The following is a 144,179-nucleotide window of genomic DNA, read 5'->3' as shown; positions in this document are numbered from 1 at the left end:
ATTCTCACTTTAGAAAAATGTGGCAGTTTCTTACAAAGGTAAATATACACCTACCATGTGAGTCAGCCATTTGTTCCTAGCTATTTACCTAAGAGAAGTGAAAGCATATGCCTATAAAAAGATTTCTGTGCAACTAACTATTCACATGTAGCTTTAATTGTAATAGCAAAAAGACTTCATCAACTAGATGGATAGACAAATATACTTTATAAGAATGAACTACAATGCACTCAACAATATAGATGAATCTCAAATAAATTATGCTGAAAGTAAGAAGCCAGATAAAAGAGAGTATATATTATATAATCACACTGACATAGAATTCTAGAGAATGAAAACTAAAGTACAGTGACTCAGAGTAGACTAACGGTTGCATTGAGAGGAAGGAGAAGGCATGGGAATGGAAGTTGACAAAGGGGCATTAGGAATATTGTGGGGGTTCTGAGTATACTCATTATCTTAATTGTGGCAACAGTAACACAAGTTTATATGTACTTCAAAAGTTATTCAGTTACACACAAATATATGAAGTTTGTTACATGTCATTTTACCTCAATAAAGCTGTTTTTAAAAAATAAAGTGTGGGCATTTGTCATGGAAGTTAAAACGTCACTTGGGAAACCCACATCCCATACTGGAGTATCTGGGTTCATGTCCCAGCTTTGCTTCTGATTCCAGCTAACTGTTATTTTAGATCCTGGGTAAAAGAAGGTGATGACTCAAATCCTTGCCACCCCTACAAGAGACCTAGATGAAGTTTTGGGCTCCTGGTTTCTCCTGACCCATCCCTAACTATGGCAGAAGTGAACCAATGGATCAATGGATAGAAAATCTCTCTCTCTCTCTCTCTCTCTCTTTCTCTCTGCCTTCCAAACAAAATTGAATAAAAAATAAAATTGTTAAAAATAAAAAAAATCCAGGTAATAAAAGGACAATGACAATCCAGACAAAAGAGGGTCACCTGAAAGGAGTAGAATTTCAGCAGAGGGTCCCTAGGTGTGCTGCTTTCATGTAAGGCAGCATTCCTTCTTGTCCATGGTAGGAGCTTGCCCCACCTTCCCAGTACTGTGTCCTGTTGACTACAGTGGACCATGGCTCCCTCTAGGCACTCTTCATCTTCATCTCCATCACCTCTCTTTTCTCACTTTCCCATTCAATAATACAGCCTCTGGCCAGGCAGTGCCCCCACTTTCAGTCATCTATTTCCATGTCTTGTTCCTCCCAAGGCTTTGTGCTCTGTCACCAGAGTTGGAAAGTCAACTGAAACAACCGTCACATCAGTCCTGCTTTCGCATACAAAGGCTTGAAGCATATTTGCATTTTCATAGGAGACTCTTAAAATGTGAGAAAACCTTCAGAAAGATAGAATACTCTTAATGACAGACTTGTAACTTGGTCGGTAAAGACCCTTTTTCAGCGAAGGAAGAATATAGCGCCACAGGTGCTACCCCAATCTTGTCACTAACAGGGGACCTGACCTTGATCATGGGGTATCCAAACCTACGCAATCATTTCCATTTAACTGCATTTTACCCAAGACATTATAACTCACTGTGCCTGTATCTTTACCCTGCTATAATTGGAAAGTAAGTTGAAGTGTGAAATATTGAGACTGTGAATACCCTATTTTCCAGCTTTTCTCCCAGTGATTTCAGAGCCAGTGATGATTCTAGCCTAAATCCATTATTCCAATGGGAGATAGAACATGGTGATGTTCTAATTCTATCATTTCTAATACGTTTCATTTTTTTTGTATAAAGCAAAATACCCAGCTTTGAAAAATAAAACCTTATTCTGATGTAACCACATTCTGTGGAGAAGACACTTTGTTGTGTTCTAGAATAAACACATATACCAAAACACTCTGGGTCTTAACCTTTTGATACACAAATATAAAACCTTTATTTCAAAGCTCTAATTGTTTTTTTTTTATTAAACTTTTATTAAGTTACATCCTTATGGTACTGTTAAACAATGCACAAGCCTGATGAACTAACCATTCAGATGATTGGTTCTACCCCTGGAGAAGGCAACCAGAAAATATAATAAAAAGATGAGTATCCATGCCACCTCAGTTATAAATCATACATTTTCCATTGAGTAGCGTTTTTATAGATATGTTAATTTAGTCTACTCTTGTTTGCCTTGTGTTGCTCATGTTCTAAATTAATATAAACCTGCTGAAAATGAGGATACATAGCAAAAGCCCTTTGACCCCTAAGGGGATGAACTTCTGACAGGATGAGAGAGCACAGGTTCCTCCACTGGCACCATTATTTTATCAAATGTCCAGTGAGGCTGCTGGTGCTGTGGCATAACAGGTTAAGCTGCTTTCTGCAGTGCCCGCATACGATATGGGTGCAAGTTCGAGTCCTGGTTGCTCCATTTCCGATCCAGCTCCCTGCTAATGTGCCTGGGAAAGTAACAAAGGGTGGCCCAAGTACTTGGGTCCCTGAACCCACGTGGGAAATCCAGAAGCAGCTCCTGGCTCCTGGCTTCGGCTTGGCCCAGCCCTGGTAATTGCAGCCATTTGCAGAGTGAACCAGAGGATGGAAGATCTCGCTCCTCTATCTTTCTCATGTCTCTCCCTTTCTCTCTATAGCTCTAACTTCCAAATAAATAAATAAATCTTGTTTAAAAATATTCAGTGGTGATCAGGACTTTTTGTGTTGTACTCCTTGGAAGAATTAATTGTATGAGTAATAGGATGAATTTTCAAGCATGTTGTCTCTTCCTTGTTAGCAGGTCACTGTTTGGGAGTTTCAGCACAGGGGATTGGTAGGAGCTGTGTGTGACATTTTTCAGGCACTCTCCTGGCACCTGAATTTGCCTGCTCACTCTGGAAATTCCACCAGGAATTCCACTCTGGAATTTGCTACAACAAGCTTGTATGTGACTCAAGACCCACCTGACTCAGGTCACAGTGAGGCTGTCAGAACCTTGACCACCTGGCACCAGCATCCTGCACCTAGCCAAGAGAGGGTGGGCACAATTTTGGACAAACGTAACAGCTGCACATGCTCGCACACCCAGCAACCAGCCAAGAGGAGACGCCTGAGTCTGGCTGGGAGAACTGACAGGGGGCTGGGTGCTCATGGCTGTGGGAGCCCTGTGTGCTGGGACTGTGAAACACTGTGTCTTCATGGGACGGCACAGGGTATGGGCAGTCACTTGGCGGCTCCACATACTAGGGGATCTCTGATTCCCTGGTGAGGGTCATTGCTGAGGGAATCATGCTCAAACTGAGGACTGCATGGATCCTTTGTGTGGTTCTTGTGGCAGTGCGAATGAATATTATACCCACTGGGACTAGCGACCAGGCATTGTTCTCTTTGGAGAAGAGGAGGTGAGTGTGAGACTATGACAACAAAATAGATTAATCTTCCCCACTGATTAAAAAAAAAAAAAAATAGGAGATTTACCACCCTCAATTTGGGTGTCACCTTGGCCACTCCCCACTCTGGAGCACTTGAACAGAGTCTCCTGGCCACACCCAGCACATGCCTCAGAGTATTCACTGGGAGAGCAGACACTCCACTAATCCACAGAGGAATCCTCCAAAGATAAAAGCCATCACAGGGGGCTGGTGCTGTGACGCAGTGGGTTAACACCCTGGCCTGAAGCGCCGGCATCCTATATGGGCGCAGGTTCGAGACACGGCTGCTCCACTTCCAATCCAGCTCTCTGCTATGGCCTGGGAAAACAATGGAAGATGGTCCAAGTCCTTGGGCCCCTGCGCCCACATGGGAGACCTTGAAGAAACTCCTGGCTCCTGGCTTCATATCAATGCAGCTTCGGCTGTTGTGGCCAATTGGGGAGTGAACCAGTGGATGGAAAACCTCTCTCTCTCTCTGCCTCTCCTCTCTCTGTGTAACTCTGATTTTCAAAAAAATAAATAAACATTTAAAAAAAAAACTATCACAGGAGAAAATAAGAAAAACAATAACAAAGTACAAATATATCCACAAATGCCTAAAAGTAAATGCAGCAATTCAAGAAACAAGAATAAGGAAGAAAACATTATGCCTCCAAAGGAACATTGCTGAAAGTGGGGTATTAAAGTACTATTGTATGGGAGTCTATGTCTCCCTTTAGACCCATTAACATTTCTGGAAACAAGAGTTAACTGACACTATAGACCAAATGGACCTAACAGATATCTACAGAATTTTCATCCTACAGTTGGAAAATATGCATTCTTCTCACCATGCATGGAACTTTTTCTGGATAAAGACAGACCACAGAAACTTTTCTCTGGATAAAGGCAGACCACAGATAAAGATAACTTTTTTCTGGATAAAGGATATACCACAGGTTAGGCCATAAAACAAGTCTCAGCAAATTAAAAAAAAAAAATGAAATCATATTACGCATCTTCTCTGACCACAATGGAATGAATCTGGAAATCAACAACTCAAGAATCTGTAGAACATATGCAAACACATGGGAGACTGAACAAATGCTCCTGAATGAACAGTGGGTCATAGAAGAACTCAAAAGAGAAGTTAGAAAATTGTTGAGGAACAGGTTTATTTATACTATTTATTGAACTCTTTACTTAGTATAGAGTTAATCTTCTGTGTATAAAGTTAATTTAAAATACATTTTGGTAAAAAATAAGAATAGGAATAAGAGAGGGAGGAGAAAGAAGGGTGGGAGAGTGGGTGGGAAGACTGGTATGACTGGAAGAATCACTATGTTCTTAAAGTTATATTTATGGAATGCATGAAATTTGTTCACCTTAAATAAAATTTTTCTGGGAAAAAATAAAATAAAATGAGATTAAAAAAAAGAAAAAACAAAAAATACTCAGAGTTCCATTGGATATAAGTGACAGAAACATAATTCAGTCTAGCTGGTAGGAAAAATGGACTTTATTGGCTCACAAAAATGAAAAATGGAGAGAAACATTTTGTAGACTATATTCAGGGGCTTCAATGATGTCATCTGGGTTCTATGTCTGTCTCTCCATCTCCCTTTTCTCTGCATGTGGCTTCACCCTCAGACAGGCTTTCTCCTGTGCCACGAACAAGAACCACATGCTCTTTGCTTGTAGAATCATTATAGGCAAAGATTTCAGAAAAAGAATACAACTTTCTCTTCCTGCATCACCTCCATATCATTAACCTCTCTCTCTTTCAGTGAGAGAAATTATATCTTTCTTGAATTTGAGATATTTGTTTCCTTCTCATTCTGCTGAATCTTTCCTCCCTTAATTTTCTTGTTATTGCCTCCAGCTTCAATATCCAGCCTCTTGTTATTGCCTCCAGCTTCCGTTGGTTCACCCCTCAAATGGCCGCCACGGTCGGAGCTACGCAGATCTGAAGCCAGGAGCCAGGTGCTTCTCCTGGTTTCCCATGCAGGTGCAGGGCCCAAGCACTTGGGCCATCCTCCACTGCCCTCCCGGGCCACAACAGAGAGCTGGACTGGAAGAGGAGCAACCGGGACTAGAACCTGGTGCCCATATGGGATGCTGGTGCCGTAAGCAGAGGATTAGCCACGTGAGCCACGGCGCCGGCCCCAGCTTCTGCCTTTCTGCCTACTTTTGGCCCATGGAAGGCATAAGGGACTGACTAATTGCAGATTGCATCAGGGTGTCATGGTTTACTTGCCTCAAGAAATACACTTTGGTGGTTCTCACAGCAGTGGTTCTCAAACTCGAGCATACATAACACTTCCCTGGAAAGCGGAGATTTCTAGGCCACACCTCCAGAGCCAAGTCACTAATATTCACTAATTCTCCAGAAAATTCACAATTCTAACAAGTTCCTAAGTGAGTTGGTTGCAGCCAGTCCAGGGATCACACTTTGGGAACCTTTGTGGTATGCAACTGTTTTGTCAAATAAAACCTTTAGAATGTCCTACACTGGAAATTCTAGCATGACTGTAGTGTACAAGAGAAGATTCTCAGAAAAAGGATCAACTTAGGTAAATATATCTGGCAGAAACCAGGACTTGTGCACATTAACGTGAACATCAGATTCTGATAGGAGAAAGGAACTCTGTCAATACCTAATGTGCACAAAAAGGAGCAGATGTTAGGCCCATATCCTATATTGAAGTGCCTGGTTACAGCTCTGCTCCTCGGCTTCCAATTCAACTTCCTGGTATTGTGCACATTAGATGGCAGCAGATGAAGACTTAAGTGCCTGGCACTTGGCCATCCATTTGGGAGACCTGGATGGAGTTCTGGGCTCCTGACTTCTGCCTTTACCAGCTCTGGCTGTTGTGGGCCATAATCTTGGATTGCATACCTAGGATTCTGCAGGATTTGGACTAAAAGTCTTAATACATACCCTAGTAATATTAAAAACATTTCAATCTATCAACACATAATGCTCTCATGTGGTCAAGCCAGAGCCACTAAGTAAATGGATTCTGAAGCCCTTGGAGAACTTGTGGACTGAGTACACCTATTAGTAGCAATTTGTAATTGTATATGCAATGAGTGGAAGGCTGCATCACCTAATAATGATGCTAATTAAATAATAATACTTGATCCTTTCAGGATAAAAAAAAAAAGTCAAGTGAATACGATAGCCGGAACTTTGATTTCTAGATCCCCTTTGCTGCCTAATTCCATGTTATCATGGCAACAAGAGTCATTTTACTAGAGATTTCCAAGGCAGAAGTGAATTAGTAAAATCTTCCATTGTTCAAATGGGTAGGCAGGGCATAAAATTCTGAAGCAGCCCAGGCACACTGTATCACCTGGTTGGTGGAGGCGGCAGCTGAGCACACAACTATCCAGTTCCTATCGGATCCTACTTGATCTTCTTCAACTTCTGAGGCAGGTGCATGCTTAGCTACCCAAGAAAAGGAACTGACACCTCCAACAGGACACACCCATTACCGATGCTGAAGGGTTGGAAGAAGTGAGAGACCAGTTTTTGAACCGGTCCTTCCTCTTGGGTTTCAGTTCAGCCTTTTGGGTTCCAACTCACACTAACACTGCCTTCTCAACTACCTGCCCCATGAATTCCAAGCTCCAGCACCAGATACAGAAACAATGCAGACTGTCTAACCTGCTCCCCAGATTCTATTAGATCAATACATTCATTATCTGTTAGGTACAAAAAGTTACTACAAAACAACATAAGCATTTATTGTTTCACAGTTTCTGTGGGTCAGAAATCTGCCAGTAGCTGGGCTGGATGGTTCTGGCTCAAGACCTTTCATGAGGTCTCAGATAAGATGGTAGCAAAGGTCTACAGACTTTTCTGTAAAGGCCAGAGAGCAAATATTTGAGAATGTGTGGAACACCATATATGCTCTGTTGAAATTATTCAAATCTACCATCATAGTGTGAGAGTAGTCACAGACAATATGTAAGAAGTGATTTTGCATGTGGTTCAATGAGCTTTTTTACAAACACAAACAGCAGGCCAGCTGGCCAGGAAAGATCATATCTTGCTGATCCTTGATCTAAAAATTGAGCTGTAGATGGAGTAACTGTTTCTAAAATGTGGTGCTGGCTCCTAGCAGGAGATTGCAGTCCCTAATCTCTCCTACTTGTGTGTCTCACAGAAGCGTGGTGGTTGGCTTTCCCTATAGTTAGCAGTCAAAGACAGCAAGATAGAGTGGCAATATCCTTTATCATCCAGCCCTAAAAGACACTCTTATTATCACTTCAACTATATTCTCTTGGTCAAGAGAATACATTGTGAGAGGAATCTATAAAAGGGCATAAATACCGGGAGGAAGGGATCACTGGCTGTGGTGTCTTGAAGGCTGACCACCATAGTCAATTCCTTAAAATAAATAATGTGCCCACTGGGTTTGCATCTCTCAACATACTCTTACCGGTACAGGAAATATAATAGTATAAACTTTGATATGCTAAAACAAAAATAAGCAGTTACCCTAGTCCATTTTATGTTATTATAACTGAATGCCACAGATGGGGTAACGTATAAAGAGTAAAGGTTTATTTATTCAATTCACAGTTCTGGAGGCTCTCGCTGCAATGTGAAGAGCAAATGGAAGGGGAACTAACGGGAGACAACTGCTGTAACCCAGGTATAACACAATGTGACCCAAACCAAAGTCAGGTCAGCCCGCTTTACCAGTGGGTGTCACATCCAGATTCAACAAATACAGATCAAAAATATTCAAAATTACATCTGTTTTGAAATTGTACAGATGTTTTTCAATAAGTATAATGACTATTTTCATAGCAATTACATTATATTACATGTTACAAGTCATCTGGAGGTGATTTAAAGTGTATGAAAGTTCTTGGGATACTAGTAATGTTTTGTTCTTAATTTGGGTGTTGGTTATAAGTGTGATCAGAGAACCAAAAACTCATTATCTGTTCTTATTTGCATTTTTGGTATGTATACCATATTTCAAAGAGCTTTTCAAAAAGTATACAGAAGGATATGCATAGGTTGCATGTACATGTAACACACTGTGCCATTTTAAAAAATATTTATCTACTTATTTGAAAGGTAGAGTGACAGAAAGCTGGGTAGGAAAACATAGAGAGAAAGAGAGAGGAGAGAGGAGAGAGGAAAAAGAGAGAGAGAGAGAGAGAGATTGATTCTATCTGCTGATCTGCTGGTTCATTCCCCAAATGAACACAATAGTCAAATAGTCAGGTCAGGTCAGGCTGAATTCAGGAGTCAAGGACTCCATCCAGGTCTTCCACAAGGGTAGCAGTGGCCCAAGCACTTCAGCCATCTTCTGCTCCCTTCCTAGCTCATCCCTGGGAGCTCATTTGGGAGTGGTGTTGCCAGTGACCAAACCCACATTCTGATATTGGAAGGCAGCATCTCAAGTAGTGGCTTAATTTATTGCACCATAAGGTGGGTCCCCATGCTTTGCGGTTTTTTATAAGAAGCAAGCATTCTCAGATTTTGGTATCCAGAGGAGGTCCAGAAACCAATTCCCCAGGAAACCAAGGGACAAATTGGAAAGTAATGGATTGTAGAGAAACACATGAACTCTCCAGAGAGTAAAGCTATGTAGAACCAACAGATTTAGGGGAACTGACTTTGGGGAAAGGAGTTAGAGAGCAGAGTTATCATAACAATAAAAAAAAAGTTGATGCTGAAAAAGCTTGTTCCCTACCCCTCCAAATAATTAGTATGCTATCTGTTATCCATTAATGCAAAGTACACAACTGATCATTTGGCTTAGAGTCAAATTTAAATATCATTCACATCAACAATGGGGGCCTCTCATAATCTGTGACTTTCTTTCCTTTGACTCTGGCTTTGAAATGTATATCTGTTTCACTGTTATACTGTATATGTATTCTTTTTAGGCAAGGTGACCCTGAGTATCTTAAAAGTACAAAATAACCAACTCATCATCTCCATTTCCTCAATCAAAACCATTTCCCCGGAGATGGGCACTTAGCACAGCAGCTTGGGACTCCCTAATCCCATATCCAAGTGCCTGCGTTTGAGTCCCTACTACCTGGTTTAGAATCCAGCTTCCTACTAAGATGCATTCTGACAGCCACAGGGGAGACCTGGTGGAGTTCTTGGCTCCTGGCTTTGGCCACTGATGTTGTGGTCATTTAGGGACTAAAGCAGCATTCTCTCTGTTTATCTCTCCTTTGTCTTTCAAGTAAAATGAAAATTTCAAAAATTCCTTTTTCCCAACTTAATAACAGTTCCATCATTTCCCCTTCAGCCAGAGCTTTGAAACCTCATTAATTAGCACTGCCTCTCTCTCTTGCCATTCCTTTTTTGGGCACATCCAGATCATCTGTATACGAAGACATTTTCAAATCACTGCCTTTTATTTTTAGTTGTTAATTTAAACTCCTCTTTTTTTGGTTAAATATTCCCTGAACCCCCAACCAGTTTCTGACTACATCTGACTATGTACTAGTGCCATATTAAATTCTAATTATTTGACTTTTCTGCTTTAAATAAAATTCAGATGATCCACCAGTGCTGACAATTCAGGAATGCCCCATTTCTGCACTAAACCCTCTCAGTGTAAAACGTAAACACTAGAACTTCAGAATGCCCTAAATTGAGAGTATGCATTGGGACAGTGGATCTCCTACTTGTTCCAGGTCCCAGAAACATCCCTGACCTCTGCTCATGAGAGTGAAATATGGTCTGGCGCAATCAGCTGGGCCTCAAGAACCAAGAAAAGTTGCCTGGTATTTCAGTGACATCCTCCTTAAAGAGCTCCATGGCACCCAAGACAGGCAGGAGACCAGTGTCAGATATTGCCCCAGTGAGAGACTGAGGTTGGGGTGTGGATTTGAGTAAGTTGCCACTCTGAAACACCCAGAAAAGGAGAAAGGGTTCTGAGCAATGAAAGGTAGGAGGCTTATTTGTCAAGCACAATCATAATCCACAACCCTGACACAAATGAATTCTGCCTGCTGTGGTTCTATGCACTGCTACATAAAGTTTCTCACTTTGCATGTGAAATTAAGGATAAACAATCTTTCTCACCTAACCTGCAGGAGGGTGAGAAATGCTGCCTGAGGCTGCACAGCTGTGAGAAGGACTGGGAACTCCACAGGTTGACAGGAGGGCATCAGTGTGGATGTCTGGGCCATGGAAAAGGAGTGAATGATGCAAGTGGCAGTTTTGGGTGCTCTGGATCATCTTATTCCTTTCTCTTTATTTGCCAAAGTATGTGACTGTCCACTTAGATGGTTATGTCCTTCTCTGAGCCTTGGCCTAAGTTGAGTACAGATGCAGAAGCCCTGGAAGGGAACAAGGATGGGAGGTCTCAGATTATTCAGGATCAACAACCTTTGTGCTTCTGAGGTTCGGTAATAGGAATTCCATCGTTGCCACACACTTGAGTGAATTTGGAGACCCAAACTAGAACATAGGCTTCTGAAGACTGGAGGAATAGATTGGAATAAATGAACTTTAGTGGGGCTAGACCAAGCCCAGGCCACGCAGGAACTTGAAACTTTGACAGTTTTCTGCAGCCACCCTTGCACCTTAGGACTCATTTTCATGAAGTTGACCTTTAGTTGTGTCAGCCTGGAGGAGTTTCAGTTTCAGGTTGCCTGAAGATTTTGACCTGCTGACTTTGTACACAGGCAAAGGGATCTTTCTGCATCAGCAGGGCTGCAGGTACTGACCATTGCAGGTGATCTCAGTGGCCTTCACCAAACTTTAGCCACACAGGCCTTATAAAGAAAACTTGGATTGAGACAGATAGAAAAATAACTTAAGTCTGTGGGCAGAGTAAATGACCTCCCACAGTATATGCACAGATTGGTCTGTAATTGTGCATAAAGCTGATATAGGGAACAAATTATCCAAAGAGAGCCTTTAATCCCACAGCAGTCTCACCTTGGAAGAGGCCCAGTTTCAGCATATTGTTGTTTCTGCTGTGGTTTTCACCAAGGTCTGTACAAATGGTAATTTCCACATGGGTTACAGAGCAATAGCATGTGACATTCCAGCTAAAAATTATTATTATCAAGCTCAACTAAGTAGTCCCAAGGTCTTACTGACCCAAATTCTGTTCCACATTCAAAGCCACTGGGGAACTTTGGAGGAACCAATCTTAAATTCATGTGGCCGGTCAACAGTTTGCAATTATCCCCAACCATGCAATCTCAAATTGGCCCAGAATTCATTAATTACTTGAGTTCAAACCAAGGCTGTGGGTTTCAGACAAAACTTAAAGATTCACCATAAAAGAATGGTAGATTTATTAATAAAACAATAATAAATGGAAAGTGGTAATAATAAATGGTAAAAGCTACCGATTTCCTCAGCTACCATCATGTACCCCTCTGACCCATTCATTTCTATGAAACAAACATAATCATCACAATCCCTTACTCAAAACTACACACATACAAACACACACACACAGACACATACAAACACACACACACACACGCACACACACATCCTTAGCATGGAAGAAAAATTTTTCCGAGACATTTCCTCCCTGAATTGTTTCTTGATGAACTTCATCCTTGCATCCTGTGTTCCAGTTCTATTAAACTATGCAGGCCTCAAGAATTATAAACTGTATCACATGTTCATTCTGCTTTACATATCCTTTTATCCTGGACCAGCGTCTTCTATGAAGCCTTCCTATGCCATCCAGGTAGAATTACCATAACATTCATAGAACATGTAATATTTTATTTTTCTAATGTGTCTTGCCTCTGATAAAACTCTAATCTGGGGTTCTCAAAAAGAGGCAACAGAGTTATCAGGAGGCATTTTGAAAAGGCAAGAGGTACTTAGTTGTCACAGATTTGGGGTTATGGTAGCACAACAAATATTTGGAGGGCAGACCCAGGGATGCTAGATATTTTGCAATTTTCAGACAGACCTGGCCAAAATAAGAAAAAAAAGCTGGTCATCATGTCCAATTTTGGAGTGTTCCACTGGATTTTTTAAATATTTATTTATTTATTGAAAGTCAGAGTTACACAAAGGAGAGGCAGAGAGAGAGAGAGAGAGAGAGAGAGAGGTTTTCCATCAGTTGGTTCACTCCCCAATTGGCTGCAATGGCTGGAGCTGCGCCAATCCGAAGACAGGGCTAGGATCTTCTTCTGGGTCTCCCACATGGGTGCAGGGGCCCAAGGACGTGGGCCATCTTCTACTGCTTTTCCAGGCCATAGCAGAGAGCTGGATTGGAAGTGGAGCAGCCAGACTTGAATGGGTGTCCATGTGGGATGCTGGCACTGCAAGTGGGAGCTTTACCCGCTACACCACAGTGCCAGACCCCACTGGATTTTCATGTAGGTGAAAAATGTGTTTATAATTATCTGAGTTAAGATTCAAACCTCGGGGACCAGTGCTGTGGCTGGTCTCTGGCACTTTCTCTCCCTCTACCTCTCTGTAACTCTGCTTTTCAAATAAGTAAATAAATGTTTTTTTTTTTAAGATTCAAACTTATTTTTAAAAGATTTTATTTATTTGAGAAGTAGAGTTACAGACAGTGAGAGGGAGAGACAGAAAGAAAGGGTCTTTGTTTTGTTGGTTCACTCCCCAAATGGCTGCAACGGCTGAAGCTGAGTTGATCTGAAACCAGGAGCCAGGAGCTTCTTCCAGGTCTCTGAGGTGGGTGAGAGCTGCAGGAGGATTAACCTACTGTGCCACAGCACTGGCCCCAAACCTAGTTTTATATAAAATATAAAATCAAAAGTATTTTGGTACAATGTTAACAGATGACATATTTCAAAAAGCTCATGGAAATGAATTAAAGGTTTCTGTTGCAAGACCTTTTGAAATTCATCTAGTTTTTTCCCATCATATGCATTTTCCATAAATTTTTTAATACTCCTGGTATGCATGGAATTAAAAATTTTTGCACCAAATAAGTTTAATTTTTAAATTCTATTTTCCATGAACTTTTTGAAGTTTTTTCATATACTGAATTTCACATATAAGTTGAGGAGAGAAGGTATTCGGTTTTTGTTCAGAACTTTGTAAGTGATGGTCCCCAAATTAAAAAATTATATCACCAAGGGCGGCCCTGTGAGTCACCAATACAACACACATGTATCAGTGTGCATTTCACATTATAGCATTCATGGCAATTCTCAATTAATGTATGGATTTCCTCTTTTAGCTATTATTTCAAAACACCAAATATGAATTTTAAATGTGGGAAAATATTCAGTCAAATATTTGAAATCGGATTCTGTAGCTTTTTGTGCAATGAACAGTTATCAGTGTGCTACCCTGTCAACAAATTTTTTTCGCTTTAATTCCAAAAGACCATCAAGGTTATATGAATGCTTTACAAAGGAATATGTTAATCCCATTGGCTGGCTGATCAAACGTCCGTATATATACTTTTTCTAATGTTTAAAAAAAATGAAAAGTGCAAAAAGTGAGGGACCCAGATGGAGCTTAGCCTGGCCCAGCTCTTACTGTTGTGGGCTTCTGGGGAATGAACCAGTGGGTGCAAGATTGAGATTCACTCTCATTCTCTCTCTCTCTCTCTCTCTCTCTCTGTCTCTCTCTCTTCCTCACTCTCCTTCTCTCCCTCTCTTCCTCTCCCATCTCTCTCCCTTATCTCTGTCACTCTGCCTTTCACATAAACAAATTATTTTTGAAAATGCAGCTTTTGGCCGGCGCCGCGGTTCAATAGGCTAATCCTCCTCCTGCAGCGCCGGCACACCGGGTTCTAGTCCTGGTTGGGGCGCCGGATTCTGTCCCGGTTGCCCCTCTTCCAGGCCAGCTCGCTGCTGTGGCCTGGGAGCGCAGTGCAGGATGGCCCAAGTGCTTGGGCCCTGCACCCACATGGGAGACCAGGAGAAGCACATGGCTCCTGACTTCGGATCAGTGCGGTGCGCCGGCCGCAGAGCGCCGGCCGCGGCAGCCATTGGCGTGTGAACCAACGGCAAAAGGAAGACCTTTCTCTCTGTCTCTCTCTCTCTCTCACTGTACACTCTGCCTGTCAAAAAAAAAAAATGCAGCTTTTATGCCACTTTGATGTGGGCTATGCAGTGAATTAGTGAGAGTCAAAGGAGCTGAGAGGTTTCCAGCAAGAATTTCAAACAAGAATGTTTGGAAGAGTTCTCTGCAGACAGTGTCAGTTCTCATTGGTTCTTTAAAAAAAAAAAAAGATTTATTTATTTATTTGAAAGAGTTACAGAGAGGCAGAGAGAGAGAGAGAGAGAGAGAGAGGTCTTCTATCTTCTGGTTTACTCCCCAGATGGCCTCAACAGCTGGAACGGCGCCAATCTGAAGCCAGGAGCTTCTTCCAGGTCTCCCACACAGGTGCAGGGGCCCAAGGACTTGGGCAATCTTCTACTAGCTTCCCAGGCTATAGCAGGGAGCTGGATCAGAAGTGGAGCAGCTGGGACTCAAACCAGCACCCATATGGGATGTTGGCCCCTCTCATTGATTCTTAAAGAATAATACACAATATGATAAATAGATCACACAATATGGCAAACCATACAATAACTAAAAAATGTCTTATCAGCTACATAAGAGATTACTACAAAGATGATGAAATGAAAACCAAATTATGTTTTCTACTGCATGGTGATACTATTTTGTGAAGATGGTAGAAGATTTTTTAAATCGATTGTATAATGTCTGTTCTCTCTATTAAAAGTGGATGAAAACCTCCATTATGATCATTTAGCTTTAAAGTTCACATATGAAAAATCTTCAAGGACAGAGAAATTGTACAGAAAATGTCATTTTTAAAATCAATGGCAATAAACACAGAATTGCCTATAGTTGAAACTCTTAAAATTAATTAGAGGGGAAAATGTTTTTTTCTCATATCATTGCTTGTTTAACAGATGGAGCATTAGTAATATCTGTCGAGAGCCAACTTTAAAAAGAGGTAGCAGGTGGTTTAACAAATATTTTATTATTCATCAGCAACTTAATTATCAAAAATCTTGGAAAGACAACCATCAATGAATGTTTAAAAGTAATTTCTTCAATGATGGATTACTCATAACTTATCAAATATCAATGAAGTATTTGAATGCTTGTCCAAATAAGATGGTTCACCAAAAGAGCTTTTCAAAAAGACTGGTGGGCAGGGGTGGACACTGTGACACAATATATTAAGCCACCACTTGCGACTTCATTCCATATTAAAGTGCCTGCAGTTGAGCCCTGCCTCTCCTTCTTCTGATCCAGCTTCCTGCTAATGCACCTAGGAAGCAGTTGATGATGACCCAAGTACTTGAGTTTCTACCATCCATGTGGGAGACCCAGATGGAGCTTAGCCTGGCCCAGCTCTTACTGTTGTGGGCTTCTGGGGAATGAACCAGTGGGTGCAAGATTGAGATTCATCCTCATTCATTCTCTCTCTCTCTCTCTCTCTCTCTCTCTGTCTCTCTCTCTTCCTCCCTCTCCCTCTCTCCCTCTCTTCCTCTCCCATCTTTCTCCCTTATCTCTCCCTGTCACTCTGCCTTTCACATAAACAAATAAATTATTTTTAAAAATGCAGCTTTTATGCCACTTTGATATGGGCTATGCAGTAAATTAGTGAGAGTCAAAGGAGCTGAGAGGTTTCCAGCAGTCTTTGGGCCTTAGCCCTGCATTGTTAAATAAATAAATCCCATCCCCACACATGCCAACTCAGCACCCTCACTTTCCCTTGATTCACCTAAGCCACCTCTACCATGAAGAAGATGCCATGATGAACATGTGCATTATCAAATCCATGGAAACAACATATAGCTTTCCCATAGATCATCACACACATTAACAACCACCCAAACTCCACTCCATTTGTATATTCAATTAGGGCACCACCCTGTGCCCAAAAAAGGGAGTAGCCAAACTGGGATAGGGGTTATTGTTCTCAAGGGGCTGCCTGCATTCACCTCTGAATGTCCCTTTTATCTCAAATAAATCCTGCTCCCATTCTTGCAATTTATCTATGTTTCTACTTTGAATTCTTCTCTCACACAGAGACAAGAATCTGGAATAGATACAGCTGGGGACCTTTCTCCGCAATGACTAAGTTCTTAATCATCACATTCCTAAACAAAAGGACATTCTCTTATATAACCACAGTATCATTATCACTCTTTTAAAAATTCACAATAACTATTGAGTGCCATCTAACAGTCTATTTTCAAATATCTCCAACTGTCCCATAATATCTGTTATAATTGTGATTTTTGTTATCACTGTAAAAAGGATCTAATCAAGGTTCATCTAGTGCCTCTTTTAACCTAGAAAATTTCTTGGCCTTATTTTATTTTTTTAAACTTTTATAGCATTGACTGTTTTCTACTAGGACAGTTATCTCTTGGAATTTTCACATTATGGTATTTTTTGATTGCCTCCACATGATGCAATGTAACTCACTGTTCTCTCTTTTCCCTATAAACAGGAAATTTATTCTACAGATTTAGATTCATGTTAAACTTTTTTGAAAAGAATAGGTCATATGTGATGCTCATGCTTTGTATTTCCTCACATCAGGAGATAGAAGCTGCTAGACCCTCCCCCCATTACCAGTACTATCTTGGGAATAACGCTGGGGCAGTCCTATCTCTCAGCTGTCAAGGCACATTTACAACATAAAGTGGAGTAAGAAGCCACCTAGGATACTGACATTGAGTCCCAGCTGTACTGTTTCCAATCCAGCTGCCTGCTAGTGCATCCTGGGAAGCCAGTGAATAATGGCCCAAACATTTGGATTCCTGCCACCCACATGGGAGACCCAGATAGAGTTCCAGAATTCTGGTTTCAGGCTGACTCAGCCCTGGTTGTGGGCATCTGAGATGTGAGCCAGCAGATGGTGGGTCTCTCTCCTCTCTCTGCCTCCACCATCTCCCTTTCAAATAGATGAAAAATAAATACATAAATAAACTTTTTTTTAAAAAAAAAAGGACTTCTTATATTTTAAGGAAAGGTGATTAATCTCATTTTTAAAAGGGAATTATGGCTTTAGCAAGAACCATAATATTTTTAAATGACCTTGCTAGATTAGCCTGTTGAGGCTGCTGTAACAGAATACCATATTCTGGGTGATTTCTAAACAACAAATACTATTCTCAGAGTCCAGAGGCTTGGAAGTCCAAGATAAAAGTGCTGAAAGATTCCCTGTCTGGTGATGCAAGGAGTTAGAAGGGTTTATACACAGTTAGGAAAGGCCTCTGTCGGCATAAGAAATCAGGTGCTTATATGAAACTTGACAACAGGGGATTAGACAAAAGACATTGTCCCAAGAAGATGAAAATTTAACCATATGAGAAACTAGATTCTGGTATCATTGCAGAACACACTATAAAGCAGCATGTCTCAAGTGCTTAGCAACTGGTCAGGTAGGTATAACCTACCTTAACTGGTAGGTCAACAAAGTTTCCCAATTGTCACATCTCCCAAGTGATTGACAGGGTAATGTGTATTAACTGGTCAGGAACAATGACTGCTACATAAGAGACACAGTAAAAACCAAAGCAGAGCCCTGACATATTGAAATTATGTGCAAGAATTGATCAATTGATATGTACTTCCTATATAAGATCCCAATACCCAGACCTTGATGGATTCCTCCCTTGACCCCTCCTGGAAAGCAGGAGTCTCTGTTTCTCAATAAAATCTACTTTTACTTGCTTTGTTCACCACCACCCCCTTTACTGTCTACATCATAATTCTTCCTCATCATGAGACAAAGAACCAACTCAGAACCCCTGTAACAGTGAGGGCAGGTTCTCTGGTTCATACATAGTGCCTTTTTGCTGAATCCTCACATGGCAGCAACACTAAAACTTTTCTCTGTAATATCTGCTTATAAGGGCACTAATACCATCCATGAGGGCCTAGCTCTCAAGACCTAATCAGCTTCCAAAGTCTCCAGCTCCTAATACAGTCACATTGAAAGCTAAGGTTTCAAAATGTTAATTCTGGGACACATCAACTTTCCTTCCATCATGCTTGTTTCCTGGGAATTTTTCTGGTTTTCAGCTTTGCAGTATGATCTATGTAACATAAGGATAGATTAAAGGATACTGACTCAGAAACATAGTGCCCTCATTTGGTTGTGATAATGATTAGATTTAAAGATAAGTTAACATTTGACAACACCAGATTGAATGGTTTTAAACAGATGTGGAAAATGTTTGTCAGCATTTTCAAGAAAAGTTAATTGAGTTTTAAGAGGATTTTGAGGACAAAGCATGATTGAATCAGTCTAATTAAAAAGATTTGGGATGCAGTAAAGACTTATGAAAAATAAGTTATGTTTGGCAAATTACATTATGGTAGCATTTTCAATGACACATACAGTGGAGGATGAATTCAATGTACTTACTACAAAAGTCATGAAAACTAAAGGGAGACATATGACAAGGGATTTTAAAATATATTTAATAGATTTAGTACAAATAGAATACACATATAAAACATACATCCCACTGAATTTCAACAAAAGGTATAATTTTCAAATATTTCAAAATTTTAGCATATACCGTCACGGGTTGCTTGATGGGAGATCTATCTTCTGAGAAATGTCGTTGGGCAATTTTGATATTATATGAACATCCCTGAGTGTGCTGACACAAACTAAGATAGATATAACATCACCTGGTATTGTCTTACAGGGACACCATCATATAGTGGTCCATTGTTGACAGCAATGTTACGCAGCACATGACCATATTTGACTAAGTGTAAAATGGTAAGGAATATGTGTTATGAACTCTTTTTTAAAAATTGTATTTATTTTTGTTGTTGTTGTTTTCGATTTTTATGTTTAACTCTACAATCTAAGTCCCCATTTCTTGTCTGTTTCTATTTCCAATCTATTATTTATTCATTATCTTAGCAGAGAATGTGCTTTTCCATATTCTTAAGCTCTAGAGGTTGGATATATAACAATAAATTATAGGGTTTTAAGGTAGAAGAAGTGTTATTATCTAAGATACTCTTAACAGTAGACTTACCATAATAGAAAAATAATTTTATTCTTCATTTTCAAATAATGTTCAACTTGTTCTTGTTCAGCCCATAATTCGTCTTGGCATATTCTCTACTTCAATTAGTTTCCCTGTTGTTCTCTTATTATAGTCTGGTTTGTTTGAGCATATCCTAAATTATTCCTCTTCTGGGGTCCACTTATGCCTTTGCTTTGTCCTAGCCCTGTACTTCTCGGACAGAAAGACTTTTAACTTAATTTAATTATAAGCAGGCTGCTGATTACATCATTATATTTTTTAGCCTGATTGCTTCTGGATACTAACAAATTGCCCACAACATTATTTCATTATAAATTTTCTTTTGTAAAAAAGTATTTATTTATTTATTTGAAAGGCAGAGTTAGAGAGGGAGACACACACATACACACACAGATGCACATACACATAGAGAGAGAGAGAAAGAAAGAGAGAGAGACAGAGAACACTTCCACTTGCTGGTTTACTCCCCCAGATGGCCGTAACAGCCAGGGCTAGGCCAGACTGAAGCCAGGAGCTTCATTCAGATCTCCCATAATGGGTGGCAGGAGCACAAACACTTGTGTGCTGTCTTCTGCTGCTTTTCCCAGGGCATTAGCAGGGAGCTGAATTTGAAGTGGAGCAGCGGGATATGAACCAGTGCCCATGTGGGATGACGGTGTCACAGGCAATGGCTTTACCCACTACATCACAACATCAGCTGCTCATTACAAACTTTCTTTTTTTCATCTCTTTTATGTTACACTTGTGATAGTATTGGTGTTTTTTAAATTGTGGTAAAATAAACATTAAAAAAATACATCATCAGTCATTTTTAAATATATAACTTAATAGTGCTATCCTCAATCATACATATTTCAAAACATCACCTAGTACCCCACAAATATGTACAAATTTATGTATTAATCAAAAATAAAATTATTTTTAAAAGGTATTATGCACCTTTCATGCAACCAATGTCTATGACTTTTTGTCTTGTTAAACTGAAACTCTCTACCCATTAAACAACTCTTCATATCCCCTTTCCCCCAGCCCCTGAGGCAAATATTGATTTTTAAATTGTATGTATAAGTATACCATATCAAATGTGAATTTCATTTTGGGAGAGTGAGAGGAATTTTTCAAAATATTTGTTTCAAAAACTGAGAGACCTTTGGGCCTAACAGGGTCAAGAACCACTCTTCTAAGCTCCCTGAAGGAAGAGTGCTTTATCTATCTTGATATTTGCAGGGCCTGTCACTGCATAATGAAAATTCAATAAGTTATTGAAAGAATGAGCAATTAATATGTAAAGCAAAAGAAATTAGTCACAAATTATTTACATGATACTACCTAATTAAATGTTCAAAAGAGGCAATCTATATAGACTGCCTTGGTTGCAGCCTTGAGTATGCTCAGGTTCAAAAGAGACTTGTTGCCTCCAATGTCCTCCACTGTGTTGAAAAGAAGGTCTGGTTGGCCCCCATGAGACCAGTGAAATTACCAATATGAACACCTGTCAGCAGATTGAAAGCTGATCAAAATAGGCTGATTATTGGCAAGCCTGTAACTGTTCATCCCTGGGCTTAATGACTGGAAAAACACCTTGGCATGCCACAGGGGTAGGCATACGAGCATAGGTAAGTGAAATGGTACAGCCAATGATCCAACATCAGAACAGGTGACCTGCATGAGTAGGATGCGGATTTTGTGGCAGCCGACCAGAAGATACCTTGAATTTAAGAAGACTAGCCACAATATATATTACAGCCTATGCCTGAAGGTGAAGAGAAATATGTTCAAAAACAAGCAAATTCCCATGTTACACATCAACAAGCTGAAGGCTAACAGACCCACAAGAAGCTCTTGGGTGATCACGCTGAGGCCCAAAGGACCAAGGAAGCATGGCAAGCGCCATGAAGAGTGCATCCAAGGAGGAAGAGGCAGAGAAATAAAGCTCACCTTCTTTTGTCTGTACATAGTGGCCTTTGTGATTACAGTCAATGTCATCAAACTAAAACAAGGTTTTTTTACCTGACAAAAAATAAATTAGTGGTTGCTTTAGGGATAGGGGAACAGAAAGGAGAGAAGAAATGGGGAGTGACTACTGATGGGGAGACAGTTTGAGTTCATGAAAACTTCTAACATTGGATTAAGGTGATGGTTGCACATCTCTTTAAATAAACTAAAATACTGAACTGTACACTAAAAATGAGTGGACTTTATAGTAGCTATAACATATCTTGTTAAGATATTTTAAGTGATTGATGGATTGGATAAATCCTAAAAACTGTAGTCCCCATCCTTGACAACTCATCTAGGATTTTAAATTAACCTAATTATAATGTTAGGCTTTCATTGAAAATGTTAGGTAAAAAAAAATGCTAGGTATTCTTAGAATATAAGATACACAAGTACATTTTATATACAAAGTAAAACCAAAATCATTATTTTCTTTTATTTAAGCATTTAAAACAACTACTTCCAAAGCATAAACTCAAGAGAATGAGGATAGGGAAATATGGATTCACTTTCTCCTGTATCCATATAATTACATTAAATTCTATTAAATAGGCAAATGACACATAAAAAAAAAGGATAATGTTTCCAAGCTAGCTCCCTTATAGGTCAAGCTCCATGGAAATCAGTCACAGTCAACTTCATGAAGAGTAAAGCCATCTTAATCAAAAAGACCAAATGTGGTTGGCACTATGGCATAGTAGATTAAGCCTTTGCCCAGGGCACCAGCTTGCCATATGGGCACTGGTTCATGTCCCGGCTGCTCCACTTCCAATACAGCTTTCTGCTAATGGCCTGGAAAAGCAGTAGAAGATGGTCCAAGTGCTTAGGCCCCTGCACCCATGTGTGAGACCCACAAGAGCTCCTGGTTCCTGGCTTTGTATTGGCTCAGCTCCAGCCATTGCAGCCATTTAAGGAGTGACCCAGTAGATGAAAGATCTCTCTTTCTTTCTCCCTCTTCTCTCTCTCTGTGTCTCTTCTTCTCTGATTCTCACATAAATAAGTAAATATTTTTTAAAAAGACTGAAACTTGATTATACCTAGGGAGGAACTTCTCCTTCTCCCAGTCATAGTGTTGATCTGGCAGAGTAGGACTGGATTCAAGATGTCGTTGAAGTACTCTGCATCTGGATCTTAGTTCCTTACAGTGCCAAGGGAGGGGTTAATGTTGTCTTGTGCTTATAGTTGAAAGCCCCTCTGGATGAAAATAAAAGGAAAACTCATAATTAAAAAGCAGCATTTAGGACATTTTTCAAAATGGACTTGGGAGGTTATTTGGAGAACAGGATTAATGCACATCTCCAGCAGCTACCTGGGAATGTGCCTTTTGGTCACATTCACATTCTGTAATGATCAGATAATCACATTGTATCCAGAGACTCCAGACACATGTCAAGAGGTTATCAGACCCTTGGTTTATGGGCAATTTTACTACATATATGCATTCTTTTCCTATTGTTAGTTGGTCACAGAGCCCCTGTTGAAACCAGGTCTCTATATACATCTTGAATGCAGATGCTTGATAACACTAGCTGTCAGCCTGCTAGCCTCCCTATATTAGTTTAAGGTGTCTGTGCCCTGTGTTTTTTACTCTTATTTCAAATCAACATCTTGCTAAAATCAACTCATGGAATTAAGGAGTATATAGTATCACTGATTAATCAGATCATTTGTTTCTCCAGCAATTAACATCTGATGGCTGGTTTTGCCTCTTCTGTAAGAAGCAATAAAAATGACCAGCAATTCCTTGAAAACCCCACTCTTTTTTTTTTTTTTGAGAGAGAGAAAGGTAACAAACTTGTCTTTTAATTCCATCTTTCATAACTTTTTGAAGTACTCTTATATGTACTTTATAACCCAATGCCTTTTTTTATTAAACTTTTATTTAATGAATATAAATTTCCAAAGTACAGCTTATGGATTACAATGGCTTCCCTCCTCCCATAACTTCCCTCCCACCCACAACCCTCCCCTTTCCCGCTCCCTCTCCCCTTCCATTCACATCAAGATTCATTTTCAATTCTCTTTATATACAGAAGATCAGTTTAGTATATATTAAGTAAAGATTTCAACAGTTTGCCCCCATATAGCAACACAAAGTGAAAAAATACTGTTGGAGTACTAGTTATAGCATTAAATAACAGTGTACAGCACATTAAAGACAGAGATCCTACATGATATTTTTTAAAAATTAATTAATTTTCTATGCCATTTCCAATTTAACACCAGGTTTTTTTTTCATTTCCAATTATCTTTATATACAGAAGATCGATTCTGTATATAATTAGTAAAGATTTCATCAGTTTGCACCCACACAGAAACACAAAGTGTAAAAATACTGTTTGAGTACTAGTTATAGCATCACTTCACATTAGACAACACATTAAGGACAGATCCCACATGAGATGTAAGTACACAGTGACTTACTTACATCTCATGTGGGATCTGTCCTTAATGTGTTGTCTAATGTGAAAACCCCACTCTTAAAAGGAGATGTGGGCTCTATTACATCCCTGTTCTCTCAAAGACAAGGGGATATAAGGAATAAACACACAGGTGGATAAGCCACTATTGAGTGGTCCTTCACCACCCCAAGTTCAACATGTCCCAGCACTGGAACCATTCCCAGGGGTTCTAGGTCCTGCCCTATGCTTTATAACTTGATTTTCCTTCACCTTCTATTAGCCCCAACTTCCACCCTTCAACCAATCCTGTCCCTGTCTACCAGAGGACAGCCCAACTATATTCAATGACCATGGCAACCCATTGATTGAATATAAGCAAGACCTGTCCTCTGAAATAGGTGTCAAATGGAGATGCTGGGAAAATTACAGTACATGCCCCTTTCTCCATGACTGAGTTAAGTCACTGTAAACAACAGCTAGGGAGGCTCTTAGAAAATCCTACCAAATTCAATGAGGAGTTTCAGGTTCTAGCTCTGGTCTTTGCCTTGACCTAGGCTGATCTACACATTGTCTTATCCACTTATTTCACCCTGGAAGATAATCAGTATATCTGGGTTGAAGCTCAAGCCCATGCTGATTCTCTGGCAGCTCATAGACTTTGTCAGTCCCAACAACAACATCTGATTGGAATTATTAATGACATCATAAAGATTTAGAGTACAAGACCATATGATTACCTGTCTACTGGTGAGGATGGGGCTATGTATTGTCAAGCCTGTAAATTATGATAAAGTCAGGGAGATAACACAGTTAGGGAAGAAAATCAAGTCTTACTCCAGAGACAGCTTGTAGAAACCTTAAAGAAATATACTAATATAGACCCCAGCACTCCTGAAGGAAAAATCCTACTTAGTAACCATTTCATCAGTCAGTCAGCACCAGGTATTCATAATAATTCTCAGAAACTGGCCAGGGGGCCGCAGAACCAGATGTTTAATAATAGAGATAGGGCTGAAGAAGAGAAGGTACTCCAATATGGGAAGTAGCCCAGACATCAGGCTCATGGGATAGCAGCCACTATAACAAGGGTCAGATGACTCAGGATCAATCCGAGTGGCACTTTGTTGTGGCTAAAAGGTCCACAGGAGAAAGTTTTAGGTCTGGGAAGCTGGTCACTAGTATAAGGAATGTTCCCACCTGAAATACAACTTGGCCCTTGCCTTCCATGTAAAAGAGAGGGTCACTAGAAGTGGAATTGTCCTCAGCTCTGAAGGAAGGGGAGGACTCCTAATCCTCATGCCCTTTTAGGAGGATTGGTGAGACCTTGAAACTTGGGCAACCCCCACAACACATATGAACATCTCATGCTTGAAATCCTGGCTGATTTTCAATATCGCAAGTAAAAGGATTGATTTTCTAATTGATGTAGGAGCACTTAGTCTAAACTGAAATTTCACATTGGGACCCCTATTCTCAAAGAGATATGTCATCACAGTTGATAGTACACATCACTCTCAAAAATTTACTTTGCCTTTAGTTTGCCAGATACAGGATGTTCTTATTTATCATCAGCTTTTGGCAGTGTAATGAAGTCCAACTCTGCTACTGGCAGGGATTTGAAATCATCCCTGGAGACTTCTCTCAGGTTAATTTATCCTAAGTCTATGTCTTCTGACATGATGCTAACAATCACTGAGACAAGTTCCAGCATTAATGATTTTCCTGTTGAAATTAAAAATAGATTAGGTCTTTAAATTTGGCACCATGGCATAGCTGAATGGGCCACACATGTTATCTCCATCACAGTTCTCTTAGAGGTCAAGACAATGTCCCCTCATCAACACCTGTACCCTTAAAGGCCAGGAGCTGAGTGAAAACCCAACCCTTGACTAATAAATTTCTCAATCACGGAGTCCTGGCTCCATGTCACTCTCATTATAAAAACTCCCAATTATACTCATTTTAAAGCCAAAAGGGGAATACAGACTAGTTCAAGATCTCAGGCTATTAATGAAGCAGTTACTTTTCTTTACCCCTGTTGTGCCAACTCTCTACATTATACTAACACAGATACCTGAAGGTATCTCATGGTTCACAGTCCAAGACCTAAGGATACCTTCCTCTACATATCGTCAAACCCAGAATTTCAATATTTATTTGTCTTTGAATGATCTGATCCATTCTCAAATATATCTCAGCAGTATACTTGGACAGTCCTTCTTCAAGGCTTTAGGGGTAGCCATAATCTATTTGGGAATGTCCTCACAAAGGAATTTCAAAGACTCCAATTAAAGACTGCAGCCATCTACAATATGTAGATGATATTTTTATTTGCAGTCCCTTAAGGATGGAAATACCTTCCAGATCTTGAATTTTTTAGTGAAATGAGGATATAAAGTCTCCTCAATCAAAGTTCAGATTTCTAAATAGGAAGCAACCTACTTAATGATATATTCTGGCCCCAGGAAAGTATGCTCTTTCACTTAAGCTAAAGGAAGCTATATGACATGTAGAACCACCACAAAGAAACAGCTAAGGACATTCCAGGGAATGGCAAGTTTCTACAGGATTTCAATTTCAGGATTTGAGTTAATAACCAAACCCTTATATAAGGCCTTAAATGGCCCCGACACCCATCTATTTGAATGGACAGGAGAGAAATATGAGGCTTTTCAGAAGATTGTGGAAATAAAAATAAAGGCTCCTGTATCAGGAATGCCTAATCTAGACAAGTCTTTCATTCTGTTTATAGCAGAGAAATAAGGAATAGCTTGTATTCATTCAGAAAAGGATCCTCTTTCATGACCAGTGGCCCACTGTTTTAAGCAACTGGATTCAGAAGCCACAGGATAGCCTGCATGCTTTGTAGCTAGAGCACTTTTGTTGGAGGAAACCACCAAACCGACTTTAGACCAGCCCCTGTGAGTTCAAATTCTACACAAGGCACATGGAATTCTAGATATACAAAGTTCTTCTTTTAGACTCACCTGACGTAATTCAAGTTATCTCAATTTTAAGTCCTCCATCCAGTTACTTCGATATCTGGAGGTATGGAAAAGCTGGACCATACCTCTGTAGAGGCTATAGGGCAGGTCTATTCCAATGGGCCTGATTTACAAGATGAGCCTCTGGAAAATCTAGATGTGTATTTGATCACTGATGGCAGTAGTTTCATAAAGGAAGGAGTTAGAAAGGCAGGATATGCCATGGTGGATCATACTCAAGTGACAGAAACTCAGACATTATCACCTAACACTTCTGCCCAGAAGGCTGAACTTACTGCTTTGACTGGAGAATTACAATCTGGAATAGGCCAAAGAGCTAATATTTACACAGTCCCCAAATACATTTTCCTTGTGCTGCATATTTAGAGCAGCAATTTAAAGACAAAATGTATAATAACTGAAAGAAAATCTCTCCCATTAAACATGGAAAAGAAATAGAAGAGATTTTAGTTCTCTTCCAGGCAGTTTTGGAGCCTCTGAAAGTGGTGTTTTTGAAATGTAGAGTATACTAAAAGAGGAATAACCATATCATCAAAGGAAATATAGCAGCAAATTGGGCAGCAAAGAAAGTGGCTACTCAGGAAGTTTGGGAAATGGCCCTAATACCACAGAGGCATGCTCTCTCCCCCTACCGTGTGTGTGTGTGTGTGTGTGTTTGGTCCTCTCAAGGTGAGCATCTCTCCTTATTGGATTTGCCACACTCAAAAGTGAATGTGTAATCACTCTCTCTTTAAATAAATCTTGCTCCCATTTTTGTACTTTACTTATGTCACTGCTGTGAATTCTTACTTCATGTAGGAGCAAGAGCCTGGAATAAAAGTCAGAAACATATTCCCAAAATACTTTATAATAAATCATTAATGTTTGCCTGTACAAGCTCCCACTTTCCCTGTTTCCTTCAAAACACTTAATCAGAGATATCTATTTTTTCACTTTTATAATTTTTATCTTGACTTGTCTGATAGCTACCTAAGGGCCCAGATTAGGTCCCTCTCCCATGTATACTGTTAAACATCACCATGAAGTTATTACCCAACTGGAAACTATCTGATGATTACTTTTCTTTTTCTTTTTTAGGAAAAATCAGTATTTCTTTTATTGAAATGTGGTTAATAATCCTAACAATTTTTCTGCCAAATTTCATTAATGCCTAAAGTTGTAGTCTCAACTCAAAGGTATTTTTGTTATTCTTGAAGAGGGCATAACCCTGAATTTAGCACATTCTCTTTGCTCTTGCACAACAATAAAAAGCTGTGATGAGAATATATGAATAATGTAGATGGTATGAAAATATTTCTTTATCTTGTTTGAAAAACTACTTCAACTATGATCCTCATTTTTTAAAATTTTATTTTTATGCTTTCTTGATTGATTAAGATTTTCAAGAACATCTTGTTCCCTGGGACTGCTATACAATTGGTCTAGATAACTTTCACATCTTTCATGAGACAAAAGTTAACCCCACAATTGCGGAAGGGGTAAGATGGGAAATAAAGCAAGTGAACTTTCACTGCTATCAAAATAAAACCTTTGTTAAAAGTCAACTAGGTACAGACTAGCAAACCTAAGATAACCTCATATGAAAGCTGGTAGAAATCTTCCATGTTTAAGAAAAAAATGAAGAAAAAGTTGTAAGTCCTAAATGTGAAGTGTACTGATATGTAAGGTGCCCATGAAGTTCTGGATAGTTTCATTCTAGAAGAAATGGCCCACTCTCATCTGTTCATGGCATCCTGAGCACTTTAAAGGAGAAAGCAAAAAAGGAAGATGGGCTGAAGCCCCGCTAAAGTAGTCACTGGACATCCAAAAACCTCTTGAGCTTATCAGGACTCTTGGCATGACTGAGAGTATGGCCACGTGATTGATCACATCCGAAGCATACAGAGACGTTCCCATACAAAATAAGTACCTCATTTTCTCACTGTACTTACAAAAGCAGTGAGGCACAGGAGCACAAAAACTCTATAATAGGACAAACACCAAAGCCATGGAGCTGGCCACCAAGCATTGATTTGGTCCATAAAGCACAGAACTAATAACTCAAAATAATTTTTACAAAGAGTAGGTAAAAGGAAGAAAAGAATAATTGTCCAAAACAAACTCTCAGCTGAGCACAGAAATAGTGAATAATAATTAAATGTTGAGGCCAGCGCTGTGGTGCAGCAGGTTAAAGCCACAGCCTGCAGCACCAGCATTCCATATGGGCACTGGTTCAAGTCCTTGCTGCTCCACTTCCAATCTAGCTCTCTGCTATGGCCTGGAAAAGCAGTAGAAGATGGTCCAAGTCCTTGGGCCCCTGCACCCATGTGGGAAACCCAGGAAAAGCTCCTGGCTCCTGGCTTTGGATCAGCCCAGCTCTGGCCATTGCAGTCATTTAGGGAGTGAACCAGCAGATGCAAGACCTTTCTCTCTGGCTCTACCTCTCTCTGTAACTCCGTCTTTCAAATAAATAAAAATAAATCTTTAAAAAAAATTTAGTGTCATTTTCTAAATTTTAGACAGTTACCAGCTCTCATCATCCAAAAACATACCAGCTCTAGTTAGCACTTTGTCTGTGTCATCTCTTTCTCAGAGGCAGTGAAAATTTCTTAGTCTTGGGGCTGAAACAACACAAATTCCTGAAAAGATGAAGTTTGGTTTCCAGTTCCTTACTTTTCACAAGTCTCCTGTAATTTTGAAATCAGACTATTTGGTCCACAGGATGAAGGGCTCCCCACAACTCACAGGAACATGTGAAACTGTATTTAGAACAGAACAGAGTCTGAGGGTGGCTCAGAGTCATAGTCCATCCTCTTGGGTTGGGTATTGCAGGACAAGTTCCTCTCATTTGGGGCAGTGAATCCAGGAAAATCCCATATTTTTAAAGTTGACTCTTCAGGAAGGCATGCTGTCCTCCAAAGTAGACATCTGTGCTCTTTTCAGGGCATAATTTGTTACCATTCTCTGACATATTTCACCACTGATGTTTAATCACCTTAGTCTATAGAAGACCATCCTCTGATACTCAAGTGTTCTGAAGCCTTTAGTATATTGTATTCTAAACTTTTCCTTGGTCAAGTCTGCCACTTTATAGAGTCCAGTGTTTTCAGTCAAGGAGTTCCAGTTGTCAAGTTAATTTACTCTAGCTGTGTCTTCAAGCCAGCTTCATGTGCTCAGCTTCTCTGCAGGAAACCTCATCTTCACCATCCTCTGTTTATATGTGACAACTGAGCTCTCTATGGGACAGTGTCTGCTTCCAAGATGCAGTTCCTGTTCTTAAAAGTCCTCCAATATGTAACCAGGAAGGAAATCAGTCTTCTTGTGGGACAGTTTCCAGGCTTAGCAAGTGAAAACTCTGATGGAAATGAAGAACCTAAAATATTTTTATTATATTATTATTACTTCAAAATTCAGTATTATAGCAACCTACTACTGCTCTCCTTTATTTTGTATCTTGAAGAGCTGACTGTACAGATACAATGACAATGGTGATAACACAGAATGAAGGGACTAAAAGTGTAGTGATAGTAAATGGTTCACAAACTGGACTGATAGCAATCAGAGTAACTTAGTATTTGTGCTCTCTAGCATGAAAAGGGACAAGCATAAATGAGAAATCAGCAATTGATTATGAAACAAATATACTGACCATCTGACTAGCATAAATCATGACTACTTAAATTATAGCAATAACTACTTGCCTTCCTGTTGTCTCACTTTTCAGAAGGCCTCCCAAGTGTGAGAACAACTGATGTTCAGTGCCTACACTCAGGTGCCAGGTGCAAGGACATCAGTGTGGTTTCAAACTGGTTATGCAACTGGAAACCCATTCCTCACCTTTAGCTCACATACCCATAAAAGAGAAGTTGAGCATGACAAAAAAGATAGGAGAGGATTTCTTCTAAGGGCTTTGGAGTTGAATTGTGTTTCCCTTGTTAATAAAACAAATTCTCAATCAATTGACTTTTATTAGTGACTCATGAGTCAGGCAGGATCTCATCTAAATATTTAGACATGTAACCCACTGGGCATGGCAGAAAAGTTGGCTTTTGTAAGGTAGCTTGAGCAGGAACAAAGAGCATAATACATTAAAAAAGCAGATAGTTTAGTGTCAAGTTACTTTCAATTTTTTAAAAAATAAATATTTATTTTATTTATTTTAAAGGTAGAGTTAGAGAGAGAGAGAGAGAGAGCTCTTGCATATAACTGGTTTACTCCTCCAAATGGCTGTTAATGGCCAGGCCCAAGCCAGGATTCAGGAGCTTCTTCTAGGTCTCGCATATGAGTGGCAAGGGCCCAAGCAGTTGGGTCATCCTCTGCTGCTTTCTCAGGCATATTATCAGGGAGCTGGACTGAAATTGGAGCAGCCAGGACACATACAAGGCCCATATAGGGCAGCTTAACTCATTATGCTATAATGCCAGCCCCTAGGTTAATTAAATTATAGGGGTTAAAGCGGAGGGGATTTCCTCACTATGCCCTCTAAAACTGGCCTGCCCCAGGATGTGGCAGTTATTTCTTCCCTGATTTACTGGAAAGTCAGATAAATAACTTACTTTCAGTTCAGTGATCTGAAACTTTAACATGAGTGACTCTTGCGGCCCAGTGAAGGAGCTTCATCCAAATCAATGCCTTCTCATAAATTTGATTTAATAACATCTTTGATTCTTTCAAGATAAATTAACAGGGCTTAGAAATAACATTTCAGATAAATTGCATACATACACCCTAGAGCTTGGGGGAGGACAAGTACTGTTGCCTGAATCTTCTTCAAATAATGTCTGAAAGCAGCGTACTGGCTAAAGCTGTCTTGTTAGGTGCCAGCATTGTAGAGCAGTAGGTTAAACTGCTGGCTGGGAAGCCAGCATCCCATATATTAGCCAGGTCATATCCTGGCTGCCCCACTTCTAATCCAGCTCCCTACTAATACGTCATGGAAAGAAGCAGAAGATAGGCCAAGTCCTTGGGTTCTTACACCCATGAGGGAGACCTGGATGGAGTTCCAGGCTTCTGGCTTCGGCCTGCCTCAGTCCCGGTGATTACAGCCTTTTGGGGAGTGAACCAGCAAACGGAAGATCTCTCTCTCTCTCTCTCTCTCTCTCTCTCTCTCTCTCTCTTTCTTTCTCTCTCTCTCATATATATATATATATGTGTGTGTGTGTGTGTATATATATACACATAACTCTGCCTTTTAAGTAAATAAATATTAGTAAAAAAAAAAAAGCTGTCTTGTTAGAGGTTTAAAATGGTGGGAAGAACATGAGCAACGGAAGCCTACTACTCTTCCCATCCACGGTGGGGTAAGACAGCTGGGCTTGAGTTGTTCTGAAAGGACTTTGCCTGAGAGGACCATATATATGAGGGCATTGTGACCCACCAGCAGAAACATGTTAAATAAAGGCTATCACTCAAATCAGGGAAACAGAACTCACAGAAGCACTCAGAAAGAAAACCAGAATCAGGGCAGCAATCACATCAAGGGCCCTGACTACAAACAACAATAGCACTCATCAGGTAAGGTTTTGCTTCTCAGCTTTAGCTCCTCCTATCCCTATGCCTTACTTGGAGGGGTTAATGAAATTGAAGCTGCTCCCCAACTCCTAATGTCTTTGATGTAGACTTTATCAGGCCCCAGTACATCTCCCTTAACTTATATTTCCTCTTTCAAGATTAGCTGACAAATTTAAAGGAGTGACACTTGGGTAAAACCAAAACCAAATCACAAACACTCAGATTGGCCCTGTAGCCTCTATTCTTTCCTTCCAAAAATATTTATTTATAGATTTAAAGACAGAGAAAGAGAGGGAGAGAGAGAGAGAGAGAGAGAGAGAGAGAGAGAGAGAGAGAGAAACAGAGAGCGATCTTCCAGCCAATGCTTTACTCCCTAAAGGACCACAACAGGCAGGGCTGGGCCCAGCTGAAACCAGCAGCCTGGAACTCCAACCTGTTCTCCGACATCAGTGGCAAGGCCCAAGCACTTGGGTCATCTTCCACCATCCTCCCAGGTACAGCAGCAGGAGACTAGACTGAAAGCAGAGCAGTCAGGGCTGGAACCAGCCCTCTGAAATGGGATGCCAGTTTCACCAGCTTGATCTGCTGTGCCACAACGTCAGCCTGCTGGCCTCTATTCTGAGCAGTTTGGCCCAGATTTTTTCTCCGTTCTCCAGCTCACCATGTGATTGCTCTTCCACACCTGCCTCACTATGTCCCTCCTTCACCAGAAGACCCTAAACTGTGAACTTCTAACTGTAAGCTGAAATAAACCTTTTCCTTTCCAAGAAGCTCCTCTTGGGTATTTAAGTTAAAGCAACAAAAATCTGACCAATCAGACTCTCTCCTGGGAATACAAAGAACCCAAAAGAGGGAACTCATGGCAGCCCTCATTTCTCAGAAATTTCTTCTTATAGTCAGATAAGGGAAGCTCTGAAAAAGTTTATGTATGTATGTCTCGAATCTCAAATGTCTTCAGCTTAAAATCATCTTTATACCAACTTTGGTGTTCCATCTGAGTGAGTGCTCACATGACATAAAGAATGTTTAGTGCACAATTAACCTACAATGATAAAATATACAATTCTAAGTTCCATATACCCATAATTCAATGTGGCTTGCTATTTATTGCAAAAGCCACTCTCAGATTTTATAATTTGTAGTTCTTCAAACTACAAATAAATGTTTGATTTCTATCCAGTTCAATAAGAAGTCACCTACATCATCGACAAATGAGTGTATTTTATTAGTGTATTTTTGACACGAATACTGATTGATATTTTGTTTACATTGAGAAGAAAAAGAGAAGTGAAACAATGAAGGTGTATTAAATCTTTAAGCAATTTCTTTGCTGAATCCAATGATAGTCCTCAAATACTGAGAGAATATTTTCCCAATTTGGGGGCACTATTCACAATGTGACAGTCATGAACATGCCACATTTTTAGGTTTACTATTCATTAACATTTTTTCAAGAGCACTTTATTCTATTTTTTTCCTCATTACTATCACTTTCTTAAATCTAGACAGAGGGGTGGGCATTTGGTGTAGCAGTTAAGATTCCGCTTAGTACACTTGCATCGCATATCGGAGTGCCTGGATTCAAGTCCCAGCTCCATTCTTGACCACAGCTTCCTGCTAATGTGCACACAGAGAGGTAGCAGGTGACAGCTAAAGTAACTGAGCTTCTGCCACCCATGTAAGAGACCCCGATTGAGTCCCTAGCTGCTGACTTTAGCCTGGCCCAGGCCTGAATGTTACAGGCATCTGCAGACTGAACCAGTGGATGAGAGTTCTATCTGTCTGTTGCTCTGCCTTTCAAATAAAATTAATAAATAAAAATATCTAGAGACAAACAATATGTCAAACTTTCCCTAGTAACACTTGGCATTTTCTATGATGTAAATATTCCCATCGTGGCTGATTTTAAGAGACCAACATGACATCACTAAAGCGAGTGTGAAGAAGAGATGGATAGTATAACAACATTTATATGAATTTCCACATACTGATAGAACAGATATAACCTTAAGAGCACACATAGTGGTAAAATGGAGTAAAATATTTAGAAAGTGGTAAATTTTTTTCATTTTTAATCCTTGTTTCTTATATAACTTAGTTGTAAGCTTATGTAACTTGATTCAACAAAGACAGTATTTATCATTCTGGCTCATAAAGTTCCGGGAATTTTAGTAATGGCTTTGTGTAATGGCTCTACACACCATACTATATTTTATCAATGAGGAAATTAAGCTAAAGAGGCTGTCACTAACATGTTACTAACATGTTCCAGCCACACAGGGCAATGCCACCAGCTAGGTGTGTTGAATTCCAAACCTTCTCCCACTGTGCCTCTCCTCAAAATGCTTTTTTAAAAATGTTTCACTTTATTTGAAAGCCAGAGTGATGGGGTGGGGTGGAGGGAGTGTCACATAGTGAAAAGGAGAGAGGGAAAGACAGTGAGGAAAAGAGTTGTTCCATCTGCTGGATTATACCCTAAATGGCCACAACAGCTGAGACTGGGCCAGCCCAAAGCCAGGAGCCTAGAAGTACATCCGGGTCTTCTTCATGGATGACAGAGGTCCATCATCCACTGCTTTCCCAAGCACATTATCAGAAAACTGAATTGGAAGCAGACCAGCTGGGACTTGAACTGGCACTCTGATATGGGATGCTGATCCACATGTGGCATCTTAACCCACTGCACCACAAATGTTAGTTGCAATTTACCCCCCTCATCAATCCCCAACCGTCTTTGTATGAAAGGATTTATCATTTATTGAATAAATGGTCAATGCTTTCCTTTCATTTTGGTCAAACAGGAAACTTTACTAGGTGATAGGAAGGAATAAATAAAAAGAGAATATCTACTTCTTAGTTTTGTTTCAGACAAAGCAGGATCTGTTTCCTTCTGAGATTTGGCCAAGACAAGATTTAGTGACCAATCATTGCACAGTAACTGTTAGAAATTAGATTTTTGGGGGGACCGGCACTGTGGCACAGTGGGTTAAAGCCCTGGCCTGAAGTGCCGGCATCCCACATGGGCACTGGTTCTAGTCCCAGCTGCTCCTCTTCCGATCCAGCTTTCTGCTATGGCCTGGGAAAGCAGTGGAAGATGGCCCAAGTCCTTGGGCCCCTGCACCCACGTGGGAGACCTGGAGGAAGCTCCTGGCTCCTGGTTCTGATTGGTGCAGCTCTGACTGTGGCGGCCATCTGGGGAGTGAACCATTGGATGGAGGACCTCTCTTTCTCTGTGTAACTCTGACTTTCAAATAAATAAATAAATCTTTTAAAAAAAACTTAGATTTTTTTGAGAAAAAAATTAGTCATTCTATGTTTCTTCTCACACACTTTCATTGCATTTAATAAGGATGTTGTTTAAACTTACCTTCACAGCCATAGCAAAGAACAAGTAATATGGGGCAAGCACTGGCACTGGGTTAAGCAGCTGCTTGGGAGGCCACATCCCATATGGAATGCCTAGGATTAAGTCCCACCTTCCCTGTCCATCCAGCTTCTGGCTAATGTAGCTGGAAGGCAACAGATGATGGCTCAAGTACCTGGGTTGAGGCTACTTGGCTTCAGCTTGGCCCAGCCCCACCCGTCGGCCACATTTAGGGGAATGAACCAGCAGATGTTAAGAGTGCCTCTCTCTGTCTGAGTCGGCGCCATGGCTTAACAGGCTAACCCTCTGCCTTGTGGCGCCGGCACACCGGGTTCCAGTCCCGGTTGGAGCGCCAGATTCTATCCCGGTTGCCCCTCTTCCAGGCCAGCTCTCTGCTGTGGCCTGGGAAGGCAGTGGAGGATGGCCCAAGTGCTTGGGCCCTGCACCTGCATGGGAGACCAGGAGAAGCACCTGGCTCCTGGCTTCAGATCAGCGAGATGCGCCGGCCGTAGTGGCCATTGGAGGATGAACCAACGGCAAAAAGGAAGACCTTTCTCTCTGTCTCTCTCTCTCACTATCCACTCTGCCTGTCAAAAAAAAAAAAAAAAAAGAGTGCCTCTCTCTGTCTCGCTCTCTGTGTCATTCTGCCTCTCAAATAAATGAAGAACGAACTTAAAAAAAAAAATCAAATAAATATATTTCCAGGAAAGAAAAACAATTTTCAAGAGTAAAATCATTTATCTCTCAATCCACATATAACTTGGTGGCAGGCCTGGCCCACTCCTTCTCCACTCGACTATTTTCAAATAAGCCACCTCTGCACTTATGCACGGCAAACTCATGATACCAGGGATACCAGGTACCCATTTCGGGGGCAAAACATCGTCATGATTAGCATGCTAGTGCCACAAAGTACAATCTTAATTAACACAGCGGAATCCCAATAAGAAGGTGCTTTGAATCGTTTTAGATGTACGGCAGGTTCCGGTTAAAACAACAACAACAACAAAAAGTCTTGCCAAACTCACTTGCAGCTAAGCCACCGGGGCACTGGGGCACCGGCCCAGCGCTGGCACCACCGGGTCAGGAGCCGCCCATGCGCAGTCGGTGCCGCCAGGTCACCGCTCAGCCCCGCCCTCTGAGAGTAGGGTTCCCTGAGAGCCCGCCGGCGTGGAGACGCTCCCGCGCGGGCCACGGCCGCGCAGGCGCACTCGGGGCGCCTGCGCCAAGCCGCGCCTTCTTTTCTCGCGTGTCCGGAGTCCGCGGTTCGCGAAGTGCCGTTGGGCCTCTCAGGTGCTTACAGTCTGGGGTCGCGGACCCCTACCAAGATTCAGCAGCACGGAGGTGCAGAGTATCGCGGAGGGGCCGGGGCCGGGCGCTGCTGGCGGCGTGCCCCGGCCCGGGGCTCCGGGCCCTGCGGCGGCGCCGGCCCGAACTCCAGCCACTGTCGGGGCCCCGGCCTCGCAGTTCACCCTGCTGGTGATGCACTCGTGTGGGGCGCAGGACGAGGCTGCAGCCGAGGGCGTCCTGAGGCCGGCCCAGGGCGCGGGGGGCTGCGTCGGATCGGGCAAGCCGGTTAGGTACCTGTGTGAAGTGGCAGGGGATGTGGACGAGGAGGCCGGGGAGGACGAGGCTGACTTGCTGGACACTTCGGACCCCCCCGGGGGTGGCGAGAGCACGGCTAGTTTGGAGGATCTGGAGGATGAGGAGACCCACTCAGGGGGCGAGGGCGGCGGCGGAGCAGCGCGGAGGCGAGGCGGCGGCGGGAGCGGCACCAGCAAGACTTGCACGTATGAGGGCTGCAGCGAGACCACGAGCCAGGTGGCCAAGCAGCGCAAGCCGTGGATGTGCAAGAAGCACCGCAACAAAATGTACAAGGACAAGTACAAAAAGAAGAAGAGCGACCAGGCCTTGAATTGCGGTGGGGCCGCCTCGGCCAGCAGCACCGGAAACGTTAAACTGGAGGTATGGGACCCTGGGGAGGGAGAAGTGGCAGAAGAAACCCCACTCTTGCCGCAAACGCCACCCCCAAGGCCTGCCACCTGCTCCCACAGGAGCCAGGTGGCTGGGGCTGGGCTAGTGGCCGAGAGGGAGTGCCTGCACTAGGGACATGTGCAACATCTTAATTTGTTGCACCCCTGTGATAAGTGAGTAAATTTGCAGCAGACCTGTCATAAGGATATGGATTGGAAAGAGATAGCAAATGATTTATCTGGTTTATGGCTGTGGGAATAGGCAGAGAGGCTTAGGAATCTGGATGAAATTAGTGCTTTGCAGAAGGTACCTCTTTTGTTTCCAGCATCCTATTCTCAGTGTCCCTGTGCTTAGTACCCTTATTGCAGTACTCTTGTGCTTAGTACCCCGTTTGCAGGACTTCCCATGCTGCGTGTCCTGTTGTCAGTACCCCTGTACTGGATGCCTTGTTCTCACTGTCCCTTTTCTTCATACTCCTAGGGGAAAAGATTAAATGATAGATAATGGGCTGCAAACCTCAGAGGACTCAAGATGGTTTGATTAGCACTGTGTTTAAAATTAAAGCCAGTGCTCTGGAGTTGCACTTCTGCCTGCAGATCTTCATCTGTTGGTTGAATGGCCTTGAAGTGGTTATTAAACTAAATTTCAGCTTATTCATTTGTAAAAACTGGCATAAAAATAGTACCTAGTTCATAGTGTTACTGGGACTATATAAGAGATTCCACATAGAATGTTCACACAGTGTCTAACAGATAGTGAAAGTCAAAAAAAACCATAGCCATATTGTTGACATTATTAGCACTGTACTTTGATGTTGTTAAAAATAAGCAGCTAGTTTATCCCGTGTGTTTAATAAGACCTGTAATTCCCCCACACATAAGATTGAATTTTGTTAAAAAGTGATCCAGAAACTAATAAAAACTTAAAAGTTTTAAAGTGAAAGCTGTCCTATGATCTATTTCAAATATTTTTAAGTTTCTTAGTTTTGGGCTGAACTTGAACAACAGCACTTTGCTCAAATTTTACTCTTTGTAATTGTTTTCAAATGTCACAGGCACTTCCCCTAATTCACACTGGTTAGGGTGCTGAATGCCCTTTCTTTCCCTTTTATCCTATTGAATTTTAATACTGGGATATAAGAATTCCTTTGTTGATGAAACCCAGTGAAGACTCCTCCTAGAGAAATGCACATGAGTAGATATTTAATTTTGCATACAAATTCATGGAGTTCTAGAACCTGTGGATTTGGGCTAAAAAAATCCTTTAATGCATATTCTTGTGAAATAATACATTTTACTAACTCTTGATTTACAAAGATCTAGAGACAATTCAGAGGCCAGTACAGAGAAGGCCAAGAGAGAAAACAGCTTGAATAATAACAAATAAAAGGGAAAGATGTTAAATTCATATACAGCATGGCTTAGTGGTAGAATTTTTTGTATTTGTTCAGTAAGACTATTTGGCTGTGGTCACTGGTATGTCCTTGTTTAAGGGAGTCAGAATGTTTTAATTAACTGAACAGAATTTTGTTATGCCAGGAAAATTTTAAGTGTTTTAAGATTCAGTCAAGTGACTAGGGGTACACGTTTGGTAGTAAATGCATATTTGGTAGTAAATGGGTAATGGGGTCATTTTAGGACAATAGTTTTTCATCATCAGTGGCAGGAGACTGTTTGCATCAGTGCATTCTAGCCTTTTCAAGCCAGTTTATATTTTTTTCTCTGAATGACTTCCAAATTTTTAAAGCTTTTATCAATTGTGTCTTTCAGCAGTCTTTATTACCCTTTTCATCTTTTTCTTTAATTGGGCAAAGAACTATCAATTAGAGTGTCTCATTTGCAATATGTAAATTGTGTTTGAGTTCATTTGTTCCAGATAAAGGCAGGCAAACTCAAGTTTTGGCCTGCATACCTTTCCATGAAGAGAATTCCACTTGGCATTTTTGAAATATTGAAACAAGCTAATAAGAAACTCTTTGCCTTTCTCCTCCCTCCTCTACCCCCACTATTAATTTTGAGACCCTTCTGAAGAATCCAGATTGGAAATAGTGGTGGGAGAGATGAGAGATAAGGATTGTTAAATAAAATCAACTGCCAACATCTTGCAGTGTTTTCCCAAAGTTTCACAGTGACTGGGCAAAAGGAAGAGAAGCAAAGATATATTCATTCCATCATTGCAATGCCTATAATTGTGGACTATAATATTATGTTAACTGTTAACCTCATTTGCATTTCTGTCATTTATCCCAGGAAAGTGCAGATAACTTACTCTCCATTGTTAAACAAAGAACTGGATCTTTTGGGGATCGTCCTGCAAGACCTACTCTTTTAGAACAAGTGCTAAATCAGAAAAGACTGGTAAATATCTATAAAGTGGTTACAGATCTACTGGTTGTAAATGTAACTGTTTAGATTTTTAAGGTTCTAAAACTTGCTAAACTGTTCAGCAGAATTGTGTACCTTTTTGCCACCAATGCACACTAGAGTCTGATGAATGCTCCCCAAAGACTATAAGAGCAGAGACATTTTAAATTCTGCTTCTTCATTGACTAAACCTTGAATATCTGAGCAAGAGGGAATTTTAAAACACATTCTGCTTGTACTGACTTCTGAGGATTATGGAATAATGCTTTAATAGTGCTAAAGAATAATTAGACCAGTATTTAATAAAGATCTGGATTATTTATTTGATGGAACACATCACACCTCAGTCAGGAAAGAAAAGATTTTGCAATAAATGCTGGAATAATTGGATGATAATTCGAGGACAAAAATTTACCTAATCACATCACATTGTTCATCAAAATTAATTTCTGATACAGTCAATATTTAAACAAAATAGAATTGGGACTTTAATCTCAAAAATCTAGAATGAGATTTTTTTTTACTTAAATGGACAGAATTGCAGAGAAAAAATTATAAATTTACTCATAAAAACAAGTGCTATAATCAAAAAATGATGGCAAAAATCAAAAAGAAAGGTAAAATACAGGAAAAATATTCACAACAAATTTAAAGGATTATGATTATTATAGCTTATATATTTATTATATAAAACATTCATATAATTTGGTGAGGTAAAAAGCTGGGACATGATACATTGCACAGATATAAATAGAAAAAAAGAAAACGAAATACTACCACTAATTCATATGGATAGATTAAATATCAGTAAACATGATACAACTAACAATAAGTGAAAATTATTTCAGTGATTTTGAGGACTGCTGCCAATGGTATTGTGTATTGGTACAGTACTTCTAGGGAGTAATTGGGCAGTATGTATCAAGTCTTTAAATGGTCATTCCTTGTGGCTCAGAAATCAACCCTAATGTGAAGACAGTCATAGAAAATGAATCCTAAATATGAATAAAGTCTTAACTGGCTAGGGTTATTGCCAAGAATGTAATTATCAGAAATGGTAAAATAATAGTTGAGATAACTTAAATGTTCAACATTCTCATCATAGCTAAGTAGAGTTACTTATTGGGACATTATGTTGTCTTTATATGTAATTTTTTAACCAAAACTAATAGGAATTGAATGTATATGAAATAATACATAATCCACAGTATATGAAATTTTAAAATCAGTATTTAGTGATAGTATTTCCACTTTGTTCTATTTATCTTTTTCAATTTATTGGGACCTTCTTTCTTTGTTAATTTGTATAAATATTTTGTTTAATAAAATTATATTAACTATAATATATTATTTATTATATGATTACAGCTATGTTTAAAAATGGTAACTGCACAAAATGTATTGGTTGTTTGAGAGTAGTTGTATTCTTTCTATTCTGAAATTTTCATAATATGCCAATATTACTTTTATTTATACATATACACAAATATACATGCATATACACAATTTTCGATTTCTTCATGAGACTTAGTGGGCTACTAGGAAAATCTTGAATTCTAGTACTAGCTTATGTGTGTTTGCAAACTGGCATTTAATTATGATTGGGCTTACTGTTTGTTCCTATATATTTCAAGATAATATTTTGCTGGCATATTAAAAAAGCATTTCCTTAGTATGCAAAATCTGGTAACCTCAGGCTTCACCCATTACTTTTAGGTTTTTGTGTTTTGATGTATGACATCAGCTTAATTATGGTGTATCAAATACAAATGTGAATTGGATTCAGGTACATTTTGTTTGGTAAGCATATTGTATTTTGTGTAATGACACATGAGAGTAATTCTGTAGCATTAATACAGTCTTAGTACATAAAAATCATGCTATTAATAATTTTTTTCTTTTTTCTCTTTAAGTCATTACTGAGAAGTCCAGAAGTAGTGCAGTTTTTACAGAAACAGCAACAACTATTAAATCAGCAAGTTTTGGAGCAAAGACAGCAGCAGTTCCCAGGAGCACCAGTGTGAGGGAACTTATCAAGAATATCTACATGTTTTTTTATCTTATTGTAATAGATGAACATATTTTTATACTAAAGATCAATGGTAAGATATGCCAGTAGAACATAAACATTTCCTGTAAATGTATGTGAGCATTTGAGGATAAATAAGTATTGCACTTTGTGCATTTGATCCTTTCATATCATCATAAGTTTGAAGAAATTGGCTTATATTTCCAAAGAAACATTTAATTACAGTGGTTTTTAAAATATGTTTCTCTTCAGTCATTGTTACTGAAGATAATGAAACAGTTACTTTCTGTGGAAGTCATGAAGTTAATATATAATAGTCTTGAATCATCTAAGTCAGTGGTTCTCATCAAGTGGCATTTGGAAATGTTTGAGTATGGTTTTCAGTTGTCACAATGACTTTGAAGACTGTGAGATTTTAGTGTGTGGGCCAAGAAAGCTAGATGTTCTGCAGTTCCTCACATAGTCCCACTTGACTAAGAATTATTTCACCCACAATGTCAATAATACTCCTCTTAAAACACTGATAGCTACTTGTGGTGCTAACATGTAGTTGGGGAACCTAGAATTGAGTTTTCATAATAACCTTTCTTTGCAGTTAATACTGGAGCTGTCAAAAGAGGTAAGCATGTTTTGTATCTCTAAGGAAAGTGCCCACTGTTTGCATGTTAAATCAATGAGGTGCTGGTAAAACCTAAAAGAGGGACTAAATATAGTGGAATAAATGCATCTCTAAAGTCAGCCTGTCAATTTCCTGTTACCTTTCAGTGTTGCTGTCTCTTAAAGCAGACACTCTTATATGTTGAATTGTAAACAGGATAGGTGGATCTCAGCCCACCAATGACAGGGCAGAATTATTTTTCTTATATTCATTTTCTATTAAAAAAATTAAAAGGAGGTCCTGCAAATAAGAATAACACTCCAGCATTTTGTCAGTGTTTTTCAAAATTGAGCTATTTGACAACTATGTTGTTCCTAAATACTGTTTAAAGAATGATAGGTGATCTGGATAGGTACTTTTTTATTGTATTTTCTCCTAGGAAAACCCTAAAAAGGCAAACCTACTAATAAGAGTAACAAGTCAAATGTTAAAAGAGTATATTCCAGTATTAGAATAATAAATATATGTGTCTCAAGATGAACTGTGCAAAAGTTGTGAATTTTGTGGTTTTTAAGCTCTGAAATATGTGTCATGTTAAAGCAATCATGGCTGTTCTAAGAAGTACTTGTAGAGAGAATGTTAATTTTTTAACGTGTGTTTTATACTTACATATCTGTGCATAAACAGTGTTATCAAGATTATTCATTAAAGTCCAATTTTATTGACCTCTGAATTGTTTAGTTTACTTACTCAGTTTCTTTAATTGCTTCACACTTAGTTAAGAAGAATTCATTTACTTTTTATTTGTAACTTCTTGTTTTCTGTCATACTTATGGTGTTAGAAGCTTTATTGAATCCCTAGAGCTTAAGGTACCTTTCATGGTGAAGAAAACTTAGCTTATTCCTCTTCAAATGGAATAAGAATAGGAAAGAAGAGAAAAAATAGGGTAATGAGAGCTGAATAGAAAGAAAAATGACTGCATTTATATGTTTATAAGAACTTGTGAGGATTAATACAGGGATCTTTAAAAAGTTTATGGAAAATAATTTTTTTAAGATTTTTTAATTTTTTTATTTAAGAAGTAGAGTTACAGACAGAGAGGGAGAGATAGAAAGAAAGGTCTTCCACCCACTGATTCACTCCCCAAATGGCCGCAATGGCTGGAGCTGGGCAAATCCAAAGCCAGGAACCAGGAGTATCTTCTGGGTGTCCCATGTAGGTACAGGGGCCCAAGCACTTGAGCCATTTTCTACTTTCAACTGCTATCCCAGGCCATAGCAGATAGCTGGATTGGAAGAGGAGCAGCTGGGACACAAACTGGCGCCTGTATGGGATGCTGGTGCCTCAGTCAGAGGCTTGGCCTACTACACCATAGCTCCAGCTCTGGAAAATTTTATATTGTTAAAAACTATACATGGATTTCAAAAATTTTTGTTCTAAAATAAAGTTCCTTTAATTCCATTTTTCTGTGAACTTTTTGAAATAGCATTGCAGTTGTTAAACGTGAGGGTAAATAATTTAGAGGCTTAAAATCTTTTCTTCAAGGTATTTTCGAGAATAAAGTAGTTGCCCATCTATGAATTTTGGTAGAAATAGGACAGCATTAAACACAATTTAGCTATTGTCTGCCACATTGGAAGTGTTTTACCCTTTATAACTATCAATAAAGCAAAAAGATTTTTACTTATTTATGAAAGATTTATTGCAGTTTATCTCATTTCTCACCCTTAAGTTTTCTCACCACCTTTGCCAAGTGACTACAGTTCTGCCACAAAGAGATTATTGAGCTTATTTACCTGGCACTTAAATCTGGAAGACTGTCTTATGATTTGTTTTGACCAAAAAAGAAAGAGAGAAAGAGAGAGAGAGAGAGAGAGGGAGGGAGGGAGGGAGAAGAGAAAATAACAGAATACAAACCTTTAGTTGGTTTCTGAAGGTTTTATACATTTGCACTTTTTTTTTAAGAATTCCACTCAGCTACTATGGTAACCCAGCCTAGCCTACTGGGTCCTGAGAGACATGTGGTCCAGTCACCTCTGATAGTCAGCTAATAGCCAACCTGTGAGAGAGGCTATGCTAGACAAGCCGTTCCTCCCAACCCCCACCCCCCACCCCGGCCCACGGCCCCCTGTCAGCTGACTGCACATACACCTGGTAGCAACCAAGATTAGCTAAGCCTGGCTTAGATTTGCAGAACACCCAGTTGATCTGTGGATTTATAAGTAATAATAAATCATTACAATTACAAGCCACAGTTTGGGGTTGGTTTGTTGTACAGCATTTTTGTCACAGTAGGTAACTGATACACACAGCTTTGCAGTGATTTATCACTGCATAACATATCACCCCAAAATTTGATGGCTTAAAACAATGACTCATTTCTCACAGTTTTAAATATGGTTACTGTGGTTTTAAATAGCTGTGCAGATCCTTTGAAGCTAGGTGTGACACTTCTAAAGGTAGCTGCCCATATTTCCCACCCCACATAGTCTTACTGCCTAGTGGCCCATTAAGATCTGGGTCTTATTTTTATACCCCTTGAATTTGGGCTAAGACTGCTGTAACAGAAATATGGTAGAAATGATGCTGTGCCAGTTCATTTAAGGCTAGAATGAAGGAAATATGTAGGTATAGATAAGGCATATTATAGCAAGTTAGAAGAGAAAAATCATCTTACAGGGTAAAAGAAGTGGGAAGGGACTTTGGAAAAGAGAATTAGAAGGATACATTCAAGCCCATGACACAGATTTGATAGCCTTTTTTCCTCTTTCATAGAATTTTGGGTTGAAAACAGCCATACAACAGTAGAACTAACTGTCACGTAATTCCATGCCAAGGAACCCAGATATAAATGATATGTGTGTGATTATATTTATATGAAGAAGGAAAACAGGTGAAACAATACTTTAAGAAGAGTAGCTGCCTCTGGCAGGAGGGCAGGGCCCAGAAATGGCACAAGGAGGGTTGTGGCATCCTGATAATTCTCTGTTATTCCACATGCTGGTTATGGATGCACATTCTGCTATTGAAAGTTCAACAAACTGTGCATTTATTTTTGTGTTTTCCAGTGTATATTTTGTACTTGAATTTTTAAAATCATTGTTTTTTCAAAGGCTTTCTCAGCTTCCCTTGTAGCTGTATGTGGTATAAGAATAAATTGTAGCTAATGGGATGTAAGCATAAGTGATATATACAACTTCCAAACAGTGCCATTAAGAAGCAAGGAGTGGTTAAGATGCCACTTCGGATGCCACATCCCATATCAGAGTGCCCAGATTTGAGACCTGGTTCCACTTCTGATCCGAGCTTCCTGCTAATGTGTACACCCTGAGAGGCAACAGGTGATGGTTGAAGTACTTGAGTCCCTGTCACCCACATAGAAGACTCAGATCGAGTGCCTGGCTTCTTCCTAGTTTGAGTCTGCCACAGCCACAGCTGTGAGCACACATATGGAGAGTCAACCAGTGCATGGAAGATGTCTCTCTGTGTTTCTGCCTTTCAAGTAAAAATAAATTTTAAAACATTTTTTAAATGGAGCAAGGAACCCATTTGCCTCTTCCTCTATGCTGCTGCCTGGAATGTAGACAAAGCAGATGACTCCTGGGACAATGAGGGTCATTCACTGGGGAATGTGGGAGTAAATGGAAAGAACCTGTCTCCGTGGATGGCCTCAAAGATCACAGCTACCACACATCCTAGCCTGGAATGCCCTATCTTTGGACTGTTAGGTGAAAGAGAAATGGAATATATTGTTTCTGCAATGGTCATGGTCTCTATTATGGTAATTAATATAACCAATCAATTCCAAATCCCAAATAACATTAAAGGTGAAAGTATTGACAAGTGGCATTAAAGACTTGGCCTTGGGGCCGGCACTATGGTGTAATGGGTAAAGCCACTGCCTACAGTGCTGGCATCCCATTTGGGCGCCGGTTCAAGTCCCGGCTGCTCCACTTCCAATCCAGTTCTCTGCTATGGCCTGGGAAAGCAGTGGAAGATGACTCAAGTCCTTGGGCCCCTGTACCCATATGGGAGACCCTGAAGAAGCTCCTGGCTTCGGATTGGCGCAGCTCCAGCCATTGCGACCAACTGGGGAGTAAGCTAGCGGATGGAAGACCCCCCCCCTTCTCTGCCTCTCTTTCTCTCTGTATAACTCTGACTTTGACTATGACCCTATCGGAATAAGATCAAAGTCAGCGAACTCTAAAGGCTTCCATAGCCCTGGCAACTCATGACTAGAGCCTAGGGAGATTACTGACGCCATGAACAGGAGTGTCAAATTGTTAAGTCAGCAACAGAAGTCACTGTGTACTTACATCCCATGTGGGAACTGTCCTTAATGTGTTGTCTAATGTGCAGTGATGCTATAACTAGTACTCAAACAGTATTTTTACACTTTGTGTTTCTGCGTGGGTACAAACTGATGAGATCTTTTAATTATATACTGAATCGATCTTCTGTATATAAAGATAATTGGAAATGAAAAATAAAAAACCTGGTGTTAAATTGGAAATGGCATAGAAAATTAATTTTTAAAAAAATGTAGGATCTCTGTCTTTAATGTGCTGTACACACTTATTTAATGCTATAACTAGTACTCCAACAGTATTTTTTTTTTCACTTTGTGTTGCTATATGGGGGCAAACTGTTGAAATCTTTACCTAATATATACTAAACTGATCTTTTGTATATAAAGAGAATTGAAAATGAATCATGATGTGATTGGAAGGGGAGAGGGAGCGGGAAAGGGGAGGGTTGTGGGTGGGAAGGAAGTTTTGGGAGGGGGAAGCCATTGTAACCCATAAGCTGTACTTTGGAAATTTATATTCATTAAATAAAAGTTTAATTAAAAAAAAAAAAAAGACTTGGCCTACTGGGAACCAGGAATTTGTCATGGCAATTATTTGACATCATTTCATTGGGCTCAGTCAGCAATAGTAGTAGAAAAAGTAAATTGTAGACTTGAGCTAGGGTTCCTTTAGTGAAAGAAGTGCATGAAAAGATTAGATGATTTTGAAAAAGCACTTTTCATATTGGCAAATAGAGTTCAGGCTGATAAGGGAAGAAATGAGTCAAACAGAGGCTAGAAGAGTGAGAGCAGAAAGCCAGAAAAAGGGGCTCAAAAGGTAAACAGCACAATTCCTAACAATGAGTTAGTGACTACTCCAATTTTTACTGTATTTTATAACAATACACATCAAAAACTCAGTGAAGTTGGAACCACTTGAGCTCAGCTACTGGAACAACCCCAGCCTTTTGTGTGAAGAGTTTGATTTGGAGCAATTGAAAGGCTCTGTAGGGTTTAAGGACAGGAAAGTCACACGGGGAGGGCTCACTTCAGAAAGAAGACCAAAGCAGTTTGCTTCAGTATATCAATGAGCAGCTCTAGAGCATTGTAAAAACTTGATAAAAAGTGGCAAGAACAAAAGGGAAAACTATAGAAAAATTGTTTTGCTTCAGGAATAATTGTTCCAAACTACCTTAGAGAAAAAGGAGACAGTCAACCATATGACCCTCAGAGAAAGGGTCCCTTAGATACTTTACCAAAGATAAGTAGCCCATAGGTAAACAATCACAAGCAGACAAATGCAGGAGTTGGAACCAATGTAGTGGGACTAAAATTTGTATATAAAGATACAGTTATATAGAAAATTGAAAGTTGCTTCTATAATGGAAAATTGGGGCACTGGGAGGGTGAAGTTGGAGGATGTAAGGGTCAGGAGGCAATCTTCATATTGCTTAAATTTACCCCGTATGTATGACCTTTTCACAAATTTTTTTTTAAACATGAACCACAAAATTCTTGCTGGAAATGGAAAAGAGTAGACAATCCAGAGACAACAATGCAAAGTCATACCAATTTACTAGCACTTTATAGTTTTCCAAACAATTCTATATACTTAACTCACTCTACAACAATGCCATAATTCATGCACAATAATGATTATGCTTTTAGAAGTTAGTTAAATTGCTTGCTCAAGCTGGCTTAGCTATTGGACTTAAATCGAGGCCCTCAGACTGTACACTGTTGTTAAGACCAATGCAGTTTGAACATGCGCCTTGCATTCTGGCAGTGGATGCACTATCATTGGGCCATAAAAATAAAACTTTTGTACAACCCTTGAGTTTTGGAATGTGTTAAGAGAAAAATTTTACTTAATCCTAATTATATTACTTTGCAAAGTATTTTTGTAATGTGTGCTAATTTATCTGAAATACGACAGGGAAAATATTATAATGCCTGTTTGGGGATGAGGAAAGAAAAAATTCAAATAGTTCGAGGCAGAGCCCAGACACAAATCTAAATCTTTTGTCTCTAAAAACAGTATTCTTTCTATACCAGTATGGGACAGCTGAAGTTAGAGCTAATACTCTCAGGTGCCCAGTTTTTAACATAATAGACATTTCAATAAATGCTAATGTGTTAGATCTCTTAAAATTTTTTTTCTGTGCATACATGTATGTGATCTTACATAATTATACCAATATAATCATTTTGCATATACTGAGGTTTGAAGTTCAGGTTACCCCCTGCCTTTTGATGCTTTTCTTGGCACCTTCATCATGTCCTCCATGCACTGCTCAATTTCTTGATAACCTTTAACAAATTTACATTGCTTATTTTTCCATGCTCAAATAATTACATACAAACATTTAGAATATTCTTTGTTAGGTAAAAACACAGGCACTTTTTCCTTTTCTATATGTACCAGTGCTGAATAGAAGTCCTTTGAGTGGTTCATAAAGATGGTGCTAAGCTGTCGCCTTTCTTGGCTGCAGAGTGCCTCACATGTACGTGCCTTCATTTATCGTGCTGTTCAATTGTTGGCCATTCACTTGGTGTCTGAGTTCCTGCCACAAGGAACAGTGCTGCATCAAATGGCCCTGAACATATCCTTATGCTCTGCTCTGTATTGGTGGTTTTGGGGTTGGCTATTTCCTTTGAATCAGTGTATTTGTATTCCTTCGTGTGTGTGTGTGTGTGTGAGTGTGTATGTATAAAACACTTCAAATCTTTACCAGCCATGAGGGAGAATTTGTTTTCCTTACATCTTTACCAGCAGGAGTTATTGGTCTCAACTCTTGCTTTTCTGATGAATATGTACTTCTGATTGTCAAACTTATTAGCATTTTCTGGAATGCTAGTGAATTAGAGCATTGTATATGCTGATTGGTTGTTGAGATTTGCTCTTCTGTGAGTTTCCTTGTCATATCATTTGTCCATTTTTCCACTAGGCTCCCTTTTGTACCCAGTGTGCAAAACTCTGATTAATATTATGAAAATTAACCCTTTGTCATTTTAATCATTTTTCCCAAATATAGTATTTGTTTATTTACTTTTTAGAATATTTATTTATTTATTTATTTGAAACGGAGAGTTACAGAGAGATCTTCCATCTGCTGGTTCACTCCCCAAATGGCCACAACAGCCAGAAATGGGCCAGTCTGAAGCCAGGAGCCAGGAGCTCCATCTAGGTCTCTCATGTGAGTGCAGAGGCCCTAGCAGTTGGACCTTCTTCTGCTGGTTCCCCAGGCACATTAGCAGGGAGCTGGGTCAGAACAGGAGTAGTGGGGACATGAACTGGTGCCCATATAGGATATAAGCATCCCAGGTGGCAGCTTAGCCTGCTGCGCCAAAATGCTGGCTTCTATTTACTTCTTTTTTTCATATAAACTTAGTTTTTGTATTTTTCAATATTTCTGACATTTGTTTTTAAGGGATTCTGAGTTTCCAGTCTTGGCTTGCAAAGTTTCAATTTGACATCTTTGAACTAACTGCTGATTTCTAATTTCCTGTGTCTTTTCCTGGAATGAGGAAATACAATGAATATGGATGTTGTCAGATAGTCCTAATGTCTTTTGTGTAACTAAGTCTTAGGGAAATTTTAGTATCTTTTAATCATTATTACTCTCGGTTCCTAACTTTCTCTGGCTAAGAAAATGAATAGGATGCCAATGTAAGAGATGCTGTTGACATATTAGGACCTGTGTTCAGACATCAGTTTATTTGAAAATGGACTGAACTGTCATTTACCCAACAGATTTGCCTCAATGTAATAAAATATTTTAAATACTGGTTTTCTTGAGTTTAACATTAGCAAATGTTTTTGAAACCTTTTAATGAAAATATTTGACACATGTTTAATAATTAGGTGCATTGATATCAGTTTCCAGTCAAAAAAAAAGAAAAAGAAAAAGGGTATTCCCTCCCCCACATTACCCTTTCTGGAGAGTGCATTCCTCCAAGCAATCATTTGTATTTTTCTAGAAGATCGGAGATGAACCTTTTTTTGTTATCATCTGCCACAGCAAAATCAATGCTTCTTCTTCATAGCTTTACCCTGGTCACATAGAGAAATGTACAACCCTTCCTAAGATGAATTCAGGAAGCACAGATGCTGAATTTCACAAGCTGTGTGTAGCCCAGGCTTCAGAGGACTTAGGAGTATGTGCCACATGGAAACAGAGAAAGCTGAGGAAAATAAGCAGAGGATAAGTCCTCCTAACTGGTGGGAGCTTCTGCCTGTTCTCCTCCCATGCTTGTCCCTGGTATGAGTCACTGTTCTCAAATTGGAGGCAGCACTAATAAGGTTTTATACCAGTTGCCTTTGAAAATCTAATAAGAAGCAGGATATATTAATAGTAATGTATTAATTAATATTGAATATTTGCACAAAAATATATTGTCATTTATTATGGTAATACAATTACAGCATGTTAAACTACACATGCATACTTGTGCTTGACTATCATGCTGATGAAAATCATCTCCGGAAGCCCATAGGGGCTGGTGAGGGGAATTGCGACAGCATTTTATCCTTTCAGAAAATGAGGGAACCTGATGAGGATTAGGTCAGTGTTTTTCTGAGATCATCCTGAATTGTCTGTTGGTATGGAAACTCAGGTTTGTTTTAAAAAGCAGGAGAGTACTGAGACTATTGTATCCCAACTCCTATTACACTTGCAAAGCTGGCCTTTTCTTCCTAAATACCTACCAGGTCATGTACGTCTTGCCTCTCTCTCATGCTAATAAATGCACCCCTGCAACGAGGAAAGTGCCAGTCTAGGAAAAGCCAAGTTTATCTCTCTGATTGCCTGAGTCCCCTTCTGTTTCTCTCCCTTATTCCCACACGATAGATTGAGATTACCATGTTTCCTGTTTGTCTTTTTCACCTCTTTATCGCCAGCAACAAGAATCAAGGTTGCCCTTTGTTCATGAGTTGCAGTCACTGGCTATTTTAAATGGGGCATAAAGTCCATGCACTGTCTCACTTTCCTGGGTACTTCCTGCTTTGTTAGCAATTGCAAAGTAACTACAGTGTGTGCCCAGGCTAGTCATTATCTATTCTGAAGGGCAAGGAGAATTTAGAACTAAGACACACAGAGCAACTCCCAGGCTTCACTTTGGATAAGAAGGCTAGGCACTTTTTGACTGTCTCTGGCTGAATGCTGATGGTCAGATGCTGGGACACAGTGGTGACTATGCCAAATGGAGCAGTGGCGGAACAGCCATGTCCTCAGAGACCAGTGCCCTTGCTGGGGAGTGGAGTAGCTCACTCGGGCATTAATAACAGAAGGAGGGAACCGATGAGTTTATTCCTAGCAACCAAAATGACAAGCCTGCCCACGAGATCTGGGAGAGGGAAGTGAAGGTTTCGAACAGAGATCTCTTAAATAGTTCATGTATAGGCATATCAGATTGAGCCAGGATTCTGATCAGAACCAGAGTGGCAACCATATTATAAATTGTAGGTGCTTTCAAATATGCGTGCTTGTGTTTGTGATAAGCAGCTTTTCCCTGAGGACTTTTGCTAAGCAAAAAGTAAACTTTGATCAGCATTCCAAACATCTGAATATGAGCCATGACTACTGTTTGAATTATATAACACATCACTCCAAAGCAAATCGGCTTAAAACCCATAGATTCACACACACACACACACACACACAATGTTGTGGATTGGCTGAGCATAGCTGAGGTACTCTGGTATTCATGCTTATCTTATGAGGCTGTGTTCAGATGGGTCACAACTGTGACCAGAACCTTCCAGACAGCTTCCCGTAGTCCAGAGCAGGATGTGACAAACAAGGGCATCTGGGCAAATCCAAGCCACAGTTGGTTTTTGTACTGCCATGAGGACTAGGTTTTACATGGTTAGTCATTGAAAAATGGTTCTTTTTTTATTTTTTTAAGTAGTTGAAAATAATTTCAAAGAAAAAATTTTTCTGACATGAAAATTATATGAAATTAAACTTTATTCTTCATCAAGTTTTACTTATTTACTTACATATTATCTATGGCTGCTTTTGCACTACAGTGGCAGAGTTGAGTGGTCGTGACAATCACAGAGAACACCTGGCTCACAACACTGGAAACATTGGCTCTCCGGTCCATTATGGTGGTTGCCAGTCCCTGCCCCAGAACCTCTGTCTACAGACACCACTTTATGTAGCAGGTTAGTCCAAGCGCTCATACAAAGGCTTTCTCCTAGGAGTGATGCTCCAAGAAGACAAGTCCCATTGTCAAGTGCTGATCACACATGGCAGCCAAGCCAGGTCACATGGTTAACCCAGAGTCACTGTGGGCAACCACAAATCCTGAGATGTGTCATTCAGTTGGAGGCCACTGAAGTGAAATTTACCAATCACTCTGTAAACAGGTCAGAAATCTGGGTTCATTGGACAGCTGACATCCTTGAGAAGTGCTGTAGGGTAAAGGAATTAGATACAATCTATTAATATTTTATGCTTAACTTCAATAGATTATGGCGGTTACCAGGGAGGAAGATAAACTAATAGAATCTTAGGGTAAATTAGATAACAATCCCCAAAGATATCCATGTACTAATTGCTCCAGTTTATGGATATTACCTTATAGGGCAAAAGGAAATCTGCAAATGTGATTAAATTAAGGGTCTTGAGATGGTGAGGTTATCCTGAATTACCTCGATAATCACAATGTCCTTACAGAGGAGGGAGGTAGAGGGAGACTTGACTAAAGAGTAGGAAGTAGATTTCATGACAGAAGTAAGAGGTTTGGAAGGGGTTCAAGAAGACTCACTAGTCAGGAAAATACAAGCATCCTCCAAAATCCAGGTACTAAAAAACAACAACAACAAAAAAAAAGAGAGAGAGAGAGACTGATAAGACTTCTATCCTCCAGAACTCTAAAAGGAAAAAAAAATGTCTTAAAGCACTAAATTTGTGGCACCTTTTTACAGCAGTAGTGGGAAATTAATCCAGGTCTTAGGGGATGAGGGAGGGGGGTGGATCTCATCAGCTTCTAAGCAGGCAGGCAGCACTTAAAATCTCTTGCTTTTCTTATTTAAAAGAGAAGTTTAGCTAGGATAAACAAGTGACCAACCAGGTTGTAGGCTATCCTAACTGTAATTAGATGTAAGAGATAATTGCATACTCTTTCAATCAAGTATTCATTTCCCCCAACTTAGAACATGCAATGTTTATTGTAAATGATCTTCCTTTGCTCTTTATCCAAAGCTTTCCAAACTCTTAGCTGTAAAGCTTTGAAGTAACAGGACAATTTGGAACCTTAAATTTTCCAAATTCAGAGATGTTTTCCAGTAAGATTTTCCAAAGCAATCTGTAGCATGCTGAGGACATGTTTTGGGGGTGGAGCTATGCGCGGGAGGGGGGTTCCAAGGGAATTCTATCATAGTTGCTTACTATTTCTTTTTAACTACTAATTAGCAGCAGTGCTTGAATTTGTCATTGTAGATTTCAGAGCCTGTTACACAGATGTGATACTTTGTTGTGCAGAATCTTTACCTTCAGGTCCCTGTATCTTCCTTTCTCCTGTACTTTAACCTGCCCATGAATTATTTACATGACGTAACACCATTCCATCACTCTGTTTCACCAATGCTCTTTCCACTTCTAGTTCTTTTCCCCCCCACAAGTTGAAGACGCCTCTCTAATCCTTGAAACGAAGCTTCATATTTTCTTTTTTAGCCAGACCAGAAGAAACAACTACCAGTTCAGCCAACTTTTGTTTGCACACTCCTTTCATAGTAATCTAATTTCACAGACTCCTTAGGAAAAAATTAATCAATTTAACATGTTATAGTATATGGAAAATAAGTTATTTTAAGTGAAATACTTTGTACCTTAACAGGTTTGAATATTGTATTATAATAATTTTAATACACAGATGATCCTCAGCTTACCATGGGGTTACATCCCAATAAACCCACTGGAGGCGGAAAAGACCATAATCCCTAAACTACCAAACATCCCAGATTAGCAGCACAGCATACTGTAGAGCACTGGTTGTGTCCCCTCAAGACCATGGAGTTGACTGAGACCCCTGCCCAGCATTCCAGAAAGGATCTGACTGCATGGCACTAGCGTGTTGTATGTCATTATCATTAGATCATATTAGAGGTACAGTTTATATGGAATGCTATGGCTTTCACACCATTGCTATGTCATAAAATCTTAAGCCAAACCATGAGTCAGGGATCCTCTGCATCTTTAAATATGAGTATTGAGATAAATTTTCCTTTCCATATTCATATAGGGACATGCTATCTTTAACTTGCCTTAAAATAATTCTATCAGGGGCTGACATTGTGGTGTAGTGGGTTAGGCTGCCTCCTGCAACACCAGCATCCCATATGGACACTGGTTCAAGTCCTGGCTGCTCTACCTCCAATCCATCTCTCTGCTACTGTGCCTGGGATGGCAGTGGAAGATAGTCTGAGTCCTTTGGCCCCTGCATCCATATGGGAGACCCAGAAGAAGCTCCTGGCTCCTGGCTTCATCCTTGCCCAGCCCCTGCCATTGTGGTCATTTGGGTAGTGAACCAGTGGATGGAATATCTGTCTCTAGTTCTCCCTCTGTAACTCTGTCTTTCAAATCAATAAAAATATCTTTTAAAAAATTCTATCAGGAAAACCAATATGTTAACAAATGAATTATATGTTGGGGCTGTTACATTTAGCTTGAGGACTAAATGTATAAGAAGCACAATAGATTAAACTGTAGCCTGGCATAAAAATAGGCAAAAAAAAAAACCTTTACGTGTTTGCAATTCTTGAAATTGTGCTTAAACATCAGTGGGTTATTTTGGTAGCTCTTAGAGGTTTTTTTTTTCCCCCTTTCAAAGTGATTTGCAAGCATTATCTCCAAATAACACATTGCAGGTATGAATAGTTTTGGCAGAAAAGCCAACATGAATATAATTTTTGTTATAATTACTCCATCTAACTTCTTGTGAGGTCATACCTAACATTTTTATCAGATGCAGGCAAATTACAGAATGATCAGTGATCATACATAAATAAACTTTCAAAATTGGTGTCGTCTTGTTAACATGGTGATACACCATCACAGTTTGTTATGCTTGTTATCTTTGCTCTTACTCAAATCTGAAAATAAATTCAGTACTTAGAATAAAACCAGTGCAGTTTAACGTCAAAGCTACCTTTCCCTGGTAGTGTTGTGCAGCTAAACGGCTATTTCTAAACTGAATCATAAGCTTGCTTCTCAGATGCCCACCAGCTGTCCATGGACACTTCGCATGCAATTGGAGGCTTGCAGTTATTCTTACTGTGAAGGAGAGAAACTCAATATGGATTCTTTAAAACACACACACACACACACACTGGAAACAAAGTATCATTACTGCTAATGTGACCCCCAAATGTCTTTCTAGACAAATAATAGGTAGAAAACGCTGGAAATGAAGATACAATCCCAGCCCTTAAAGTCCTTAAAGACAGATGGGCAAATAAATAGCACAATGCAGGAACTGATAACTGACCACTGATGGGTGCAGATTACTGAAGGAGCATAGAGGTCAGACAGCTAACTAGCACCCTGTCACGGGTGATAACACCCTGAATTTTATTGGCTTACTTGTTCGTCTTCCTCCAGAAATTGCTAAGCTCCTCAAAGGCAGAAATTTTTAACTGCGCCTTCAGTAGCTGTTGATGCTTAAGAATCATGTAAAAAATGAGCTTGTGAAGATTCTAGGATGATGAAAATATTCCTTCTCTGAGATGGACTAATGTTAAAGACAATATTTTATGTCTATACCATGATATATTTTAAAATGTGTACAAATTAGCTTTTGAAATACCAGTACCAAATATTAGATGCCAAAACAGGGTCAGGAAACATGGGAGAGGCAAAGACAAACAGGATACTGTCATTACTCTCCAGAAACTTGCAGTTTAACTGGAAGTTCCATGATCCCATATTGTGACTGAACCAGAATAGCTTTTCCCCCATCAATTTATGTATTTTTCGTATTTTATTTTTAACTGACATATAGAAATTATACATGCTTATAGGGTGCCACATGAGGCTTCTATAGATGTGTATGCTACATAATGTCCAATCAAGGTAAACTTATCTATATCCTTAAACATTTAACATTACTTTATATTGAAAACAATCAAAATCTTTTTTCTCGTATTTTAAAAGATATGTAGCCTATAGTCACCCAACTGTGCAACAAAGCACCAAAATTTCTTACTCCTATTCCTAGTACCCATTTATTTCTTTCCCCATTCCTCCCTTCTCGCTTCTCTCCCCATTCTCTGATAACACCATTATACTCTTAATTTCTGAGATCAACTTTTTATATTTCATATAAATGAAATTGTGTGACATTTGTTTTTTCTGTGCTTGGTTTACTTCACTTAACAAAATGACCTCCAGTCTGCTGAATTGGTTGTCCAGTGGTGAGCACCAAGGGCTTGAATATCTTGTCAGTTTCTGCCTTCACACTTACTCATCATTCTCTTGGCCTCCCCATGTCCAGAGGATATGACTATCATAACTCTTGCTCACAAATATTTGGATATTTTAGACAAAACACATGAGAAACACCAGGGATGAAAAGAAATGGGAAGCAGACACCAGAGAGGGAAACTATGGGTATCTTCAAGTTGGCCTGCTAAGCCAGGAAGATCTCAGAATAAATGCAAATGATGAGATACAAGTATATTAATTTTTATGTGAATTTGTGGAAATATAGAAGATGTTCACAATAGCCACAAACAACCAAATTCCTTGGAAAACACTTAACCAAGAACATCAAAGATCCTATGATGAAAATTACAAAATCTTAAAGAAATAGAAGAGGATACCAAAAAATGGAGAAATCTTCCATGCTCATGGATTGGAACAATCAATATCATCAAAATGTCCATTCTCCCAAAAGCAATTTGTAGATTCAATATGATGCCAATCAAAATACCAAAGACATTCTTCTCAGATCTGGAAAAAATGTTGAAATTCATATGGAGATACAGGAGACCTCAAATAGCTAAAGCAATCTTGTACAACAAAAACAAAGCTGGAGGCATCACAATACCAGATTTCAGGACATACTACAGGGCAGTTGTTATCAAAACAGCATGGTACTGGTACAGAAACAGATGGATAGACCAGTGGAACAGAATAGAAACACCAGAAATCAATCCAAACATCTACAGCCAACTTATATTTGATCAAGGATCCAAAACCAATCCCTGGAGTAAGGACAGTCTATTCAACAAATGGTGCTGGGAAAACTGGATCTCCACGTGCAGAAGCATGAAGCGAGACCCCTACCTTACACCTTACATAAAAATCCACTCAACATAGATTCAAGATCTAAGCCTATGACCCAACACCAAATTATTATAGAACATCAGAGAAACCCTACAAGATATAGGAAAAGTCAAAGAAAAAAAAAATGACCTCCAGTTACATCGGTGTTGTAAATGACAAGATTTTATCCATTTTTATGGCTGAGTAGTCTTCTGTTGTGTATATGCAACATATTGTCTTTATCCATTCATCAGTGGCTGGGCACTTAGCTTGTTTCCATTTCTTGGCTGTTGTGAACAGTGCTGCAATAAATGTGGGAATGCAGTGCCTCTTCAACAGACTGATTTCATTTTCCTCGAATATATTCCAAATTTAGCATTACTAGAGCACATGACAGTTCTATTTTTAGAGGATCTCTAAACCATTTTTCCATACTGACTGAACTAATTTGTATTCTTACCAACAGTGTACAAGGGTTCACTTTTCTCCATATTCTTGTTACCTTTTGTCTTTCGGATAATAGTCAAACTAATTGGAGTGAGGTAATATCTCACTATAGTTTTTTATTTGCCTTTCCCCAGTGATTAGTGATGTTGAACATTTTTTCAAATGGCCATTGGCCACTTCTATGTCTTCCTTTGAGAAATGTCTGTTTAACCTACTGTCCACTTTAATTGAATTGTTTGTGGGATTTTTTTTTCTATTGCTTGAGTTTCTTATACTTTCTGGTTATTAGCCCTTTGTCAGATGTATAACTTGGAAATATTTTTTTCTCTCATTCGGTAGGTTGTCTTTTCTGTTGATTGCTGTGCAGAATCTCTTTAGTTTGATGAAATCTCATGAGTCTATTTTTGCTTTTGTTTCCTATGCTTTTGTGATCCTTGCCCATTCCAATGTTCTGAGGCATCTTCCCATTTTCTTCTAGTAGTTTCCAAGTTTCCAGTCTTACATTCATGTCTCTAATCAATTTTGAGTTGATTTTTATACACAGAAGGGGGTATAGTTATGCTCTTGTGCACATGGTTATTCAGTTTTCCCAGCACCATTTATTTAAGGCTGCTCTCCAGACACTTAACAGTTTAACTGGGGGTGTCATGGTCCTCGCCTGTACCTGAACAAGAATAGCCTGGAAGCGTGCTTTTATACCTTGAGTTCCTCAGAATATCTCCTTCAGATAAAGAACTCCATTGCTTAAAAAAAAAATTTCAAAATCCTGATGAAGATTATGAGAAGGCTAAGTAACCTAGAAATACTTACAGATCTTTTCCCCTCCATTGTACTATTGTAGGTTGACTGTGGAGGGAATTGAGAATTTTACATTTTTAGTTGTGTTCCCATTTCTCCTGGATACCATCTTAGTATTTTCTTCAGTAGCCTTCTTTTAGCTCCTTTTTAATCTGCAATTTATTGCAGTGAATAGAAACTTACAACAATGACAGTGTTCATTCTTTCCTGAACATTGAAATACTATTTAATAATCTGATGCTATCCAGAAAAGCTATTCTATACAGATGACCCCTGATTTACAGTGGTTCCACTTAGTTTTATGATGGTGAGAAAGTAGTATGCATTCAGTAGAAATTGTACTTTGTGATGTGATCTTCTCTTGGGCTATTAATTATGGGCTATTAATTAAGCCATAATCAGTATTGTTCAATGTATTAAATACATTTTCAACTTCTGACATTTTCAACTTATGATGGGTTTATGGGAATGTAACTGTTTCCTTAGCCAAAGGACATGTATTTCCTCTCTCTAAAGTTACTGAAAAATATTTCAGGATTCTATACTTAACACTATTTATTCCAAAATGTTTAGTTAAAAACCACTACCACATTTTTCTAAAGCACAGTGGATCTTAAAAACATCCCATTTTCAAAAACTAGATGAACTAGATTGTCTCAAGGAGCTGCAGACCCATATGCAGGGAATCCTTCTATGAAGCTTGTCAAAAAAATGAGCTCAAAGACATACAGGTACAGTGTTCTTTATTATAAATAATCAGATAACAGTGTAAGTGCATTTGAAAGATAACCTAAGCCACATTACTAGAATCAAAAGCATTAGTTCACTCAAACAGAAATAGTTCCCTTTTTTGTTTGTTTGATATTAATTTGGACTAACTTTACATATGCTAGGATTACCTAGCTTGTCCTACAGTTCAGCTGTTAAATCTAACAGGAAAAGAAAAAATTGGGGATGCATGTTACATTTTGCTTTATTTCTTGAATATATATTCCAAGTATTCCAAACACATTCAACATTAAGAAGATGCTTAAGTCTAACAAATGATATTTATAAATGCTTTTGTTATTGTGGTGTTGTTGTGGGGGTATCCATATATTTCCATGAAGCTTGTCAGAAAAATGAGCTATAAGACACAGGTACAGTATTCTTTATTATAAACAATCAGTAATAGTATAAGTGCATTAGAAGGATAATTGAAGCAGGTTATTATAATCAGAATTAGATACTTAAACAGAAATCATTCCCATCCTTAGAAGAGAATTAAAGGGGATTCTAAATGCTAAGTATTTGGCCAACTTTTCCTCATAATGATTATAAAAAAATAACAAAATATAAAGTATACATATTACAGAGTGACATCATTATGGCTCCAGAGCATTGGCAGTTATTACTAGCACAAACAAATTTTTCACATCTCATTTTCTTAACAGGAAGGAAAGAAAAAAACTGACTCGAACAACACGATAAATATCCTGGGTCTTGTGAGCAGGTCAAAATGTTGCTTTTCTCTAATTCATGATGACTGTCCGTGGCACCTTCAGACATGGTTTGCAGTGCTGATGTATGTAAATGCTTACCATGTCAACCTTGCTAGTTACCCTGTAAAAGAATACTATTCAGTTCTTTTGGATTGTCTGCTTCAAGAAATGAGTGCTCAATGACCACACTGAAAAGTCTGAAATCAAATATTTCATTGCAAAGTTTGAGAACTCTTAGAGTAAAAGCAAAAGGAAAGCTGATTTAAATATAGCTGCTACAATGACCTAAGGGTTTATGCTTCATCAATTCTAAATTCCCTGAACTTCAGTGTTATCCTAATAAAGGCTTTTGGTGAGCATGATATGTGCCAATTTAACAATTTGTTTCTCACAGAAATAGTTCAGGTACACTGGGATATTTTGTCCAGATTTCCTAAAGCTGCACAAAAATCCAAGGAGGTTACTTGTTTTGTTTTGTTGCTAATGACATGGATAGGCCACCGGATCCAGTTAATTCTGTCAAGGTAAAGGATGAGCAGTGGATGAGTCTTATGGCTTGTGGAAATATCAAGAAGCTGAAGCCATGTATGCTTGAAGCTGTTCTGTGGAATGGCATTCATTTGAGGCTCATCATATAATGATTTTTCAAAGAAAAGGGGAGATGGGGGATAACTGGTAAAAGAGGAAACAAGAAGAAAATAAAACAACTTTGCAATGTGGAAGAAAAGTAGCCAAGGAACACATTTCCTGATTGCTCAGAAGGGAAATAAAAATTTCAAAATAGAAATAATATTTAAGAAGTCAATTACATTTTTTTCAAGCAAAGGAGAAATGACTTTTTTTGTTTTTACAGTTCTCAAATACGAATATGTCTATACAAACAGTTTTACTGTTAACTCTCAGCTCCATGAGGACTAGGCTACCTCTTGTGTACATTTGATTCCATGGAACCTAACATCATATCTACCATGAAGAAGTGCACAATACATAGTTGATGAATGGATAAGCTATGGGTATTTCTAAACTCTAAAAGGGCCACCTAGTTTTAAGGTAAAAGATAATTATTTTCTATTGTATATACGAAAGCTTCTATTAGATAACACTAGTCATTATAAGGTGAGGAGTAGTAACTCACTCATATTTCTTTTTCACATGATCAGTTCTACCTTGAATACAATTTAATGAGAAAAAGCTACCATGTGCACTAACACTAGAAAGAGTTGAGACAGAATGTGTAAGTGAAGAAACCTTTGATTACTGAAGTATTTTGTGTTACAAGCACAACTGCATATGTTTCCAAGCAATGCAGTGTCTATTAGGTGGTAATTATATACATACAATATGAAAGTACCTAGAAATTTGGGGGATTTTCCTGTATCACCCAAATAATAACAGGCTTTTAATATTATGAATATTTTAAATGATGTCTTATCATTCAGTACCACTGTTCCAACCACATTATAGGGGTTATGAAGTGATTATCATTTTCCTTGAGAAGTTATTCCAAGTTGCAGACTTTTGCTTTATAAGAGAAAATCTGATTTGGCCACTTGATATTTTAATCAATAGAGACTCTAATTGGCTCATAAATTTGATCTAACATGTAAGTTTTCTCAACGGCCTTACCATTCACCACACAGGCAAGAAAACGTGGCCAAAAGAGTGTTCTGACCTAGAGACATTAGCATGGGAATGTGAGAAGGCAGAAGTAAGTGCATGCTGCTTTGCCCAGCCCTTTTTGATTTGCTTCTCCCGTACACTGGACTCAAACACCCTGTGTTGTGGCACACTGTGCTATCTCAGAGGTCTGCAGGGTTGTCTGACATGAATAACCAGGAAAACAGGAGCCTGATTTCCTAGGTGGAAAGCAGCAGTCTCCCTGGGCAGTTCTGGGACTAGTCCCGGACTTAGCATGTTATCTGGGAACACGGCACATTTCATGGAACATGGCACATGTCATATTTATTACCCTCATTAGACTCCTTTTTTATTACAGTGGTAGACTGGGGCAACATGACCCTCTGCGTTACAGTTTCTTTTCCAATCACATTTGAAACTCATTTAACATGTAACATGAATATCAGCACACTAGTCCAGCTACAGGTATTTCAGTTTCAACAATATAAAGTCTATGCGGCTTATCTCCCACAATTCACTATAGGAGTTGATTTTTTAGTGCCAGCAGCACTAAAAATGAGATCATCTAGACCATATGGGTTTGATGGCTTTGTTTTGTCTCCTAGTGTTATTTGCTCTAGTGCTGCTGGAACTTGATTTTTGCTCTACAAACAGTTTTGATATCTCCGTTAGGCCACGCAGCATGCTTTATAATGACATATGAGCTACTGCCCTTTATTCTGCCAGCACCCTTCAAATACTGTCGACACTGTTGCCTTTCATTTGTTGCCTCCTAAAAGAAGTTGCTGCTGCTTATAGCATAAGCATGAAAAATCTGCTTTGCTAATCACACTGTACCAGCACTGGGTTAATGAGGGCACAAAAACAACTGGTGATAAAAAATATGAATAGTATACATTATACATATTTACACATGTACGTAGAAACTTCCATGAGTCGCAGATTTGAAGCCTTATAAGCCACTGCCAGCAACAGCATCTATCCTAGAGAAATGGAGCTTAAGAAGTGACTGTTAAGACACTGAGGAAATGGGATTATGTGGAGAGCCCATCTGAGTCAGAACTTTGTCCAACCACTGTAGCGGTCCGTGAAGATGAATCTCAATCCAGCAGGGGGTACTCGTGACATCCTGGCGATGATACTCAGCTCCCCAGCCCTGAAAAGCAAGGACAGAGCCAAGAGTGACTGCACCAGACTCGATGGTCTGCCTGCAGAACCACCAGGCAGAAGAGGGTGGACATGGAGCCCATGCATGGAGCGGCTCCTGAGACATGAGAGGGAGAGAACAGGGTTCTACCTCCCAGTGAGTACAGGACTTTGCACCCATTAGACATGCAGGATGCACCCAAACCAGCACATTGCTTCTGGGTCTACAGCTTAAATACCAGCCTAGAGGTGGTCCAGGGAGGCACTAGTCTCATGGGAAACACTGGAAGTCATTTTCCCTCCCCAGGGGAAGAACTTGACCTTAGGCCCACTCTGTTCATGCTGAAGATGGTGTTTTACACAAAACAGTTAATCACTTACAGACTAATGATCAGATCTGAAAGAGGTAGAGAGACAACTAGAGGGCACTCTTAATTTTGGGGGTTGATTATCAAAGCTTGCTTCTCATCCCCATTCCACTCGGGTTCTCTTGGCGATTTCCCAGTTAGCACCATTCACAGAAGAAACAGGAAAAAGCTGCATATTTTTCTCTATATGTTATCCATCAACAACAAGGTACTTAAGAAATGAAGGCAGAGGGCAGGTGTTTGATGCAGTGGTTAAGACTGCATCCCATATCCGAGTGACTGGAGCCCTGGCTCTGCCCCAGATTCCAGCTTCCTGCTAACTGCACCCTGAGAAACAGTACTGATGGCTCAAGTACTTGGGTTTCTACCACCCCTGTGGGACACCTGGATTGATTCCTGGCTTCAGCCCTAGGCTGTGGTGGGCATTTCAGGGAGTGAACCAGCAGATGGGAGGTTTCTCTACTTCTCAAAAATAAAATTTAAAAAAAAAAAAGAGTTAAGCAAGTTAGTATTGCTATTAGGAATAGTGATTCTCTGTGTGGTTTTTTTAAAAATTGGATTTCAACACAACCAGGCTTCTGGCCACACTTTATACTCATGACGACAAACCTCAAGTCGGCTTTTGGCACCACCTGGCCATCAATCCTTCACTCTCACTTCCCTTTCTCCTAACTGCCTCACTCCAGCTTCTCTCTCCTAGAGACTCTAACACCTCCACCATCCCACACCTGCAACCGATGGTCTTATTTTAATGAGAAAAATGAAGCAATCAGAACTGAGAATGTCCACAGGACCTCACTCACATTCTGAACCTTTCTGCCTCTACCATAGATTAATTATCTGTGTCTCCAAATAAGCTAGTCCATCCAGTTATGTACCAGACTCGCTCACCTTCCCGGGGACAGCATTCTAGCAAACCTCCTGTTCTTCCTGCAACCTTTTCCTTCTACTAGATCATTTCTGTCGCAGAGGAACTTACTCAACCATCTGCCATCTTCAAAACATTTCACTTGGCTCTACCAACTCCATCAGAACTGCCCTGTTTTGTTTTTTTTGTTTTTTTTTTTAATATCCTTTCTAGCAAAAACCCTCAAGAGTTGTCCATAATGGCTGTTTCAATTCAATTCCTCTCCTTCCACGCTCTCTTAAACCAATTCTGATCAGCTTTTGACCCCCAAGACTTCAACAAAACTGTTCTTGTAAAGAACGAAACAGCCCTTTGTGCTGCTAACGTGAACAATCCACTCTCACCTCAGGGGTAGGGGGCCAGTACTTGACTGAGTTCATCACTCCCTCCGTCACTGTCTTCTCTTGCCTTCCCAAACACCATGCCTTTCTGGTCCTACTGTTACTTCACTGGCTGTTCTTTGTCAGTTTTCCTTGCTGGTTCTGTGTCTTCCCCTCACTTCTTAATGTTGAGGAGTCCCAGAGCTCAGTCCCAGAACCCCTTGTCTAGCTCATCTAGACTTGGTGATTTCATCTGGACTCATGCCGTCAAATACAATCCACATGCAGACAACTCCCACATTCACATCTCCAGTCCTCTCTCCAAATCCAGACTCGGAGGTCTAACTGCCTGCCCAGCATCACCACTTGAATGCATGCAGACACCTCAAAGTTACTAGCACTAACACTGAACTCATCATCTAGCTCCAAGCCCACTCCACCTGCACCTTTTCCCTCTTGTCAGGGGTTACGTAACTCACTTCACCTTTCTAACTCCTCTCTTCTTCCTGCACCCTACCCCGGATCTGCCTTTGCAATTCAGACTCCTTCCACTTCTCATAACTTCTGGAACTCTCCTAGAAGGAGCAGCCATCATCTCTCACCCGAATATTTCAACAGGCTCCTCACTGCTCTCCCTGCTTCTGACTCTGCCTGTGTAACATCTGTTTCTCCACACAGCAACAAAGGGATCCTTTAAAAACAAGTCAGACCATGGAAATCCTCTGCTCGAGTCCCCGCAGCTCACCCTCCCCTTTAGAGTGACGCCAGGCTCCTTACAGGGGCTCCCGGTTCCCTGAGGCTGCTCTGACCTCCAGTCACACGGGCCACGTGTATGTTTCTCTAAAGTTCCAAGCTTCTGTGTTGGCTCTTCCCTCTGCCTCTACCTCCCTTTCCCTGGATATCACTCTGACCAAACCCATCCTCTCCTCTGACTTGCAGCCTCCCCTGCCCTGGCCGTCCAAACTCCCTCTCTACAGATTCTCTTCCCATTCTCCTCCTTTCCTGTCTCTCCCTACCAGCATATCGGTTCCATGAGGGCAGAGATCAGTGAGTAATCATTGACTTATCTCAGTGCCTAACAACAGCACCTGGGCTGGCACATAGCAAGTTCTCAATTAATGGTTGCTGACTGATAGAACAAATGAATCTCAGCAGTGAAAATCAGAGCTAAAAGAGGCCTTAAAGATCTAGTCCACTGCCCCACACTCAGTAGCAGCCACCAGCATTCAGTTACGTACAATTCTTTTCTTAAAAATGATCATCTGTAGTTACATTTGCAAAGGACTCATTTTTTAAAGCCCTTGCAATAGTACTAACAGTCTGTTTTCTGTGAATTGTGTAGCTTTATATATTTAAATGTGGCATATCTGAAAAATACATCTAATTGACACTGGGAAAATAAGGTTTCTATGCAAGTTTTTATAGTAATGCCATTACCTTTGAGATACCAGCATTTCATTCTAATATTAAAAATGCAGATTTAGAAATAAATAACTGTAGGATTCAAGTGATATTCATTAATAGCAATTTAATGCCCTCTGCTGGCTGTAGGCAGCAGAACATTTGAAAAAATTTCCAGGTGTTCCTTGATTGCTTTACAATGTAAAAAATAATTTCAAAACAATGCATTTGAATAAAATGCTTTGTTTGTCATCACAAAAGAGAAATTGTTTCAAGAAGTCATGTTTTAAATTTGAAACTGTCTTCTTGATTCTTCCTTTTAAAATAATTACTAAAATTATAAATAGAATACAAACATAACTAGAATATGGAAAAATATGAAAATTACTTATCATGGTAATTTTAAAGACTTAATGAAATTTAGGGTCTGGCATGGTGGTGCAGTAGGTTAAGCATCTGCCTGAGGTGCCAGCATCCATATGGGATGCTGCTCAAGTCCCAGCTGCTCAGCTTCCGATCCAGCTCCCTGCTGATGGCCTGGGAAAGCAGTGAAGATGGCCCACGTGTTTGGGTCCCAGCTCTCATGTGGGAGACCCAGAATAAGCTCCTGGCTCCTGGATTTGGATCAGCCCAATTCTGCCCCTTGCAGCCATTTGGGAAGTGAACCAGTGGATGGAAAACTCTGTTTCTCCCTCTCACTGTTTGTAACCCTGTCAAATAAATGAATAAAATCATTTTTTTAAAAAATTACTATTGTCTTTATCTTTTGCATTAGAAACAAATACCTTGACTTGTTTTTCATCCAAAAGTAATATTTTGGAAAGTAAGAAGTTATATAATTGCTAGGCAAGATAGTTCCTACTCACATAGGTGCTTTTCCTAAAAACCATTCATAGAATTCAAAAAAAGATTGTTCTCTAAGTGAATTAGCTGTAGAACTGCCACGTCAACCAAACGATGCTCTTCAGTTTGAGTTTTCACCTTCCATTTTATAACCCCAAAGCAAGCACTCCTTACCTTCACAAAACTCATCCGAATGGTGCACATCTTAGTGAGCTCATAAACGACCTCAAAGCCATGGTGAACCGACTGGGCGAGCAGCTGAGCAAAGAGCTGGTTGTTGAAGACCTTGAGGCTGCACCCACTGGGGATCTTGCAGACAGTAGCGGGGTGGAAGCCGTGCTGATAGTTGCAGTTCCGGCTCTGCACAAAGATGCTGCTGTCACTCACGCACTCTGCATACACCTCTCCCCCAACGTAGTATAAGTGCACACCTGCAGACGCAAAAACAGCCGCCCTGCAGACACCGCTTCACACCGCGCCCTGCTCTGTGACGCGTGGAGCATCAAGGAAAGGTTAGTTTTCACATCACCACTCACAGGTGAGTCAGATGTGTGACCCAGGAGTCCAGCTGATTATATGATGTTTTTTTCTGAGTCCATTTAAAAATGGATTCCAACCCACGTTAACAATCACTCCCAAGAACTAATTAGTAGGCTCTCATATACTATTCTTCACATCACTATCTCAATCTTGCGCTTATCTATCCCAAAAATAAGGTTTCAAGGGCAGGCTTTTGGCACAGCAATTAAGTCACCACTTGGGACCCCTGCAATCCATATCATAATACCTGGTTCATATCCTGGCTTCTCTACTTCTGATCTAGCTTCCTGCTATTGTGAACCCTGGGAAGTAGTAAATGATGACTTAAATACTTGCTTGGGCCCCTAACATCCACAAGATACACCTGGAATGAGGCCTGGGATTCTGGTTTCAGCCTGGCCCAACCCTGGCTCTTTTAGGGGAGTGAACGAATGGATGGAAGTTCGCGCTTTCTCTCTCTCTCTCTCTCTCGCTCTCTCTCTGCCTTTCAAATAAAAGGAAAATAAATTAATTTAAAAATGAAAAACAGGCAAACCCAAAAAAGAGGGCTCATAAATATATCATGCAAAAGAAATCAAATAATCTTTCATGTACATATACAAAGAAAAAATTAAAATCGGACATAGTAAAGATCATGAAAATATTATTCACATGCATCTGTTACACCCACTTCAGAGAAAACAATACATTAAATTTAAATGTTTTGGGCCAGCGCCATAGCTCACTTGGTTAATCCTCCGCCTGCAGTGCCAGCATCCCATATGGGCACTGGGTTGTAGTCCCAGTTGCTCCTCTTCCAGTCCAGCTCTCTGTTGTGGCCTGGGAAGGCAGTGGAGGATGGCCCAAGTGCTTGGGCCCCTGCACCTGCATCGGAGACCAGGAAGAAGCACCTGGCTCCTGGCTTCGGATCGGCACAGCACCAGCCATAGCGGCCATTTGGGGGGTGAACCAATGGAAGGAAGACCTTTCTCTCTGTCTCTCTCTCACTGTCTATCTGTCAAATAATAATAATAATAAAAAATATTTTTACCAAAAGTTATAAATCTATTTCTCTTAATAAATATCTCAAAGACCTATTTCATTTAAAAGCTTATCACCAACTATTATAAATCATATAAATAGTGTCTATTTTTTACTTGTGAACAGTGACATTTCAACTACATTCTCAGATCCCTAATACAAAAACTTGCATGTAAAATGTAGCTTATGTCTCATTTTATGTCATTTATATCCTTGGAATTAAAGTTCAAAAGAGCATCCTGAGAGGGTTGTTCATGCTAATTTTCAATTCAAATGAAATTTCAGTTGATTCTTTCCCTTTAAATGTCTGGGTTTGAGATTCAACGTAAATGGACAGCAAGCAACTAGAGTTAGATAAGATGAAGACGTTCTAGTTTAATGAATGTTAAGTACCAGAACAATTGTTCTTCAACTTTTAATGGGAAAAACTTCTCCAGGATTCGATACATAATTATAATTATTTATAATAAACATAATTATAAGTACAATTATCATGCAGTTAAAGGAGTCCTATAAATGATCCAGAATATACTTATATTTTGGATCTCTTCCAATGGAAATAACAAAACTTTTAAAGAACAGAACATACAGACTCCCAGGGCTTCTCAGAGCCTATTTTGGATAGCTTTGAATTGAGAAAACGTTGATAAAGCTGCCCAGAATCTGTCACATTTTAAGCAGCACCTGAAGCAGTTCTGCACTGTACATGACTACCTCCCCCATATTTATTTGCCCTCCAGCCACAAGTCTCTTTTCTCTTAGTACATGTTAGAACAGAATGATTTTGAGTATTACGATTTCCAGTCACATCACCCTGAAGAAACTGACAGAGCCACGGGGAGAAATCACAGCTTGCATCCTCAGGGCAAGGCCCCCTGCCACTGCCCGCATCTGTCTAGCTTCCCCTCCCCCTTCTCTCGGCCCTGCTCTCCCTTTTCCTTCCCATCTTGCATCATCGCTTACTCTCCTGACTGCCCTGGGGCCTGACACCCAGTGGTGAGGAGTAAGCAGAACAGTCCCAACTGCCTGCCCCCATTTACCCCGGGGGAAGGCAAGGCTACCTCTGGGATGATGCAGGGTTTCTAAAGGAGGGAAAGGAGGTGGTAAAATAAGAGTTTAATAGGTATAAGGGTACTTTTTTTTTAAGACATTTATTTGAAAGGCAGAATTTCAGAGAGAGAAGATGGACAAAATTGAGGAGGAAAGAGGGGGGGACAGAGAGAGAGAGAAATATGAATGAATCTTTCATCTGCTGCTTCAGTCCCCAAATCCACAATAGGCGGAGCTAGGCCAGGCCAAAGCCAGAAATCTGGAACTCCATCTGAGTCACCTGGCTTTTTCTGTTGCTTTCCCAGGCACACTAGCAGGGAGCTAGATCAGAAGTGGAGCAGCCTGGACTGGAACAGGCACTCATATGAGATGCCCTTGTCACAGGTTTATTCACTGCACCACAACACCGGCCCCAGGATACTTCTGATATGTTAGACGGGTAGCTAGTGAGCAGGAGGAGCTGAGAACTGCCAACACCCAAGCCATGTGCACCACCCAAATCCCATCACCTGTACCAATTCCACAAGGCAGAAGGCTTGGCACACCCACTCCTCATCATAAAGCTAAGCCTCACTTTCCATCATGCATCCTCCCTGAGACCACCACGTGCACTGTAACTGCAATCCCTCCTCCTCTGAATCTCCAACCAATCCCTGCACCAAGCAGCACCCCTTATCCTGTAAAGGATGACCTCAGCCTGGTTGGGCACAGTTCTTCCTCATGAGGTTGCCAACACTCGTCTGCTGAATAAATCCTGCTTTCCTGCTCTCCTCTATCTGTGTCTCCAGCTGGTATTCCTACACACAGGAAGACAAGAACCTGGACTAAGTCTAGCCAGGGTCTCTCAAAGCCTAGCTGGTTCCCATCCCCACAACAGTTTGAAAAGTTTATGGAAAAAATGGAATTACAAAGAACAACCTTATTTTGGTACAAAAATTCTTTTTTGGTGCAAAATAGTATTTTCATAAAATGTGGAAAATGCATCTTATGGAAGAACTATGCAGGGGTTGCAAAGAGTTTTACCACCAAGATAAACTGACACTTCTAATTCCTTTTTTCCACAAACTTTCTGAAGTATTCTCGTATTTGATGTGAATGACCTTCCATGTGGAATCCTCCCAGAACCTGTGATGTAGTAGGTAAGGCTTTTGCCATCTGACTCTGGTCTTTATTTAGGGGGTGATTTTCAATCCTAATAAGGTCTTATCTCAAACACAGCACAAGCTGGCTGAGCTACCAGAGCAGAGCAGGTAGGTGGCACTTCAGCGTCCTGCAAGAGGAGGGGGCAGAGCTGACAGGATGAGCAGCAGAGGAGGGAACCCAGTCCCTGGAGAGAACGGCCCCAAACCAGGAGTCCAGGAGACAAATGGTTCAATGCGCAGCCAGCCGGGAGGCCAGAACTGTGACCTAAACTGCTCTTAGCAGATAAATTGCTGTAGAGTAGAACAGAGGTTCTCAGATTTTACCTTGCACCAGAATCGGGGCTTATGAAAACAGATCGCTCATTCCTAAGTCTCGGGTGAGGCCTGACAACTTGCACTTCTAACAAGTCCCTAGGGTGAGGCCAGTGCTTCCTGAGCTGGCCACACTGTGGGAACCCATGGCTTCAGAAACTCACATCAGCCCCTGGAATTGGAGGGGCTGGATTTTTAACTAGTGGATATTAACAACTATTTTCAGATGAGTTTCACAGAATTCGATATCCCACTGTGTTCAAGAACACCCGCCGTCTGTGTTCTTATCTCCATTTCAGAACTGCTCCCTGTGAAACTCTTTTATCTGACACTACTTTAAAATGGTACAGGGAAAATCAACACGTGCGGATTACACTGCAGCTCACACAACGACAATTCTTTATGAAATGCTTAAAACTGACATCAGACCCACTGTAATAATATAGGACACAAAAGTACTAATGATGGTAATTGAGGAGCTTTAGATAAAGAAGTGGAAAACACAGCTACTGTTGGAATGCTACAGTCTCTTCTAACTGCTAGCAATATGGTTAAATGTCACAAAAGAAAATACTCCCTTTGATGACATAGAGAGCCAGGCAGTGTGGTCCTCAGGCCAGGTCTGCCCACATTCTGAACTACATTTCCACTAGGCTGCATCTCTCTGTATCTGAGCTTTTCACCTCTGTGTGACCACCACCCATCTTCTTAAAGACTTATTTATTTATTGAAAGGCAGAGTAACAGAGAGGGGGAGACAGGAAGATGTGGGAGAGAGATACAGAGGGAGAGAGACAGATCTTCCATCTACTGGTTCACTCCCCAGTGGGAGTGACCAGGCCTGTGCCAGTCTGAAGCCAGGACCCTGGAACTCTAGCTGGGACTCCCATGTGGGTGGAAGAGGCCCAAGTACTTGAGCCATCAGCACTTTCCCAGGCACATAAGCAGGGAGCTGGACAGGAAGCAGAGCAGGCAGGAGTCCAACTGGGACTCTGATATGAGACGTCAGTGCCACCGGCCCTGGCTTTACCTGCTGAGCCCCTCGCCCTCACCCATTTGTTTATGAGGCTGGGAAGCTGGGGGTCAGAGGCACCTTGGGTGAAACTGGGTCCGCCAAGACCTCTTCTGTTGACGAGGCTGCTGAGAGCGCTCCCATGCTCTGGAATCCGATACTCGGGGTCAGCGGAGGAAGTGGGTGTCCCAAAGTGGAAGGAATGTGCATGGATCCTGGGAAATACTACCAGAAAACGCAGAGGTCACTATGTCACCGCCTGCTTAGAGAACTCTGCTGCCCCTCCACTCTCCTTAGAATAAAATCTCATCCTTACTAGCGCAAGCCCAGTACCTTCTCTCAGGGTTGCACTTGATCTTGCCTCTGTTGCCTTCTCTTTTGCTATTTTAAAATCTGACTGACTAAAACATCTGGAGCTTTTAAGAAGTACATATTTGGGACAGGCAGTTGGCACAGTGATGCAGCTGCCATTTGGGCTACCACACCCCATACCAGGGTGCCCGGGTTCAAGTCATGGCTCTGCTCCTGATTCCAGCATCGTGCTGATGTGCATCCTGGGAGGCTCAAGTGACTGAGTACTTGCCACCTGCAAGGGGGGAGACTCTGATTGAGTTTCAGGCTCCTGGCTTTGGCCTGGCCTGGCCTCAGCTGTTGTGGGCATTTGGGGAATGAACCAGCAGATGGAAGACTGATATCCGCCCCCGCCCCACCCTTCTGTCTGCCTTCAAAATAAAATGAAAATAAAATTTAAAAAATAAGTTCATATTGCTGGGTATAATAATGATATTTAAAATATTCCTTGTATAGTTAGATATACATTGAGGCAAACAGGAAAAGTTTGAGATTTGCTTCAAGATTTCTGGCAAACACGTTGCTGATGGAGAGATGAAAAGGCACAACACATGGGCCCAGTGCTGTGATGTAGAAGGTTAAGCCTCTGCCTGCAGCACCGGCATCCCATATGAGCACCAGGCCAAGTCCCAGCCACTCCGTTTCTGACCCAGCTCCCTGCTGTGGCCTGGGAAAGCAACAGAAGATGGCTGAAGTGCTTAGGACCTTGCATCCACATGGGAGACCTGGAAGAAGCTCCCGGCTTCTGGCTTTGGCCTGGCCCAGCCCTAGCTGTCGTAGCCATTTGGGGATTGAACCAACAGATGAAAGCTCTCTCTTCCCGCCCCTGACTCTTCCCTTCAAATAAATAATCTTAAAAAAAAAAAAAGAAAAGAAAAGAAAAGGCACCACACCGAATGTAAAACATTCTTGAAGCTGGGATGCTGATATGCAGACTTGTTACATTACTCTACTTTTGAATGTATTTGGAATTTTCTACAAAATATATTTTAATATATGACAAATGAATAACAGTATTTAAGTGCCTACCTCCAGATCCACACCAGGGCCTGGGTCAGAAGACAGATGCAAGTCCTCCACAGCACTGTGCCTATAGTTTCACACTGCACAAGTCAAGGGTTTGCCTCACTGTCTTCCAGGCTTTCTATGATTATTACAACACTTTCCAGCAGATGGCGATAATTTCACTCGCGGAATGGGCACCTGTTCCTAATTCACACAGTTACCTCAGGGCAGCCAAGAGGGCTGGCCCCCTAAATCTGCACTTGAAGGCTAATAAGTCTCTCTGCACAATATGTTGAACAAGTAGGTTTGGGCCCAAACGTACCTCATTAAATGTCCCATCACTGCCAGGCCCACACACGGCCCTTCTGCCTGGGTCACAGGGTGGTGCTTCTTTGTCACCAGCATTTCCCTAAACACAGGTATCAGCAAAAACTCCTCGAGCTAACGAACGTCACTGCTGGAATACAGCAGTGAGTTATGACTGCTGACACGCTTTCCTTTGCCCACGTGATTGCTTAACCCGAACACAGCCCGACCTCTGATTTTCCCAGCCTTAATCCAGATTTTTCACTAAGCTGTCCCTGAATCTACAGAGCCAGTCCTTCACGGCCCTGTGTGTTAGGAATAGGAGCTCCCGTCTGTAGTCTGACACAGCTGTAGAGGCAGTGACAGTGTCCCAAACCATCCTCACGTGGACAAGAATGTCCACCATAGGACACTGAGAAAATACAGACACAGAGTACAAACCACAAACCCACAGCCCAGAGATAATCAAAACCAGCGTGTTACATATCTTGCAGTCTTCTGTGTATATTTCTACAAAACTTTACAGGATATTTTTAAGCTTTTTTAAAATTTATTTAGTAAGACATTGTGAGCATTTTCTCAGAACACTAAGTATTCTGAAAGATCAAGTTTAATGCCTGACATAGGATGACAGCCTATGTTATGTTTTCTAGGGTTTGCTTTCTTAAAGACAAGAAGCCTTATGCATGTTCAAAGGCAGAATGGAAGGGGTATTGTGAGGGAGGGACACAAAATCCCTTGGGAAAGGAAGCACTACAAAGAGCAGCTGGAAGTGTAGACCCTCATTCCAGGGGACTGACAAGCCAAACCCTCACATCACAGCAATTCTTTCCATAAGTCAGCAAAAAGCACTAGAGGTCTACAGAATGTGAGACATACAAAAAAAATGAAGATTCATAAAAAGGTGGAAAAGTAATTGTAAAATAATTTAAGGACTTGGAATATATGATCATTATTTATAGGGCAGTCTTGGTTTGCCTCTGTGAGTTCAATATTTGGGGTTCATGTCTCAGGAATTATAATTATCTGCCTCTTCTCCCATGAAGGGAAGAATAACTATCAGGCAGGACAAATGCAACCTGTCTACATCTGCAAAGAGAAATTAGCCTGTTTTGCTGAAAGTGTCATTTCCTACTCAACTCCCAGGACAGGCCCTTTGTGAGGGATCACAAACATGAACTAAGTTACACAAGAAATCATAGGTGCTCAGAAAATGCTGTACTATTGCCTGTGATTATATTAAGCCACAAATTTCCAGGAAATACAATCTAACCTCAAGACCTATGCTCCGGCAGTCAAATCAAAGCTGTGGTTTGTCTAATTATTTGGAAATCGAGGCCTTCTTAAAAGCCAGTCTGAAAAAGCAGGCAAGTATTATCCTCCAATTTTCTAGGCTAGGATGTCACTCCCCAGCCATCGTAGAAGCAGCCCTTTGCTGTGTTTTGTGCACTCGCACATCAGGATTGCATGTCAGTAGTTCTTCGTCTTTTTCCTGTAAAGACCCTCAGAAGCCTCCCCTGGAGGTACTCAGGGCTCTGTAATTCTCACGATGGTACTCCCCTTCCAGCACAACACTTTTATAAGGAAAACATAAAATCCTCTCTGCTTTACATCTTTAAAGTAAATCAGTGTCCAAATCACTGTATGTGTTTGCCGTGCCTTCTTTCAACCCTTTCATCACTGTTGATGGTGCAGGATGTGTATTTTCATCCCATATTGGGAGCTGCGGCTCTGCAAACAATGCACCATGAAGAATGCCAAGGAAAAACAGGCAGGAGGTTCTGTCTCCTCCAGCAGAGAGGGGTGACTGGGCATGACATGGAGCCCAGGCTGTGAATCCCCGGCATCACCGGGGTGACCACATGTAAGCTACTGAACTGTCTCAGCTTCAGCTGTCTCCTTTGCAAAATGGGGTTAATAAAAGGTTACTAAAAGGATTAGGAAACATACACTCAAGTGCATGCCCGGGTGCCTTACACATATTTGGGAATTAGTGGGGCTACCTACCAGCAGCAGCAGCAACAGTAGCAGCAGCAGAATCTTTGCTGTTACTGGAAAGAGTCCTAGGGGCTTGCCCAGTTTTCAAGGAAGAATATGAGCAGATCCCACGTTAGAACTCAGCGTTCCAGATTCTTTGAGTTAATGCCTCTGACACTGAGGCAGTACCCTTTGGTATTCTAGTGCTAACTTGATAGCTATTTAAGGCTACTAAGGCTGTTTAAGGCACCAAGTAACAGGTCCAATTCCCTTGGCATCAGTTAACTGTTGCGTGGCTAAACAAAGGCTTCATCTCAGCCCCCATCACCTCACGGTGTGTCCCAGTAGAGGGAAGCCAGGGTGAATCTGTGTAAACCACCACCACCAGAGAAAACACAACTCCAAGTGCACATGTCGACTGTCTTCAGGAGGACCACCCAGTGTATCTAACTGTGAGCAACAAGGAACCTCCAAGACCTCTCATAGCCAACTAACAACTACCAAGGTGGGAAATGGCTCTTCACTAACTGTAATAAAAAAGAATTACTTGTTGCTGTTGACATCTTCCACCCTTGCCTGCTACAGTTTAATCTCAATATAAAAGACAACAGATCCTTGTAAAAAAGTGTAAACTCAGATCACATGACGGTACCTCAAAAAATTCACGGAAAATGTGTGTTATAAAAAAACTAGAGCATGGATGTCAAAATTTTTTGCATGGAAATAAACATCTCTTAAATCCATTTTTCCATAAATGCTTGAAGTGCCTTCATACAAACTCCTCAGTCTACACCTCTCTTCCCATTTCACACAGAGTCAAGGCCAAAAGGCCCTTACAGTGCTCCCAAAGCTCCCGAGCCCTGGTCCTGTCCCCTCACTCTGGCCCCTGCACACAGTTTCTTGCTGTTACAACATGCCAGGCAGGCTCAGAGCTCTTGCACTTGCTGCTCCCTTTGCTTGAAAGCTTTTCTCCCAAATGCCCACATTGCCAGTCCCCTCTCACGTCCTCTGCTCAAACGTTACCTTCTAAGGAAAGCCTTCCCTTCTTATACTGGTTAGGCTCCCTCCCCAGTCTCTTCCCCTACTTTGTTTTTCTCTATTTTCCACACTATGTATATTATTTCTTGTCTGTCATTCCCCAGTAGGATGTGATCCAACAAGGTGGGGAGGTTTTGTGCTTTTTTTCCACTGCTGTATCCCTAGAGTCCAGTCTGGCCAACAAGAGGTGCCAAGTAATTGTGAGATGGGTGCATGGCACAAAAGTCTAAGGGTTTCTATTAATTAAACTCCACAGAGCAAGTTACCTTATTTGCTAAACCTGGAATGCATTCTGCTGCAGAGTTATTCAAGCTGGTGCCACAGAAGCCGTGTTGCTCAAAATCAGGTCTTCCAGGACAGGACCTTGGAGCCATTCCTGCAAGCTTACGGGAGACTGATGCCCCTTGCTCTCAAATGTCCTATGCCAATATTTCTTTTCTGCCATACTTTATGGCATATCTTAGAAAACCTCTTAAAATTTAAAAAAAAAAAAACTGGGGCCAGCGCTGTGGCATAGCGGGTAAAGCCGCCACCTGCAGTGCCAGAATTCCATATGGGTGCCGGTTCAAGTCCCGCCTGCTCCATTTCCAATCCAGCTCTCAGCTATGGCCTGGGAAAGCAGTAGAAGATGGCTCAAGTGTTTGGGTCCCTGCACCTGCATGGGAGACTCAGAAGAAACTCCAGGCTCCTGGCTTCAGATCGGCCCAGCTCCAGCTGTTGTGGCCATATGGGGAGTGAACCAGCAGATAGAAGACCTCTCTCTCTCTCTCTCTCTCTCTCTCTCTCTCTCTCTTTCTCTCTGTCTCTGCCTCTCTGTAACTCTGCCTTTCAAATAAACAGAGATCTTTAGAACACATCGCCAACTGAAATAATGAATGTCTTAGAAATTTGAAAGAAAAGACTCAAGCTATCTTCCCAGGGAGGTTTAAGTCCAGGGAGAAAAGAGATCAAATGACAGTGAAGGTTCTTAACGCCTGTTTGACTCCAGTGTAGCTTCACTCAGAGACACCAATGATTCAACTGGGAAAGAAATTAACTTAAAGATCAACCAGGCCTCACACCCAGCTGGGAGTTGCTGCCATTGCTCACTTCCCGGAGATGGGCTTCAAAACGACCACAGTCACAGACCGCGAGACTGGGCCCAGTCAGCCGTCCTAACAGTCACCTGGACAGCCCAAGTCCCTACCCAAGGCTTCCACGCATAAATCACTGCTCCTAGTGACCTAACTTCTGTGTCTCCCAAGGTAACTTTACCTGATATAAATACAAGTAGTCATGCGGGCAGAATTCTTCTTCTTCAGAAGTCATCCTACTTAGCACCTTGAAGCAATTCAAAAATAACACACCATGCTTTCTTTCCATAACGTCATCCTGAATTCATATTTATCACCTTGCTTTTCACAACAGCCCCCATGCCTCTCTCCCGGCGATGATGTGTGGACTTCAGAAGCACACAGATCAGGACCCGGAGAGCCCATGTGCTCCCCAAGGGCAATGCCAAATCTGTCCTGCAGCTTGTCTGCCTGGGGGTCTTTCCCCTGGGAGGCAAGATGGGTAAGGGGCTGGTTTCTGGCTCCAGGCGTCAGCTCAGAGGACTATACAAAGGAATGCCCCACCGGCTCTTACCCTTTCCTATGTGTCTCCTGGTGTTTTCTATCGTTGAGTTTCTGTTTACATTAGAAAGAAGTCCAAGACAGAATCGGTTCCTGTTATTGGAGGGGTCCGTGAAGCCGTCGATGAGCACACTGCGGGAGGAGGCCTGGAAGGTCTCCCCGACTCGGTTGTTCAGTTCGTAGTAGGCCACTGAGCACCAGTGCTGGGGCTCCTCGTAGCAGACGGGCCGGAAGTCTGGAAGAAAGGGGAACAGAGTGCCACAACACTGGAAGCTGTTATCCAGCGAGGTGGCTGCACAGCCAGGCCTGCTGCTTTGATGGACTAGCGACACCTGTGAGCACACCTGTGCGGAGGGGGCTGTGGCTCTTGTTCATGCTCTGTGCTCGTGTGTGGTCTGCACACACGTTTATCAGTAGTGGGAGAAGCAGGGAAAACACAACGTGAAGACGTCAATGGAAAGCATCACCCCTAAAGCAAAGGCTGCTAACAGGAAGCTGGCAGGTCACCTCACCTTTACACCTGAAAGACAGCATATCATTGTTACACGGCCATACTGAATCCCTGCGGGCAAAAGGATCATTTTCCTTTTTTTTTTTTTAAGATTGATTTATTTATTTGAAAGTCAGAGTTACACAGAGACAGGAGAGGCAGAGAGAGAGAGAGAGAGAGTCTTCCATACGATGGTTCACTCCCCAATTGGCCACAATGACTGGAGCTGTGCCAATCTGAAGCCAGGAGCCAGGAGCTTCTTCCAGATCTCCCACGTGGGTGCAGGGGCCCAAGGACTTGGGCCATCTTCTTCTGCTTTCCCAGGCCACAGCAGAGAGCTGGACTGGAAGAGGAGCATCTGGGTTTCAAACCGGCGTCCATATGGGATGCCGGCACATCAGGCCAGGGCGTTAACCCACTGTGCCACAGCGCCGGCCCCCAAAAAGGATCAATTTCTAATAAGTCAAAATTTAAAAATAATAATCTGCTACTGATGTGGGAGACCCAGAGGAAGCTCCTGGCTCCTGGCTTCAGCTTGGCCCAGACCTGCCTGTTGTAGCCATTTGGGGAGTGAGCTGGCAGAGGGGAAATATTTCTTTTTCTTTTTTTAAAAGATTTATTTATTTATTTGAAAGTCAGAGTTCCACAGAGAGGAGGAGAATCAGAGAGAGAGAGAGAGAGAGGTCTTCCATCCGCTGGTTCACTCTCCAATTGGCTGCAACAGCCAGAGCTGTGCTGATCTGAAGCCAGGAGCCAAGAGATTCTTCCAGGTCTCCCACATGGGTGCAGGGGCCCAAGGAATTGGGCCATCTTCTACTGCTTTCCCAGGCCATAGCAAAATACAGGATTGGAAGTGGAGCAGCCGGGACTCAAACCAGTGCCCACATGGGACGCAGGCACCTCAGGCCGGGACTTTAACCCACTATGCCACAGCGCTGGCCCCGGGAAATCTTTCTCTCTCTCCCTCTCTCTGTCACTCTGCCTTTAAAATAAATAAATGAATCTTTTAAATAATAATAGTAAGTTGGATGTGATTTTTAAAAAAATCAAAAACACTGAATAGATCTTTAGATTAGTTCAGAAAGAAAACCTTTCACATGGTTGTACTCCCATTCTTTGTGAACATATGGGATATTTAGGTATGGCATAAACATATTTAAATAGAGCTGGATTTTTCTCTTTTTAAAATTTTTTAAAAACTTATTTGAGAGGAAGAGACAGACAGAGACAGCTCCAATCCACTAATTTAGTCCCCAAATGCCCACAATGGTAAGGACAGGCAGGGCAAGGCTGAAGCCAGGAGCTGGGAACTCAATCTGGGCTCCCCCATGTGTGGTAGGAAACCAAGTACTGGAGACATCACCTGCTGCCTCCTGGGATCTGCATTAGCAGGAAGCTGGAGTTGAGAGCCAGAACATATGGAATCCATACACCCCAAAGTGGGATGCAGGTACCTTAACCACTAGGATAAACAGCAACCCCTACTAACCTCCCTTCTCCTCCAACCTGGTATTTCACTAGGAAATCCAGGAATGTTGTTGTTGTTGTTTTTAATGATTTTATTTATTTATTTGAGAGGTAGAATTACAGAAAGAGAGAGGTCTTCCATACACTGGCTCACTCCCCAAAGTCCAGGGCCGTGCGGCTGATTTTTGTCATCATGCTCATCTTCTTTCTCTTTTGGACCCCCTATAACCTGACGCTGTTGGTCTCTGCTTTCCAAGACTCCCTGTTCACCAATCAGTGTGAGCAGAGCAAGCAGCTGGACCTGGCCATACAAGTGACGGAGGTGATCGCCTATACTCACTGCTGTGTCAACCCCGTGATCTACGTCTTTGTTGGGGAGAGGTTCCAGAAGTACCTGCGCCAGCTCTTCCACACGTACCTGGCTAAATGGCTCCCCTTCCTCTCCACGGAGAGGCTGGAGAGGGCCAGCTCCGTATCTCCCTCCACAGCGGAGCACGAGCTGTCTGCTGGGTTCTGACTCGGACCCCTGGAGGCAGATCCAGGCCCCAGCACCCATGAGCTGCCAGGCGCGCTGTGATGGGCAGAGAGGGGAGGCAGCAGGGTTCTCCCAGTAGATCCTGAGGCCTGGCATGGGATCTAACCCCAGCCCTCTGCAGCCAAAGGGGCTTCAACGTGTCCTCAGCGGAATCGCCTTTGGGGCTTCAGCTTTTCCGTGAACTTCTCGCTGGTGGCAAGGATTTGAGTGAGCAAAGCAGCACATTACAGAGACTGGGACAAAAGGGCTTGGCCCCAAACAGGGATTCCGATTGGTGAGTGTTGGCATTTGTGAACCAAGCAGCTGGAGCTCCTATTCCCATCTCCTACCTCTACCACCCTTGAACTTGAAATAGTGATTTCTGCAGTTGACGCCGCTCTGGGTCCTGGAGCCGATCAGTAGCCCACAACTGTCTCCTCCCACCCTCACTTCACCCCGACTGTTTGACTCTTGGGAACCCTGGGAGCTTAGAGCTCAGTGTGGAAGAAGTTGACGTGGAATGGGAAATAGTATCATGGAACTGGCTACAATGGCTGGAGTTGGGCCGATCCAAAGCCAGGAGCCAGGAACTTCTTGTGGGAATAGAACTGGTACCCATATGGGATGCTGGTGCCACAGGCAGAGGTTTAGCCCACTGTGCCACAGTGTCGGCCCAGAATGTTAAGTTTTTACCCCAGATTTTTAAACTAAGTGAGTTTCCTGTAGCCAATCAAAATACAGTTCTTTACCACTCACAGCATTTCTCTGCCTTCTGTTGATTGCATTATCTTTCCTACTTTTGAATGTTTTAGTAATTCCTGAATCTAGAGTCTGTTCCTATATTCGCTAAAATACAAACTGATGAAACAGATAAACTTGAGGGCATTATTTGATTTACAGAAGTATCTTCACTTGTAAAAAATTTCACTCGAATCATTTAAACAACAAACTTGTTTAGATGCTCCCTATTCAAAATGGACTTCATGGGATGGGCATTCTGCCTCGTGTTGAGCTTCTGGTTGAAATGCCCACATCCCATGTTGGAGTGCTTGGGCTTGAGCCTCGGCTCCATTTTCAATTCCAGATTCCTACTAATGTACACTATGTGAGATAGTGGTGATAGCTCAAGGAGCTGGGTCCTTGCCACCCACAGGAGAGATCTGGATTGAGTTCCCAGCTCGACTTTGACCTGGCCTAGCCCCAGCCCCAGCTACTGTGGGCATCTGGAGAGTGAACAGGTAGATAGGCGCTCTCTCTCTGTCTCTCTCTCTCTGAAATGCCTCACTCAGGGTAGGAATGCGGATTCTTGAGTCCTACTTTAGATCTATACAATCCAAACAAGATTCCTCATGGTTTATTAGAAACACTAAAGTTGAGCAACATCTACCTAACCTATTCTAAAATGTAAAATGTGTGTGTGTATGTGTATATACAATGACATTCAATTCAAAGGCAGGTTGGGTGGGCTTTAGTGCAGTGGTTAAGTCAGTGCTTGGAGTGCCTGCGTCTCCAGTGCCTGGGTCATAGCTACTCTGCTTCCGATCCAGCTTTCTGCTGAGGCACCCTGTGAGTCAGCAGGTGATGGCCCAAGTACTCAGGTGCCTGCCACCCCTGTAGAGTGAGTTCTATGCTCCTGGCTGCAACCTGGCCCAGCCCTGGCTGTTGCAACCATTTGAGGAGGAAACCAGAGAATGGACTCTCTCTCTCCATTTGCTTGTTTGTCTCTCTGTGTCCCTTTGCCTTTCAAATAAAAAAAATAAGAATAAATAAAAATCTTGAAAAGTCTTATTAAAAAGTAAATGCGAATTGGCCCCACCGTTTATGCTATTTAATTCCACCATTAATGTAGCAAGACCTTCTGGACTAACATTAGGAATGTGTACTCAAGAATCAGGGTTTTGTTGTTGTTGTTGTTGTTGTTGTTGTTTTTGACAGAGTGGACAGTGAGAGAGAGAGAGACAGAGAGAAAGGTCTTCCTTTTGCCCTTGGTTCACCCTCCAATGGCCGCCGTGGCTGGCGCGCTACGGCCGGCGCATCGTGCTGATCTGAAGGCAGGAGCCAGGTGCTTCTCCTGGTCTCCCATGGGGTGCAGGGCCCAAGCACTTGGGCCATCCTCCACTGCACACCCTGGCCATAGCAGAGAGCTGGCCTGGAAGAGGGGCAACCAGGACAGAGTCCGGCACCCCGACTGGGACTAGAACCCGGTGTGCTGGCGCCGCTAGGTGGAGGATTAATTAGCCTATTGAGCCGTGGCGCCGGCCGAAGAATCAGTTTTTTCTGGGGCTTGCCCCAAAGGCTTTTCTCTCTGCCGCATGAACAGGGGTGGTGAATGTCCAACCCTGTGGGCCTTATAAGGCTCGAGTCATTCGGTCTGACCTCACAAGGCAGTTACAGGTAGTATTCAAAATTCAATAAATCTCGCCAGCGCCGCGGCTCACTAGGCTAATCCTCCGCCTTGCGGCGCCAGCACACCGGATTCTAGTCCCGGTCGGGGCACCGATCCTGTCCCGGTTGCCCCTCTTCCAGGCCAGCTCTCTGCTGTGGCCAGGGAGTGCAGTGGAGGATGGCCCAAGTCCTTGGGCCCTGCACCCCATGGGAGACCAGGATAAGCACCTGGCTCCTGCCATCGGATCAGCGCGGTGCGCTGGCAGCAGTGCGCCTACCGTGGCGGCCATTGGAGGGTGAACCAACAGCTAAAAGGAAGACCTTTCTCTCTGTCTCTCTCTCACTGTCCACTCTGCCTGTCAAAAATAAAAAAAAAAAATTAAAAAAAAATCAATAAATCTATAGCAGGCTATTTTTAAAAATATTTAGTTTTTTTTTTTTTATTTGAAAGTTAGAGTTATGTAGAGGCAGAGAGAGACAGAGGTTTTCCACCCACTGGTTCACTCCTGAGATGGCTGCAACGGCAGGAGCTGCGCCAATCCGAAACCAGAAGCCAGGAGCCTCTTCCGGGTCTCCCACGTGGGTGCAAGGGCTCAAATACTTGGGCCATCTTCTGCTGCTTTTCCCAGGCCATAGCAGAGAGCTGGATCAGAAGTGGAGTAGCCAGGACTTGAACCGGCACCCATATGGGATGCCGGTACTGCAGGCGGCGGCTTTACCCACTACGTCATAGCACTGGCCCCATAGCAGGCTAATTTTTGGGTTGATACTTTTATATGGCCTTTGAATGATGTGATAAATATCCAAATGACCTTTGACAGAAATAAAGGGTCCCCACCCCTGCTCTGTTGTATTATGAATTACTTCCAAAGAAGGTAGTATCTGCTGAATGTGTGCGGTCAGCCTAACCATGACCACTGTCCAGTCACAGGACTGATACTTGCAGGGAAACACCTTTTTCAGTGCGCCTTGGGTACAAAGTTGTAATCAGGTTTCACCTGATCTCTTTTGGTGGTGGTTTTTGGATATCTTATGAACAGAGCATCCCTGTGGCCATTGCACAATCCTACGGCAACATAGCAGCTGAAAACTCGGCGCACATCGAAGAAGGATTAGCTTTCTCGGTGTTTTACAAGCCAGATTACAGACTTCTGCTGCTGAGAAAAGCTGGGAGGCCGGGGCTAGCATCGCAGTATAGCGTGTAAAGCTGCCGTGTGCATTACCGACATCCCACCTGGTTGCCAGTTTGAGTCCCAGCTGTTCCACTTCCGATCCAGCTCCCTGCTAACGGCCTGGGAAAAGCAGCAGAAGATGGCCCAAGTATTTGAGCCCCTGACACCTATGTGGGAGACCTGGATGAAATTCCTAGCTCCTGGTTTTAACCTGACCCAGCCCAGGCCATTGTGGCCATCTGGAGAGTGAACCAGCAGATGGAAGATCTGTCTCTCCCTCTCTCTGTAACTGATTTTTGAACGAAATAAACTCTTTTTCCCCCCCTAAAGAAAGCTAGGATCTTGACTCCTAGATTTAAAAATCATATCTTGAAGTCATTTGAACTTAACAATAGCTCTTAGGGGCAGAGAAAACTAACTGACCCTTTTAGTGAGGTGCTCAGAACAAGCTATGTCTTCAGTAGGACACACCTAATGTCACTTCAGTGGAGTTTTGTCACATTAAAAAAGTCTTTTATACCAGAAACACTTGTCCTCCAAGCCCAGGAGTTTAAGGGCAGTCTACGGTAACTATTTTCTGAGAGTATTCCCCGTTACTCTAGAGTAAAACAAGTCAAAAAGCTAAACAGACATGTGCTGGTCTGTTACTTTGCTTGTGTTTTAAGAAGCAGATATCATGGCTTTGCATTTTAAGTGTCATCACTCAGGACCACACACCGGGTTTTGTTTATCATCTTCATTTCTAGAATAAGTTGTGAGTGTTTTTTGTTTGTTTGTTTTCTTTTTTTTTTTTTTAACCTAGCATGGAAAAAGTTGTAGTTCCTGATTTTTAGTATGGTATTAAGAGCTTAAGAAGTTAAGGGAATATGCTCCATTTGTGCTTTTTACTATAGGTTTAAAGTGACATTGTTCATTTGGTTAGAGGGGTGCTTTTTGTGTGAATATATATATGTATATATATATACATGTATATATATATATATGTATGTATATAAATACATATGAGATTTTTGGGGAAAACCTCAGAAAAACTGATTATTTAGTACACATTCCTAATGTTAGTTCAGAAGGTCTTGCTACATTAATGGTGGAATTAGATAGCATAAACGGTGGGACCAATTCGCATTTACTTTTTAAAAAGACTTTTCAAGATTTTTATTTATTCTTATTTTTTTTTATTTGAAGGGCAAAGGGACACTGAGAGAGACAAACAAGTAAATGGAGAGAGAGAGAGTCCATTCTCTGGTTTCCTCCTCAAATGGCTGCAACAGCCAGGGCTGGGCCAGGTTGCAGCCAGGAGCATAGAACTCACTCTACAGGGGTGGCAGGAACCCGAGTACTTGGGCCATCACCTGCTGACTCACAGGGTGCCTCAGCAGAAAGCTGGATCGGAAGCAGAGTAGCTATGACCCAGGCACTGGAGACGCAGGCACTCCAAGCACTGACTTAACCACTGTACTAAAGCCCACCCAACCTGCCTTTGAATTGAATTGAGTTGAATTGTCCACACAAACAGTTGTCTCACTTAAGTGAACACAAACTCACCAGTGGAGCTTGCTCATGGTGCTGATTCCTAGCCCTACTTCCAGAAATTCTGCTTTGGTTTATGTAACCAAGTACATTTCAACAGGCCCTGAAGGCAATTCTAATGCACAGATTCCCAGACTACACTAGGAAATCATAGATAGGTATTTCCTTGTGAGAAATGGACTGTGACCCTGTGAAAAAGTTGAAAAGCAAGAAGCTCCTTTGCAGATCCTGGGTGTATCTAGAAAATTATGGGGCTGAACTTAGAGTTACCATGGGACACAGCAATTCTACTCTTACATACATGTCCAGGGGAATGGAAAGCAAGGCTTCAAACACATGCTTCCCCACCAACTGCATGGTAGCACTATTCACAAAAATTGAAAGGTAGACAAAGCTCAAATAGCCAATGGATGAAGGGAATTTTAAAAATGTGGTATACCCATGCAATTAAATATTATTCACAAAAATGAAGTCCAGATGCATAAACTGAGAATGTTTTGCTAAACAAAATAAATATTGTATGAATCCTCGAGGTACCTAGAATAGGAAAAATCACTGAGACAGAAATTAGGGGACAGCACTGTGGCACAGCAGATTAAGACACTATTTGCAATGCCAACATCCTTTCCATATTGGAGCACCAGTTTGAGTCCTGGCTAATCTGCTTCTGATCAGTTTCTTGCTAGTGCACCTAGGAAGTCAGCATAAGATGGCCAAAGCACTTGGGCCCCTGCCACTTCTGTGGGAGACCCAGATGGAGTTCCATGCTCCTGGATTAGGTCTGGACCAGCCCCAGCTATTGTGGCCATTTGTGGAGTGACTGAGTGGGTGGATAGAAGATATCTTTTCTTCTACCTCTTTCTTTCTATCACTCTACCTTTAGAATAAATAAAATAAATATGAAAAGAAAAGAAGTTAGATAAGAGGTTACCAGGGGCTGGTAAAGGGAGAAGTGGGGGAGTTTGCTTGATGAGCACAGAGTTTCTGATAGGGGAGATGAGAAAAATTTTCAAATAAGGATAGTGTTGACAGTCTCATAGCACTGTGACTATGTTTAATGCCACTGGATTGTACTCCTAAAAATGATTAAAATGGCAAACTTTATATTTTGTCACAACTTAAAAAAATTATGTAATATACCAAAAAGATGATTGAACTGTATACTTGAAACAGGTGAATTTTATGATTTGAGGGTACTTCAAAAAATTGGTGAAAAATGGAATTACAAGATTTTAGTGTAAAAAAATTTTGCAAAAAAATTTTATCCATGATATGTGGAAAATGTGTATTATGAAAAAACCGGACAAGAAAATCGAGAGAGCGGCAAGATGGCGGAATAGGAAGGGAGCACATTGATAGTTCGGCAAGACACAGGTTAATAAAAGTGGAGATACTGCAGGGTCAAGGAAGAGTAGGGGAAGAAACAGCAGAGGAAACTCTTCCGGAACTAGTGATTCACAGTGGACCTGCGTGGAGAGCGTGGGAGCCCAAGTTCGGGACACCAGCGGCAGAATCAACACACCAGCGCTGGAATGCGAGGTGAGCCGAACATCAAGAGCCCGAGACACCAGCGGACAAGCGGAAAGAGGAGACTAGAGGGAACGAGGCTTGAAACTCCATGGGGAAAAGTTCACCAGGCTAACTAGAAGAGAGAGAGGGAAAAAAAAAAGTGACCAATACAGACACGAGTTTCTTTCTCTACGCTCACCTCTCAAAGGCGAGCAAGACAAAGAGCAGGCACCATTTTGGACATACGTCATAAGCAGGGCGACCTCAGGTCTGCACCGGCCCTGAGCCTAGCAGAAAAACCTGACTCTGGGGGGAGGGGTGAAATAACAGGAGATTAGCATCTAACTTGGCAACCCAGTGGGAGACTGCAGGAGAATTGGAGCCCACACTGAGGGCAAAAGAGATTCCCTGTGTGGTCCTTGGGAAAGAGCTTCCGATCTCTGGCTCCTGTGGGTATATCATTTGCCTGCTAACTATCTCCAATTACGTTCAGCTGTGCGGAATTACTTCCCTTTTGAATCAAAAAAAAAAAAAAAAGAAAGAATGAAAGAGAGAATTACCACGCCTAACCTGGGAGTGTCATCTTTGACACACCCTCAACCCTGAGGAACCAAACACAGCTCTCAGTCCACACTCATCTCAAGCCTCTAAGGCTCCACCGAAAGCAGACAGTCCACTTAATATAGAGACATAGTGTAACAAGAAAAAACACCACAGTGAAAAAATCAAAGAATATCTCCACAATGCCAAACAAACGCAGAAACCGAGGTAACAAGAACAAGGAAGACACTATGATGCCCCCAAATGAAAAAGACACCCCAATTCAAGATTATGAAGACGATGAGATAGAAGAAATGCAAGAAGCGGATCTCAAAAAATTGATAAGAACATTAAGAAGTTCTCAAAAACAAATTCTTGAACTACAGAAATCCTTAATGAAATATTAAGGAGGAATCGAAATGAAACAACTAGTAGAACAAGAAACTGTGATAGTGACGAGAAATCATAATGAAATGAAGAATTCAATAGATCAAATGACAAACACATTAGAGAGCCTTAAAAAAAGAATGGGTGAAGCAGAAGAGAGAATATCAGACTTAGAAGACAGAGAACAGGAAAGGAAACAGGCAAACCTAAGAAAAGAAGAAGAAATTAGAAATCTAAAAAATATTGTCAGGAATCTACAGGATACTATTAAAAAACCCAACATTCGGGTTCTAGGAGTTCCTGAAGGCATGGAGAGGGAGAAAGGATTAGAAGGCATTTTCATGAGATACTAGCAGAAAATTTCCCAGGTTTGGAGAAGGACAGAGGCATGTTAGTACAGGAAGCTTATAGAACCCCTAATAAACATGACCAAAAGAGATCCTCACCACGACACGTTGTAATCAAACTCACCACAGTGAAACATAAAGAAAAGATTTTAAAAGGTGCAAGAGAGAAACATCAGATTACTCTTAGAGGATCTCCAATTAGAATCACAGCAGACTTCTCATCAGAAACCCTACAAGCTAGAAGGGAATGGCGAGACATAGCCCAGGTACTAAGAGAGAAAAACTGCCAGCCCAGAATACTATATCCTACAAAGCTCTCATTTGTGAATGAAGGTGAAATTAAGACTTTTCATAGCAAACAGAAACTGAAAGAATTTGTTGCCACTCATCCTGCCCTGCAAAAGATGCTTAAAGATGTCTTACACACAGAAACACAGAAACATGGTCACCAATATGAAAGAAGGTAAAGGAAGGAAACCTCACAGCAAAAGATCACAGGAAGCTCAATTTCTCTTTGACATAGAATTAAACTCTGATGCTCTGTTAAAGCAATGTGTTAAAGTAATCTATTATGTTCTCTTGATGTCTGTTAAATTCTAATTGTTCAAAAACAGCTGAATTTTTATTAAGAGCTATGGGTTATTTAAATATGTGCTTATTTTCAAAGATTTGAATAATCACCTTGTAACAATGATCAAATTTGGTCTATGTTATGTCATGATTTTAAGGAATCTTATTTCAACCAGATATTTTGGATTTTGAGCCTTCTTGGTGTCAAGAGACAGGCATTCAAAAAATCAAAGTTTCAAACAATCTGGACTCTAAAATTTCCAGTAAATCTTGGACTTTGGTTTTTCGAGTTTGGGCCCAACTGAAAAAATCGAAGGACCTATGTCTCTCATCTTATAGAGACACCAACTAATCAGGCTATTTGGATTATATTAGAAGTACTGTCAAGATGTGATGTGGTACCAGACTTTAAGTTTCTATAATGGAAAATGCTATTAATACAAATGTTTGAGAATTAAAAAGTCTAATGATTTTGTGTTACTAGACATGATAGTTATCTTAATGAGAAAGCCCCAGAGGCCTAAAGGGTTAAATACTTGTAAAATCCTACAGGTGCTTTCAAAAATACTGTGAAGTAAGCAAGTGCCTCTTGTTGGTTGATGAGTTTATAATTTTAAACATGGCAACTTAAAGTCTTTTGTCATCCATAGTTATATATGATTTGCTGCTCATAAAACTAAAGTGTTATTGGTTCTGTGTTTAGCTGCCCTCCTATAGGTTCCTATGGACTTTTTCCAGCCACTTCTATTGTATTCAGTACTTTGGGATGGCTCTGTAAACAGATGAAGCCAATAATGTATTAACAGTACCAACTGAGAGAAAGTATGGTTAACTGAGGTTACTAAAAACAAAAAGCAATTCAAATCAATTGGCAATCTACAAAAAGAGTTAAAGATTTTAAAAGCTATTATTAAAATTGCTATATTGGTCTATTATGCTATGTTATATGTGTGTACATATTGTATGTCCACATGGGGAAATTTTATTAAGAGTTTTATTTTAAATGGCTTATAGATAAGATTGTCCATAAATTTAAGCTGCTAAAATCAATCAAAGATACATTTTAATTTGTGGGACCTGAATCTGTGTATCATATGTTTTAGACTTGTTGGTAGAAAGAAACTAAAAACATTTTAGATGGTTGTGCTTAAGTTTACTGGCTAAACAAACTACACCATGTTAGATATTTAAGAGGTGTTTTCAAATACATGATTCTTAAAATTTCTAGAAGGCATTGGACCTTCTGATAAATGTTTTCTTAAGTTGTTATCTAATGGTTGAAACGGTTTGTTAAGTATTCATGTAATATTGCTATTGTCAGCAAGAGATCTAGGACTTGCCCCCTCATTTCTCTATTCTAAGCCCAACTTGTTCTTTCATTTCTCTATTCTCTTCAAGGTAGGAAACTCATTCTATTATGAAGGAATCTGTAGGACGCACAATTTAATCTTTAGACCTTATAAAAGAGGTGGCTAACATTTTTCTGTAATAGCATAGCCAAAATAAGAACTTAAATAATAATCTCATAGCTAGATTCACTTCGCCATCAGTGAAGTATACAGTAAGTAGAAAAAAACCTCCCTTTCAGACCAAAGGAAAAGAAAGTTTTAAAGAGAGAATATAATTTTCCTCATGGGCATTGTCTACCTTAGAAATACTACTACAGAACATGCCTGTGACTATAGACTTGTAGTTCAGGCCACCGAAGATTAGAGATGGGACTTGGGCACTCCCTGGACTTGCATCCTCTGGTCTGCTTTAACACAAACCAGGAGGAAAAGAAAGCTAAGCACCAGAAGCAATGGGTGGCACGCCTATGAATGGCTGATCTGTACAGTGATCTGCCCTCAAGGAGACACAACAGGCCAGTCCACTGCAGTGGCTTTCAATGTGGTAAGCCTGGGCTTCAGCAGAAGTCAGCTTGTGAAGAGCCCTGGCAGCTCTGCCAAGAGTTGGATCACTGGAAATGGACCTGCCCTGGAGTCAAAGGATGCCCAGGTCAGAGCCACAGATCTTATTGGCTCTAAGCTGAAAAGCCCTTCACTCAGCCCAACTTCCAAAGTGACCACTGCAGCTGAGGGTATGGTCAAGTAGGGTCAGCAACATTGCAAGCAGAACTGTAAATTTCTTGTTAGAGATGCCCCCTGCCTTTACCTGGCCAGCTCTCCTCCCAGGCCAGCCAAGTAATGAAAGTCAACAGAGTGCCTTCCCCTAGGAGGTTCACACCTCCCTTAGGATATACCCCATGTGAAGAGATAGATAGGCCTGGGCCTCTGAATTTACAAGGCCTAAAGCCCACCAGATTATTATCAAGCCCCTTCTATCAGGTTCTATTTGCCTCTCAATCAGAAAACTTAATTGTAGCTTAGACAGCACCTTTCTTAGCTCCTCTAATAATGACTCTGTCCTTTGTTCTAGACCCTGTCTAGTGCACTTGGGCCTCATTCCTTTGTAGTCATAACCTCTACTCTACCACCAATGGCTCTACTCCCAACCTGTGTGTACTGATGGTCCTCTTCCCCACTTAATGCTGTATAATTGTTCAGACCTGGTAAATGCCACTCTTAGGATCATTGGTTACTATCCTCACTCTCTCTTTTATGACCTTGTCTAAATATGATCAGAGTCGGCAAACTTGGAAGGCTTCCATAGCCATGGCAACTCATGATGAGAGCCTAGGGTGGTTACTGACACCATAAACTAGAGTGTCAACTTGTTGGGTCAACAACAAGAGCCACTGTGCACTTGCTCTTCATGTGGGATCTCTGTCCTTAATGTGCTGTACATTTTGATTTAATGCTATAACTAGTACTCAAACAGTATGTTTCACTTTGTGTTTCTATGTGGGTGCAAACTGTTGAAATCTTTATACTAAATTGATCTTCTGTATATAAAGAGAATTGAAAATGAATCTTGATGCAAATGGAAGGGGAGAGGGAGCAGGAGAGGGGAGGGTTGCGGGTGGGTGGGAAGTTATGGGAGGGGGAAGCCATTGTAATGCATAAGCTGTACACTGGAAATTTATATTCATTAAATAAAAGTTAAAAAAAGAATTAAAAGAAAAAACCATGCATGGATTTCAATTTTTTGCAACAAAATAAACTCATAGTTTCACCCCATTTTTCCAAAAATTTTTTGAAAGACTCCCTCATGTATGAATTACAGCTCAATAAAGATGTTAAAAAATTAGAGGCTACGTCTGTTCATCTCAACAGTTCCTTTTCTCCTTATTTATCTGTGATTCTGTTTATTCAAGTTGGCATTTTGCTATTTATTATTCAGGAAAGAATTATATTGTTTGAAATGAAAAGGGCTCTGCCTTCCATGAGAAACGACCCAGCTCCTGCATCCTTTTACCTGTCCTTCATGGGTAGGCGACAGGGGGAAGAGCCGAACAAGAACGTCAACCTGTGAATGTAACCAGGACAATAAAACAAAGGCAAAAAAAAAAAAAAGGGAAATTTTTATGGCATAGATGTGTGCTATGTAAACACGAGCTTTACAACATAATTATCCTCCCGCCCTGTCACTGTGGCTCTGTCCTTGAACGACTTCTTTCTCTGCCCCATTCACTCTTTCTCCATGAACTCAGCCACTTGGTAAGACTCATCCACCTGCTTGCACTCTGTGTGTGAGCTCCCAAGCTTCCGGCCAGCATCCCAGCCCTCACCAATCAATTCCCATTGATTCCACCTCCTTCAATTCACTCCTTTGCAGCCCCACATCCTGCTTTAGTGCAAGTCCTCACTATCATTTGCCTGGATTCCTACAGCCTCCCTCACTCTTGGTTGTTACATATTCATGCTACTGTTCTCAGCAGTCGCTGCCTCTTGGAGGTCAGAACCCATTATCTTCATCATCACTGTACCTCGAACACTGGCATGGTGTCGGGCACTCAGTCATTACTTACTAAGTCAGTAAAATCCATTATCTACAGTCCTAAGTTGCAGTCCCATATCCCAACTGCCTATGTGGTAATTTATATACTTAATAAGCAACTAGCAGGCAACTACTACACTTCAGGCTCTGTGCTGGACATGAAAAAGACTGTTTAATGGCCAAAACAGACACACAAGAGGTATGTATGTGTGTGTGTGTGTGTGTGAAATTAAGTGTAAAACCTGTAAACACGATCTATATGTAACTTGCTGTTGCTGAGGGGACAAAAAAAAAAAAAGCAAAACTAAGTAACTAAGGGAAGAGATGGGGCTGGCGCCGTGGCTCACTCAGTTAATTCTCTGCCTGCGGCACCGGCATCCCATATGGGCGCCAGACTCTGTCTCGGTTGCTCCTCTTCCAGTCCAGCTCTCTGCTGTGGTCCGGGAGTGCAGAGGAGGATGGCCCAAGTGCTTGGGCCCTGCACCCCATGGGAGACCAGGAGGAAGCACCTGGCTCCTGGCTTCAGATCGGCACAGTGCCAGCCGTAGCGGCCATTTGGAGGGTGAACCAACGGAAAAGGAAGACCTTTCTCTCTGTCTCTCTCTTACTGTCTAACTCTATCTGTCAAATAAATTTAAAAAAAAAAAAAAAAAAAAGGGAAGAGACAACATTTGCTTCATCTTCCCACACCAGGGACCTCTTAATTCCGCTTTTAGCAACAAATAGTAACAGTCTAAATATATGTTAAATAAATGAATATGTGAAAGTAACACGTGGCACCAAATTCATCTGTGCATGGTGCCAGGACCTGTTAGCCCAAGATAGTGCTTATCTCACACTCATAGGCTGCAAAGGACTTCTTTTTCCTTGTCTCAACTTAGACCCACCTTGCAGGCATGGCAGCACTACAATGACGACACTACCCTAGCTTGTTCCTTTCCTTTCCATCTGCTTTTTTTTTTTTTTTTTTTTTTTTTTGACAGGCAGAGTGGACAGAGAGAAAGGTCTTCCTTTTTTGCTTTGGTTCACCCCCACACCGCACTGATCCGAAGCCAGGAGCCAGGTGCTTCTCCTGGTCTCCCATGCGGGTGCAGGGCCCAAGTACTTGGGCCATCCTCCACTGCACTCCCGGGCCACAGCAGAGAGCTGGACTGGAAGAGGAGCAACCAGGACAGAATCCAGTGCCCTGACCGGGTCTAGAACCCGGTGTGCTGGTGCCACAGGCGTAGGATTAGCCTATTGAGCTGCGGCGCCGGCCCTCCATCTGCTTTTTAAATTCAGCAGCTACTAAAGACTTCCATTTTCAGGCTACTGTCCTGGCTTCACAGGGCAAAAAAGGCTAATGCACTGGTGAGTACCGAGGCCTCTCTCCCTACCCCACTGAAGCTGCCTGTGTGTCTGGCACAGGCAGGGCTTCCCTTTGACTGCTGCAATAGCCAACCCAAGATAAGGCCTAACCCTGTTCCTCCATGGTGGCTGCCCTTAGGCCAAGCCTTCCTGCTGGGGTTAGAGATGTATTTTCATCTTATTTCTACTGCCTTAAAAAAATCCTTGGAAATTCTCGGGGATGCTGCTCAAATCCATTTAGTGTTTCAGAGCATCCAGACGATTAGAACCAGAGCCCAGTACAAAACCATGTTGTAGCTTCACAGATCTACTCCAAAATGCGGATGGTCCTGAGCACTTTAGAGGGTGGGCGGGCTCCAACAGGGGGTCCATAGTACATTGCCTTGTAAACTGCAAAGCACGAAATGAATGTCAGTTGTGATGATTCTATAATGATTTACCATAGTCCACTATAAATAATCGTGTTGTGTCCTATTTTCCCACTGACTGTAGCTCCTACTGACCTGAGTGCTGATATGGGCTGTCGGGCTCCGAAGGACTTCCTGGGGAGTGGGGGTAGCTGGCGGTGCACGGGGACTGCAGGAACACGTGGCTGGGCGAGGGAGGGGGCGCAGAGCACGGAGGCTGCTGGAAGGAGTCAGGGTAGGTGGCGTTGTGTGGCATGAGCGGCTCACTGTGCAGGGAGGCGCTGCGGAACTTGGCCAGCAGGCTGAGCTGGGGGTTATATTCACTGTGCCGTGGCACCAGCACCGGAGGCAGCACTAGGAGCAGAAGGAACAAGCGAGTGAGATGCAACGCGGCTCATCGGCACAGAACAGAGGGCACAGTCTGTTTTCATCTGTTCACTTCCTGACGACCAACCTGTCTTTCCTCTGGGAACTATCCCTCCACAGTTCTTTGTGAAACTGTCCAGGTATCAAAAGCAAGAGTAGTGACTTGAGCTCCACCAACAGGCCCTCTCCTGGCCACGTGCATCTACAGCAGAATGCCACAATTCCTGAAGAAGTTCAAAGAAGCTCCTTGCAACTCTCCAAGACTGCCCCTCCATTCCCACCTTGCAAATGACCAGGCTGTCCTAAGCATGGCCTTCTAAAAACCTGATTGCTTACATCTTCCTTTAATTCTGCTAATAGCCTTTTTTTGGTAATGTAAAATTGGTTTATGCTGCTCGCAATGAAACCGTAAGTGATGCCCAGAATGTCTTCCTTTCAGAGCCATGCTGAATTATTTAGATGGGTAGCCTCAATTTCAGGCTCAGCAGTGCTGCTGGAACAAAAACAGAGTCTGTTGGTTCTTATCGGAAACATTTAAAGGTGAGTCATAAAAAGTTATTAAGTAAAATACAAATGGTGAATAATAATAAAATGAGCAAGTCAAAGATAAGCAGTCATAAGAACAGCTGTAAATTAAGCTTGTTCCTTTTACTAAGTTCTTCCTGTCTCCCATTCTTTGAGAACAACGTATCTCTGATCTTGACCTTCTGTAAAATGTAGGAATGAATTCATATTCTTAAAGCAAGCTTTGCCTGGGCATTCTCAGTGCCCAGTGACTTCTGAAGTGTGCAATGCCCAGCCTACAGGGCGTACCCCACAGGGGTTGCTGAAGTGCCTGCTGTGACCAACATAACCCCAGACAGAGAAGCTGAGAAAACAGAGCAGGGAACTTTGGCAAAGAAATATCAGAAGAAACTCCTACAGCTAAAAAAAAAAAAAAAAAAAAAAAAAAAAAAAAAAAAAAATCTAGGTTTTCAGGTGGAAAAGAACCACAGAGCACAGAGGTCAATGAATGAAAACAGATCCAGACCTCGTCCTGCCATCTCGCAATTCCAACTGTGAAGGGTAAATGGAAGATCTGAGAAGTTCCCAGAGGAGCATTTCAAAATCACCTACGAGAACTGAGGATCAACTTCCCACCCCAGACTGGCCACTAGAAGGCAGCTGACCAATGCTCTTCTGAGGATAAACCAACTCTTACCCCCCACATTTCACAACAGAAACAAGCCACGTAGCCAAGTACTAATGTAAACTGTGAACTAAATATAAATAGCAAGGATTGAGGTGAGGAAGGAGGAGGATGGTGATAAAAATAGCTAAAGCTTCATTTTTATGTGAGAGTCAATGAAATTATCCAAAGGTGACCAGTTTGGAAATATATGTATAAGCATACTCTCTAGGGTCACCTCCAGAATTTTTAGCGATCATGGATGGAAGCAAGCTAAGAACTAAGCAAGAAATGGTTCAAAAAAGTTGTTTCTAGGAATGAACAGGGGGGCTGTAGCTTCTGATGACACTACTGATTCATTCCTGCATGCAAGTACTGATAAACACTCACAAAATTTGTTCTAAAACTTCTCTTAAAAAAATTAAAATCTGAGTCAGCATTGTGGTGCAGTGGGTAAAGCTGCCACCTGTGACACTAACATCCCGTATCAGAGCACTGGTTACAGTTACAGCTGCTCTGCTTCCAATCCAGCTCCCTGCTAATGCACCTACGAAAGCAGCAGAAGATGGCCCAAGCACTTGGGCCCCTGTCACCCACATAGGAGACCTGGATGAAATTCCGGGCTCCTGGCTTCAACCTGGCCCATGCCTGACAGATGGTGGCATTTGGGGGTGAACCAGTGGATGAAGCACATGTCCTCTTTCTCTCTCTTTCACCCCCTCTCCTTCTCTCTCATTCTGCCTTTAAATAAGGTGAAAACAAATTCCGAAAGGTTTAGAATGAACAGAATAAAACATTAACCACAGAGTCTACAATTTGCCTTTTAACATAACACATTCATCTTTTTTTTAACAAGCAATAATTTTCAGTGCTAAGGGCAAGAAATAAATTCAAATGGATAAATAAAGGTTTTAAACTAAAACCTTGGGGCCATAGCTTTGGCGTAGTAGGTAAAGCTGCTGCCAGCAGTGCCAGCATCTCATATGGGCACTAGTTCGAATCCTGGCTGCTCTACTTCTGGTCCAGCTTTTTGCGATGGCCTGGGAATGCAGCAGAAGATGGCCCAAGTCTTTGGGTCCCTGAACCTGCATGGGAGACCCAGAAGAAGCTCCTGACTCCTGGCTCCTGGCTTCGAATTGGCCCAGCTCCGGCCATTGCAGCCATTTGTGGCGTGAACCAGGGGATGGAAGATATCTTTCTCTTTTCTCTCTGCCTCTGCCTCTCTGTAATTCTGCCTTTCAAATAAATAAATAAATCTTAAACAACAACAACAAAAACCTTAAACCCCTACAGATGATGGTGGCAGAGAAATCAATTATTTCTTCACCTTCACAAGCTAGTATTTATATACAGTGCCTCCTGACAGCCAAAGCGACAAGGTGACATGCCATCCCATTGCCTTTAAAGTACTGCACAACTGTGAAGGAATAAAAACACGACTTGGGTTCTGCCTAGTCTGAAGTGAGAGTCTGCCATCATGAGAGACATACGCTGCCTTTCTCAACGACACTTGCTCATCACAATGCCAGCGATATTCAAACACACACTGCTTTGTGGCGAAGGATTGGAATAACCTCTCTGGCTTATACATCCACAGTGTATTCCTAACCTGGCCCATCCCTGGTATAATGCCACACTGCCTCCTGCATACAGAGACCTCTATTTCTTCATGGCCTGCAGATCTGAAGCACCAAGAGGAAAGAAAGGATACATTGTTCTCTATCATGAAAAATATCTTAAGACTATATTTTTACCATTTGAGTAAACCAAAGACAATCAATGAAAGAAAACTGATGGTATCACCCTGGTCCTTGTTCTGCCTCACTGTCACAGCCGCCTTAGATTTGCTTGGATCATATTTTTAAATACTTTCCTTTGAAACGCAGCTAACCCTGGTGACTAAATTTTGTTTCCACATCTCGACTGCAGCTTAACCTAGGGAACTTATAAGTATCCATTTCTTTTTTTTTTTTTTTTTTTTTTTTTTTTTTTTTTTGACAGGCAGAGTGGACAGTGAGAGAGAGACAGAGAGAAAGGTCTTCCTTTTGCCGTTGATTCACCCTCCAATGGCCGCCGCGGTAGCGCGCTGCGGCCGGCGCACCGCGCTGTTCCGATGGCAGGAGCCAGGTGCTTCTCCTGGTCTCCCATGGGGTGCAGGGCCCAAGCACTTGGGCCATCCTCCACTGCACTCCCTGGCCACAGCAGAGAGCTGGCCTGGAAGAGGGGCAACCGGGACAGGATCGGTGCCCCGACTGGGACTAGAACCCGGTGTGCCGGCGCCGCAAGGCGGAGGATTAGCCTGTTGAGCCACGGTGCCGGCCATAAGTATCCATTTCTGTTTTATGCCACCTTTTAAATATAATTGTGCCTTAAAACCAGGAGATTTGGTCCTCCCTCTGATATCAAAATCTATGGATGCTGAAGCTCCTTCTATAAAATGGCACAGCATTTGCATATAACCTCTGCATATCCTCTGTACACTTTAAACCATCTCTAGATTACTCATAATGCCTAAGAGTACGAACCATGAATACTATGAACATGGCTGTTACTCTGCATTCTTAAGGGAAAAGATGAGAACATCCTGTTCGTGTTCAGTATAGATGCAATTAAAAAATATGTTCAATATGCAGCTGATTCAGTCTGCAGATGAGGAACCTATGGCCATTGGCAGCTGACTGCAGCCTGCTATCTTTATGTCTCAGTGCTACACAGCGGGAAACAACGGGAGTTACGGGGGCACAGAGGGATGCAGAGCCAAGCTGAACAACACTTCTGCCCTTTTTTCAAAAGTCGTGGTTTGGATATACACATTGAGGGTCCCTTATCTGAAAAAGTGTTTCAGACTTTGAAGTTTTTCAAATTTGGGAATCTCTGCATAGATTTTACCAGTTAAGCATCCCTAATTCGAAAATGTAAAATCCAAAATGCTCCAATATCCAAAACTTTGTGAGCACCTGCTCAGGTTTCAGAGCATTTCCGATTTCAGAACTTTGAACTAGGAATGCTTGATCTTTAGTGTGCATATTTTATGCACAAAGGAATTGGCACGCCTGGAAGAACCTCCAGCTTCACAGAGAAAACCATCATACTCCTTGAACACATTTTTCCCAGCTTCTACTAGAGCCGTGCCAGGACAGGTGTAGTCTGAGAATTGTAGACACCTGACCAATGGCTGGGGCCCAGTCTGTGAAGAGATTCGTACTGAAACAGCAAGTGTTCACAAAATTTTACAGCAGTTTAACAGGGTAATTTTACATTTGTTTAAATAAGTAATTTCAAAACTTGTATTTTTTGTGTTTTTAGTATTTTGCTTATTAATTTATTTATCTGAATTGTAAAGTTATTCATTTGAAGGACTGGAAATTTAAGAAATAAAATCTAGCTTGACGTTGCATAAGCACTGAAATAGGCTAGGTAAGTGGATGTGTAAATGAAAAAATCAGAACGCAGCATTCAATGTACCTAAACTAAAAGGTCAAAAAATGAGAGCTTTCACAGGCAAAACTTGGTTACATTCACGATTTCATTGTTCTCAAAATATTTACTTTGAGCATGACTAGCTAATTAGATATAAAATATATTTCTTCTATCAAAATTGTGGTTAGGATTTTTAAAATCTGTGTAGTTTAAATATTACCTTAAATTAATGTAATCTTTATCCATCTTTCATTCTATAAATTCAAACCAAAAACATGACAACAGGAAATCTATCTGCCATACATAAAGCAGTAAGACCAAAATGTCCTAAAAGGATACTGCATAATTTAAAAAACCAAAATATCAAACAGTTCTTTAAAATTTAGTTTTTGAGTGTTCAAAAGGAAAACCAGATATATTTTATAAGACTCTTGTTACAATTTGTTACACCTTACAAGTACAATATTCAGGAAGGGAGAAATGATTTCTTAATGAACATCTTTCCATTTGGGATGTATTTTGGAAGCTTAATATAACTCAATTCTTTGAGACAGAAATGGGAATCAAGCCATTTTTGTTCTAAACTCGTACTTCAAGTATGCAAAGAGTCCAAAGGGAATCAGAAAGGGAAAAATGCAAAGATCTTCACAATTTAGGAAAAATGCATCAGATCTGCCCAGAAGGTGGGACCTCCTAATCACTCCCACACAGGGTCTCAGCCTCTGGATGGAGGGGTTATGAGATGCACCCCCACACAAGCATCTGTTCTGACAGCAAGCTTTGGAGGTCTGACAGGTCACCTGGCCAAGACTGACATGGGCTGGGTGTGAATCACTCATTCCACTGCTCTAAAGGAAACGGAACCGTTGAACCATTACCTGGAGAACACCAGGGTACTTAGTCGGACACGGGCAATTTCTCTGAGCTAATGTGTCTGACGTGTCAGCCCTCTGGTCTCCTGGAATGGGGCAAATGGCCAACCAAAAAGAGAAGGTACCAATAAAATCTGCATTCCTGCCTGAAATGCAACAGAAACACTGAATCTAAAGAGAACTGCAGTAAAACTATGGAGCCAGTGCAAGGGAATGAAGATAAACACCAATCTTTACAAGGGAGATGGGGTGGAATATGTGTGTGTGTGAAGGGTTTTAGATGGTACTTCCCCATATAAAAAAACCATTTAAGAACAGCTGTCAGTCTTGCCTCAACCCCTGTTTCTTTCAGTCCTGGAATGATGCACAACAAATCTTTAATTGGCTGTTATAAGCCCCAGAAGAGATATTTCCCATTTACCTGAACTTGGGGAAAGTGACAGCCAAAAATCCTTCTTCAGTTTAGTTCAAGACAGTTCAGTTCAATTCAGTTGTGTGGGGGTGAGGGGGCTGGGGGGGGGTATGTTTATTTTTTCTTTTTTTAATAGCTAATCATTATTAAGGCTATTTTAAGACCATTTCAAGGCTCCAGGAACAAGGAAAATATATAATGACTCATCCCATTAAAATAAACCTTCATCTTTCAAGATCTCACAAAGCTTACATGTATATTGAAATGAAATATCTTCCTTCTATATTTTTCTGACTACAAAATTTTGGATTACTTCCTCAAAGCTGAACCTCTCTCTCTCTCTATCTCGGGGCCCCAGCATGCTCCCCATCTATGTGGAGATCTTCCCCTTGAACACAAACCTGAACAAGAAGACGTACCTGGGGTCTCTACCCGGCGGTAGTGGTAAGGGTTGATGCACACCTCCTTCTGCTTGGAGCCAAATGGGAACTCACAGCACTCCAGCGGCTTCAACTCATGGTGGGACTGGAGATCCGGCCAGCGCCACACTCGGCAATAAATGACATGGGGCAGACCCTTGCGGTGGGACACCTGCAGCCGCCCATCCAGAGACCGGGGGATGGTGACGCACTTGCTGGGCTGCCCAGGACAGCTGAGCGCTCTCTCCAGCTCGTCCATGGCGCCTTTCTTCTTCTTTAATTTCTTCACTAGAGAGTCTACTGCCTTCTCCGCCCACTTCTCCTCTTCATCTCCCTGCTTCCAGCCGAGCAGTCTCTTCACTGCGGGGCTGGTGAAGGAGAAGAGGGAGCTGATGGGGGTGCTGGAGTGCATAAGAGGGGTCCTCGGGGGTCCAGCGCACACAGAAACCAGACACAGCCCTTCACAGCCTGCAAGGCCAGGGGGCAGTCAGCGGCAAGTGACTCTCCCGAGGTGTCATGCCTTGCCTGCTGGGAGCAGTTGTGACCGATTCTGGGTGGGAAGTGTGCTTACTGCCTCCTGAGCCGCTGAATGGGCTGCCAACCCTGAAAGACAAGACAAGACATCAGGGCCATTTCCAGCAAAGGTTACCAACAGAGAGAAGGGAGGAAACACTCTTCAAGCGTTTTAACTTGAAAACCCTCGGTCACCTCTGACTCTGCCCTCTCCTTTATTTCCTGTACCCGGGCCTCCGTCATTCTGACTTACCACGTCTTGACACATCTGTCCCTGTCTCTCCATTTCCAGGGACATCAGAGGCCGTGTGCACTTCCCCCCTCACCTGGTAACTGCGACCCCTCTGTTGTAGCTTCTCACCTTCTCCTCTCTGCCAGTCTGAACCCTCCTTCTGCCAGAAACACCTCTTACTACATCATGTTCCTTTTTAAGAAACTGCACATGCACAGCAGTGGGGTGACCACAGCTCACAATAACGAATGCCCTGCCGCGTGAAGAACTGGAGAGAGCAGCTGGCAGGCTCCACACACAAAGAAAGACAAGGAGATGGAGTGGCTGCTTGCCTGATCTGATCCATTTATGCTCTGTGCAGGTACTGAAATATTGCACTGGACCCCAAATGTACAAGTGTTAATCAAACATTTTTATAAAATAAAAAGGAATTGTGTGGCTTCTTGGCTTTTCAAGGGTAAACTCCTCTGCCTGGATTTCTAGGGCCCACGTAACCTTCCCTTGACAAACTCACTCCTCTTCATCACTTTCAGGGTACTTCATTTCCACTGTGGAAGATACACACCTGCCAGCGAAAAGCAGGAACATTAGGAGTGCTAATAACCTCACCACTCAGGGACAGCCCTCTTAACAAATCTTCATAGGACAGTGGTTCTCAAAGGGTGCCCCAAAGATCCCTGGGAGTCCCTGAGACGCTCCCTGGGCATGGGGCAGGGGTGGAGCACTAGGGTCCTTTCTTCTTCAACTACACAACTGTGTGGGCTAAATCTTCTTCATGTACTTCAGCCGTAACAGCAGATTGTACGCTGCAGTGGAGATGAGAAGCCAAATGCCATCTATTAAACCAGGTACTGAAGAGATTTGCAAAAATATGAAACAATGACAGTCTAGTCTGGAAGTCTTTTTTTAAAAAAAAAATAGGGCTTTTAAATAAAAAATGCTTATGTTAATTTGTAATGGGTGCGTTATTTTTAATGAATCCATAAATTTTTAATCTCTCAGTTTTAATTCCAAAAATGATCCAAATTGACAGGTAAAGCCTCCATACACACAGGTTCTTTGCAGTTCTCAAGACTTTTATTTTTTTAATTTTAAAAACTTATTTATTTTAAAGGCAGAGAGTCAGGGACAGAGAAAGACAGACAAATATCATCCACCTACTGATTCACTTCCCAAATGAATACAAGATCCAGGGCTGAGTGAGGCTGTGAAGCCAGCAGCCAAGCAGTTGAACCATCACCTGCCGTCTCCCACCATGCACATTACAGGAAGCTGGAGTTGAGACCTTAGCCAGGACACAAACCCAGGAACTCTGGTATGGGATGTGGGCATTGGAAGTGATGTCCTAACTGCTGCCCCAAACATCTGTCCCCTCCATGATTTTTAAAAGTGGAAGGGGTGCCAAGACCAAAAACTTTTAAGAACTACTTTCCTAGAAGTCATACACAGTCAAATATACAAGTATGTACACCAAAAAAACTACTCTTGTCCATTTGCTATTTTGCATTTCAGGGCAAATTTGTTATTTGCCTTTGTTTTTCAGAGACATTCTTTCCCAGTTATTCAATGGTCCTATTTAAATGTCCTGAGGCAGAACCGCGTTTCCCTGTCTATGAAATAGCTGGCTTAAACAAAACCTTCTCCTTCCAGATTTGAGAAACCATCTACCTCATTAATGTTTAAAGTGGCTGTTGGTAACACTCTGGAGCAAGCTGACTCATTTTAGTATCTTGGAATCAATCTAGCTCATAATCTCCAACAATTGCTTGTTTAATACGCATTAAGTATATTTTTCTCCTTGGCTTCACCAAAGAGGGAAAGCTGTACTTTTTTGAATCTAATTATGTAAACTTCTTTTGAACAAAGGTGCTATATAAACCCTTGCTACGGTGACTATCAGGCACCTCATCTGAGAGGGTGGCAGGCTGGTTACACGAGAGCTGATGACATTTAGTGAGCATAAAGCCACACATCAGTTTCTTCCCCGTATGGATTTTATTTAGGCTTTGTACAGAGGTAAACTGTGATGAAAAGGAGAGTTGAGGGCTCAGCGCTGTTCTTTGTCACTTGGCAGTTTGACTTACACTCGGTTTTGTTTGGAAAGGTTGGTTTTGTGGCTTAACAATCGCAAATTTATAAAGTATAGTTAAGTCACTGTTTCAAGATCTGTTTACGCAATCCAGACAGGCTGCCTGAAAGCAACGATGGAAAGAGGTCAGGAGGTCTGGGGAGGAGAAGTAGCAAAATGCAGAAGAACTGGGACCCCAAAAGAACTGTGGGTTCTGCTTAGTTTTACACGGGATTTGTTGTTAGTAAATTGTGTCATAAATCTTTAAGCTGAAGTCAGTGGCAGAGAAAAGACTTTTTATAAAAATGTTCAGCAGAGTTAAATTAAATATATTTTTAAAAGATTTTTTGCTCCATGAAACAGCTAACAGTTTCCTAAATTATGTTTGATTTGGTTTGATTTGAATCTGTGCGTTCCTCTCTACAAATGGCATGCAAAATCAATTTACTGGAATGGAATACAAAGTAAAATCCTAGACAGGCTATATGGCAGGGCACCTAAAAAGGAAACAGTACAGTAGTATGTATAATAAGTTCATTAAAACTTTTCATTCACAGGTAGGTATTGTGTGTGTGTATGTGTGTGTGCACGCGCGCACTCGTGCATGGTCACGTGATCTGTGTCTAGGGTTACAATGCAAAATACATTTGTTATTATGGGTTACAATCATCCAAGTTTGGGGGGGTGGGCATTTAGCCTACTAGTGGAGATGCCCATATCTCACTTCAGAGTATCTGGGTCAATACCCGGCTCTGGTTCCCGAGTCCAGCCTCCTGCTAATGCAGGCTCTGGGAGGCAGCAGTTATGACTCAAGTGAGCTAGTTCCTGTCTCCTACATGGGACATCCAGAATGAGTTCCCAGCTCCCAGCTTCAGCCCCAGCCCAGACCTAACCATTGCTGGCATTCGGGGAGTGCATCAGGGGATAGGAGGACCCTCTCTCTTTCTCTGTCTCTCAAATGAATAAAATTTTCCTAAAAGTGTGAAAAGCACTACTCCTACTCCATACTTCTCAACTTTCAGGGCATCAGCCTTCTTTGTCCCTTGGGGAAACTCCAACTAGTCTAGATCTAGAGTCTGAAAAGCCTGGCTCTCTGAGATCTGATCTCACTGCCGCACTGCAGTCATTACAGGAGCCTCACAGTGGCTCCAAAACGATGACTTTATCGCTGCAAGACCTGCTCCTGTCCCGGTAAACAGAGGCCTCTGCACTGAGGGAGACCCTGGAGAGCCACATTTAGAATCTCAGATGATAAACACCAAATTCATCACAGTGGATTCTGGGTAGGGAAGCAAGAGAATAGAAAATATCAGAAACTAAAACTTAACGGGCGAGCATGTGGATGTTCATGATATAATGTTCTATATTTGTGTGCATGTTTGATATATTTTAATAGAGAATTAAGTGTCAAAAATTAATTAAACCTGGAATCTCACTAACACACAAGTTCTTGTCTAAGTCAGTGGTTTGTATTCCTCCAGGCAGCGCAGTTTAGGGTGTATAAAAGCTTTTCCATCTTCATTCCTATCATGTCTTAGCTATCAGAGCAACAAAGCTCCTTTCCCAGGTTGTCTCCAGGGGCCAGGGGCATCCACAGTGCAGGTGATCCTCTGCCTATGTGTGTTCCAGCGTGTCAGCCTGGCTCAGAAATTCTTCCCACCATCAGAAAATGTAAATACAAATTGACTCTAGGAGCTCTCCTACCATGATTAAAATACAGCAACTCTCAGAGGGGCGTCATTTAAAAAAAAACAGGTCGGGGGGCAATTCTTACAGCCTATAGAGTTACTTCATTCATATAAAGTAGAAAAAACAAAATAAGCAATAAATGAAGCGCCATGGACAGATGCATGGACGTGGGGCATTTATAAACAGACATGTAACTAGGTAATGGTAATTCCTACAAAATAGAACAAGACCTGAGGCAGAGGGACACAAGGGGTGGCCTGTGAAGAAGAGGTCTTAGATCAACCCGGGGGGTTCTAGAAAGATTCCTGAGAAGAGAACTCAGATGCACTTAGAAGGGTTTAAATCACAGTTCAAAAAGCAATTGACTTGGGTTGGACAATTTCCTAAGATTTTTTTTTTTTTTGCATATCTCTGTCTTTACTTTTGCAAGAGAATTGTAACCCTCAGTCACAGATCAACTGTATGATCTTAGGCAAGTTTTTGCGGTCTCTCTGGACTCCAGGATTTCTCCATTTGCCAATCAAGGTGGGACTCAGCATTCTAGGGAGGGTCTGGGCGATGGTTCCAAGATTCTGTGGTTGCTGGCTGGATGTTTCAGACCACAGGACTCCATGCTGGTGATGCTCTACCCTGCCTGCTCCAGGCTAGACTGAGACGGAGACCTTCACTCCTCACCCTCACCGCCCATTGCACAGGGCAGGACAAAACCAAACCTTAATTTCCACAGCCACCACTGATACATACAAATGTCACCAACACAAAACAGTTCCCACTTTGCTCTCCAGATGTCCCTCTCTTTTTAGTATTATCTTTACTACCACAAAGGAGTAAGAGTAAAAGGTATACACGGTGTTCCTGTGTCGGAGACGACTTGTCGGTGCTTCACCCAGCGTCCGGAACCCCCGGAGGTCTGCAAACGCCTTCTGATGACATTCAGAGGCCCCTTCTTGTGGCATGGAGAACGCACGCAGTGCAGGCTCACTCACGGCCAGCTTCGCACACTCGCAGCTCGAAAACAGCACCACAAAGTCTCACAATAAACTCCAACTGGATGAGCAAAACAACTTCTCAATTTCGAGTTTTTTAAAATAAACAAGGCCACTTAAAAGAGGAGCTGTGCCGACCACATGCACACGCCATGCTTTCAGTGTGCCTAATTCCACACTAAAATGCAGTTACCCAGCTGAGCGAGATATGAGCTTTTTTATTTTTAAGTTGTCCATTTAAATCCAACTCCTGTTATCAGTTACTGAAGATGATTTCCACTCCCTTGGCCTCTTTGGAAGATTCAACTGGTGATTTTTTTTTTTTAATCCTGAAGAAAATAAAACTTAAAAAAAATACTGTTGAAGATAGATGTCAGTGAGTGCCCTGGTGTGTGCGTAAGCACAACGCACACAGAGCCTGTGGGCAGTCCTTCCTGGGCACTACTTGTCCATGTAGCCAGGAGGCCTCCACCACGCTGCAGGCTGCACACTGCCAGGGGCTCATGCAGCCCTTTTCTGTTAGGCAAGAGCCCGACCGAAAAACAATCACCACCATGGAACATCATTGTGTCATTCTGTGCTGTTTGCTTTCGATTTTTCATACAAGCCAACTTTCACCCAGTGATTCATGGCCATCATTAAGTACAAGGATCCTTCCAAAAGTTTGTGGGGAGGCAGGCATCTAGCTTACAAGCAAGGATGTCAATTAAGATGCCCATGTCCCATACTAAAGTGGTTGGGTTCAATTTTTGGCTCATTTGTTACTCCAGCTTTCTGCTGAGGCAGACTTTGGGAAGCAACAGAGAGGGTTCAAGTAATTGGGTTCCTGCCACTCACCCAGGAAAACTGGATTGATTCCTGGCTCCTCATTCCAGCCTGGCCCAGTCCACCCAGTGCGGGCACTTAGGGAGTGAATCAGCAGATTGAAAGCTCCCTCGCTCTCTCTCGCTCTCTCTCTCCCCCGTTTATATGTATCTGCCTCAAATAAATAGATTTTTTAAAAGTTTCATGGAAAATGGAATTAGAAGGTAAGCGTTTTTTTGGTGCAAAAATGTCTGAAATTCTTACATATGAAGGGTCTTCAAAAAGTTGATGAAAATTCATAATGAAAAAAAACTATGCATGGATTTAAAAATTTTTGCACCAAACTGATGAAATCTTTACTTAGTATATACTAAAGCGATCTTCTGTATATAAAGATAATTGAAAATGAAAAAAAAAAAAACCCTTGGTTTTAAATTGGAAATTACATAGAAAAATAATCAATCTTTTTTTAAAAAAAAAATCTTGCAGAATCTCTGTCATTAATGTGATGTACACTGTTATTTAATGCTATAACTAGTACTCCAACAGTATTTTTTTCACTTTGTGTTGCTATGTGAGGGCAAACTGTTGAAATCTTTATATATACTAAACTGATTTTCAGTATAGAAAGAGAATTGAAAATGAATCTTGATGGGAATGGAAGGGGAGAGCGAGTGGGAAAGGGGAGGGTTGTGGGTGGGGGGGGAAGTTGTGTGTGGGGGGGGAGCCTTTGTAATCCATAAGCTGTACTTAGGAAATTTATATTCACTAAATAAAAAAAAATTTTTTTGCACCAAAATAAACTTATCTTTTAATTCCATTTTTTCAGATTTTTAAATATTCTTACAAACCTCAGTATTCTCTCTATAAAATGGTTTACTAACCAAATTTAGGATTTGAACACATTTACCGAAGGAACATGTTAACTCCCCTCAAGGATTGTTGTTTTCTTAACTATTTTTACATCACTTTTTGTGCACCAGTAATTGGTATAGCAGGAACAGGTGCTTTCAAAGTACAAAAAAAAAAAAAAACCAGATTTGAAAGAACATCTAGAAATGGTGGTTATCACCACTGACACACATATAGCTTGTCTCATTACTGTATACACTTATAAAGAAGCTGAATTTTACACACATGCACACACACAATTTGATGAATTCAAATTTGTCTCCACTTCAGCTTCCTTGTCATTCTCACCCGTTTCCAGTAAGTGCTGTAACGTGTCACCGACTACCTCACGCATGTACCAGGGTAGTGTCACGCCGCTGGACAACACAGAAAGGGCTTTGTGATTTCTCCTTCTAGGAGGAGGCTTTTCCAGCTGCATGTATTCAGAGGTTTCCTGACATCTGTGAAGGGACAGTCCCAGTACTCTGGGAGCCTACACAGCATCTGATTGCAGGCTGGAGCACGGCCCACAGCACCAAAGAAATCGACAGAGGACTGGCGGTTCAGAGTGCAGGCTCCATTCCAGGGGCCATAGAAGGATCAGGGGCATCAGCAGATCTCTGAGTTGTCTGCTCATTTTGGGTAACTGTGCAAATATAGGTTCTCACAGGCAGACAGCCCAAAGGCATTTTGTTTTCAAATTCTCCAAAGATCCTATGTTCCCTAAGATTGAACAACAACAACAAAAAAAAAACCAAAACAAAAACAAAACTACTGAATGAGAAGACAGCCAAAGAAGAGAAAGTTAGAGAGGGAAGTGGGGGAATGGGTGCTGGGGATGACTGTTTAAAGAAGGCTGAGGTCAGTGGAGATAACACCGGAGAGGGGAGAAAGGCTCAGGCTGTTCTCATGATGTGCACACTTGCCATCACAGCCACAGCTCGATAGGGTTAAAAGTCCATTTCATGGACCAGCGCTGTGGCATAGTGGGCTAAGCTTCCACCTGTGGCTCCGGAATCTTATATGGGCTCTGGTTCAAGTCCTGGCTACTCCACTTCCTATCCAGCTCTCTGCTATGGCCTGGGAAAGCAATAGAAGATGGCCCAAGTTCTTGGGCCCCTGCATGCATATGGGAGACCCGGAAGAAGCTCCTGGCTCCTGGTGGTGGATTGACACAGCTCTGGCCATTGCAGCCATCTGGGGAGTGAACCAGCAGATGGAAGACCTCTCACTCTGTTTCTCCCTCTTTCTGTCTATAACTCTTCCTCTCAAATAAATAAATAAAAATCTTTTTTAAAAAATTCCATTTCACAAGTATGAGGAAACCGATGTACACAGAGATGAAGGAGCTTGCCCAGGGTCACACAACTACCAAGTGAGAATTCAGGCCCTGGCAGTCTGACTGCAGGCCCTCACCCTTGGCCACTGCACCATAATCCCACTCCCAAAGGAGATGGGAGGAGGCAACGCTGGGCATCTCCCCGGACAGGCTTACATGGATTGCCATGGGCCCACTGTGCCCAAGGCCGAGTCTGAGCTGAACTGAAACAGAACTTGATGGAGAAGTGAGCAAGGAGGCACAAAGGTAACGCAGAAGCATCCAACGGCATTTCAATCTCAAAATGCTCAGATGCTAAACGAACCTGTGGTACCACGGGACTGGCTCTGTACCCTAAAGAAAAGGAACAGCCCTGGGCCAGAGATGAGATGCATTTGTCGGCCACACATTTTCAACAAATGCACCCACAGGTGCCCATTATGTGTCAGCTACTGCTCAGGAGGGAGCAAAGCAGACACGGTCCTCACCCTTCCAGAGCTTAGAACCATGACTGGGGGCAGGTGCCGTGGTCCAGTGGGTGAAGCCCACACTTGGGACACCCTCTATCAGAGTGCCTGGTTGGAGTCCCAGCTTCTCTGCTTCCAATTCAATTTGGCTAATGTGCCTGGGAGACAGCAGATGATAGCTCAAGTACTTAGGTCCCTGCCACCCACATGTGAGAATGGGATGAAGTTCATGGCTCCTGGCTTCAGCCTGGCCCACCCTGGCACTTGGGGAGTGAACTAAAGGAGAAAAAGCCTGTAGCCAAGGACAAGTGGGCCAGGGGGTGACAGGAGGTGTGGGTTGGAGGCAGCCCATGCTGGAACTTGAAGGCAACATATAGGAAAAGGGTTTTAAGTGAAAAGGAGAGCCTTTGAATGAGTCTAAAAACCCACTCAGATGACCGCATCTGCCATCAGAGAGCCTAGGTTTGATCCCCAGATGCGGCTCCTGACTGCAGCTTCTGCCTCATGCAGACCCTGGAGAGCAGCGATGATGAATCAAGTGGTTGGCTCCTGATATCCATGTGCGAGACCTGGATTGAGTTCCCTGCTTGTGTTCCCACCTGGCTTGATTTCTCTCCCTCTCTCTCTCTCTGCCTCTGAAATAAAAATTTAAAAATAAATTTAAAAGCAAAAAAGTGGAATGATCTGACTTATCTTTTTGAATGGTCATACTGGCAGTTCACAGGGGGAATGAATGAAATGGGGGAGGAGGGGGCTGGCATTGTGGCCTAGAGTTAAGATGCTGCCTGTGATGTAAGCATCCCATATGGGTGCCGGTGTGTGGGTTCACGTCCTGGCTGCTCTACTTCTGATCCAGCTCTCTGCTGTGGCCTGGGAAAGCAGTAGAAGACGGTCCAAGTGCTTGAGCCCCTGCACCCACGTGGGAGACCTGGAAGAAGCTCCTGACTCCTGGCTTCAGCCTGGCTCAGCTCCCACCATTGTGGCCCTCTAGGGAGTGAACCAGCAGATGGACAATCTGTCTCTCCTTCTCTCTGTAACTCTTTCAAAATAATCTTTTAAAAAATGGGGAAGGAAGCAGAGCTGACAAACAGAAGACATGACAGAGGAACACGGGTGGGGTGGGGGTGGCGGGCAGCTCATCCTGCAGGGGCAGAGGCAGTAGTAGGGAGGTAGGATTAGCACAGTGTATTCTGTCTTCCTTTTAAAGATGGGTATTCTAGAGGGCATCTCCCAAATGAAGAGAAATTAGTGAAAAGGAGAATTCACATGGGGGAGGGGCAACAGAAAGGAAGGTGGAGAGTGCAGCAGGTGGACGCAGGCCCCTTTGCCCACCAGGAAGCTGAGACCAAGAGGTGAGGTTAGTGAGATTAGGAGCAGGTGGGGCGAGAGACATGATGCATAGGGGAAGATGGGAAGTAGAGTCAGAGTGGGAAAGAAAACAACAGGTAAGATCCTACATGGCCTGGGAGACCATCACAGCCATCGCCAGCCAGGGTCCCAACCCCCCCAGGGGCCTCAGGAAACAGCTCTACTCCTGAAAAACCAGCACTGCTTATTTTTAGGTTGCTCAGTCTCAATTCAGGGTTCTGTTCCCCGTTCTATGACACAAGGGACAGACCAGAGCTGAAGAACGAAGCAGTCAACCCGGGCACTTATCTGTAAGTCACAGAAATATCACCACAGTCAAGTCTCAATGTCTCAAAACACAAATGGGCCACATTCCTGGTAAAGTAGGCAGTGCCCTCAAGCGGGAAAAAAATGAACACTCCTAAACACTCCTTGTGATGATGAGCACGTCACTCAGTCACCTGGACGTGAGGAAGCCAGAAGAAATTTGAACTGGTAAGACAGGTGATAAGTTCATGGTCCTTTGAATCCTTTACATATAATAGCTCAGGGGAAGGGACTGGAGATCATTACTTTCACAGCCCTGAAAGGATGCACAAAAAAACCGACCATGGCACAGCAAGTTAAGCAGCTGCCTGCAGTGCTGGCATCTTCTATCAGGGTACCAGTTCAAGCCCCAGCTCCACTTCTGATTCCAGCTCCCTGTTAACGCACCAAGTACCTGGGCTCCTGCCACCCATGTGGAAGATCTGGAGGGAGTTCCAGGCTCCTGGCTTTGGCCTGGCCCAACCCTAGATGTTGTGGCTATTTGGGGAGTAAACCAGCAGATCTCTCTCTCTCTCTCTCTCTCTCTCTCTCTCTAACTCTGTCTTTCAAATAAATCTTTAAAAAGAAGAAAACTAACCACACTTGTTGCCTTCGGACAGGAAATGGTAACTGAAGGAGAAAAGGGTGGAAGATACTTCACTTTGTAGTTTGTACCAAATGGAAAATTCTCCCAAGTCAGCAAAATCATACAGAAAACCGAGAAGAGGGCTGCAGAAGGGGGTTATGTTTTACTCGTTGTTCTTGTAAGCATTGTTTCTGATCCAGAAGAAAATGCATAACTGAATCTCTTCCTAAATAAACTCTTTATTAATGGAGATGGAATTTCACCCACCCTTCCTCAACATGTGTGAAGCAGTACCATACATGAGTGTGTCTGCAGTGCCCACATTCCTTGGTCCATCTCTCACTGAGAATAAAGGAAGATGGATTTTGATATCCATTTAGGAAGTAGTGCACTATTAACTCTATTGAGTGTGGCTCCGTGTTTCTTTCACTCCCTAAATAAGACCCATGCTTCCACGGACAACCCATTCATCAGGAGGTGTGACTTACCTTAAACTTAATCCAACACCCAGAACTCAGCAGCAAAACCAAGTGACAGAACCAAAATGGGCCTTTAACTCACAGTAGAACCCATAAAGGGCTGCATGAAACATAGTATCCTGTTATTCAGAGCTCATTCTTAATATAGACTGCATTCTCAAAATGCTTTTTCATTTGTATTAATGTGCCTTGAAATTTCATGTATACAGATATTTATATCATTGCGTTTCTGGTAATGCAATTCTTTGTTTCTTCCTTTGTATATTTGTAACTCTTAATGTGTTTATAAAACATCCCACATTCTCAAGAATCAAGGCCAAGGATTTCAGCATGAATGATTTATCAATTACAAACTGTAGATCCTTAGAAATCTATCTTTACTGAATTGTTTATAAACTGGTGGATAACTATTGCCCTTTAAAAAAAAAACACCAAACTTTCTGTACCTTAGCAACCTCAAAAAGAATAAACCAAATCTTAGAAAACACAAGGTGTTCTTGCTGCAAGCAAGTCTGATCCATAAAAATCTGGGTTTGCCACAAATATAAACTTGGGGAAGATTATTTATCTTACAAAATGAGTCATACACCATGTACAACTATGATTCAATGTACAACAATCTGATTCACATACATCTTTTTCAGGAATAAATAGCTTTTCACTCAAAAAGCATTTACCAGGCTCTTTTTCCATTGCAGTCCTTGGCGTCAACTACTAAGCTTTACAAATTTTCCTGCTAGAGACATATCTAATTCTGTGGTCAGAAACAATCTAGACCCTTCAGTAGAATTAAAAGCTCTCACTTTACATTTCTACTTCAAAATATAATTTTAACTTTAAAAATGTACTGTGCCATCTTACTGTCTAAATGTTTTTGTTGGGTACTGAAGAACACCACTGTTCCCAAATGCAGAACAAATCAAATTAGTTTAGGGGACACTTTATCTTACAAATTTTTTGCCCATCAAAACACCAAACATACTTAAAACTTTAAGATTTTTACCGCCATTCCAGCTTTTTTGAAAACAACACAGTATTATTTTACTGCCGAATTCAATGAACCATTTTTCAAAATGTTACCAGTATGTTCTTCACAAAACAGATAAGCTGTAGTATTCCAAATATCAGATGATATCCACATAGAATAGCTGGGCTCAAATCCGCAAAAGAGATATTCTCTCTCTCTTTTTTTTTAAGTGAGTGTTTAAAATTTGTTTTGTCAGTAACTAGGCACATTCGAACTTCTCAGTGTTGTAAAGTCACCTCAGGACAGCGCGGATGTCATTTTATTTAACCCTGAGTGGTGTTCAGGAACAAGAGAAATGAGCTCCCCTCCAACACACATGCAAGTCCTTGCTCCCTCTCCCATCTCTCAAAACTAAACACAGTACAGCCCAAGTAGGGAGATGTCAGCGGGTGGCATGGCAACAGCACTGCATCCTGACCACACGATACACTGAGGGTACAGCAGGTTTTGCAAAATGTTTTGGTTTTCACTCAGAACCTCTCATATGACAGCACACAAGCCATGTATGTGGGACTCATTCAAAAACATGTTAACTCCCTGGGGTAGTATTTGGCCTTGGGCTTCCCACTGGTGTATCTGGGTTCAATGATCCTGCTCTGTTCCTGACTCCAGCTTCCTGCTAAGCCAGGCCCTACGAGGCAGTAGGTGAAGGCTCAAGTAGTCAGTTCCCTGCCAACCACACGGGACAATTGGATTAAGTTCTAGGTTCCCCAGCTGGGGATAGTTGTGGGTACTGAGGGAATGCTTCAGCAGAGGGAAGCTATGTATCTGCCGTTCTCCATCTCTCTGCAAAAGAAGGAAAGAGAAGGAAGGAAGGAAGGATGATAGATTTTTACAAGTAAATATTTGGTGCAAGAAACACACTGCTTGGAACACCTGCATCCCATATCAAAGTTGGAGTCCTGGCTCTGCTTCCAATCCAGTTTCCTGCTAATGCATACTCTGGGGGGCAGCAAATAAAGCTCCTACACTTGGGTCCCTACCACTCACATGGGAGACCCAGATGAGTTCCAGGGTTCTGGCTTTAGCCTGGCTCAGCTCTGGCTGAACCAGGGGATGGAAGATTTCCATTTGTCTCTGACTCTATCTCTCATAAATTTTAAAAAAAAAATTAGAAAATAAACAAACAAAATGAAAAGCAATTCCTATGTTAAAATTTAAATTTTTTTAACTCCCTTAATTCCACCCTGTAGTTCACAATGATAACACAACCCCTGATCTTTCACTTGTCCTTTTTCACACTTTGGTTGTCTAAGAAACACAACTTTTAAAAATTAATTAATTTGAAAATTAGAGCAGCAGGCAGAGAGGGAGAGAAAGAGATAAAGAATCTTCTATCTACTGGTTCACTTCTCCAATGGCCATAACAGCCAAGGCTTGAGCCACATAAAAGCCAGGAGCCAGGCTCTCCATCCTGGTCTCCCACAGGGGTGGCAAGAGGCCAAGTACTTAGGCTATCATCTACTGCCTTCCCAGGTGCATAAGAAGGAATCTGGATTGGAAACAAAGCAGCTGGCGTTCAAACCCACACTCTGATATGAAACGCTGGTGTTATAAGCACCAGCTTAACCTAGTGTACCAAAAGGCTGGACCAGAAATAAAAATCTTGAGAAGTATGAATGGAACGTTTTGTGACCAAAAACACTTTACCATCTTTCCTTGCGGTTAGTAATAGATATTCTTTCATAAAAGACCTTAAAAAAATATCCTCTGGGAAATGCCTAGGGGGCAGAGTGGGGGATGGGAAAGAGAGCACAAAAAAAGAAATCCCTCCAGGAAGCCTGCCTGAAGTACGTCTCAGAGTGTTCATTCATTCTTAGATTTAGTCTCTGAGTACTTATGGAGTCACTCCCTGGTGTTAGGTGCTGTTCCATGTGCCAACCATGTACAAAAGTTCCCCGGATTCAAACTCTTCACTACCCGAGGGAGAAGAACTCTTAAGGCAGGACTCGATGCCATTAGCCCTCTTCAAACATTCAGTCCTAAAAACATTGTAAAATATATGTTGGGGGGGGGGGTACTATTTCTGGTCTAATTAAATTCTTTACTGTGGGAAAGGGTGAACCTGCTACTTCATTTTGTTTGTATTTTAACCAAAAGTGGCAACAGAGTGATTTCATTGCAATGAGTCCATAAGTACTGGCCTGCACACAAGTAAAGGCTTTTTCCTCACTGCACTGGGCCTGGCACCCACAGGACAGCTTCCTCAGTCCCCTAGACCAGAGCTGAACGGACTGTATGATGAGCTTAGGCTGCTTCACCTTGCTGCATTTTCCCCACGTGGGACCCTGTGAAAAGGCAGCTACAGTGCAGCTGAGGCCACGGCATCCATTGGAGTCCTAGTGTTTCTGCCCTGCAAATTCATCCACTTCTTCAACGCCACTGAACTGCTTGCTGCCTTCCCTACCCCAGCACAAGAAAGGACTTCTTTAGTGCTGCACTTTGGGTTCTCATTGTTGGGGAAGAATTCCAGAAATTAAAAACAAAACAAAAAATTCAATCTGTACTGGAATAAGTGAGCTCATCTATTGTAATGAGCTCTGTACCTTCTCAAGCCAGAAAAGCACACAGAAGATGACAGGGTGCAAGCCCATGTTGGAAATATTTTTGTCAACAAGGAGGAGAGTGTTGCTGAAATATACAAAAAAATGGCCTTACTGGATGACTGGGTTTGCCTGTGCCACTGAGTTGAAAGGTTGAACTGGAGAGGGGTTAGCACCTGCTGCAGCCAGGCAAGTCAGACAGGGTCAGGGCCGATCACCACCACCAGGAGGAGACCCACGAACACCGAAGCTGACCACCCGCAGAGCAAACACTGTTCCTGTGTAGAGTCAGCCACTGAATCCAGAGGAGCTGGTCCACTTTTACATAAGGAGTCATGAAACACAGCAAAAGCCCAGAGGGGTCACTCCAGCGTATAGAGGCAAGAGTAGAGAGAGTCCCAGCAAAGACATTCTTACACAGGAGGGCAAGGCCCACACACTAACCACACCTACTTCTCACCATGAAGCCTTATTAGAAGGGGTCACATTTTTACGAAGTCAACCTAAACTTTCCAGCAAACAGCCTAACAGTTTAACCAAATATTTGAGCTTGGAAATGCAGATCACTGGGGCCAGCACCGTGGCGGAGCGGTAAAGCTTCCACCTCTGATGCCAGCATCCTATATGGGTGCCAGTTCATGCCCAGGCTGCTCCAGTTCTGATCCAGCTCTCTGCTAATGGCCTGGGGAAAGCAGCGGAAAATGGCCCGAGTGCTTGGGCCTCTGCCACCTACATGAGAGTCCGGGACGAATCTCCTGACTCCTGGCTTTGGCCTGGCCCAGCACTGGCCATTGTGGCCATCTGGGGTGTGAACCAGCTGGAAAATCTCTCTCTTTCTCTCTCTGTAACCTATCTTTCAAATAAAGAAATCTTAAAATTGACATCACCGGCCGGCGCCGTGGCTCAACAGGCTAATCCTCCGCCTTGCGGCGCCGGCACACCGGGTTCTAGTCCCGGTCGGGGCGCCGAATTCTGTCCCGGTTGCCCCTCTTCCAGGCCAGCTCTCTACTATGGCCCAGGAGTGCAGTGGAGGATGACCCAAGTGCTTGGGCCCTGCACCCCATGGGAGACCAGGAGAAGCACCTGGCTCCTGCCTTCAGATCAGCGTGGTGCACTGGCCGCAGCACGCCGGCCGTGGTGGCCATTGGAGGGTGAACCAACGGCAAAGGAAGACCTTTCTCTCTGTCTCTCTCTCTCACTGTCCACTCTGCCTGTCAAAAATTAAAAAAAAAAAAAAACTGACATCACCAATTGTCTATAAGAGTTCTGTCTTCCTACAATGAAATGTGACATCCTTCAGCAGGAACAACACAGCTATTTTCTCAGTAGGTTTAAGTTTTACTTAGTAGATAAGTTTTAGTTAGTAGGTAATTTCTCATTCACTTAAAAGTAACCAAGCTAGAAGCCACAACTGAGACGGATCAATAGTTGCAAGCTTGAGCAACAAAGCAAAGAGAATAATAAGCAAGATGTAGTTTAAGCAAAGAAAATGTGAAGAAATTCCTATGTGCAATCACAAACAGAATATAGGGTAACTCAGATTCCTGTCTTCTAGGATGCTGGCAGCTTGCTGGACTATAAATGCTTAGTTATAAAATCAGGACATAAGTAAAAGTCAGTAATATGCCCTCATATAAATCAATAGACTTCTTGTGGAAAACCTAATTTCGTCTGAACTGTCAAATGTTTCTAACAGTTTGACTACCAGGAATTGGGAGGAATAGCCAGATCAAGCACCTTGGAAATGAATTGTCATTGCCTTGTAAAGTTGAAATTTGCACACCGTAAGACTTAGTCATCCCACAACCTGGTATATAACCTGCACTAGTCTTTAGGCCTCAGGTAGAAATGATTAACGAAATCAATTTATGGTATCTTTAGAAACAGACTGCATTTTTATAAACAAACTGGATTTTATCATAGTTATTATTCATAGCAAGGAGAAGGTATTATTCTTGAAATTTTTGAAGGGAGAGACAGCGATAAAAAGAGAGAGTAAGAGATAGAGCATATGATCTGTATATGATGTCTAGTGGGTTATAGCTCTCCAAAAAGTGAGACACTTCTCTAAAGAAATGATCCCATATGGTACAATATTCAAAGCACTATTATTCAAATAAACAAAAATCCAGAAATAATTCAAACATTATTATTCCATCAAAATGATGGAATAATCTCACAATGGGATATTATAAGTACAAACTATACACACAAACTTGGATTAATCTTAGGAGCATACATTAAATGAACAGAAACAGAGACTAGGAGACCACAGAGACCATGAACCCATCTTTATAAAGGTTAAAACATAAACACAAAATATCATGGAGATACACACATATATCCTACAATAAAAACACAAAATTCATGACATAAATACTTGTAGGCATGCCAGCGCCATGGCTCACTAGGCTAATCCTCTGCCTGTGGTGCCGGCACACCCAGTTCTAGTCCCGATTGGGGCGCCGGATTCTGTCCTAGTTGCCCCTCTTCCAGTCCAGCTCTCTGCTGTGGCCTAGGAAGGCAGTGGAGGATGGCCCAAGTGCTTGGGCCCTGCACCCGCACGGAAGACCAAGGGGAAGCACCTGGCTCCTGGCTTTGGATCGGCGCAGGCGCCATCCATAGCGGCCTTTTGGGGGGGTGAACCAACGGAAGGAAGACCTTTCTCTCTGTCTCTCTCTCTCTCTCTCACTAATTCTGCCTGACCAAAAAAAAAAAAAAAAAATACTTGTAGGCAGGAAGCAGAGGAGTGGCACAAAGAAGATGTGGGATCAGTAACATTATGTATCTCATTATTACACCTTGTTGTCAGATTATATCTGTTTTATTATGTTCCAGCACAATTTTTTTAAGGATTTTTTTTTTTATATTTGAAATGCACAGTTACAGAGAGAGAGAAAGAGACACAGAGACACAGAGAGAGAGAGAGATCTTCCATCACTGGCTCACCCTCCAAATGTCTCCAAATGGCCACAACAGTTGGGGCTCAGACAGGCCAAAGGCAGGAGCTTCATCCAGGTCTCCCACCTGGGTGCCAGGACCCAAGCACTTGGGCCATCTTCTGCTGCTTCCCAGGTACATTAGCAGGCAGCTGGATCAGAAGTGGAGCAGCCAGGCCTGGAACCAGCGCCATTTGGGATTCTGGTGGTGTGGGTGGCAGCTTAACCTGCTGCACCACAATGCCAGCCCCTCTGTAATAACATATAAATGCTCCATATATTCTTTTGAACACACCAAATATTACACAATAAGTTAGTTAATTAAAATAAAAAGGAGGCCAGCACCGCGGCTCAATAGGCTAATCCTCCGCCTGTGGCGCCAGCACACCGGGTTCTAGTCCCGGCCGGGGCGCCAGAGTCTGTCCCGGTTGCCCCTCTTCTAGGCTAGCTCTCTGCTGTGGCCAGGGAGTGCAGTGGAGGATGGCCCAAGTGCTTGGGTCCTGCACCCCATGGGAGACCAGGAGAAGCACCTGGCTCCTGCCTTCGGATCAGCGCGGTGCACCAGCCGCAGCGCGCCGGCCACGGCGGCCATTGGAGGGTGAACCAATGGCAAAAGGAAGACCTTTCTCTCTGTCTCTCTCTCTCACTGTCCACTCTGCCTGTCAAAATAAATAAATAAAAAATAAAAAGGAAACTTAGAGGACATGTAAACTATGGTTCTTATTGTTAAATTAACAATATTTCTTAGTAGACAGAAGCATAATAGAAATCCTAACCTGCACTTAAAATAGCTTTAGAACAGCTATGAATGTTCCCTTGGTAGCTGAGTAGCAAGAGGTTCCAACCTGCCTACCTCCCCTCAAGACCCTCATCTTGCAGTCAGTTCCAACAGCACCTTTTAGCCTTAAGTCAGATTAACCAGTGAGATTCCTCTACCATTCCATCAACCCTAAATCCTCAAATCTACGCTTTCTCCAGGGTTCCCAGGTCACCCCATTTCTGATGAGTCCCAATGCTTGTTACTGAAATATGCCAATTATCTTCTTACCACAAGCAACATGTGATCTGGATATATATCCCATATTAAAACATGAGCTCCTGTGCATGTCAGTACCCATCATGGGGTCTAATGCAGGTGTCTCCATCTCAGAGCTATTGACATTTGGGACCCAATACTTGTGCTGGAGGCGGGGCAAGGACTGTGCATGTCAGGATGTTTAGCAGCATCACTAGACGCCACCAGCACACACTCCATCACCCTAAGACAACCAAAAATGTCCCCAGATTATCAAATATTTCTCTCACCCTCTGTTAAGAGAACCAAATGGCTGAGTCTCTTAAATCACGAGTCTGCTCAGTGATCACAGGTCTTTTCAATTTGGATCATATTTAAATAAAAAGGAAATGGAATTCCAGAGACACATCTGTTGAATGTGGATTTAAATATTCACTGAGAACTTGTTCTGCTTATTCTACTAATAGCTACACATAGATTAAATTTTGAATTCTAAGCATAGAAAACCTAGTGCTTTTTGTTTCTTAAATTAGCCTATGGAATGTTACCCAGTGCAGTTGTTTAGGTTGAAGACAGTAGGATTTAGATCACGGCTTCCATATTTAGATATTAATTCACCTTAAAGAAATAGCACTTTACTGGCCAGCTTGAAGCTTTGTAATTTAGGGTTATTTCAACCCACTTTAGCAAAAAGCAAACAGGTTCAGACATAAGTGCTTGTACAGAAAGAGAATCGCTGTTTCTCATTAATTTTATGTTGACCAAAACAAAAAGTAATTCATAGTTACAAAACAGAGTTGAAATGATGTAATTTTACACTGACAACCATGAAAAGGAGGAAATTAAAAATTAACATCTCCCTCATTCTCTCACTGTACTCCAACCCACCTAGAGTCCATCCTGTTGAGTTTCACTTTCTAAATATCTTTCAAAAAATCTCTTCCCTTTCCATTCTCTTGACCTCTCTCAGCCTTCCCAACTCTCTTCTACAAATGATCAGATGTCTCAAATATATATCAGATCCCACTGATAGGGACTCCAGGGGATGAGGAGAGGAGAGGGGAAGGGAGGGGAGGGGAGGGGAGAGGAGAGGAGAGGGGAAGGGAGGGGAGGGGAGGGGAGGGGAGAGGATAGGGGAAGGGAGGGGAGGGGAAGGGAGAGGAGAGGACAGGGGAATGGAGGGGAGGGGAGGGGAGAGGAGAGGGGAGGGGAGGGGAGGAGAGAGGAGAGGAGAGGAGAGGAGAGGGAGAAACATATACAAATTAATCTTCAGATATTGTTACATCTGCAGAACCACCTGGACCTGTCTGAGAACTTTCCTAACGTCCCTATGTAAAATGAGCTATACGTTAGGATGCTGTGATTGGCTGAACCACTCATATTTAGGCTCTGCTGACTTCCTGATTGGTTCCTGTGGCATACTTTATTAGCATACACCAATCAGGCGACCTTCTTCTCTAGTAAAGGCATAAAAACCTTAGCCAGGCAGTCTTGAGCAGCAGCTCAGGGCAGCCCTCCAGGGCAGATAGCCTCTTGGAAGGTGAGCAGCCCCTTCTAGCTGCTGGAGAGCTTTCTCTGCTGCTTTCAAGCTGTAGCCACTTTAAGACACAGATCTTAGCGACTGAGACCACAGACTGCTCCTGCCACTATTCCTGCAACACAGATACCAGCACTCCTGCAATACCACCATTCTCATTTAAAAATGTATCAGAATCCCTGTGGCATGTTTGCAAATGCTAGGAAGTTTCCTCCCCTCCCTTCCCTTCTCTTCCCTGTAATTCATGCTCATTCAAGGAAAAAAAAAATCTTCAAAATTATTAGAAAGTTCTAAAAAGAAGGCACAAATAATCACTATTCATCCATCCAAAGAATCACTATTAACATTTGTGTGTATTTTTTTACAAATAAATATATATTTTGAAACAGGAATTTTGTATAGATATATAGCATATTCTGCCTATTTCAATGAATGACATACTGTAAGCATTTTTGTGTTATTATTTTATAGCTTTTAAGTTTTGTGGTTGTAATATTCAAAGTATAATTTTAATTCTAAGTTGTATTGTAACTTCACTTGCAGTGCTTTCTTGTGCTATAATTTGAAGAAAGCAGATTTTAGAGTATTCCATGTACAGATTTTAAAGTTGGTTTTTAAGTTTCAGAGTAATTACTCAAAAATCAACCTAACCCCCCCAACAAAGTCCCCTAGAGGCATTTCCCTCTAGTCATAAATAAATCCTGAGGTCCTTTACTGGTCTCATTACACAAGCGCTACTGTAAGCTCTGTAAGCTATCATTCTCAGAAAAATTAAACCAGGATGGGCACTGTGGCTCAGCTAGTTAAGCTGGTGCTTGGGGCACCTGCACAGCACCTCAACTACACTGCAGTTCCAATCCAGCTTCCTGCTAACGTGGCCTGGAAGGCAGCAGAGGATGCCCCAAGTACTTGCATTCCTCACACTATGTGGATGGAGTCCCTGGCTCCTGGTTTCGGATAACTGTGGCTTTGTGCGAATTTGGGGAGTGAACCACAAGATGAAAGCTACCGCTTTGCCTTTCCCTCTCTCTGCCACTCTTTCAAATAAATCTTTAAAAAAGTTAAAACTTTACAATTAAGGTTAAATGTCATGACCATCAGCCAAAATTCCCAAATTACACACATATACAACAGTATCAGTTTGAATGTTAAAAAAAAACTCAATTCTACAACTTGCTTGAAGGTATTTGCCGTTAGTATCACATAAATCTGCTTCACTGTTTCACAGTATTCTATGGTATGACAAAACCCTTGCAGCTTACACCTAGTCTACTATTCAAAAGCATGTGCCACGGAGCAAGCTTCGCACCTGCAGGGAAACATCATTTGGGATGCCCATATCCCAGATCGGAGCACCATGGTTCAAGACCCAGCTCCACTGCCAATTCTAGCTTCTTCTTAATGTGCACCCTGGGTGGCAGCAGGCGGTGGTTCATCCACAAGGGAGTTCCAGTTGAGATCCTATCTGTCTCTTTTCTGTTTCTCTCTCTTCTCTCTGCTTCATTAGAATAATAATGAGTCTCCACAGTGTAAAAATCTAAACTATATTCGTGTGTATCTGTTTGAAAACTGGCATCAATTGAAGGAATGTGGAATATCTGGACAGAAAATTCTAAAGTAAACGTTTTCCTAAATAATCAAAAAGAATAACAAAGAATCTAATGGATAGATAGACCTGGAGCTCAGAGGCCAGGTCGGATTTGAAGGGAGAGAGTCCTAAGTTTATCAGCATGTAAGAGGAAAAGGAAACTATAATTTGGATGGGACTGCATGGCATTAAAAAACCAGAAGTAAAACAGAAATTTATTAAAACAGCCTTCAAAAGGACCCCTTACTTTACCCTTGCCCTTCTTGCCTATCTTAAACACAACAGACATGTTGATCCTATTAAAACTTCAGTCAGGTCACGATTCTTCTTTTCTCAAAACCCTCCAATGACTTCATTCACTCTAGGTAAAAGCCAGAGTCCTTTCAATGGCCTGCAAGGCCCTACACAACTTCTTCTCAACCCTGGTGGCACGGCAGAATGTCCCTACTCGAGTAAGCACCCTTGTGACATCCCTGATTTCTTTCCTTCTACTCTCTCCTTGCTCTCTCTGCTCCTGCCACAAATGCCTCCTCACTTTGCTTTGAACACACCAGGCATGCAGCCACCTCAGGGCATTGACTGTTTCCCAATGCTCTTCCTGTTGATTTACATGTAACTGTCACCCTCACCTCCATCAGAATTTTACTCAAAATTCAAATACAAAAATTCAAAACACAAAAATTTGTATTTATTTAAAAGGCAGAGAAACAGAGAAGGACGTAGATAAACAGAGACTTTCTATGCGTTGGTTCACTCCTCAAATGTCTGCAACAGCCAGTGCTGGGTCCTGACATCCTCTGTCAAAAGTCAATTGGCCAGGGGCTGCCATTGTGGCGTAGCAGGTGCTGGCATCCCATATGGGTGCCGGTTCAAGTCCCAGCTGCTCCACTTCTGATCTAGCTCCCTGCTAATGTGCCTGCGAAAGCAGTAGAAGCTGACCCATGTCTGTGGGACCCTGCACTCACATGAGAGACCCAGAAGAAGCTCCTGACTCCTGGCTTTGGATCAGCTAAGCTCTGGACATTGCAGCCATTTGGGGAACAAACCAGTGGATGGAAGACCTCTCCCTCTGTGTGTGTCTCTCCCTCTCTCTGTAATTCTGCCTTTCAAATAAATCAATGTCTTTAAAAAAGAGTCTGATTTATTTCTTTTTGTTTGTTTGTTTTGTTTTATTTTTTTATTTTTGACAGGCAGAGTGGACAGTGAGAGAGAGAGAGACAGAGAGAAAGGTCTTCCCTTGCCGTTGGTTCACCCTCCAATGGCCGCCGCGGTAGCGCGCTGCGGCCGGCGCACCGCGCTGTTCCGATGGCAGGAGCCAGGTGCTTATCCTGGTCTCCCATGGGGTGCAGAGCCCAAACACTTGGGCCATCCTCCACTGCACTCCCTGGCCACAGCAGAGAGCTGGCCTGGAAGAGGGGCAACCGGGACAGGATCGGTGCCCCGACCGGGACTAGAACCCGGTGTGCCGGCGCCGCAAGGCGGAGGATTAGCCTGTTGATCCACGGCGCCGGCCGAGTCTGATTTATTTCTATCTAGACTTTCAATTCCATTACACTGATCTCCATATCTATCCTTATGTAACACTACATCATTTTGTTTACTACAGATTTGTAAGTTTTGAAATTGGGAGGTAGGAGTCTTCCAACTTCGCTCTTCTCTTTCAACATTATGTTGTATTTTACTTTCTTTTATTGTTTATTGTCCATCTTTCCCTACTACAATGCAGGCTTAATTTGGATGTGAACTTCTATCTATTTTATTCACTGCTGCAGTCCAGCACCTAGAATACAGCCTGGCAAATGTAGTATTTGTTGAATGCATGAATGGACTCCTGAGAAGATAAACTGAGGAAAGGTGAGGGTGGGAGGAATGAAGGTGGGGGAGAGAACACCTGGTTTGAGCAACTCCTTTTGGAGATGAGATCGACAGGCCTTGGGCTCTTGTAACAGGTGACCCTTTCAGAATTGAATTTGCAGTGTGAGGAAACAGCTGCAGCTATTCTTATGTGCAAGTCTGTCTGGAGTAACAAAAATGTCCTAAAACCAAAAATCAGTTAGTAACTATCACATCAAACACTTCATTTTTTTGCAAAAACAAAATATCAGATAAGGTAAAATAAAATAACAAAGAATTGTCCTCTCTGAATTGAGAGAGCACACAGCTTTTGCATCTTCTCTCAAGTCTTCATAGCTTTTACAGTATATAAATAATTCTTCTTGATAAGTTAATATAATTTTACAATCATATCAAAAACCATACTCTACAATGCAAAAGCACTATACTGACCTTTTAAAAAATTCTGAACACAATCCTAAATAAACACATTTATCACTTTCAGTCAAATTAAATAACTGGGCAGTGACATCAGCAAGTCTGAACACTATTATTGTTAGTGGGACAGAAGCCAGTGAAGTAAAAGCAGAGCTACAGGATCCATGTGATGTGGCTTAAGAAATTCATCAGCAATTATCTTTGCTTCCTATTACTTTCTTGTTCAATGTAAAATATTTGAACTGTACATAATGATGGAAGTATAAAGAGTACTAACACTGTTAATACTATATATTATGTAAACTGTCACTGAATAATTATGTTTATCTTAGATAACAGCAAATGCTGCTGCCATGAAACTAAGCAATATATTGTCACTCCATAAATTAAGCCACAATGTCCCATCTGTTCCTAGGTTCCACTACAGTACACTTCTTGTTGGTTAATAAAGAAACTGTTGGGGCCGGCACTGTGGCTGCAGTACCAGCATCTCATATGGGCACTGGTTCGAGTCCTGGCTGCACCACTTCCAATCCAGCTCTCTGCTATTACCTAGGAAAGCAGTGGAAGATGGCTCAAGTCCTTGGGCCCCTGCACCCACGTGGGAGACCCAGAGGAAGCCCCTGGCTCCTGGCTTCGAATCGGCTCAGCTCCAGCCATTGTGGCCACCTGGGGAGTGACCAGCACATGGAAGACCTCTCTCTCTCTCTCTCTCTCACTCTCTCTCTCTCTCTCTCTGTCTCTCTGTAACTCTGACTTTCAAATGAATAAGTAAATCTTAAAAAATAAAAGAAAGAAACTGTTAACCAGACAATACAAATATACCTCTTAACTTTTTCAAAATCAACAGCGTTTTATCAGCATACATTGACAGGGAATCTGACTTAGGGCAGGAGTTTCCTTTGCATCTTCTGCTCCTCCTGCCCTGATGATGATTTTAAAAAATATGTGAAGTATATAAACTGCCACTAAAATTCCATAGCTCTGGGATTTTCCAGATGCTAATCGCTTTGCTCAAGCCACAGGGAAAAATGCATAATTGTTCTATGCAACCATCCCACTTTAATTATGGTCCCAGACTCTTTATTCCCTGGACAGAGGTAGCATCTTGGAGACAGCTTTGCTTGGAGCTTGGTCTTCAATTGACCATTGGAAATTCTTCACCTCATCTGCAAAACTCACTCCAAAAAACAACACTGCTCTTCATCCATTAAACTCTGATCAGACATAAAAAATCTTTGTGATTTCCCCAAATGGACCTGGGTTCTGAGTCAGAACCTTGTAAATATTTCTAGTTTTATTTTGGACTATAATTTATCTGTGCATATTGTTACTATAATACATTGTAAAGACAGTGTCTGCCTTATTCATCTCTGCAGCTTCAATCTTTTGCATAATGCAAATATGTATTATTACTTATGTTCAGGGACTATGGTCCCAGAGTTGGATAAAGAAGATGCTTAATAAATATTAATTACTTAATAATAGATAGAATTAAAAAGGAGAGAATGTTTCAAAATAGGAAGCAGTCCACACAGCAGACTCATAGAATGACAATCACTTTAAGGAACAGTCTGACCTCAGGATCAGCCCTTAAGGCTTCCTGGTCTGGCAGAAAAGCCCATGAGAGCATTTCAGTCATGGAAGGCCAAGACCCTGTGGCAAAAAATCTTCTACATGAAGGATCTCTGTGAGAGAGACCCCAGTGGAAAGAAGTGGTCATCAAAGAAGGATGTCATTTTCTCTGAAGGGAGGATGTACTTTTCTCTGAGGACTTCCACTTTGCTTAGGCCTTGTCTAAATACTGATGGATTTTGTGAAATCAAAAGGCTTCTATAGCCTAGGCAGCTCATGTCAAGAGCCTTGGGTGGTCACTGACTTCATACATAAGAGTGTTAATGTTAAATTAACAACAGGAGTCACTGTGCACTTACTTCCCATGCAGGACCTCTGTCTTTAATGAGTTGTACTATGAGAATTAACTGTAAAACTTGTTCTCAATTTTTTATATTTTGTGTGTGTGAATGCAAATTGTTGAAACCTATATTTAGTATACAGTTGGTCTTCTGTGTATAAAGTTAATTGAAAATGAATCTTAATGGAGGATTGGACTGGAAGGGGAGAGGGAGGATGAGGAGGGGTAGGAGTATGGATGGGAGGACAAGTACGGTGAGAAGAATAACTATATTCCTAAAGTTGTACTTATTAAATTTGCATTCCTTAAAAAATAAATTCAAAAAATAGAAATAAATAAATATTAATTACTGGCTCTTGCCTTCCTTTCCTATACTCAGGATAATGTTTTCATCCTTTTATCATCATTTTGTTGTTAGAACTCAGCTCAGCCACTTATTGCACTTGACTGTGGTTCCCAGGGGGGTGGAGGGGGTGACTTTGCCTACTAAGGGACATTTGACAATGTCTGGACATGTTTTTGGTTGCTGCGCTTAGGGAGGGAGATGCCACTGGAATCTGGGGTCGAGGCCAGGGATTCTGTTAAACATTCATCAGCAGAGAGGACAGAGAATTATCTGGCTCCAAGTAGCAACAGAGCTGAGTTAGGGAAATCTGCTTCTAGACTTTCCTTCCTTGAAATCCACTCCTGGTTGTTCTACTTTATGCCTACTCTTTTCATGCTCTGATCAGGCTTCCTAAAAGTCTTCACATTCTTACACTGTCCAGAAATCTTACACTTCTTTTGAATAGCTCCATTTTTTTAGTTAGAAGTACTGTCTTTAGGGTGGGTATTTGGCACAGGACTCAAGAAACCACTTGGGACACCAGCATCCCCTATCGGAGAACCTGAATTCAGGTCCCTGCTCTGCTCCCTGTTTCAGCTTCTTGCTAATGCACATCTTGCTAGACAGCAGATGGTAGCAGCAGAGGGTAGCTCAAGTCCCTGCCACCTGCATGGGAGACCTGGATTTGAGCTCCCAGCTTCTAGCTCCTTGCTTCTGCCTGGCCCAGCCTGGACAGTATCCAGCATTTGGAGAGAACCAGAAGATGACATATCTCTTCCTGTTTCTCGGTCTTTCTCTGCCTTCCAAATAATAAACAAATAAACATTTAAGAAAGAATTACTGTTAGATTTTCCAAAGCACCAATCATTATATCAATATGTCAAAATCAGAACTTGGATCAGGTTTTAAGAGTCCCTACTTCTAATATGTTTTAAAGTTCTGTTAACACAAATGAAACCAAAGAGAAAACAACTCTTTTAACTCAAATGAAACCAAGGAGTAAAAAAGCAGACTCTAGAGGATGTTAGCTAATGTTTGTTCAGTGATACAAATCTCTTAAAGTCACAAAGGACACAGACCTTCTAATGTGATTTGAAGAATAAATGCTGTGTCACTGAATGAGACATCACAAACTCGATTCCCTCGGCCAAAATTAGAGGTGGGATCAATCTAAATGGCATCCAATGAATGGGTGAACAAACTGTGGTATAGACATACAATGGAATATTATTCAGTCATAAAAAGGAAAGAAAATTTACACATATCACAGCATGGATAAACCTCGAACACATTACTCTCAGGGAAATAAGCCAGACACAAAAGGCCCAATTATGTACGATTCCATGTATATGATATTTCTAGAAGAGGGAAATTCGAACATACAAGAAGAGGAATGGTGGTTACCAGAGGCTGGGGAAGGGGGAAGGGGGGAGAGGGGACTGCTGTTCAGTGGCAGAGTCTCATTATGGGAAGACAAAGAAGCTTTGGATAGTGCTAGTGTACAACACAAATGTGACTGATACCACGACTGGGCTCTCAAAAGTTGCACATTTTATGTATACTTCTATCACAATAAAGAAAGATTCCATTCCAAATGTAGTAAATTGCTTCAGCACCACTTACTGTTTCTCCCTCTGTAAAATGGAAATAATAACTTCTACCTTTGGAACAGAGGTTCTGAGAGGATATACATGAATACGGTATGAAAACTGCAAACTAATGTGATGATATTTTTCTTTGTGAATGAGTGGCTTTATACTTGTTTATTCCTTCTACATCCTTCATTGTAGGAGTAGAAAACTACCAAAATAATGATCACTTCAAAAACAGACCAGGAACAAAGAAGCAAATAAAAAGATGAAACTTTCCTATCCAGAAAACAGTATGTCAATCATCTCAACATCTTGGCATCACATAATTAAAATTATATCATTTTCTTTCTAGTCAGCATTAACTGATATTACTCTTTCAGAGTTATAGATAGAAATGTCTAAGCCCATAATATACAATTCCAGGATCAGGAGGGAGGGAGAAGGCGAAAAGATAAATGGATCTGGACGCTTAGGAGTAATTTTGATTATCCAGCAACTTCACCTGCATAAAGCATAATCAAGAAGAAGCATGAAGCAAAAATGAGTTCTCCCTGTCAAGACAGATGTTAGCAAGCCTGAATAAAAAGATCATGCAGCACCAATTGCAATTATTTTGGACTCAATTTAAACAAGCACATTCATATGATTTTCAAGCTTACTGCAAATCAGAGCAGTAAGCTTCAAGAGAAAAGAAGTTGCTATTAGCAGGTGCAATGACAGCAAAGTGAAGGTAAAGTGAGGGCTTGGCCACTCTCTAACCACTTGGCCACTCCAAAAACCCTGGAGCCACCCTTGGCTCAGAACCATCTCAAGGAAATTTCAAGCTTTCCTTTTCCTCAAGCCTTCATTCCCAAATGCTGCTGATAGACCCTGGCTCATGTTTCTTAGACATGTGCCATCCCAGACATCCTCCAAAGAGACTGTTAGGCCTCAGGCCACTGTCTCCTGTCTCCTACTGTGCCTCCCCTCTCCAGCCTGTCCCCCAGAAACATCCTCCCACCCGAGCCTTCATCGCTCCACACTCCTCCTGCGTGACATCTTGCTGTGACACTGCCAACCAAATGGGAGATGCCTTCTTTCTGTGAGTTGGGATAAAAATTTTTCACTATGAGGATGTATTGATAAACTTTACATTTTGAAAAGCACAGTAAATATGATGGGGGGGGTGCGAGTATCAACTTTAACAACCTGGTCTCCCCAGACTACATTTTCAGCCTCATGCCTGTGGCTCCCTTTGTCCTTAACTCTCTGGCCCTCTGCCCAGCAGGCCCCTGGGCAGCCAGGTCCTTCTCCTCCTTTGGGACAGAGCGGTCCCAGGCAGCCTCGGTGATCCGCTCTCCTATGCCCCTGTGGGCTTCCACAGCACCTCGAATACACCTTCACAACACCATTTCTCACCCTGGACTCTTCACACTTGTTTTCTCCTGAGATGCTGAGCTTCTTCCAGAGTCCAGAGTCCATGCCACATTACGGTCTGTACCACCCAGCATCAGTCTGGCATGCAGGAAGCCATCGATAAATGCTGAGCAAATGAAGGTAAAATTCAGCTTTGTGAATAACATAAACTATTGTATGAGCAGGCATCAAAAAGTTTGTAAAAAATGCTCATTATCTTTTATTTTATTTTTTCCCATAAACTTGTTTAAGCCCTCTCACATTATTAAGCCCTATGTAATTACTCAAACTTCTGGCCCAAAGCCCACTGCTTTGCTAATGTAATACAATAAATTCCTTTTAAAGGCAGAATTATATAATGCATTCTCTACTTCCTGAGCGTTTAATAATCTATCTATTTAAAAGGGACGTTATATAGAACACCAACCTGTATGTGAATACCTGCAGAGTTTTAAATGGCTATAAATAACATTTTTAATGGTTTTTAAAATGTTGTATGGGCAATTTTGAAAGTTTTATAGATGTGTGTGTGGAGGGAGGTGGAGTTTCCTGGCCAAAGGCTGTCTGGGGGTGATGTTTACAAATGAAGGAGAAGGATTACTAATCAGCTCAGTTATGGATTGTGGTTTGGGGAGGTTCAGGTTTTTAATTGCCAAAGACACTCATGAGGAAGTGGACATGGTGTGGCAACTGCTCCCTCACCTGCTCTGCCACCGTGACTGCGGCCATGCAGAAGCACGCACAGCTCACTTCAGTGTGTCCCCATTCTCCTCCAAATACCCTTTGATTACAAGCTCTGTTCAAAGCATTACAAAGTTCTCATTTGATCATGGGGTAAAATTGACTAGTTCTTTGCTTACAGATTAAAATAATAATTTCTTATCCCTCCTTCACCTTTTCCTGCAAAACCCTGACCTATTTAGGGAAGAGAAAGGGGGATGGTTGAAGGAAGAAAGGAAATTTCTTGAGTGTTACCAAACCAGACACTATGCTAGGGGCTGAGTGATTCAGGATGGCCCCTTCCCTCTGCAACATTACAGCCTGCGGGATGGGACAGAGATCTAAAGACAGTGCTGCCGGATAGGTGGTAGGTGTACTGTTGCCACTGTCATTAGTAGGGCTCTCCCAAGTGGTACAGGAGCAGGGGGAGCCTACTGTAGGAGGGGCCATGGAAACCTATTGTTGTACTAGTTGCAGGTACAGGGAAAAACAGAGAAGACTTGTTTGAAGGCACAGTTAGCCCCCAGGGATGTCTTCAGCATCCTTAAGCTCTTCCCAGTACTCTCTGCAATAAATCTCTGTACCCGTATGCCTTCTATTTTACCTCTATTCCTATCCCCAAACCTCAATGGGCTCATCCTCATCATTATGCTTGTCAACTGTGCCTCAAAATTCACACACAGTAAAAACAGCATTTTAACTAGCAAAAACACAGAGAAATAAATCCAAGTAGCTTACTGTGGGGGAAGATCTTAATATTGAGACATTTCCATATAGAAAAGCTACTCTCTTCCTAAGCTATGAAATGCTAAAGCTCAGGATTTTGTTATTGCTTTGTTACTTTATCTTATGTGTTGTCTCCAGGGCATGTTTTGAGGCCTTAGAAGCAGTATAGATACAGAAGGCATAAAGAAAATAACAGTTGAATGAACAATCTATGTAAGTACCATAAATGTATAAGTCTCACATTCTAGACCAATTGCTACATCCACAACATCTTAACATTATAAAACCCTGTAATATAATGAACACACTGCTTTTAAAAGACAACAAAAGTGTATTTAAATATTTCACAGTAAATTTAGATAAGACAACAACAAAAAGCAAAGAGGGTGCCATTCCTTTGAAACAACACCTAGCCACTGATTTGCCATGGTCTGCAAACACAACCAACACCTAATGACTGCTTTGTGTAAATGCATCCTTAGTCAACAAGCTCCAAGGGAAGCATTTATGTTCACAAAGGTTCCCATTTGACAGGCATCTGATCTACTTTGTTACTAAATACAAAATTCTACTATCACTAGGAAGCAAAGAAAGAATGATATAAATCCTTCAACAAGAGAAAGAAACCCACATCAGACCTAAAATCTTTTTAGCTTAATGCATATTCTTAAAAAAAAAAAAAAGGAAGGGGAGGGCAGGGGAAAAGTGGAAGGGGAGGAAAAAAGAATATCTTCCAGCAACTAGTTCACTCCCTAAGTGCCTGCAAGAGACAGGGCTTGGCCAGGCTGAAGTCAGGAGCTGGGAACTCAATCCTGATCTCTCACTTAGTGGCAGAGGCTCAATTATCTGAACCATCATCTGCTGCCTCCCAGGGCATGTGTTGGCAGGAAGCTGGAAACAGAGGAGCTAGGACTAAAACCAGGCACTGTGATATGGGATGCAGGCATCCCACGTGGGATCTAATCACTTTGCCAAACACCTGCCCCAGCTTTAACACATATTTTGATCATTTCCACCATTGTGGCTTCTAATAATCATGCATATCACTAATCATTGGTGGCCCCAATTTATGAACCACCATGCCCTTTATGATATGGCCATTTGGAAACTGGAATTCATTTTCCTGTAGAAATAATACCATGAGTGCTGATACACCTTCTTGGTGGGCCTTCTAGGACTTGCTTAACTCCCAATGCAATGGCCTTTAATACTGCTACTCTAGGCCAAATACATGACAACTACATCTGCCAACTTGCTTTCTGCAATACCTTCCTCCCTACACTTGAACAGCCACAAGTGCAATCAGAGTCAAGCTACAGAATTCCCTATTCTCCTTTTCCTCCTCCCAAACTCCAATTCTCTCCTATGTGACTGTCAGAGAAAAAAAAAACGAACAGGAATTTGTGGATTTATAACGCAGTATGAGTGACAAGAGAAACAAAATACTCTATCACAAGGTGGAAGACAAATGAAACCTCTACATCCTTTCCTGATTTATCGTTATTTTCTGAAATGTGGTACTGCCCAACCAGTTAAATTTAGATATAAGAATTCAGAAGTGATGTCTGGTACTTGAATTGAACACTACCATCCATCAAACTCTCTGTAAATCTGCTCTACATCTCCCATAGCCCATGAGGATTTAAGACAAAATCCTTCAAGCACTATATTAACCATTTCATAATTACAACATTTTGTAAAAACAAAACACACCTACCCACCCACATCCACACTCAACTACTCAAAGCAAATCTGTATTTGACAAGCTTCCAAGCAGTTTAACAGATTTAAGATGAAAAATATTAGGTTGTATGGAAGAAGATATTCTGTAGATTAAAGTGGGGTTTGAAGGCAAGAGGCCCAATCTATCCAGGGATGCACTTCTGGAATCAGCAAGGGTGCCACTACTGCCTAGGCCTCTCTAGGCTGTCAGTCAATCTTAGAATCCCCAATGGCAGCAGCACATCTGGGTGGCCCCAAGAGCACATATGCACCTTCCAGGCTCTTTTGTCCAATGGGAGAAGACTGGAAACTGGAGATCTGCAGTGAACGGTCATCCCAGATAATCCCAGGATGTTTACAACCCAAAGACTGATTTTCACATCCACAGCAGTAAGCCAATTTCATGATGCAGGAATACACATTTCAAAAAAGAAGAAAAGGAAATGATGACACAGTAAATATTAAATTTCCCAAAGAGGAGATTCATATAAAAGTAATCCCTACCAAGGATATCAGCTGAATATCCAGAGAGGGAAGAAGAATAATGTTTTGATATTTAGTATTTTAAAAAATGAAAAGAAAGTAGACATTGTCATTACAGGAAAATTCAGAACTATGTAGGTTTCCTTTACATTTATTTTGTGGGTTAATTTTTTTTTTCTTTGAATTAAATAGGGACTGGAGAATGAGAGGAGTAAACCATAAACTTCAGTGTTTATGACTTCTAAAGTACTACAGCCCTGTGCAAACAAATTTACAATCTAATTCTTAATATTTATGTATGAGGATACTTCAAAAAAGTTCATGGAAACTGAGTGAAGAGATGTTTTGGTGCAAAAATCTGAAATCCATGCAGAGTTTTTCTTAATATGCATCTTCCATAAACTTTTGAAGAGCCCTTATATGCATGGATTTCAACATTTTTTGCACCAAAGTAAACTTATTCTTTAATTCCATTTTCTACAGCTTTTTGAAGTACCTCATATTTCATATTATTTTTAAAATACAATTATTTTTTAATTTATTTGAAAGGCAGAGCGACTGACAATAAATACAGAGAGAGAGAGAAATGGAGAGAAAGATCTTCCCTCTGTGGGTTCACTCTCCAAATGCCCACAACAGCCAGAGCTGGACCAGGAGGAAGCCAGAAGTCCAGAACTCAATCCAGTCTCCCATGTGGGTGGCAGGGATACAGTACTTGAGGCATCACCTGCTGCCTTCTAGAGTATGCACTCACAGGAAACTGAATGAGAAGCTGAGTGGGGACTGGAACCAGGCACTCTGATACGGGATGCAGATGTTCCAAGCACATTAACTGCTGCTACATCACAATGCCTGCCCCTAGTACTTCATTCTAATTTCTGAATATAAATTGGATTCTTGAAAAATCGGTTTTGAGTTGACTAGAGCTTCCCAACAAAAACTGTACAAGTGAATGTATTACACAGTCACGATATTTACACAAATTCTATTTTGTGCATTCCTGTGTTAACTCTATTGATGCTGAATCATTAAACAGGATGTCTTTTTGGATGGGATTTAGTATTGTTTGGTAATGTAACAAGCCAGGCGCGGAAGGGAGACTCAGCTCTCTGACAAGGCTGCTACCAGGGCCCTATTATATCCAACCTGAACAAAGCAGAAGCTCATCTCAGGAGCCGTCTGCTTGTCCGTTTATGAGCAGAGTTTGAAACTAATACACCAAAACACCAGCGATTTTTATGCGGCTACTGGTGGGAGGGGGGAGTGAGCATATCGTGTTAGCAATTTTCTGTAGAATCACATTAGAGTTTCATTGTGGTAGCCATATCACATTAAAATCTGTTTCGTTGCTAAATGGCTTCCATTGTGTATTTAGTGAATCTGATATGGAAAATTGCTAATGCAATAAGAGTATCACAGGAGCTCTCTAACTGTAATGCTCAGCTACCATATTCAGGAGAAGGCTCAACTCGGGAGGGGGGGTGACTTTATGGCTCCCTCTCATGGCCTCTTAACAAGTCCTCAGCCCAAGCTCAACAGCAGCTGCTTTTTTTTTTTTTTCCTTGACAGGCAGAGTGGACAGTGAGAGAGAGACAGAGAGAAAGGTCTTCCTTTGCCGTTGGTTCACCCTCTAATGGCCGCCGCGGTAGCGCGCTGCGGCCGGCGCACCGCGCTGTTCCGATGGCAGGAGCCAGGTGCTTATCCTGGTCTCCCATGGGGTGCAGGACCCAAGGACTTGGGCCATCCTCCACTGCACTCCCTGGCCACAGCAGAGAGCTGGCCTGGAAGAGGGGCAACCGGGACAGGATCGGTGCCCCGACCGGGACTAGAACCCGGTGTGCCCGCGCCGCAAGGCGGAGGATTAGCCTGTTGAGCCACGGCGCCGGCCACAGCAGCTGCTTTAAAAATGCACCTCGAAGACCTTGTTCTATGGGTGAAATGCTTTTATAGATTGTACTGCAGATGGGACGAGGGGTTCAGTGAAAACATGTGCCTCTTAATTAGTATTTATTGACTGAGTAGTTTGATGGGTGCTGTGATCAGCACTATGGGAATGAAAAAGGTAGATGAAACATGGCCCTGCCTGCACAGACCTTGTAAGCATCCTCTTAAGGAAAGAAATACATGAGTATCTGAGTAACTTAATGCAAGATAAGGCATGACAAGAGTAGAAACGCAGAGCCCCAGGAGCTCCAAGGAGGACCAGGACTGCGACCAGGGTCATCACAGCCAAGTCCATAAAGGCAGCACCTGAACACAGCACACAAAAGGAGGAAGTGCTTGATGGGGTTTAGGGATCTGGTGGGGAGTGAGGACTCAGGGGAAGGCATTCTAGGCAGGTGTGAGCAAAGGTGTAGCCTGTGCAAGCAGGGAAATTGTAATTCACTCTTCTGAGTGCTGCATACCCTAGGGAAGGGCAGGGAGCATGAGCCTGGAAGGGTCAGACTGAGGCTGACACTAGAGGAGAAAGTGAAGTAGTATTCATGGGGTGCAGCATGGCTCTGGGATGGGAAGTGTCAGGATGCAGACTACCCAGCAAGATGAATGGCTTTCTTGGAGATGATGACTTCTAATGCTAACAAAGGTGTTGGGATCTTAATAACTTCAGTTCACACGTTTTTCTTAAGAGACATCGTGTACAAGAATATTTACTTTAAAAGGTTAGTTTATGGAGTTCAGTGATGTCGGCACCCTCTATGGTTGCCAGTTCAGGTCCCAGTTGCTCCACTTTCAGTCCAGCTCTCTGCTAATGTACCTGGGGAAGCAGCAGGAGAAGGTCCAAATACACAGGCCCCTCCCCCCATGTGAGAGACCTGGAGGAAGCCCCTGGTTCCAGGCTTCCACTGGCTCAGCCCTAGCCATTGCGGCCATCTGGGGAGTAAACCAGTGGATGGAAGATCTCTCTTTTCCTGTAACTCTGCCTTTCAAATAAATTAATAAATCTCTTTTTTTTAAAAAAAAAAAAAAAGTGTATTGCCAGTGGATATTTGTTTACTTTTTGTTCTGCCGTACTCAGACATGGATATTCACTAGGATAACACAAAACATCACTAAAGCACTCATATTATTATAAGAATAAGTACTTATGACTTTACTGTTTGCGTTTTTTCGCCTTAGAGTAGGTTTTCAACTGAGCAGCAACAGTAACCAAGGAAATATAAGCTCAACAGCCTAGAATTGCAACTATTTGAGGAGATTCATACTTTTAATGTACTGCTATATTTACTGTTTTACTCTGGACACTGTCTTGTTTCTGAATTTCTCTCTAATGTTCAAAACAATAAACAAAAAGTCTGCCCTGCCCGAAGGAAACTTCACTGAAAATTTAATGTAGTGTTTTGCAAATGCAAAAAGGCCCCCTTATTTGTCATAACCTTTACCTTCTGTTAAATCAAAGCACATCCAGTAGAAAAGTGTTATTCCAACATGTTAAAGCAGACTCTGATGAAACTGCTGCTTTGTTTATTATAGAGGGAATGTCAGATATAAACTAGCTTGCTACATTAATGTTTTGGTGACCACTTACAAAACACTATCTCTTCATTTTGGCAAAGCATATTGCACTCTGGTGAGTCACAATTAAATTATTTGCAAAACTGAAATTGGATATTTTCATCTTTGTGAAATAGTTTCCTGGCTAATTATTTCCCTTCCAACTGGCCACATGATTAAAAAGGATAAACAAATTTTCTATTTATTACTTACAGATATCTTTACTAACGTTTCATAAAAAATTTTGTCATCTCAAGACTTGGATGCAGGTATGGGTGATATCTATGAATATTTTCTGATTACCCATTAACAGTGGATGTTTAAGAAGAAGGTTTTAACAAAGAAAAAGTCGAACAGCTCATGGTGACTTTAAAAGGCAGATGACAAAGACGTGACAATTGTAATGTACTTCGGGACTTAATCTTCTGTTGTTTATGTCTTTGATTTTTAGTAAACACAGGATTCGCTCTGTTCAAGAATATGCTGGCATTCTCTTAAGCATAGCTTGAAACCACAGAGCTCAAGCATAAAACAACTCTGCAAAGACAGCCAGTCAAGCATAAAAATGGGAGTTGGTTGTGTCAGAATAGATTATGGGGCTGAAAGCTGTCGGCTTAAAGACGGTTGTATTTCCACCAGCGAAGGTGATTATTACCATTAAAAGTTATTTTTCTGATATTTGAAACTTGTCATCCTATTGGACTTAAAAATGCTCCTTATTTACATAAACGATCACATCATTTTCTTATCTGCAGTGTCCTTGGATAACCACAAACTTGAAACGGGTCCAAAGTTACGTTCACGGTTTCCAACCAGCATAGGGAAACTCATTTACTGAATCCTTGTCTACTTGGAGTTGAGAATGTGCTTGGGTTTTAAATATAGCTCACTATTTTTAAAATGTAAACATCTAGCGGCATTCCCTCATTCAGGATAGGAATCCTAAGGCAGGAGATACGCCTGCACTATTCACACTTCACTCTCGCAGATGGATGTACACATGCCCCACGGAGTCACTGCCTAGGAGGCAGCGTTCGCTATTAAAAATGCCTTTTGACTTTACAGTTATCCTAAAGATCACCCAGAAAGCTTCTGCGATGGTACTTGTACAACAACGGCCACGAAAAGGAGTCCACGGGGTCTCGTGAACTACCAGCTGCAGAACTGGCGGTTTTATTCCAGAACTAGAGCTACAGTATTCGGGAGTACCAATCCCAGCCCAGAAATAAGTCAATGGAGTATTTCCAAACTATCATTTCACATTTCCACGGTCAGGGGTGGGAGGAGGAAGGGCTCGTAACGGGAAGACTTGCCGGCGATCAGCCATCCATAAAAATGTTCTTCCCATCACAAAGCTGGCGTCAGCTCGTCTCCTGCATCTGTTCCCCACCTCGCCCCCTCCCCTCCGCGCGGAGCTGGCACGGAACGGCAGGCGCAGGCGAAGACAAACATCCCGGCTCCGAGCGCAAACCCAGCGCTACCCAGGGCGGCTCCAACAGCACCCCTAACTTGGGTTTGCCCTTTCGCGTGCCCCAAAGGTGAGCAGAATCCAAAGCCTGAGAAAGTAAGGCCACCGGGGCCAGCTGGGCCCTGGCGATTGTTCGAGTCGTCCGCCAGAGTCACAGTTCCAACCCCATCACCGCCCTAGGCTAATCTGCTGTCCCCGCTCTCCAGCCCCAGCCAACGGGCACTCGGCTCCGAGTCTGGGGCTCCGCGGCGCGGCTCCTCCACACTCAGCCCCCCGCGCGGTGCACACGCCGGGCGCGGACGGCGAGCGCGCATCCCCATCGGCGCCTTGGGGCCACGGCCCCGTCCCTGTCCCGGTCCCCAGCCCAGCAGCGGAGCAAGCATCGCCCGACAGGTCCCAGGTTCCCGCGGTTAGGGTGGCAGCAGCCGCGAGACAGGCGCGCGACTGGGGCGATCGGCATGGCCACATGCTCCGGGCGGTACCCTCCGGCCCTCGCCCACCCCACGCCACCCCAACTCAATGACTCCCCCGAGAAATGCAGGCAGGAAGGAGACCAAGAGCCAAGCCACACGCCAGAGGACCTCAAGGACTTCCCTTACGCAAGAAAAACTTAGCCCTCCTCGCGCGCACACACGCCCGCTCACACACACCCAGCGCGCGGCTGGGGAGGGCATCTCTTACCTGTGCCCGCGGTGCCACGCATCCCTCCCCCCGCCCCGGGTCTGGCTGTCCCCCGCCCCCGCCGGGGTCCCCCGGCCGCCCGTCCGAGCGCCGCGCACTCACTGGCTGGCTGCGCGCGCCCGGTGGCTGCAGGGCCCGGCGGCGGCGGGGACCGAGACAGCGGCTGCGGCGGCGGCGGCGGCGGCGGCGGCCCCAGCCGGCGTCAGTCAGACTGGAGCCGCGAAGCCTCATCGCCCGTATTAGTGCGCCGACCTGGAAAGCGGCCAGCCAGCCCTGCTCGCCGCCCGCCCCCGCCCGCCGCCGCGCGCGCCGGCGGCTCCGGGAGCCGGCGAGGAGGGGGCGGCGTGGCCCGCGGAGCCCCACGGCCACGTGCGCGGAAGCCGGCGGCGGCGGGGGTGGGAAGTGTCTCGCAGCCTCCCGGAGCGCCGTGACCCTCGGCTGCAGGCTGGCCTTTGGGTCTTCCTCTGCAACCCGCCCCTCCACCCCGAGTACGCCTCCCGCCCCGACAGAGGGAAGCGGAGAGCGCAGTGGGGCGCTCCGCTGCTCGGTCACCCCTGCAGACCAAAGACTTCGCGCCTCCGCTTGACTGGAGGTGAAATGAGCATTGCTCCCAGAACCGGAGCGTTGGTACCAGAAAACCAACAGATCAGTCTGAAGCCCCACTTCCCCGCCGCGAGGCCTGGGCCCTGCTGGTTCCTGGGACTTGGCATTTGTTCCTTATTTGCTTTTCGGAGTAAAAAGGGACGCTTGACACGCTTTGCTAGTGCCAGAGCAGCTAGCGCAGGCAGAAGAAAATCCAGTCACTCTGAGTGGTGAGTAGTGGTTAGAACTAGTCATGTAATTATGTGGATTGTAATTTCCTTAGTCCTATTTATTGGCCTAACAACTTGGCATATAATGCATCATATTATCTAATCTAATAAAGATACAACCTTATGGGCACCCAGTGATGTTAATGTACAACTTTCTTGGCTCAACCTGGCTGCCCCCCCAGGTGGGTAGTCTAACCTTGACGTCACTGAGGACTCCGAGAATGCCAGTTAGAAAATGCCACCGGGGTACTACTGGTGACCTTTGGTTCCCCAGCAAGCCTTAGCTCTTCCTAGAGAAGGTGTTTGCTGCAGGGGTGAGGATTGAATAAAAGCAGACAGCAGCCTTGGACTTGCCCCTGTGCGTAGAGCAATCAGTCCTCCAGAAGGCCCTGGTACCTCTGAAATAGCAATGACCGCCCCAAGTGCAGCTGCCTCTTCTCATTCTCAAAGCACTGGACTTTCTTCCCTAGTAGAAGCTATTTCCGCACGATAGTACTGCTGTAGTTAAACAATGACTTTGTTCAAAACAGCATTTGTAGTAGAATCTTCAGTACTAAAACTTTAACCTAAAATTTAAATCATCTTTCTACATCCGGCTCATATATTGCTGCTCCAGGCCAGGTGTTAGGTTTGAGGTTGCTCTGGGTGAGAGGCACCAGGAAATGCTGGGACTGCTAAAAGCTGCAGATTGTATCATAAGGGTTATGCCTGATGTGCCCTTTATTGAGAGTAAACTAATTAAGTTCTCAGAACTGATGCCTTGTGGCTCAGGTTTAATAAATAACTGCATTAAGCAATGGCCCAGTAACAGTCCCAGAGTTCTTTTCTTATATCAAAAACAATGCAGAGGACACAATGCAGAGAAAGAAGCGATAACCTCCACAGTGCTGGCTCATGCTCCTGGCGTGGAGTCTGTAAGTTCACAGAATTCTCTTGGCTCTTGGTTTGACTTTGATTTTGCAGCCTCTGAGAGTGTGTGTAGTCTGCTTTTTTCTGTATATTTTCATTTACATACCAGGACATTTTTGCACTATGATGACTTTTCCTGCCTAAACACTAGCCTGTCACTGATACAGTTCCTGGCATGAATTCCTCAAAATTACAAAGTTAATCCATTTTATCTGAGAACTGCGAGATCTGGTGGATTCTGGGGAGAAAATGCCTGCCCAGGAAAGAAGCCCCCGTGTTGACTGTTTTTCAAAGTCCTGGTTATAGGCACTCTAGACCCTCCTTGGCTTTCCTTACAATTTCTTGATGGCTGCAGTTTCATTGCGTAATAGAATCTTCATCAAGAGGTTATATTATGGGAATCATGCGAGAGATGAGATTCCTGAGGTTGTGACATGGTGGAAACTCCGGTAAAACTGTGGCTCAGGAGTGGCCTAGCAGTTGAAACAACACCAGTTGGGAGGTCCATATTGGGGTGCCTGGATGTGACTCCTGGTTTCAGCTACCAACTCCAGCTCCTGCCAGTGCAGACCCTGGGAGGCAACCAGTGATGGTTTGGGTCATTGAGTCCCTGATACCCAGATGGGAGGCCTGGATTGAGTTCCTATCTCCTGGCTTTGGCCTAGTCCAGCCCTGGCCTTGGCAGCCATTTGGGCAGTGACCAGTGGGTGGAAGCTCTTTCTCTCTCTTTTCTGCCTTCAAATAATTTTTTAAAAATTTAAATTTCGAATTTAGATCAGCAGTTAAAGCACTTCTTGGGACACCCACATCCTATACTGGAGTGCGTAATTTTAGGTCCTGACCTTCTGCTAATATACATCTCAGGAAGCAACAAGTACCTGGGCCCCTGTCACCCACGTGGAAGACCCTGATGGAGTTCCAGGTGCCTGGCTTGGGCCTGACCCAACCCTAGATTTTGCAGGCATTTGGGAAATGAATCAATAGTTGGAAATGCTCTCTCTCTGCCTTTCAGATACATTTTTTATTATTATTTAAATTTGGTTCAAGACCTCAAAACCGTAACAAAACTAACATGTCCCTTCTCAGAGAGATTATAAAGACTTGGCCGAACTTGAGCTTCTTCAGCTGATAAAGCAGTGAGTAGTAGGAAGGACAGCTTCCTTCTGAGATGCCCAGATCTGTGCACTTGCTCAGCATGAAACTTTGTGTCAAAGTCTGTAGTCATGCACTGATGTATAGCTTCTGCTTGGTACAGATACTGTCCCTTACTTTTGAGCCA

The 144,179-nt window shown here is 42.2% G+C and overlaps 2 protein-coding genes across 4 annotated transcripts; one reads left to right on the top strand and one right to left on the bottom strand.

The window, feature by feature from the left end:
* Positions 1-36,780: 36,780 nt before the first annotated feature.
* RFXAP (regulatory factor X associated protein) lies at positions 36,781-44,451 on the top strand (the record flags this gene model as incomplete). The annotated part of the gene is made up of 3 exons (XM_062195178.1): positions 36,781-37,578; positions 39,837-39,944; positions 41,864-44,451. Coding segments are annotated over 3 exons (1,017 nt in total), but the record flags the coding sequence as incomplete, so codon positions are not given.
* Positions 44,452-60,098: 15,647 nt separating this feature from the next.
* Positions 60,099-141,347, bottom strand: SMAD9 (SMAD family member 9). 3 transcript variants are annotated; one of them, XM_062194363.1, is made up of 6 exons: positions 141,282-141,347; positions 102,055-102,657; positions 95,494-95,751; positions 78,867-79,088; positions 67,663-67,919; positions 60,099-63,659 (listed from the first exon to the last, which is right to left on the bottom strand). In XM_062194363.1, the coding sequence occupies exons 2-6, from the start codon at positions 102,464-102,466 to the stop codon at positions 63,516-63,518; spliced, it is 1,293 nt and encodes a 430-aa protein (XP_062050347.1). In that variant the 5' UTR covers positions 102,467-102,657; positions 141,282-141,347; the 3' UTR covers positions 60,099-63,515. The 3 variants fall into 3 exon arrangements, with proteins under 3 accessions (XP_062050347.1, XP_062050349.1, XP_062050350.1); XM_062194365.1 differs by lacking the exon at positions 141,282-141,347 and adding an exon at positions 141,180-141,225; XM_062194366.1 differs by lacking the exons at positions 95,494-95,751; positions 141,282-141,347.
* Positions 141,348-144,179: the final 2,832 nt, after the last annotated feature.

The sequence above is a fragment of the Lepus europaeus genome, chromosome 6 (genome assembly GCF_033115175.1).
Source record: "Lepus europaeus isolate LE1 chromosome 6, mLepTim1.pri, whole genome shotgun sequence".
NCBI lineage: Eukaryota > Metazoa > Chordata > Mammalia > Lagomorpha > Leporidae > Lepus > Lepus europaeus.
The sequence above is the reverse complement of the archived record's forward strand: the minus strand, read 5'-3'. Positions and strand labels throughout refer to the sequence as shown.

What these genes read in the sequence shown, in the direction of transcription:
- SMAD9 (XM_062194363.1), bottom strand. Translation starts at nt 102,466, where the DNA reads ATGCACTCCAGCACCCCCATCAGCTCCCTCTTCTCCTTCACCAGCCCC. An exon ending in CCGCCGGGTAGAGACCCCAG is followed by an intron (nt 95,752 to 102,054) that starts GTACGTCTTCTT and finishes TTCTGCTCCTAG; the next exon opens with TGCTGCCTCCGGTGCTGGTG. An exon ending in TTCGGATGAGTTTTGTGAAG is followed by an intron (nt 63,660 to 67,662) that starts GTAAGGAGTGCT and finishes CTTGCTTTTCAG; the next exon opens with GGCTGGGGAGCTGAGTATCA.